The sequence below is a fragment of the Quercus robur genome, chromosome 12 (genome assembly GCF_932294415.1).
Source record: "Quercus robur chromosome 12, dhQueRobu3.1, whole genome shotgun sequence".
Taxonomy (NCBI): Eukaryota; Viridiplantae; Streptophyta; class Magnoliopsida; order Fagales; family Fagaceae; genus Quercus; species Quercus robur.
In genome coordinates, this window is record NC_065545.1 from 13,342,099 (window position 1) to 13,484,988 (window position 142,890).

The 142,890-nt window shown below is 36.1% G+C and overlaps 7 protein-coding genes across 10 annotated transcripts; 4 read left to right on the plus strand and 3 right to left on the minus strand.

Annotated features, from left to right (window-relative positions):
- Nucleotides 1–8,756: 8,756 nt before the first annotated feature.
- On the minus strand, nt 8,757–13,408 carry LOC126709328 (translocase of chloroplast 159, chloroplastic). Its single transcript, XM_050409530.1, has one exon. It carries the CDS (start codon nt 13,130–13,132, stop codon nt 8,963–8,965), a length of 4,170 nt encoding a protein of 1,389 aa, XP_050265487.1. The 5' UTR covers nt 13,133–13,408; the 3' UTR covers nt 8,757–8,962.
- Nucleotides 13,409–32,888: 19,480 nt separating this feature from the next.
- On the plus strand, nt 32,889–47,630 carry LOC126710130 (uncharacterized). The gene is made up of 27 exons (XM_050410509.1): nt 32,889–33,186; nt 33,423–33,642; nt 33,780–33,913; nt 35,225–35,341; nt 35,471–35,617; nt 35,832–36,508; nt 36,861–36,982; nt 37,085–37,176; nt 37,387–37,612; nt 38,848–38,914; nt 40,062–40,210; nt 40,318–40,391; nt 40,471–40,644; nt 40,763–40,834; nt 42,274–42,375; nt 42,459–42,548; nt 43,124–43,199; nt 43,302–43,398; nt 43,522–43,591; nt 43,711–43,890; nt 44,017–44,139; nt 44,253–44,336; nt 44,498–44,682; nt 44,774–44,912; nt 45,023–45,082; nt 45,974–46,078; nt 47,096–47,630. The coding sequence occupies exons 1-27, from the start codon at nt 33,106–33,108 to the stop codon at nt 47,207–47,209; spliced, it is 3,777 nt and encodes a 1,258-aa protein (XP_050266466.1). The 5' UTR covers nt 32,889–33,105; the 3' UTR covers nt 47,210–47,630.
- A 17,482-nt stretch (nt 47,631–65,112) lies between these two features.
- On the plus strand, nt 65,113–68,912 carry LOC126708647 (thiamine pyrophosphokinase 1). Of its 3 annotated transcripts, XM_050408486.1 has the most exons (7): nt 65,113–65,130; nt 65,543–65,747; nt 65,844–65,940; nt 67,289–67,361; nt 67,634–67,735; nt 68,000–68,246; nt 68,501–68,912. In XM_050408486.1, exons 2-7 carry the CDS (start codon nt 65,612–65,614, stop codon nt 68,611–68,613), a joined length of 768 nt encoding a protein of 255 aa, XP_050264443.1. In that variant the 5' UTR covers nt 65,113–65,130; nt 65,543–65,611; the 3' UTR covers nt 68,614–68,912. The 3 variants fall into 3 exon arrangements, with proteins under 3 accessions (XP_050264443.1, XP_050264442.1, XP_050264444.1); XM_050408485.1 differs by lacking the exon at nt 65,113–65,130 and having other exon boundaries at nt 65,490–65,747; XM_050408487.1 differs by lacking the exon at nt 65,113–65,130 and having other exon boundaries at nt 65,605–65,747; nt 65,839–65,940.
- A 2,789-nt stretch (nt 68,913–71,701) lies between these two features.
- Nucleotides 71,702–82,288, plus strand: LOC126708644 (DNA mismatch repair protein PMS1). The gene is made up of 11 exons (XM_050408482.1): nt 71,702–72,126; nt 73,009–73,332; nt 73,563–74,750; nt 75,729–76,000; nt 76,089–76,215; nt 77,310–77,378; nt 77,551–77,624; nt 78,930–78,995; nt 81,126–81,229; nt 81,422–81,603; nt 81,888–82,288. The coding sequence occupies exons 1-11, from the start codon at nt 71,893–71,895 to the stop codon at nt 82,011–82,013; spliced, it is 2,766 nt and encodes a 921-aa protein (XP_050264439.1). The 5' UTR covers nt 71,702–71,892; the 3' UTR covers nt 82,014–82,288.
- A 1,848-nt stretch (nt 82,289–84,136) lies between these two features.
- LOC126708649 (probable U6 snRNA-associated Sm-like protein LSm4) lies at nt 84,137–87,124 on the plus strand. Its single transcript, XM_050408489.1, has 8 exons — nt 84,137–84,308; nt 84,568–84,607; nt 84,903–84,944; nt 85,075–85,173; nt 85,299–85,376; nt 85,959–85,998; nt 86,238–86,405; nt 86,836–87,124. The coding sequence occupies exons 2-8, from the start codon at nt 84,605–84,607 to the stop codon at nt 86,856–86,858; spliced, it is 453 nt and encodes a 150-aa protein (XP_050264446.1). The 5' UTR covers nt 84,137–84,308; nt 84,568–84,604; the 3' UTR covers nt 86,859–87,124.
- A 756-nt stretch (nt 87,125–87,880) lies between these two features.
- Nucleotides 87,881–92,300, minus strand: LOC126708646 (WD repeat-containing protein GTS1). Of its 2 annotated transcripts, none has more exons than XM_050408483.1 (8): nt 92,032–92,298; nt 91,562–91,769; nt 91,300–91,395; nt 90,938–91,012; nt 90,355–90,465; nt 89,886–89,977; nt 89,523–89,607; nt 87,881–88,391 (listed from the first exon to the last, which is right to left on the minus strand). In XM_050408483.1, exons 1-8 carry the CDS (start codon nt 92,199–92,201, stop codon nt 88,023–88,025), a joined length of 1,206 nt encoding a protein of 401 aa, XP_050264440.1. In that variant the 5' UTR covers nt 92,202–92,298; the 3' UTR covers nt 87,881–88,022. The 2 variants fall into 2 exon arrangements, with proteins under 2 accessions (XP_050264440.1, XP_050264441.1); XM_050408484.1 differs by having other exon boundaries at nt 88,189–88,387; nt 92,032–92,300.
- A 2,590-nt stretch (nt 92,301–94,890) lies between these two features.
- Nucleotides 94,891–97,850, minus strand: LOC126708648 (uncharacterized protein OsI_027940). Its single transcript, XM_050408488.1, has 6 exons — nt 97,681–97,850; nt 96,499–96,685; nt 95,970–96,123; nt 95,799–95,839; nt 95,566–95,716; nt 94,891–95,188 (listed from the first exon to the last, which is right to left on the minus strand). Exons 1-6 carry the CDS (start codon nt 97,683–97,685, stop codon nt 95,067–95,069), a joined length of 660 nt encoding a protein of 219 aa, XP_050264445.1. The 5' UTR covers nt 97,686–97,850; the 3' UTR covers nt 94,891–95,066.
- Between the last annotated feature and the right edge of the window lie 45,040 nt (nt 97,851–142,890).

Genomic DNA, 142,890 nt, shown 5'->3' on the forward strand with positions numbered 1-142,890 from the left:
AAAGCCCAACTTCAAAAAGCTGAACCAAACTCACCCATTATCTCCATAGCTAAAACGCCCACAATACGCTACTCGCTTCACTTAAACACCAACATCGACCAAGAGGGTGTAATCTAATGAAAATGTTATTAAGGTGGGGAATGAAATGGTTGGTTGTATTAATAAGTTTTAAAAGAAGCACTTAGAGAATCTAAAGGATGTAGATTACCAACTAAAAAGACAATGGTGGAATGGGGAGGTTTCTTGGCTGTTTTTTTTTTACCCTCCAATGGATAAATATGGTTTTTTTTCTTTTTTCTGGATCAGGATAAGTATGGTTTTTTACCACCAAAATAAAGCAAAAGAGATTGGCTATCGTCATAGTGCCATACCTATCTCTTTCTTCAACTACTGAAACAAATTCAAGAATGATGAAGAGGCGGCATGCCAGTTGAAATACAATAAAAGCCCATTGAATAAAGTTGTGGGCCATTATCTAGGAAAAAGAGAAACATAACACCATGTACTATTGCTTAGAGCATCCACAATAGTGATGCTAAAAAGCTATTTTTAGCACCACTAAATGCCAAAAAAAAAAAAAAAAAAAGTGTTGCAATAGTGGTGGTATAGGTAAATTTTTTACCTACGTTGCTGTGCATTGTAATTGAAAGCCTAAAAAAATTTATTATTTTTATTCTCTCTCCCTCCCTTTAAATTATTATTTGTTTGTTCCTTTTTTTTTTTTTCTATTTCTTTTTATCAGTCACCTCTCTCTCTCAACCCTCTCTCAATTGTCACCGGCCCATCCTCTGCCCCACGCTGCAGACCCATCTCGCCCATGCCGCCAACCCATCTCGCCCAGTCCTCCATCTCACCGCTCACCCAATGCCGACAAGCCTAGTCCTCCATCTCACTGCTAATCTAAGCTTCTTTGCATCTTCAACATGAAATCCATCACTTTGAATTTGTTTAAACACCCATATAAACTTAAAAGAGAGAGCAAGAACCAAATGGATTTTTTGTCTTGCAACAGTGAAAGCTGAGGAAAAAAAGGATTTTTAATGGAAAAAACTATGATCTGAGGGTGAAATATTGGATACCCAAATCAAGAAACATTGAGATTCGAATAGAATAAGGATTAGAATATAAGGCACATCATGTTGGCTCCTCTCAAATAAATTGTCCAAATAATGAAACAGAGAATGCTTCACAGAGAGAGAGAGAGATGAAAGCTGAAGAGATATTTGTTGGCTAATTTGGATTTTTGGCAGTGGTTGTAGGTGGTTGTTCTTAGTTGGCAGTGGTTGTGGTTTGTGCCATTAATAAGCCCAAAATATATTCCATAGACTGCACTAGAGCTAATGGTCCACTACATTCTTCAAAGGCCTAAGCATGGCACCTCCATCAAGTGTAACACTACAAGCCCTCCTCAACACCACACGAGGCTACAAACAAAGCATTTTCCAAAAAGGGTTTCCAACTTCCCATTATCCTTTTCCTTAACCCACCCACAATTTTAAGGGTTCGTTTGGTTTAAAAAATAGAAAAGTGAGAAAATAGAAAATATTTTATTTTCTATCATCTATATTTGGTTAGGGAAGTAGAAAAGTAGAAATATGAAAAATATGGTTTCTAAACTTACTCTTATACTAGTTATAGGATCATACGTTGCATGGTTTTATTATAAACTTATAAAATATATATTTTATGTGGAAAACAATAACCAAATAAAAAATTATTATAATAACAAAATAAATAAATTGTATTGGTATAACAACCATCAAATATAAAATGATAACATCTCAATAGAAAATTATTACCTTTTAACATACCAATTGTGCTCTAATGAGACTGGTAGTTACATGTATCGAATTTTTTTCATCAAAATTTTGTATTTACGATAATATTAAAGAGAAAAAAAAAGGTTAGAAGTTGTTTTTTACCTTTAGAAGATTGTTAAATACTTCTTTGTACACTATATTTTTAGTGTATCCTTATTCTTGTTTATCATTGTTCTTTATTAAAATATTTAGTTCTTCGGGGCTTGTTACTTGAGATAAAGTAACATACAATTAGCTGTGGCGGAATACTAGACTTAGCAAGTAGAGGCCAACATTGTTTAGAGTTTGTCCTTGACTTTTGTTGATTGTTAGCATAATAGATCTTTAAAGGAAATTGTCTTCCTTTTAGGATGAATAGCCACTTTGATTTTGTAGGAGATAGAACTATTCGAGTAATAAGAACCCTTGTTCCGATTTTTGAACCTATCTAAATAACTCTTGATTTCATCAAGATTAGTGATTTGTTTCAATTTGAATATTTCATTTCTTGTTACATTTTCTTGCACCAACATTATAGCCCTATTAGGGCCTTTGTTTATATACTTGAAGATATACTAATTGATGTAATAGGTCATTTTAAAGAAGAAAAGGAGTTTTTAATGTAAAAACCTATAGCGGCAGTTTTAAAACCATCGTAATAGGTCTTCAATATGAGCAAACCTATAGTGGCAGTTCTAAAATTGCCATAATAGATTATTTAAAATAAAAATATTAATTTCAAACCTATAGCTACAGTTTTAAATCTGTCGTAATAGGTCCTCAACATGAGCCAAACCTATTGTAGGGGTATTGGGCCTAGGAGCTCATTACCTATGTATATATTGGACCTGAAGGCCCAAGTCGAGGATAAGGGGTCATTCGAGGAAGGGTAAATATTATCAAGAAAGCCCATGGTAGTAAATGAAGAAGTTAGTTTTGATCATAATAACCCTGGAGGTTAGGCCGAGGATGAATGCCTCCTCAGCTAACCCAAGCCGAGGTCCGTAAAGGTGGTCTGCCGTCTGGGGGAATGTTTCAGGAATTTATGTTGGCACGGATAAGCATTGCAAAAATAAAGGACACAGGGGAGTCCTAAAATATCTAAGGAGAAAGCTACTACCACCGCATTAAATGTTTTGCAACTAACTCCCTAGCCGCATTAACATGGAGGTAATACCTACACAGTAACTTTCAGCCTTACAACTACTACCTAAAGGCATTAGGAAGGAGCTGATGGGACAAGGATGAAGACCAACTATCTGGCCTACACGTGGAGGGTAGAGATGAAAAGGGAAAAGAGTATAAAAAAAGAAAGGAGTAATGAGAGAAGGGGATCGAGAAATCTAGAGAGAAATACTGTAGCAATTAGAAAACAAACTTATAATCAAATTTAAGAGAAATATACAAGAGTTGGTCTCCTCGGACAGTGCCGAGGACGATTTTCTTTAGTTGAAATCAATCTATCTTCTTGTTCTTGTCATTTTGAGCCCATTTTATCTATTGTCCAACTCATTTTAACCCAGTTTTCCAACCCACTCTCTACAAATTCATTGTTTTGGGCTTGCTAGACCCGAGTCCATCCACCCTTTGGGCTAGAGATTCAAATTACGTCCTTACACCTATAGCAACGGTTCTAAAACCACCGTAATAGGTCATTTAAAATGCAAAAAATAAAATATAAAAATTTTTAATTTCAAACCTATTGTGGCAGTTGGAAATTGTTGTAAGAGCTCTATATATCTATTATGGCAATTGGAAACTGTCATGATAGGTCAACCTATTGTGGCAATTTCTAAAAGCGCTATATTAAGTCTCCTATAGTGATGATTTTTAAAACCGCTGAAAAACTGGGCTGTAGAACTAGGTTTTTGTAGTGTTGATCTATTTTTACAACTATATGGCTAGCTGTATTAGTCCTCTCTGTTGGCATCATGGTCAACAAAGTTGTACTAAGTTCTAACTAAAACCTTTTCTGCTTTCTCATTGTGCAGCGAATGTAGCAGAATGAACAAATAGATGCACAGCCAACCAAGAGTGGAAGAAAACAATTAATTTGTTTGCTACTAGACATATAGGTTTTGGACAATTTTTAAGTTGATATCATAGATGATTTGCAAAATATACTATCCTGAAAATTTATTAAAGGGTGGAATGCCCAATGATGGGAGACCATCCTCTTCCATATATTTCCAATCCTTTAAAATATTAAGGTCTTGCTATACTCTCTAGTTCTTCAAACTTGCTTTTAGCCTTTTCCTCCAGAATCCACAAACACAAATGGTGACTACGATATATAACACCAGTAAATCTACTCTTTAGTTTTATGACAAGGACCTATATGATGCGTAACATACATTAGCTTGTCTTAACATCTCTGAAATGTGATACATAATGTTTAATTGGAATAATGAGACTGAAATTACATAAAAATTGCCTGTTTAGTTAAATCATCTTTTAAAAACAAAAAATTAAACCCTCTGTAAATGCAGGTTGATATTAAACATTTCAGAAAGCCCACAATGTTACTAGAATGGATGGGGATGAACGCTCTCATTGTATATGCTTTGGCTGCTTGTGATCTCTTTCTAGCAGCTGTGAAAGGTTTCTATTGGCATTCACCTGAAAATAACTTGGTAATTCTCTTTCTTTTGTACTAGGGTATTACCTGTGAGTCATTATGCTTCTCCTTTGCAATAAGCATGTGTCCATGCAACTTAGTTTTGACTAGGCTAGAATGTATTGATGTTATTTTGTACTATTTTTTAATAGATTTATGGAACTGTTGAACACAATTGATGTATTGGTTGACTTGGCACGTTATTTGATAGACAATTTTGAGCCAAATCTGGCGCGTAGGTTGGTGGCACGGAATCCTTAGTGCAGGCCATGATTCACTCAAAAAAGTGGGGTACCTGATGTTTGTAATGCTTGAAATTCTGTTTTGGAGTCTCGTTGCTGGCTTCCTCCACATGAAAGGCATATATTTAAAACTATATAAAATATAAAGACATGTAAATGTTCTATGCTGTATGTCCCCTGTGAATAACAAAAATTTTCCGTTTGTGTATATGATTAGCCATCTCTGTGTGTAAAAATTGCTAGCCTAATCGAACCAAACGACTTCTACTTTTAGCTGGTTAAATGACTAGTAGCGTACTTCTAAACTAACTGTAGCATTAAACAATTATTTGAAGCACAGCTGTACAAAGATAAAGTGAACAAATTGAGACTGTTCTTGGAGCTAGAGGATGATGTTGCGGCTGAGAAGTGAAGCTTTGCCCTTATTAAAGCATAAAGTGGGAAATGAGCGGACGTTTCTTTTTGCAGCATGATGATTGGCACCCAGATTTCCAAAAATATGGGGCTATAGAGTAGCACATGATACTGCAACTGTTACTTCAGCAAAGTTGTCGAGTGCAATTTTAAATGGCCAATAAAATTGGCGACCTGCTAGGTTAGATGACCTCTAGTTATGATTTAAGGAAAGCCGGCTGATGTTCTCGCTGTCATTAGTGGTGAAGATCGTGTGGAATGGGGGCTGCTAGTAAAGCAGTTTAATTGTGAGGACTTGGAGGATGATGAGGGATATCAGGAGTTAATTGGTGTGTAAAGCTTGTTTGGTTTCCTAAAGTAGTGCCCAAAAATGCTTTTGCGAGCTGGTTGGTAGTGAAGAAAAACAAGCTTACTACCAAAGATTGGCAAATTGAGGGTATACAGGGACATGTTTTGTACCTTCTGCGGGAATTGAATTTAGACTCCGGATCATATAACAGGATCTACAATCTACATAGTGATCCTCAGGAATGTTTGATCAATTGGTAAGTAGGAGATTGACATGAAAAGTTTGAATGACGAGTCAAAAAGGTAAAGGGGAAAGGATTTAGCATGTCATGACTTATGACTCGTGTGAGGTAGCATTGCAAGAGTAGATTCTCACATTTGGATTGATTCAAATGCTAGAATTTATGATGGAAAGATTTGAACTGAAGCTGAAGCTGAAGCTAAAATTATTCAAGTTATCCTGCAGATATAAACTGTGTGTAAAAACATAAGAAAATTTATTCAAAATAGCAATTTATGTAGCTTTGGTAAGACTCATACTGTTTTTGATTGTTGATAAAGTGAGCTATTGTTTGCTGTTAGTTGCAATTTTGTTGCTTGTTTGTGTTGCAACTTTAGTTATTTTGTCGTATGCAGTTGTACTTTTGGTTTAGTGAATAAAGTTGCTAATTCCTAAATCAGGGAGGGGAAAAAAAGAAACAGAATAATTAAATAGGAACCAGCTTCATTCCTGCAAACTACACCCAACATGTATCTATGTCCCTTCACAATTGCATCAAAGTTCATTCTTGACCATTGTTGGGGAAGTGACGACCATCTTTTTTCTGGAGTCAGTTTCAGTTTCAGGTATTTCTCCAGCCATACTGCTTTACTTCCCTTTGCTTGCAATAACTCTATGCTCCATCTTTATCAAAGCATATAGCATCTCCTAGCCACAAGGAAGCCTCTTACACCTATTATGTGTAAATTTTGTTAGGCTGCCCTTGTGATGTCGTAATTCATTAGGTGTTCAGCTGTTGTTTTGCTTATCTTCTTGGTGAATGAAAGAAACTTTATCTTCTTTTGCTTTCGGGGAAATGAAATTCAGGGAAAGTGAGAATACATGGGGCAAGATTTTGAAGCAATATCATGGAGGATTACATTATTACAGTGGCATGATCTTGGCGAAATCACTATGGAGATTATATACACATCTTATTTCTCAAAAAATGGCACTCAAAGTCTCAGACAAGAGAAAAAGGAAGAAGGGGGCAATTGTTAATTTTATATCTTTCATACAAACACAAGTAGAGCCAATTTGAATAGACAGAAACACAGACACTCTTGCTATTAGCCACGACAGAGTTCATGTAACAAGTACCGTGTGATGCATCCAAATACTTAGACGAATTTCTTAGGAAGCATTTTCATGTACTGAATGCCTTCTAGGGTGGTTGGTAATCCAGAATAGGTTGTCTACTAAAGAATGTTGTTGGGGGGTTTTCTGGTGATGCACACCATGTAATACGCAGAACTCAACTAGAAAACACCTTTTCTTCCTATGTCCCTTCTCAAGAAGGATCTGGAAAAGTGTTATGAATTGGGAGGATTCAATGGGATGAGATCATGGCTTGGGAGGGAATGAGTTAAAATGCATAAGTTTAAGATCAGTAATCTTCAGATTGGATCCTTGGTCTGTTATTTCCATGATTGGCAACAGAGGAATGGACAATTCATCAAGGCAAAGTTTGTTTTGAGTATGTAGGGGTGGCAAAATTGGACACAACCCGCGAATCCGACACAACACGACACGAAATTAGTAGGTCATGAATTGAGATTTAATGGGTTCGTATCATATTCAGGTTAACACAACTGACTTATTTAATAAACGGGTTGGGTTAGTGTGCATCACATGGAACCCGCTCGACCTGTCTGACCCGTTTAATTAAATGACATTTTACCAATATGTCCTTCAAACCCTAGGTATATAAAATTATTAGTTGTTGTGGTTTATTTTCTTTGACATATTATGATTGATTATTTGTGATATTGAGATATACTTTAATTTTGAATGATTATTAATTTGTGATGCAGTTACTCGTTAGTTCTAAATATATTAAAAATATTTATTTGTTTGGTTTTTCATAATTCATATCAATTTGGTTAATACTAAAATTAGTTTTTTTTTTTTTTTTTGGATAAAATCTAATAAACAAGTCGATACGACTGACCTGTTTAATAAATAAATTGTGTTAGGGTTGAGAAATCCTAACTCATTTAATAAACATGTTGGGTTAGGGTTGAGTCAGTTGACCCATATAGTCAAATTCTCATAAGTCGACACGACACGAACCCGACACGCAAATACGAATTACTATCCCTATGAGTCTGGTATTATGAAGGAGATTAGATGGCAGATCAAGAAAAGGCAGGAGTGCAAAGGAAGATTCTGTAATTCTTTATTGTTAGACCTATTTGCTGTCTGTTAGTATTTCTTCTTCTGTTCTAATTAGCATTCACTAGTCCTATCTTTTGTAGCTTAGGAAGTTGACTCCCAGATATTTAGTTGGGAATGAGTTTTTGAGCTGGCTTGGTTGAAGCTCAGTGTATTTGGATTATTTGAACCTTTTGCATTTCAAAATTTTCTGTCTGTGATAATAAATTTGTTCATTAATCTAAAAATAGATTCATATACTGAATACTTCCAGTTGGACGATACCACAAACAAGAACAGGTTATCAAAAAATAAGGTGATGATTTATTTAATTTAATCTTAATGGGGGAAACAATGAAAGTGTAAGTGATATATTGTGCTCTTCAATTGGTGTTTGCAATCTCAAGAAAAAGAAGAAAGCTAAAGGACAAATGATATAACAAATTGATGAAATACTCTAGTTGTATGGTGTATATGTGTGAGCCTGCACACACAAGTGTCTTGTGCATGTGGGTTGGAGAGAGAGAGAGAGAGAGAGAGAGAGAGCAACTTGAGGAATTCCCCTAGGGCAGGATAGGCAGCTGTAGCGACCATCGGTCTTCCAAAAACAAATTATTAGTCCGTGGATCCAGGTCTGTTCAAAGTTGTGTTTCAAAGTCCACAAAAAGAAAAACCCATGAAGATTTTATTTTTTATTTTTAAAGAAAAAATAAAAAAAGGAAAAAGAAGAGTTACTTTAATGGGTTGATTCACAGAAAATATCAAAATGAATAAACAAGAGTACAAGTCATGAATATTCAGATATGTTGTTTCAACAAGCTACACCCCATTGCAGCTTTATCAAGGGGGACGGAATGTGACAAAGAACCTTTGGTCTACTTATTCTCTACCTAGCTATAAAGGATTTCAATGCTAGCCAGTAGGTAACTTTTACATATAAGCAAACAGAGAACATGGTATCAACATCATACATAGTAACTTAATAAAGCTAATAAACAATGATATATTAGATTCCCTCTTGGTTCCATCTCATATTCGATACAATCAATTATGCAAAGAAAAATGTATCTGATAAAAAGTAGAGGTTCTGGAGCGAATAAAATAAGCATTATTCAGGAAAGTGATAAAGACAATAAGCAGATTATGCTAAATCTAGACCAACTTCGGGGTGACAAAAAAGTGCAAATAACTAGTAGATGGAGTAATTCTCACTTGCCCCAGGCCAGATGGTCTTATAGATAGACCTGACGATAGGAAGAATAGCCACCAGTGCAAGCTGAAGTTGCTCTGAGCTGCTTGTTCTAACAGATATCTGTCCACTGAGCTTGTTGTTCAGTCCTGCACGAACGCCTACCTTGTAACTCCTTCCAATTGAAATCTGGGACTGAAAATTGGCCCCTAGTGCCAGGTCACCCCTCCACTTTACAAGAGATAGACCCAATGAAGATTGATCCTGGCCAATTGGAAAATCTGCTTCCCTGAGACGCACTTCCAAATTTGCTCCATATGCTGAATCACCCTGAGATCGAACAGTTCCAGTGCTGCCTACCAATACCAGGCGCTTTCCAAGTGCAATCTGATCCTCAACTTTAATTCCAGTGGAAACATTTTCACCTAAAAATGTCACAGATACCCCAGCAGTTGTCCTGTTCTTTTTGAAATTTTTGAATTTTGTCTCCCCTCTAACAATGTATGCAAGTTGCTTTCCAATATTTTGGATATCAAAGCCTGCCATGCTTGATCCATTCTCCCCATGCTTAGCAGAAATTGCAGAATCCAAATGGACATTGAACTCCTTCTTATCCTTTGTTATTTGGACAGCAACAGCACCTGGAAACCGACTAGCAATGGCTAGACTGTGTTCAAGATTGACACCATCATATCCATAATCATGGTCCCAACCATGGGTGTCTAAAACAGGTCTGGTCACAAATTGAGAAGTTGGCTCCAAGAACCGGTATCTATAAGCAGGATTATCACCATCAAAGGTGGGTGGCAAAACCATATCAGGTAATGCAACTGGAACAGCAGCAGGGCTTCCATTTTCTGGGTCATCTTCCCCTATGTAACCATAATCTTCTGCATTAACTTTACCTTTCTTCTTGATCTCTCTCATCCTTTTCAACTCCTCTCTCCACTGCTTCTTCTGGAGGAGCTTCACCCGATACTCATACTCCTCAAAATATGCCTTTTTCTGCTCTTTGCTGAGCTTAGCAATTTGAGATTTCCTGAGAGGCTTGAAGGGTGGTAATTGGTCATACTCATCCTCCTCTTCCTCTTGATCAGAATCGGATAAGTCATCCACATCAATATCAGAATCACCATTGTCACCACCATTATCAGCAGGCAGCTTTGGGTGTGTACGAGACTGTAACAACCATGACAAAAGGTATGGAAGTGGGGGCGAACGGGTACGTAAACCAAAGAGCCTTCGGTGGTCAAACAAATCTTGAGGTTTTGACAGATTACTCACTTCAGAAAGGATCCTCATGGAGTAGCATAGGAGCAACAACTGGGGTCTCCAAGTTAAACCATTAGGGAGTACCTTTTGACCTTCTCTATTCTTTCGACAGGAGGGATGGTTCTCAACAAGAGAGACAGGAGTCATCATTAAACTGGGATTCATTAGACGCAGATCACCAACAGCTTGTCCAATGGTTTGCTGAACAACATGAGATCTTTGGGCAACAAATGCATCATAACGCAGAGGGGAACCTGATGGTCCATCTGGAGGAGCAGAGGCAGCATGAGTTAGAGTGATTATGGCACTTCTCCAGATTGAAGAGCCAAGAGAACTACTGATTGACCTTAATAACGGCAGATCATTAAGATCCCGAGTTTGAGCATCCAACCGATCAACATAGAGGACAATATCTGGAGGGCAGTTTTTTGTTAACTTCTTCACTGAAGATAAGATTCTGCGGTTGATACCTTGTTCCAATGCAGAAGACTTCAGACCAGGGGTATCAAAAACCCTTATCTTAACTCCATCCACCATCCCAACAATTTCTTTCACAGTAGTCGTGGCAGGTCCAAATGCATCAATCAGGGTCTTCTCTTCACCAAAAATAGAATTTATGGTAGCACTCTTGCCCACACCAGATTTCCCAAGAACCAGTATGTTCAAGGAAAAGTCCAAATCATCTTTCCCCTCAGCTTCAAGCCGGAGTGCTGTCCTTTTTGCCGTTTCAAGGCTAAAAAGTTGACCAGTTTGCCTCCCTGCAAGAAGTGCCATCCTGTACAGAACCTGTGCTGCTACTGACTCTTCTGGAGAAACACCTAGTCTCTGAACAAGCCTTAAGAATTTTACCCTTATCTGCTGTATCTTCTCCAGCTTCTTTTTCTCCTCATCACTCAAGTTGTTCTCAGAGTCTGCCCCCGTTGTGAGATCAGAAGGAGTAAAAAGGTTAGGACGGTTTTGTCGAGGAGTAGGTTTCACAGACCTAATAGAGGATCCCAAACCAGCAGGACGCTCAACTGAAAAAAGCCTGGATCCATCTTGAGAAGTTATCGTGATACTACCACCATCTGAGTCACCACCAGCTGCAGCTTTCAATAGAGCAGCTAATGCAGCAGAATCAAATAACTCCTTCCCATCCCCCTCCTCATCGGTGTCCACCTCTTCATCAGAGTCTGTGACAATCTGACCATCAATTCTCTGAGATTGATCGTGAGAACTCTCTGCACCAAAGTGAGAAAGAGCACCTGAACCTCGTTCCAACTCCTCCAAGAACTGTTTGGCAGCTTCAGAACTTCCAAAGATCATACCATCAGTCTCCCCATCGGTAACTTCACCTTCAATCTGGTCTTCCACATCTGAATGCTGCATTTCCTCATCTTCAGCTTCTAGCTTTATTTCTCGGGTCAAAATGGAACTTGATTCCATAGATTGAGGTGCTTCATTAACACCATTATCCAATGGCTTTGCCACATCATCTGATTCATTTTGAGCTAACGCAGGGTTATAGTACACTTCCTGAGTTTCAACTCCTTCCCCTCCATCTAGTTTGTCACTGACCACATTTTCACCTTTCTGTTCCGCTTCAGAATTATCTTCCGGCTCATTTTCTGGTGATGACTGCTTCCCATTATAAACAAGAGCCACACTTTGTCCCTCATCATCCTGCTTATTCTTTGCTGCCGTGTCAATATTAAATGGTTGGGTGTCTGAGCTTTCATCTTTCCTCACTTCTGCAGTTTCACCACTATTCTTTTTTAAGGGCTCAACAATTTGATCAGACTCAGCATCCATAACCACAGACTTCGAATCAACTAGTTCTTCTGCATCATCTCTAATTTGATTAAAACCATTATTCAAGCTCACACCTCCATCAACGGGGACCCCCATCCCTTCAAATTCAGTCAATTTAATTTCTTCCACATCCCCAGCAACATCTGCTCCTGACTCCAACAAATTGACATTCACAGCATCCACAACTAAATCTCCTCCACCGGTAAACTTCACACTATCTACTTCTACCAACTTCTCATCCACCGGTTCTACAACTCCACCCTCCAGAATTTTACTATCTTCAACTGCCACAGCAGCCTCCTCTGTATCTGTTACAACCACAGATTCCTTTTCATCAAAACCCTCACTTTTCAGCTTTTCCACAGCCTCCTGTCCCTTCAATTCACTCCCTTCCACCTCCTCATCCGTTTTCAAGCCCCCTTCAACCACATAGCTCAAACCCTCATCCAATTTCTTATTCTCAAACACCTTATCCTCTCCACCGCCCACAAAAACCTCAACACTGCCCTTATGAGCATTACCAACACCACTTCCAATTTCCAATTCATCCGAATTCCCATTCTCACTCCAACCCTTTTGCACCAAAACCTCCTTCTCCTCGAAAACCCCACCCCCAACTCCCAAATTCTCAACATAACCCTCAACCCCACCAACCTCCAAACCCTTATCACCAACTCCCTCACCCCCCAAGACCCCAACTTTTTCACTTCCTACAACACCATTTTCATCATCATCCTCAGCCGATGCCTTTGCAACCGGCGTTACACCAACCTTATCAAACATCGAAAATTCCGAATAATCAAAAAAATGGACATCATTATCACCTCTTCCAATGGCTTTCTCTACGGTTCCTCCATCTGGGTCCCCAGAAGCTGATTCAAACCCATCTTCAACACTCCCAAACCCCTCATGTTCAGACCCAGCATTACTACCATGAACCCCACCAACACTACTATTCTTATCACTCTCAGCCTCTAAACCATAGTTATTCATTGAATTATCAAAACCAGAACCATGAGAATAAGAAGTAGGAGAAGAGAAATAAGAACCTGATGTTGAGTTGGAGAGAGGTGATGTGGTTTCTGGGGCAGAGGCCTTGGAGTCCATGGAACTGGAATGTGCTTCTCAACTTCAATAAACAAAACAAAACAAAACCCAAAAAGAGAGATTAGGAGAAGCAAAAGGGTATCAAAGGAGTGAGCTTTAGAAGGCTTTGTTTTGTGTTTTGGGCTAAAGGGTGTGTTTTTTGGATTGGATTTTCTTCAGAGAACGAGGTTGTGAGGAGGTACACAGAGAAAAAAAAAGAGTGAGAGATAAGGTTTAAGCAGGACTCTTCTATCTCTCTGTCTCTCTCTCTCTCTCTCTCGCGGTGCCGCACGGGTTGGTGTATGTGTGAATTTTGTCGATGTTTTTCATGGGATGGAGGAAATGACAATGTGGCCCTTGGGCCTTTCTGTGTTTAGATTTTAGATTTTATCTTTTCTGGCACTGAATCTGTAGCAGATTTTTTAGGAAATGTCTTTTTATTTTTGAGTTAAGAATGCTACTTTTTTTTTTCTTTCTTTTTATGAATAAGAATACTATTTCAAGAAAAGAGACTCATGAAATAATAATACTTTGTTGTATATTTGAGAAAACAAAAATAATAAGTTTACTAAAAGTATACTCAATTATTATTAAGAGTTGGTGGCTCAATTAACTAAAATAATAATACTTGTAAAAGAGGAGTTCATTTAAAAAAAAAAAAAAAAAAAAAAAGAGGTGTTCATTTAAATTAGAAAGCAACATAGGTCTTAGAGCATCACACGTGTAAGAACAAACCACAATAATCAGAATCAAAAATATCTCTTATGTCTACAGGCAGACGGTTAAATAAAACAAAATCCAAATTCTAGTGGGAGCACATTCTTTTTAGAGCATTTACATACCTATTAACTTCACGATAATGATGGTTAATCCAAATTTGAGAAATCTGAAAAACCAACTGCCTGTTGATTCGAGTTTGTCAGAATATCGACAAGAACTTTATTATCAATATTTGCTTCAACGGTACAAACATTTAGAATTCAAATTATCCGACTTCCAATTATCAATGTATCCACATAACAAAAAAAAAAAAAAAAAAAAAAAAAAAAAAAAAAAAAAAAAAAAAAAAAAGAGGTACACTCAATTAATGATGCACATGGCAACAGAGCAAAAATCCAACCTTAATAAAATACTTCTTATTTTTCATACATATTTGCAAGTTAAATCCTATATTTCCACCTTCATGGTTAGGTTATAAAATCACTAGTCAATTTGTACACAATTTTCTAATCAAAAAAATAAAATAAAATAAAAATTGTAAACAATTTCTCTAATGTCAACTGGATATACTTTTAACGTTTTTTATGTCCTATTGGGAAGCAATTGTAGATTACTAGTGAGATTATCTAATCAACTTCACAACTCATTAGTATCACAAGTCACAATTTGAATATATGAATTATCCCTTATTTAATGAGGGAAGAAAAAAAAAATTGACAATTAAGGCAAGTGGTCGATGATGGAATCTTTATTTAGAGAATACTATGACACATCAATTTTATAAGTTTTTATCCATGAGTTCACTTTTGCCAAATTATTTTATACATCAATTGTGTTGGTTTACAAAATATGAAGTGAGAATTTATATTGAGTTTTAGTTAGCTTATAATAATAATTATTAAAGTCTTTTGTTTTGATTGAGTATCGAATTTTTTGTATCTCATCATTTTTTTTCAATCTCATATTGAGCATCGAATTGAGCTTACATAAAAAATAAGAAATTCATCAGTCTCTACGTTCAATAAAATAATAATCATTAACTCACAAATCCTGTAAAAAACTTATTAAACCTCAAAGTTCTACCTTGTAAAGATTTAAAAAATTGAAAGTAGTATTGAAGTTGAAAAACATTGGTAACTTAAGCAATTGCCTAAGGCTTCTGTATTCTAATAATTATCAACATATAGAAGTACTAATTAAGCCCCAAATAATTACCAATAGATAAAAATATCACTCTTTCTCTCTCTCTTTCTCCCACAACAGAAACTAAAAAAATCACTCATTCTCTGTCTCTCCCTCTCCTCACAACAAAGAAAAACTAAAATCATAAGAACATTAAAAAAAAAAAAAAAAATCCAATCTCAAACCTCTTTTTGTTTGTTTTATCCTTCGTGTTAATTGACTTTATTCATTGCCTTCTTGTTTTACAAGATTCACCCTATTCTGTCAAGCACATGTCGATAGATACACTAAAGACAAGAGTCACAAGATTACAAGAATTTTAATAAGTTGGTTTTGTGGCTTTACACGGTCCACGACCATTGTCCTTGTACTTTTTTTAATATTTAAAAAAATAAAAAAAACCTATGTAATTTCTTGGTTGTTACAATACATATATATATATATATATAATATAATCTAATATAGCTTTTAAGGATAAATTATTATTTACACCGGAAGGGCCACTGATGTGGTCCTCCCTAACCAATGAGATGATGTTATCTATGCAAATATATATGTGAGTTCCCTAATCAACACAAAAAATAAAAAATAAAAATTATCAAATGATGTTACATTTTAATAAATAACAACATTTTATTGGTTGGGAGGTTAGGGAGAACCATGTCAGCAGTCCTCCTAGTGAACCTAATAATTTCTCGCTTTTAAGTTATATGAAAAAAAAAAGCATCAAATAAATATGTAATTAATGATTAGAAAATAATTTTATAACCAAAATTTATTTAGAAATGTCAAAATATAAATTATTATAATCTTTTAATAATTGGTTGCTTAACCTGATAGATAGTGTTTATTTTACTTGTATTGTGTCGTTTTATTGATTTGTTGAGTAATGTAAGGAATACGTGTTTATTACTTTATTTATGAAAGTTGAGGCTATAAGATATTTTTTGAGAAATGTTACGTTCACAACATTTTCAACAACAAACCATAGGTAGTTAGTTGTTATTGGTTCTAATTTAAACCTACCACTGAAATTACTTTTCTATCCTACCAATAACAACTTATCACATAGAATTTATTGTAAAAATGTTATGAACATAGCATTTTTCATATTTTTATGGTTAAATGAAATTGCAATAGTGCATTAAATAAATCAGGTTCTATCGCTCAACCGTTTTTTTTTATCCTAGTTATTATAATTTAATAATATATATATATATTTTTTTTTTGTTGTAACTAAGTTTACATCTAAAAAAGTGAGAATAATATATTTTTAAGTAAACATAATTACGTAAGTAACTTTTTTTTGGAAAAAAAAATAAGAAATTACTTAAATAACTTAAATATATAAAAAGTCTCATTTTAACTATCGGCTTAAGCGCATAAAGTCACTATCCAAGTTTATAAATTTTATTTTGAAACTTTCCATCTTCCTATCAAAGTGGGTTAACTAACACAACCCCCACAATTTGTTTTTTAAAGACAAATTTTACTCCAAAATCCAAGGACTGAAAGTTTCTGATAATCAATACTAGCTAGGGTTTTCTTCGATCAGTTTTGTCCCATTATATGAAATTAGTTCTTTGTTTGATTTTACTTTCAAAGATAACGTATGGGATTGAATTCTTATAAGTTTTTGTATGTTTCTGGGTGTTTTGTTTATCTATTTTGTCAGCACGTGTATCCATCTACTCCCTCTTATTCCTCATCTCAAATGCATGGCCACTATTTGTTGCTCTTCTTCTGAACCCAACATTTGAATTATCTTCTATATCCAAAATTCCACACTGCTTTTTTTGCAAGGCACACTAAAATTATCATATACTTTTGTAATCATGTGGTAATTGATTGGTAATCATAGTGTTTGCCATATTTGACTAGTATGTGAAACTTGATAAAACCTCCTTCCCCTGCTACATGAATCATGCTACTTTTGAAAGAAAATAAAATTAAAAACAAAGACAAAACAAATATACACAATTGCCTATACAGTTAGAGACTAAGTGTATGTTTGGATTGCGTCTAAGTCTGCATTTGTGCGTTTTGCTGAAAAAATGTGGATCTCACGGCACTATTTACGAATTCACAAAAGTCATCCAAATACAAATTTCAATATAAATTTGGGTCTCACAGCACTATTCATACATTTAAAAATTATTTTGCTATAGTGTTTTTAATTTTCCGCAAATAAACAGTATCCAAACACACCCTAAAGATAAAACAATTAAAAACAACTTCATGGATTAAAATTAATGTTGTGTTTGGTTAATTAAAATCCAAATATCTTGTTTTGACTTTTGACAGTTTATAAAGTGTCAAGAATTTGGATTTGACAAATCCATCAAGGATTTTAAACTTTAAAATTTTTAAATTTGAAATAACTTTTTAACCTATAGAATTTTAGAAATTCATATGATGTACACTTAAATATTTATGGATCTCGAATTAAGGCATCTCAAATCCATCAAATTCAAATTCAAATTTATATTGAAAAAATTTGGATCTCACGGCACTATTTACGAACTCACAAAAGTCATCCAAACACAAATTTCAATATAAATTTGGGTCCCACAACACTATTCATACATTTAAAAATTATTTTGCTATAGTGTTTTTAATTTTTCGCAAATAAACGGTATCCAAACACACCCTAAAGATAAAACAATTAAAAACAACTTCATGGATTAAAATTAATGTTGTGTTTGGTTAATTAAAATCCAAATATCTTGTTTTGACTTTTGACAGTTTATAAAGTGTCAAGAATTTGGATTTGACAAATCCATCAAGGATTTTAAACTTTAAAATTTTTAAATTTGAAATAACTTTTTAACCTATAGAATTTTAGAAATTCATATGATGTACACTTAAATATTTATGGATCTCGAATTAAGGCATCTCAAATCCATCAAATTCAAATTCAAATATTCTAACGCAAACTAAGAGTTTTAATAAAAGGTCACTGTACCCATTTGTAAAATGCTATGATTGTACAAGATTTACAGACTGTACAGCAAAAAACAAGAGGAAACTATCTCTTCTTCTTCTTCTTCTTTTTCTTTTTTTTTTTTTGGTCAAAGTCCTTCCTAACACCAAAAAAAAAAAAAATTACAAATTTTATCACAATCGGTAACATGGTAAATTGTAATTTGAGCAATGTCAATTTTACATAAATTCATTACTAATATCACTTTTATTAATACCACATTATATCATCTCAATAATTGCTAACATTTTATGTCAACCAGTTTTATTTGCACCAATCCATTTGTTAATTAGGATTTTAAAGAAGTAAAGTAGGCCATTAGGTTGGGCTGCACATTCCTAGCCCACTAGGTTTCCTATTAAAAAAAAAAAACCCAATCACTTTTGTGAAGGAAAGGCCCAGATACTGTCCACTCTAAGTAGCCCACCAGGCCCGGTGACATACCACTCTGATCGTAGGCCTATCATAATTAATAGAGTTGGGTGTATTGATGACTAATGATTTTAGCCTCGTTTTAGAAGAGGATAATATCTATTTTGTTAAAAACTGAAAAAAAAAAAAAAAAAAAAAAAAAAAAAAAAAAAAAAAAAAAAATCACATAAAAAATACTGTTTATTTGCCTATTTGCACTGTTCATATCCCATGAACAGTGCAATGGGTGCTGGTAAAAAAAACAAAAACATAAATGTGAAACGTTCCAAATACTGAATCCAAACACCTTCTTAATCAATCTCATCAAATGATTCAAATCACCCTCTCACCTCATATCATTGTTTTGAGTTATGAGTTAGGACGGATTTAGGTACATATTTTTTTCTAGTGAATTGACAGATTCAATATTTCAATTGTAAAATTTTATTTCCTCAGTAAAATAACTCGAACTAGTTCCACACATGTGACATATCATTTCAAATTATCTTACTTTTTGTAAATCTTTTTGCTCCAAAAGTTTCTTGGAGGTAGACAGAACCCTTCTTCTTATTATTATATTGTTGGTAGGTGCACATAGTTCTTACTTTAAGTCGCTCTTACATGTCTTATAGCATTACTCTTGTGCCTCTGGAAACCTCTTCATTGTTCTGTCATTTTATTCATTTCATTTTCCATTCTACTTTCATCTTTTGTCGTTCTTGTTCTTTTCTTTTTTTATTGTTGCCCTGTTCGACATGAAAGGCCCCCTTTTTTTTATTAATCATGACTAAACATGAAATGCCCTAATGATTAATAGTTCAAATGGGAAATATAAAGACTATGTTGGCAAGAGATAATAAATAAAATAAAATAAAAATCAGATACATTCAATAAAGTTGTTTGGGCGTAAAGATTCACAACCGGATTATGTTTTCTTGTGCTGCTAATTTCAAACACTTTGTGTTTACTGTTTCTTCTTTCTTGTTTCTTTTCTTTCCATATTGAACTACGAGGTCCATGAAAATAGTTATATCGATCGATGGTGGCTAGTAATTAAACTTTCGTATTTGTGTTGCTCAATGTTGGAGCATAATACCTACGAACTCAATGTATTTTCTTTTGGTAGAAAAGAAACGTAAAAAATAAAAAGAGAAGCGTCTCCCACAACATTGTGTGGGCGTCTCCACACATGAGTTAGATTCAAGAATGTTTTAAACATCGGACTTAGGTTTATCTCACTCCACCTGTTGGTGAGACTAAAACTCAAATGCTTATGTAAACGTTGTAACAATCATATCAAATTGGATGATTAATCATGCACTTTTAAAATTTTGAGGGTAACGTAAATCAAGTGAAAAATTAAGGTAAAAAAGTATAATTTATCTAGAGGATTATCGAGAAATAGAGAGAACAACAAAAATTATATGATTTGAATTTAATTCAAGCATAACTTTACAACATACTGATTGACACCTATTAATTGAATTAATTTAAAGATCATTTATTTATTTATAAATATAGTTGGATTGAGTTTGAATTGAATATTCAAGCATCCATTCAAGGAGCATGCTACAGCAATCATTGACTCACTGACAGGGTTAACATACATGGCGCCGTTTGGTCAAAACTTCAAACTTCTTTGATCATCAATTTATTACTATTGTTTAGCCAACTCAATTCTCATATCCACGTAAACATGCCAATGATTAAACCTAATCAAAACCTATTCATAAAAATATTAAAAAAAAAAAAAAAAAAACACCTAATCAAAACCCATGCATAATTAAATCTGTGTGATTCCTTCGCCACTTTCTAAGGTGCATGTGATGTGATTACTATTTTGAAAAGACTTTGAAAAAAAGTATATACAAAACAAAAGTAAACTATTTATGAATTCCCTAATCCTCAATGTTTTTTGCTTGGTGGGTAAAGCTAATGGAACTGTTTAGAAAATCTGATTTAGGAAACTATGATATCACTTTGTGTGGCTTTGAAGTTTCTCCGAAACCAAAGCTCATAAATATACATATAGTTTAGTACTACTTCGTAAACACTGAGGAGGACCTAATCCGAATATCAATACATATAGCTAAGCTTTTTGCGGCTCTGAGCTTTAAAGGACGAGTCTGCTACATCTTTTCACACACAGAAACATTCATAATAGTAAAAGAAAAGGTGGGTCATCATTAACTCAGAACTCTCACACCATAGCAGTTAGCATTTATAATCTTTATTTTACCGACATGAAAAAACTTGATGATACTTTCTGAGTAGTTGCACAAGATTTGGGGCATAATATTGTGTATATTCTTTGAACCCCCAACAAGTTGGACTGAACACTAACGAATATAAAACCCAGTGTCCTTTCTTTCATTTTTTTTGGTCGAGAGAGATAAGTGTCTTTTTCATTGTCCACTAAGCAGAGTTTGAATATTGAATTGCATGCAGACCACTAGATTGACCAGGTTAGGAAAAAATTGATGTTTTCAATAAAACTATTTTCCTTATGATGTTTCTTACTTCCTTTCAAAGTTCGATAATAACTAATAAGTCCCATCCGAGACTGCAAGTTGGACTACTTGTTTTCATTTGCATTTATAAAGGGAGTTAATTTGTTCAAGTTTGATGGCTAATTGCCATGGAAATGGAATTGTCCAAGTAGGAATTGCTATATGAGAATGGGCTTTTATTCTCTCATCTCACCTTTTTCTTTTTGTCTTTTTTTTACATTAATTGGTTATTTCACCATTTATGCGTTAAAATGTAGATATTCCCGCATTAATTGTGTATGTGAACTAGTATGAAATGATATTTTCCTCTATGAAAATATTCATATCTAAAGCATTTGTATTAGCTCATATAAAAATTTATGCATATTTTAGCATAGAAATCTAATTTTCCTATTTTACATGATCACTTCTATTGTATTGTATTATCTATTCTATTGTATATTTTATTAAAATATCATTTTTAAATTGTTTCTATTTATTCACACATCACAATCACCTTCCACTTTCTTCTATTTAAAGTTGATCAGCCAAAATTTTGCATTTATATCATTTAGCATGAACTGATGCAAGTGCTACGATGAAAATGCTATAAAAGTGAAATTGTAGCTAGTGCAGGCAAGTGTGGCAACATAAGGTCATTTAGCATGGACTAATGCAAGTGCTACAAAATTTGAAATTGTAGCTAATGCAGCCAAGTGTGGCAACAAAAACGGTTGTTATCCCCTATTTTAAGGGATAAAATTTATGAGAATTCTAGACTAATAAACAACCTAATAGAAAAAAGTCACTAAAAATAATTTTTTTATTAATAACAACTTACTATGACAACTTATTTAGGTATAAGAAAAGGACTAGTTTTTTTTGTTTTTTTGAACAAGTTAGAAATACTACTAAACAAATATCTCACCTCTTTTCCAGGAATTTGAACCGAGGCCCTCTATTCCCTTATGCACTTAGTGTATGGAAAAATACCATCCAGCCAAACTCGCCTTGGAACTACATTGGCAGTTGGCTCCTTGCATAAGGGGGAATGCACCGATGGACAAACATTGCAAAATAAATTCCAACAGCATATAGTACCAATATTAGTCAAGGTCGGCTATCTTGCCTAAGGTTGGAGTTGAAGAAATAATACTTTGATGGTTTGGATTCTTGTATTTCACGATGTCTAGGCACCGATTGCGATGTTGAACCATGCCTATACAATGCACAGCCGCTTCTGGCTTAAAAGCAACTTGTTTTTTTTTTCTTTTTTTTTCTTTTTTTTTTTGGATAGGAAGGCTTTAAAGCAACTTAATTCACATTGACGTACTTTGGCTGTTTATATACTATATTTATGCCTTAACAAACAGTAGGTAGATTTGCCTAGCAAAATTTCCAATGAAACATCATTAAGTGCATTCTCCTGAATACCAAAGTACTCTAATTTAAAGCTATACACAACTGAATACCCGACAATTTTGCTTTTTCTAAGATCCTAACCCAACAGAAAAGTTTTGAACATCATAAATTACTAAATTATTAAGCCAACCTTATGAAAGTTAGATATACAACATGTTCAATCTAAATTCAGAATACAACAACAACCTTCCTTCATCAATTACTAAATTATACTTATGAGCTACTTTTCCACGCTTTGTAGAAATATAAACAAAATACAAATTCTTGGATAAGTGAGTGCCTTGTTTTTTCTTAAATAAAAATGAAGACTTAGAGGAGAGAATGAATCTCATTAAACATAATTTAAAGTCCAACCTCGAAATAAACTGCTTCAAAATAAATGAGTTTGATACATGGTTAGTCATTTAAAAAAAGTGGGTGTGACAAAATTCATTGGAAAAAAAGAAAAGAAAGAATAGAGGTGAGATGTTACTATGTTAGAACTTAGAACTAAAGTGATTTTATTTATTTTTAGCTCAAGTTAGATCAAACGTGACTTGAAGGCACTACAAAGAGGACAAGGCGTGCCTCGTAAAAGGAGGGAGAGAGAGAAGACCCTTTTTTTTTCATAGACCTCTATCATTGTTTTCTAGTTTCATCTATAGGCTATAAGCATCAAATAATATAAGACATGAATCATACTCCAATATAGGTATCGTTCCATCTTCTTTTGGGCCAAAATTTAAGGTTTATGTACAATATTTGATTATTGTTATACAAATTTGGTGGTGGGCCTTAAAGGAAAAAGCAAACTTAAGTATAGTACTTTAAAAGCAATATATTAGGTTTTTCAATTTATTTAAAAATATGATTGTATTATATTGAAGGATCATGTTAACAGGTGTTCTTAGAGCAATTGTTAATAAACCATATTATAAAAGTTTTAAAATCACTTTCATGAGAAATATAAACAGTTGACAGAAAAATAAATTACTTTATCATTTTTTCATAAAAATATTTCTAAAAATAGTTCATAAACCAATGCTCTTAGAACATTCGTTAACTAGGGGTATGCATGGGTCGGGTTGAGGGCAAGGTTTTCAGACCCGGACCGTTCATTGAACCGTAAAAGGGAGAGATTCAAGGTTTTTGAGGTCGAACCGAGGTTGAACTGGGGTCGAACTGTGATGATGTCATAATTAATTTAATAATTAATTAAAGTCTAAATATAGATATTAAATTTATAAAACTAGCAAAATTGACAATATATCTATATATGTGAGGGAAATTTAATGATTTTCAATCATATATTTAATAATTAAATAAGAAAGTTAATAAAATAAAATAAAATAATAACCATGAAAACATTAAAATCTATGATTAATTTTTGAAGTAAATTTGAATATCTTTGAAGGATTTTAATTATAATTTTTTTTATTCCTTGTAAGAGATGGATAATTTAATTAAGTAGAATAAAATTGTAAAAAAAAAAAAAAAAAAATTGCTAAGGGGTTGGACTGCACGGTTCTCACCGGTTCGTGCGGTCCAACCCCGGTTTTAGCGGTTCACGGAATTAACAAAAAGTCCAGTTCTTTAGGCTTACAAAAACCGATTTTCATCCCGGTTCCCGGTTTTCACAGTCCGACCTCCCGGTCCAGTCTGGTTCTGAAAACTATGGTTGAGGGGATTTTTTGACCCAACCCACAATGATGGGTCAAAAAAAATTCAACCAAACTCAGCCCATCATATAAGTCAAACCCAACCCACATGGATTTGGTTGAACCCATGGGTTGAACAAATTTTTTTAATTATTATTATTAAATTGAGTAGAAAAAAATATAAATATGAATATATTAAAAAAACTCAAAGATTAGTATCAATGTAACTCCTTAAAGGCAAACAACATTAATGACTAAACAACAATAGTAATTTACTAGGGTTTATATAAACTAATTGGCTTTTATATAGGATAGGAAGAATTAGTTATTTTAAAAAATTTATTAATTATATAATATATATTAAATATATGGGTGGGTCAGGTTGGGTTTGGCGGGTTTGAAATTTTATGATCCAAACCCAACCCGATCCACTATCAAAAAAAAATTTGTAACCCAACCCAACCCAACCCACCAAGGCCTAAAAACCGACCCAACCCGACGGGTTAGATTAGGTCAAGTCGGTTTTGGCAGGTTGGCGGGTTGGTTGCACACCCCTATCGTTAACATTTCCCTACATTTAATTGTCTTTGTAAATGATAGCATTGTGTTTCATTGGTCAATACAATTAGGTATTTGAATTAATAAAATAACTTAATGTATTCCACCTAAGTTTTGATTTTAAGAATTAAAAATCTTGTAACTCAATTGTTTTGGTGTTGCTATTAAAGTCATCCAATAATAAAATCCCCACACCCACTGTAGTGTAGCTATCAAATTATAGAACCAACAAAAAAAAAAAAAGTTTTATCTTTTAAGGAATTTAAACAATTGATATTTGATGGTGATTCAACCACTAGCTCGGTGTGTGTCAAAACTGCACCTTACTCCTACAAAATATCTTAACAACTCCCAAGGCCTAAGGCTAACTTTGATTTCATATTTAAAAAAAAAAAAAAAAAAAAGGAATTACAAAATAAAAGGAAGAAGGTATCTTTGCAAAGTAAATTTTAAGAAAACCAAAAACAAAAGTATACTGTTGAAACCCTTTTTCTTAGTTTTTGTTTGGCTCAGATGACATTTTCACTTTCTATAAGTATTGGGCAAATATATCCCACAGGATGCATACATATTTTTTACCTAAAATAAACAAGGATTTCAATTCTCCAACCCCCCCCACCCCCCAAAAAAAACCCCAACAAAATAATAGGGTTCAACTTTAATGGATTAACAGAAATAAAAAAAATCAAACTACAGATTTCAACTTATTAATCAATCCAACTCAAAATGTATGATAGAGACTTCAATTTAATATTTTTATTATAATAATAAAAATATTTTCTTAACTTTAATGGATTATATAAAAATAATAATAATAAATTGAAAAAGTAGTGTTATATATCTACCCCACCCCGATATCATCTAATAATTTAATAGATTATAATAAATACATGTTTTTTTTTAATATAAAAAAAAAATTACATGTCGTTTAGTGGTGAACTTTAAAAACAGTTTTGGTGACTTTAAAAAAAAAATGGTGGATCTACTCTAAACACAAGGTGGGTTCAAAACTCTATTCATATGAATCGAGCAAATCAAAGGCTAGTCCAATTAGGAAAATACATGAATAAATATGGAGCAGGTAGTCAACTCGACTATTCATGTACCCAACCAATGCCAAGTGCCAACGTTGGAAGCAAATAAATTAATAATTGTACTCTTATGATTCTCACCTACATTCCCCAAATTTATCAAACACAATACGGGAGGCAAAATGTATTTTCCAAAACATCACAAGTCACAACACAACACCACCCCTTTGTGAAGCAAACAAATCCTTAATATCTTATTATATATGGGCCATGGCCTTAGCAATATCACATCCTAATTTCAATCCTAAAACGTTCAACCTTTGTCTGTATATGTTTTTACTTTCCCACTTACCTCCCCCGCTGTTTAATTATAGGCATTGGTACTTTAGCTGGTTTTGAAACTATTACTTGTCCTAAATGTAAACAAATATGGAATTAAAATTTTGAATAAGAAGAGAAAATATTATATGGAGAAAATGGCAGAAATAATTTTTTTTTTTTTTATAAAGAACATGACATAATAAGAGAGTTTGTGTTTTATTGTCTCTATTATTTGTGGATTATGCTAATTAGTATTCTTAGGGTATTGGTTAACAATCTAGTTAAAGAAAGTTGTTATGTGGGAAAAAAAAAACAATTAATATTTTAACAGTTTTTTTTTTTTTTCATTTTTTATAAAAGTAATGTTAAAACTTTCCTAAAATGGATTGTTAACCAATGCCCTAAAGATACTCGTTAGCATTTTTCATTATTTATTTATTAAGAGTTTTTCACAAACCTATGATAATGCTAAATTTAATAGATAATTGATTCCACTTTAAAATACATACATGTGTGTGTATATAAATATGCCAACACATATGTTGGTTTAGTGAGCATTTGCAGCAGTGGAGCTAAAAAGCTATAATGCTATTTTAGCTCCACCAATATAGCAAAATAAGCCCACAGCAGTGGAGCTAAAGCTATAAAATTTGGCTGATTTGCTACAGTGCACATCTAAAGATAGATGTGCACTGTAGCACTCATCTAAAAAAAAATAATAATTTTTTTAATCATCAGCCGATTAAAATAATCACTCCCACTCACTTTTTTTCATTCTTTTATTTTATATCTCACCGTCTCCTTCTCCTTCACTCTCAACTCCTTCTCACTCTCAACTCCTTCTCTCTCACTCTCAACTCCCAGATCACTCATCACCGTCGCCGCCACAGACCACCCAGCCCACGCCGTCCCTCGCCGTCCCAGCCCAGCCCAGCCACGCCGTCCCAGCCCAGCCCAGCCACGCCGTCCCAGCCGCATCTCCCTCACTCATCACCGTCGCCGCCACAGACCAGCCCAGCCCACGCCGTCCCTCGCCGTCCCAGCCCAACCCAGCCCACGCCGTCGCCGCATCTCCCTCACTCATCTCCCTCGCTCAGCGCACTCCAGCTCATCTCCCTCACTCATCACCGTCGCCGTCCGTCGCCGTCGCAAGCTCTCATCTCACTCATCAAGCTCTCCACGCGGTCGCCGTCCCAGCCGATCCACTTCAGGTCAGTGCTCTCTCTTTTCTTTTGTAGTGAATTTTTTCTGTTATTTGGTCTCTGTGCACATGAATTTTTTCTGTTTTTTCTGTTCTGGGTTTAGTGTGATTTTGTGGTTGGAAATTTTGTGTGGATTATGTGTGGATTATGCAGGAATTGGTTGTGTGGATTATGTGTCTCTATATTGGAAATTTTGTGTTTGGAAATTTTGTGTTATTTTGTTGAGTGGATTTTGTGCACTCTGTATTGAGAATTTTCTGTTTGCAGGAATTGGTTGTGTGGATTATGTGGTCTCTTAGTGTGAATTTGTGGTCTTTGTGCCCTTGGAATTGGTTGTGTGAATTTGTGCGGGAAAGCTATGTTTTGTTGTTAGTGTAAATTGTGTGCACAAAACCACGTTCCTGTGTTGCATAAAACCAAAATTGACTCATGGCTCATATAAATGTCTCTGTAATATAACCTATCAAAAAAAAAAAATGTCTCTGTAATATAAATGTAAGTTTATTGTGTAATTTATCTATGTAATTTGTTGTGTCGATATAAATGTTAGTTTGGAAATTTTCTGTGTGCAGGGAAGTTTATATATATATTTTCTAATTTTATGAAGTCACGTAGGGACACAGAGTATAATTTGGGGTTAAAAAAAAATATAACACTAGACGATTATTTGCTATCACGCGGCGGCGGCGGAAAAAGAGTCGTCGGTGGCGGTGGCGGCGGCGGCGGCGACGACGGCGGTGGAAAAAAAGTCGTCGGCGATGGCGGCGGTGGCGGCAGCGATGGTGGTGGCAGCGGTGGCGGTGGCGGTTGAAGGTGGTTGTGGTTGTTATTTATTGTATAAGATATATTATTTTATTGTAGTGGATATATTATTTTATTGTAATGGATATATTATTTTATTGTGATGTTTATATTATTTTATTGTGTTAAAAGCTAAAATAGATCCACTGCTGCAGCATGTATGTAGGTAAAATAGATAAAGTAACTTTTGGTGGAGCTAAAAAGCTAAATTTTTAGCTCCACTGCTGTAGATGCTCTAAGAACATTTGCAAAAGTGGAGGTATAAAGCTATAATGCTAAATTTTAGCTCCACAAACATTAAAATGATGTTCCAGCAGTGGAGCTAAGTCTTTTTTTTTTAAGCTCCATTGGTACAGTGCATATCTATAGATAAATGTGCACTATTCATGAGAGCTAAAAAAAAATTTATTTTATTTTGCTGGTGGATTAAAATATTAACCATGCCTCTCCCTCTCTCTCTCTCTCTCTCAGGCCGTGCCTCTCCCTCTCTCTCATTCACTCTCATCTCATCTCTCTCAGACCGTGCCTCTCCCGATTGATTAAAATATTGCCGGTTTCGTGGGTTTCATCGTTTACCGCTGCCAGCCCGACCATCGTCAACGTTGCCGTTGCCTTTCTCGTCGTGGGTTTCATCGTTTACTGCCGCCGGCCCGACCATTGTCAACGTCGCCGTTGCCTTTCTCGGCGTGGGTTTCATCGTCGATCCAAGCTTTGGGATTTTTTTTCCCTGCTGTGGACTGGTGGTGGTGGTTGTGGTTGTGGCTGTGGCTGATGGTAGAGGTGGTTGTGGTTGTGGTTGGTGCTGTGGGTTTTTTTGGGTATTGGGATATATTATTTTATTGTAGTGGTTATAATATTTTATTGTGATGTTTATATTATTTTATTGCGTTGAAAGCTAAAATAAATTCACTGCTGCTGCAGTATGTGTGTAAGTAAAATAGATAAAGTAACTTTTATTGGTGTTAAATAGCTAAAATTATAGATCCACTGCTATGGATGCTCTAAGGAGTTTCTGGCTCAACTTTTCAGGATTGGGTTCGAATCACCTCCATAGCCGATTGTTGGTGGGCATCCACACCTATGCGCCTTGCCTTGGGGACTTGCGTATCCTAGCTACCCCTTTTTTTGTTTACCAAAAAAAAAAAAAAGTGAATATATAAATATATATTACAATGCATTCATACAATATCAAAACAAAAATACTTGGGAATGTAACCATGCCCATATTTAGTTTGATAAGAGGTTTAATAATTATCAAGAATGTGAGATGTCCTCATGTTTGGTTTGTTCCTAGGAATCCCAAATAATTTGTTATTATTTTCATAATATCCTTGGAATTATAAATGAAATCTTAAACATGCTACCCATCAATTTTATGAGGCTTCTTTAAATAAAAAAATAATGTGTATATATATATATATATGAACAATGAATCAAGTCAAGTTTCCTAACATAGCGGTATACCAATTTCGAATAACACATGCAAAACCATAGTAGTTATTTGACTTATTTCATTTTTTAAACATCATGTATTGTCATTTAAAATTATTTTTTTTATTTTTTTGTGTATCTTTGGATGATTTTTTTTTCATTAGCTCATTTTGTGTATTGTGATAGTTTTTAGACCCCTTAAAACAAATGAATTAACCCTAGATAATTAGCCAAGTTGTTACTTAGTCAAATTAACAAGTATAGGTTAACACAAATATATCATATCATGCATAGCAGCGGAAAATAAATAAGACAATGATATGATCACCCAGGAAACCAAACCGGTAAAAACCTGGGGAGGATTTGACCTAGCTATCCTCAATGTAAACTTGAATCCACTATCAGAAAGAATTGAAGTTCATACAAAAGGACTTACAAGCACCCCCGCTCGACTTCCTAATGCTACCAACCAGTAGAACTTACTGACACGACCACGTGCAAGCTCCGAATCCACGGACTCCTTCTTTCTTTGGATTCCCACCAGCTACAAGCACCCCCGCTTGTGTATTCTTTAAGCTTTAGTGGTAACAACTGTTTTGATCATCAAGGTTTAGAGAATGTCTCTTCCTTAAAACCCTAAGTTTGTGTAAAGGAAAGCTCATCTATATCTCACAAGAGATTTACACAAACCGCAATATGAGCAACACTAAAACGTGGCTAGGGTTTGCCTTTTATACTTAGGACAAATAAGAAACCCTAAAAACATTTTAAACACATAGGGCTGAGTTGGACGAATCTGCAGAAAAGCAATATGCCCAACGTTCGATCGATCAAGCCAGGCCGAAAGCCACACTGCTTTTTGCTTTACACTCGATTCCAACTTTACATTGACATACAACTTTGAGCTAGTTTTAAACACTTCTAAACACATTGTTTTGATCATGGTTTGCCAACATTACACATTAGAGTTCTAAAATACATAAAGTCCTAAACTTTAGAACCTAACATATTGTGTAAAAGTATGATCAATGGAGAAGGTCATCATCATTTATTTATAAAATAATTTGAACAATTCTTTTATTTTTATTTCTTTCTTCACTTTTTTTGTAGATGCAAAACAAAATTATATAATTGTGTGTATAAATATTTATATTCTCAAATCACGTGTTATGTGCTAAACGATTTGTAAGCCATTTGAATATTATACCAAACAATTATTTTACAAATTTATTGAGAGTATATTTGAATAAAAGTTGTGATTATATCATTATAAATCCTAGACACATTATCGAAATAAAATTTTTAAATTGCATTACAAAAAAAGAAAAGGTTTGCAAAACCACGTACTAAACCATTTAAGACAAAGATTTTGAAAAAAAATCAAAGTTTACAATGATAATTAAAGACAGGTATAAAGAAGATATATTGAAATAAAAGAAGAATGTTTTATACATAGAATAAGCATTTGATTATAAAATTTTATAGGAAAAATCTCTAGACACTTAAAGTTTCATTGATTTTTTCACATCATCCATGTGTTTTTGTGTTATGGTGGGCTCAATTGGATTGCAAATGCTATGTGAGTGACTTTGTAGCAGGTTTGAAATTAATTTATGTTTTTAGTTTGGCATGGTATTAAGCTGGTGGTATAAAAATAATAATCACTTTTTTTTTTGCTGAATAAAAATAATAATCACTTATAAGAAAATATAAATTTCCCAAACATTGGAATTTGGACACACCTTTTTATACATAAATGTACATTCGTTATATAGCGAGGTTCAAGTGTGAATTCATCTACTTGAAAGCAAAATACTTAGAATTTGGATTCTACATAAGATCAATGAGAGGATTTCATAGATCAGATCGAGAATTGTAATATTCTACTTTTTGTTGAAAAAAAGCTCAATGAAAAATTAACAATAGCAAATAATACATGTTAAAGAAACATAAGAAATAAGCTAATGTGACACAAATTACTCATAAAATGTAACAATTACTTAGTACTAAATTACCAATACATGAATAAAGATGACCTTCAAAATTTAAACTTACATGTTTCGAGTTCCAACACTAATAATATACATAAAGTTCCAAAGTTCCAGAGATTTTGCAAAATTTTCAATTATTTTAAGATAACGAAAAATGTCAAGCCCTTCAAAACCCAATACACATTAATCGATAGGGTTGGATAATCCTAATCTCACCATAGATATACATAATTACAATTAATTATAATAAGAATGAATGTCAATTTTGTTACTTGTATGCTATATGAATGATCCTACACTGATCCAAATTGATTCACAGGGTAGGATTGTAAGGATTCTATAGCATAAGGTCGTAAGATCTTACATTTTATCATCCATTATCGTGATCCCATGTAGATCCTACTCCATGAAAGATTCTACACCAATTTGAATCATTTTTACGGGGAAGAATCATTGGATCTTAGGGTTTTCAAATCCAAGATAGAGATTTTGACAACCCATGCTTATAGGTACATAGATTCCATGGGCTACTTGCAACACAAAATATAAAAACTTGAAAACTCAAAAATCATAAGAGGACTCTTGGGAATCCTAAAAATTACCTTGAACTAAACGACCAATATATATTAAATTTATGCACATGACTATATCCAATACGAACAATATTATCTTTTTCACTAACAAATAAATCTAACCATGTCATTTACTTACGAATGCAACCACAGAGTTAATTTTTATTGGGAAAATCTAAATACAACATCTAAAGACTTACGCCTAAAATTTTTCCCTTCAAATTACAACACTACTATAATTGTTTTGAAATTTTTACTAATAAGTTTCTTTGTTATGAAACTTTTCAACGTAGAGGAATAACACACAAAATAAGACAACAAAGTGTGAATTTTTAGCAATATATATATTTTTTTCGTTTTATTTAGGTATAAGAATAGGAAAATTCATGAATGTTAATTTTAGTGTTTCACAATACGTTTGACTCTTTTTTTTTTAGCAGTACTTTTGACTCTTATTATGATTTTTTTTATTTTTGAGAGAGGTTAAACTTATGGCATCTATTTTTGATGATAACTTTTTATCATTAGATCAAGATACTAATCGGTTTTTAATGTAGGCGGATATTAAATCCTAAATCTCTAATTCAATCATCAAAGACTTTACCAGTTAAGTTAACTGAAACCCACCTCTCATTATGATATTTGAATGCATAAATTTTTCCAAATAAAATCACCATCAGATTTATCACATAACCAAATCTATTGTAAAAAGCTTGCCATGTGACATATTCCCATTGGTCCCAAATTTTATAGGTTACTATAAATTGAAATCTGTGACCACCACACTCACCATAAAAGGCAAAAAAAAACCTCTAATAATAATCACATACATACACACACAACAGTCTCCGTTTCTCTTATTTGCTTTTCTCTCACAGCCCCACATATATTTTAAAAAAATCCTCAATTTTTTTTAATTTAAATTATTTTTTTTCACTCCAAACCAAACCATCCTTTTCCTACTTCCCACCGTTCACAACCTCCTCCTTTCTCTTCTCATCAATAGTAGAAACTAGAAAAAAAAAAAGAAAAAAAAAAGAAAAAAAAGAGAGAAAAATTTATAAAAACCAAACAAACTTTTACAGAAACACCTCTCTCTCTCTCTCTCTCTCTCTTTAACTGATCTTCCGCAATCATTTACACCTTCTCTCTTTCTCTCTCCCTCTCTCTCTGTGATTCTCTCCGGCTTAAGACCCTGTTTGGATCAGAGACCAAGAACGCCAACTACAAACCAACAAACACCATGGTTGAAACAAGGCGTAGCTCCTCTGCTTCCAAACGTGGCCTCTCATCTCCTCCTCCACCTAACCCAAAACGATCCAAGGTACAATCTTTTTTTATTTTTATTTTTTTGGGTAATTTTTTTTTTGATTTTGTACATGTGGGTCTGATGAAAGATTTCTAATCTGGGTTTTGTGCAAGTTTGGATTTTGTTACGTGCATGCGTTTTTTGGTCAAGATTTGCATCTGGGTTTGGGATTTTTAAGGTTTTTATTTTTGTTTTTATTTTTGAATTTAATTTTTGGTGGGGAAATAATTTTTTCTTTTGAAAATTTTTAGGCTTCTGAGGCGTCTTCTTCGACCAACGATGGTCGGAGCTCTCCACCGGTTGAGAACTCGGGTCCGGGTAAGGAATCCGGGTCTGGACCTCAAGACTTGGAGCTGCAATCCCCTGATCCGTTGAGCACTGGTTCTCCTAAGCCCGTCGACGCATGCGATTCAGATAAATGTGTGGATTTCGGCGGAGATGGCGAGGTCTTGGTGTCTCCTCTGTCGCTAGGTGAATAAATTTTCAAGCTTTTGGCTTTTGCATGTGGTTTTGGAATCTGGGTTTTTGTTGAATTTGGAATTTTGAATTTTTTTTTTTGTTTTGTTTTTGGGGTTTCGGGTTTGATTGTGCCTTTTTTCTAATTTCAGGTGGAGCTGCTGTGGATGCAGAGAAATCTAAAGCGGCCGGGGTGGAGGCTCTTCGGGCAAAGAAGCGCCTTACCAAGCTGACAAAATCCAGCCAGAAAGTTGCTTGGGGAAAGCTTCTTTCCCAGTGTTCTCAGGTGGGTTTTATGTTTAATTCGGTTCTGAAATCTTGGTGTTGTGATTAGATTGTTGCTATGTTTAGTTGTTTGGAAGAGAAAAAGAGTTGCCTTTTTATGTTTTTGTGCTTGTTTGTCACTTAAGCATTGCTAATTATGATAAACAATTTGGTTTGTTTGTATTGTCATTCGTTTTCTATGCAGTTGTGCAAAGAGTTGTGGTTTGGTTGAATTGTTTATCTGTGTCTTGCTAATTCTTTTATTGGGAGCTTCGTGAGCATTGACTCCCTTATTGGGCTTGCATGTGTTAAATCGGTTAGGTCTGCTTACTATCCATGAGTAGCTTTTTGGGTACTTAAGGTTGATTTGTCAGTGCAAGTTTATTGGATTGATGGAGGGAAAAGAGGGCATTGATCAAGTACCTCCATTTGGAATTTGATATATTTATGTTCCTTATCAGGGGAGTGTATTTTGGGGCTTGTAAGTATTAGATGAACAGAAGATTAGAATTCTGTGAAAGTGTGTTTGTTCTTATTTGATGTTAGATCTAAGTCATTTTTTTTTCTTTTGGCATTTAATAGTTTATTACTACATCTTGTTTTTTTGATAGATTTATATACTACTAGTTATTAGATTTTGATGGATGGAAGAGATAGGGGGGAAGGGGTGGGTTGGCTTGGTATATTCTCGAAGGTGGAGTGGATGCAATGTCGCTAGCTTAAAAGAGTGAGTAATGGAAAGTGTCTTGGAAAAACAACTTCCTTTACATGAGTTTGGACCTACTCTTTTCTCATAATTAGAGTGTTTGGCTGATGCAGGTTGAGGATTCCTGTGTTTGCTTGAGACTTGATTTTGAGTCATGTTTCAGCCTGAAGAATTTATGGGAAAATTGCTTGAAGCTTGTCATAAGAGGCTTTAGGTGTTTTGTAGTGAGACCTTAACATGCCAATAAAAAAAGAAACTTGTCTCCGCACCTGTGGTTGTTTGTTTTTAAATCAATTATTATTATCAATTGTGATTCCTTACTATTGGTTTTTTGTTTTATACATTTTTCTAAGAAGGTTTGTGATAAGTTTCTTTTTAATATTTCCATCTTGAATCACTTCTTATCTTTTGTTGATTTCCTCCCTTACATCTACTAAAATTTGTATATTTTTTACTAACCCTTCCCCTCTCCTCTCCCCCAATCCAAACGTAGGACTAGGGTCTTGGCTGACTATATTAGGGATTGTTGATGAAACATGGATTCTGTTCACCTGTCTCTTCTAGGAACAGAGTTAGAGTCCTTACCTTGGTCTGCTAATCTGTTGTTTGTTCCTTATGTTTTTCCAGAATCCTCACCTGTCAATGTATGGTACTACTTTCTCTGTTGGTCAAGGCCGTCAATGCAATTTATGGCTTAAAGATCCATCCATTAGCAATACATTGTGTAAATTGAGGCACATAGAGGTATAGCTCTCTACAGTATCCTTTTGCAACTAAATAACATGGTGCAATGACATTGCTTATTATTCATTCTCAGGTGGCTTGTGATTGTACTGACATTTTTCTTTTGGTGTTTATTTTAATTCTGGATAGCGTGAAGGTTCATCTGTTACATTACTGGAAATCACAGGGGGTAAAGGTGCTGTCCAAGTGAACGGGAAGTACTATAGAAAAAATTCTAGTGTAATTCTAAGCGGAGGCGATGAGGTGGTCTTCACTTCTAATGGAAAGCATGCTTATGTATCCTTTTTTCCTCTTTATTTCTTCAGTATAGCCAATTCAGTATTTTGAAGGGTGGCCGGTGGCCTTTTATTTTTAAATACCTCATCATTCAAAAGGAAAACAAATCCTCATGTCTTTTTGTTGCAGCTGTTTTATAGTTTTTACTGTGATTGTAATATTTTTACTTCCCCTTATGGATTTTCTATAAATATATTCCTTGACATGAAATCAGATCTTTCAGCAACTCACCAATGATAATTTAACTGCTCCTGGCATACCTTCTGTGAGCATATTAGAAGCTCAGAGTGCTCCAATAAAGGGGATACATATTGAGGCAAGATCTGGGGACCCTTCAGCTGTTGCTGGAGCATCAATATTAGCATCTTTGTCTAATATGCCAAAAGACTTGACCATACTTCAGGCACCTGGTAAAACTAGTGAGGATGTGGACCAGAATACTGAAATGTCCATTCTACCTTCTGGCTGTGGAGGGTCAGATGATCATACTCCTGACATTGACATGAAGGATAGTGCTGATAATGATCTTGCTGGTGTTTCTTCAAGAGAGAAAACCGTTGTTCCTTCTCCTGATGCTGCCAATGACCACCCCAATCTTGGTAGCCTTGGATTGGATCCTTGTATGGATGCAGACATTGGAAAGGTCCCTGCGTCAAATTATGAATTAAGGCCACTCTTGCGAATGCTTGCTGGTTCATCTTCAGACTTTGACTTAAGTGGCAGTATCACTAAAATGCTTGATGGGCACAGGGAAATTAGAGAACTCAAGGATTTTGATCCTCCAATTTCAGTATCAACTAGAAGGCAAGCATATAAGGATAATTTACAACAAGGAATTCTCAATCCTGACAACATTGAAGTCTCTTTTGAAAGTTTCCCATATTACTTAAGGTACAAAAATTTGACTGCATATGCTTTCTTTATACCATGTGTTGCATGTGTACGAAATACACAGGAAAAAAGGGTCTTTTTTTTTTTTTTCTGTATTTGTTTGTTGGATCTAGGCATATACTGTCTGTATGGCTGTACTTGTTACATATTCTGTTGCAAATGAATTCTTTTGACCATGTGTTGGCTTTCCATATATAAGGAACTACTCAAAAATACCTTTTATTTATTTTTATAACTCTTTCCCCTTTATTTCCTTGTTGTATCTAGATATATTGTCTTTATGGCTGTACTTGTTACATATTCTGCTGGCTACTGGAAATTTATGCTATTTGTACATTGTGCATTGTTGCAGTGATACAACAAAGGATGTTTTGATTGCTTCAACATATGTTCATTTGAAGTGTTACAAATTCACAAAGTATGCCTTGGACCTACCTACTGTGTCCCCGCGTATATTATTATCTGGTCCTGCAGGTGGTTCTGCTTTTCTATGTTGACGAGCTATGTATATTTGTGTGTTTTTCATTTTCCCCTTAATCCCTAATGAGACATCATATTCCAATTGATTTTTTTTAGGTTCGGAGATATATCAGGAAACTTTGGCAAAGGCACTTGCCAAACACTTTGGTGCTAGACTGCTAATTGTTGATTCTCTTTTGTTGCCTGGTGTAAGCTTCTTTGATGTCTGTATCATTTACACTTTCAAAGTAAAAAAATTTATCTACATTGTTTTCTAGGAATTATATTACTGTCCTTTTACAAACTTCTTCGAATAACAGCTGCTTCCTTATTTTATCAACACAAGCTCTAAGTAACTTCAGAGCCTGCAATTTAGCTGGCATCTTACATTTGTCTTGTGCGCTTGAAAATAATTTTAGGGACCAACACCCAAAGATTCTGATTCTGTGAAAGAAGCTTCAGCTTCAAGGCCAGAACGAGCATCGGCTTTTGTTAAACGAGCTGCACAGGCTGCTGGCTTACAGCATAAGAAACCGGCTTCTAGTGTTGAGGCTGATATTACAGGTGGATCCGCATTAAGCTCTCAGGCTATGCCAAAGCAGGAGGCATCAACTGCATCATCAAAAAGTGCTACACTCAAAGCAGGTATGCTATTGCTTCCCTAGTTTCTGTAATTATTACATGGATGGTTGATTATCAGTCTTGGTAAAAGTGCGGGGTGCACTTAAGCGCCAAGTCCTCCTGAAGACTTGGTGCAAAGCACAAGTGGTGCATGCTTGATTGAAATGAAGCACACATTTGATTTGTTTTTTTAAAGAAAACAATGTAATCAATTTGAAAATAACTATTAATGGACAAAGATATAATTATTAAGTGATAACTAGAATGTCAAGTAATGATTTCTATGCCTATCAAAAGCAATGCAACAATCTTAAAGTATATAATCATCATCCTCATTAAGTATAGGATCATCATCATTGTCATCACAAGATCTGTAACCCTTATCATCTTCCTCATCTACTTCATTAAAATTAGTAGTCTCTCCCTCATGAGGGGTATGTTGAATTGGAATTTGAGCCTGTTGCCCTCCCTAATGACCTCATTTTTTATCTCATGTTGAATCTTTCTTCTTCAACACCTTTAACCTTGGAAACATTAACCTATGTCAAATAATCATCATTTTACACAAGATCATCTTTAGCACATTCATCGAGTTCTATTATTTTGCTCTACAACACATTGCTATCATTGATTTCTTTGGGTAGTGTATCCGTGGTGTACTCTCCAGGGGTGGGTCCAAAGGGCCTTGCCTTGATGAGGTTTCTGGTCATTAAAAGAAAAAGGATGAACTACATCACCTACAAAAGGGTATGTTTGTCTTGGCCCAGTATCCTTTTGGCGAGGAGTGTCTTATGGGGTATGGTACCAAATGGAGTTTTACATATCCTCAAATTTGTAAAGGGGTGGAGGGTGGGCTTAGGTATATATATCATACCATAAACTAGACTTTTGTGTAACAAATTAATGATGTATATCAACAACATTAAGATTTGACTGCTATATTTCACATTGAGTTTGCCAAGGCCCTTGTAGTTCAATCGGCACCTCCTGGTTTCCAATGGAGACATCTAGGGTTTATTTCACATTTGTGTTTTTATTTTTATTTTTATAATTTAAAAATAAAAAGGTTCTTAATGCATACTTTTGCAACTGCTCCGTGCTTTAGAATCAAAAAGTGCCGAGCTTTGTGCATAAGTGTGCTTTTACCAGCAATGTTGATTATCCAAGTGCTTGATTAGTATGTTTATGCATGATTTACTCATCATTTATTTATTCACAATGTTCATAAGCTCAAGCTGCAATATGAAAAAAATTTACAGGTGATAGAGTAAAATTTGTGGCTACTGTACCTTCTGGAGTGGCACCACTACAAAGTTGTCCTCTAAGGTATTGTTTTACTGTGCCATTATAATAAGATTGCATGCTTAAATTTACTGTTGCTGAATTTATCACGGTATTAGAGTAGGTGGTCTCTAGTTCGAAACCTATCTCTACTATCTTCCATTTTTTTTAAAAGATTAAAAGTCCCCTGTTTGGGCGTCACTAATTAAGAGGGAGTTGAGCCCACCTGAGGGGTAGTGCTAGAATAATGGTTAAATGATTAAATTCACAATTTTTTAAACTAAATCATCTGAGGAATTTCCAACACAACCCTAGATAGCTCTAATAACCAACTTGTACAGATTGGTTGGGTTGGGTCGTTGAGTTGGAGCCATTTTATTAGGCCTAATTAAAAAAATGGGCTTTAATGAAGTTATTTAAATTCATTATTAAAAATGGGCTTTAATGAAGTTACTCAATTAGGCTTAATATTCCAACTTTGTTAAAACTATCAAAATACTAAAATAAATAAAACTAACAAATTTAAAATAAATATATTTTGTAAACTATTATTAGCGTGGGTTGGTTTATTTTGTTGAAAATTTAGCCAACCAAAGTTGAGAGCCTAAGCTGTAAACCCAGACAGGTTTGATCCCCTAACTGTTGCATCTGAGTTGCAATTACCTGATGTGCAATCTTAAGGGGGGTACCCACATCCTGAGTTTGCTCTGGCCACCATGATTCCAAAGGGCATGTGTTGTGGGCAGGTCTCGGTTATCAAAAAAAGAAGAAGAAGAAGAAGAAAATTTAGCCAATCAACCCAACCCAAGCTTTTAAAAAAATATACAAGCCCATTTTGAGGCATTGGGTTGGGTCACGTGGTGGGTTGAATGCACACCCTTGGCCTTTACTGACAGCTTATCCTTTTGGGGCAATAAGTTTATTATCACCTGCTATCAAGTATATCTAATTGGAATTAATCCATTGAATGGATGCCATTTATTTGCATGTAAGTATTGACGTAGGAAATTGAGGTTGTGCTTTGTGTCTATAATCATATGCTTTTGAAAGGATTTTGTTGGATGGATGCTGTGCTGGAGTGTGCCCTTTGCTCAATTATCTTTTAGAATTTCTTTACAAAAAAGAAGAAAAAGAAAGAGAGTATCTTTTAGAATTGTCAAAATTTATTTTCTTCCTTTTTCATGTTGAGCAGGGGACCAACAACTGGTTGTCGAGGTAGAGTTCTCCTTGCTTTTGAAGAAAATGGTAATTCAAAAATTGGGGTTAGATTTGATAAATCAATTCCAGATGGCAACAATCTTGGTGGCCTTTGTGAAGATGATCATGGTTTCTTTTGTTCTGGTGATTCCTTTGATGCAATTGTCCTCACCTCCTTTAATTTATATACCGGATTTTCTTTTGTTGTGCTTCTATCATCTTGTTTTACTCATTGATGCTTTACTCTGCAGCCAATAATTTACACCGCTTAGATAGTTTTGGTGGTGATGATATAGAGAAGCTTGCTATTAATGAGCTCTTTGAGGTACTTGACAGTCTTTACTGCTCCAAGAAATTGTTGCTGTTGTCTGGGAACCAATATTGAAAGTGTGTCATTTTTGTAGGTTGCATCAAAAGAAAGTAAAAGCAGTCCATTAATATTGTTTGTGAAAGACATAGAAAAGGCTATGGCGGGTAGCTCAGAATCATATACGGTCTTAAAGGGTAAGCTTGAAAATTTGCCGGAGAACGTTGTTATAATTGGTTCCCATACCCAGATGGACAATCGTAAGGAGAAGGTAAGTAGTTATTTATTTTTTTCTGTTAGCTTGTTTGAAATTTTATGGTACCAATTTAATCATCTATGTTCTGTATGTTGCTTAGTTAATTTTTGTGTTGGAATTTTTGTGTTTCCAGTCTCATCCTGGTGGTCTTTTATTTACGAAGTTTGGAAGCAACCAGACAGCGTTACTTGATCTTGCCTTTCCGGTATGCTAACCTATGCCCTTATTTCCCCTCCTGTCCCCTAAACCAATACACACAAACACGCTTTTGAAGTAATTGTTTGGGTGTATACGTTGTTGTCTTTTGCTAATGACTTTAATGTTTCTAACTTCTCATATCTAGAAGATATATTTTAAGTCAAAGTCCTTGTTGTTTGTTGTTTTATCATTTTCATTTATTTGCAATGCATTTGTATATTTCTAATTCTTATATTGTTGTAAATTGTTTTCATGTATTATGCAATACCTAGCATTTCTTATCCTAGTTTTTGCACTTTGTTGTACTACATTGATTAATATTTCAATCATACGATTTAGAATGAGAAGTTCTGTTAAGATGTAAAAATGCTTTTCAGATAAATGGTTCATATAACCTTAAAAAGAAGTGAGTCAAGGTTTCTGAACAATTGGCTCCATGAAATTTGTTTAAGTAGAGTATTTCCTCCTCCTGAAAGTAAGAAATAAAAGGTACACCTTCCCTGCTTGTGTTGTTAAGTTGGTAATGCATGGGCATTTGTAGACCATGACTATTCAGGACCTTGAATCTTGGCAAGGTTCTCTTCATCATCTTTAAGTTGAATCATTCAGCTGCATTTTGGGGTTTCTCGGCGGTAGTCAAAGTTCATCTTTTAAAGCTAGCATGATTGCTCTGGAATTTAAAATCCCTCCCAGCCTAAATTCATTTATACCACTTCACCCCTCTTCTTTAGTCGCCCCCGCCATCACCCCTCTTCTTAAGCCACCCTCACGAATCTACCTCCTGTGCCAATGCTTCCTGTGGCCAATGTAGTGGTGCCTACTCCCACACTTGTTTCTGGAGTTTTTCTCTTGCTAAATGCTAAATTGTTTTTTTTTTTTTTGGGTTTTCTAGGCATCGTGATGTGGTATTTGTGTAGATCTAGTTTGATCAAGGCTTGTAGATATATATAATTTTGGATGGTAGCTCTAGTTGAAAATGTAAACTAACCTATCTACCCCAACAGCCAACATAATCACTCTGCCATTATTTCTATTGGTTCGGCTCGGGGTCCCCTCCCTTGTGTGAGAAAACCGATAGCTAGGATTTGGTGCAAAATTTCTCCGGCCACCAAGTCACCAACCTGTAGCTGGTTACTAGTCTATGGGATGGTAACCTTGTTTTTGTGTTTATTATTTGCTATTTTGATAATAAAGTTCTATTTGTGATATGTTTGATGCATAATCTCTCTCTCTCTCTCTCTCTCATGTGCGCATGCGCACACACATGCAAACAGTGATAGCTGCCCACTCATACATAGACATGCATATATTTGTGAAACTTACATGTTAGTGGGAATCTGGAGCTATCATTACTCTGATTCTTCAATTGCAGTTGTTTAAGCATTGTCGTTGGTGGTTTCTCTTCCCTGTAAGATCAAAATAATGTGACTATTGCTTCATGTTCAGGATAACTTTGGTAGACTGCATGATAGGAGTAAAGAAATCCCAAAAGCAATGAAGCAACTTTCTCGGCTTTTCCCAAACAAAGTGACAATACAGCTGCCTCAGGTATTGCACCCGCAATTCATTTATAGTGCAATATTAATGCTGTTTTTGTCTGAGTCATCTAATATTTGTATTGTTCCTGATAGGATGAAGCTGTACTTTCGGACTGGAAGCAGCAGTTGGAACGTGATATTGAAACTTTGAAAGCTCAATCAAATATTGTCAGCATTCGCTCAGTGAGTATCACCTGATTGTGTTGTTTGGCTATCTTCTGTTCTATTTCTGTGTTCCAAGTGCTTGTAGCATTCTACCTAGAAAGAATTTAGTTATTGTTGTTATGGTGAGTTCTGCCAGGCCTGGGTAGAATTGTGGACATTATTGCAGTTGTAGTACATAAGCTACATATATATTCATCCCATAATTTGGTTTAAGTGGGAATTAGATATCCGTTTATGAATAATATCTTAGGTTGAATAGTATGACGAGCTCTCTCTCTCTCTCTCTCTCTCTCTCTCTCTCTCTCTCACACACACACACACACACACACACACAAGCACCAATTCAATATGGGCAAGCCCCTGGTGGTCAGATGTACCTTCTTACTTACATAGTCTCCTGTTAAACCATAGACTATTGCCTCATCAGCATTGAAAATCCTCAGTGCAGGATTCTTAATTTTTTATAAATATTTCAATCAGATTGTTATATTATATACACACACACACTAGTTTTTATGTGGATTTATAGATGATATTTTTCTCATTGACGTGGTGCTATTCTGGGATATTTACAAAATATCTTATGGTTTCAGGTTCTGAACAGAATTGGCTTGGATTGTCCCGACCTTGAAACTCTGTGTGTTAAAGATCAAGCCCTTACTACTGAAAGTATGCCTTGTGAACTTGGATTACTCCTGGATTTTTATGCAGTGACCTTTTCTGTAATATTAATTGGTGCCATCATCTTTCCTTTAATTGTTATTATGAAAGGTGTGGAGAAAATGGTAGGATGGGCTCTAAGTTACCAGTTTATGAATCACTCTGAAGTATCAGTCAAAGATGCTAAACTTGTGATCTCTGCTGAAAGGTATAGCCTTAATTCTTTACAATTACTGTTATCATTGTTTTAACAATTTATAAAAAATTATATAGAAATGGTTCACCTCTCTGTGTCCTCTGTTGATGTCATTCATGATGGTTTATATTGCAGCATTATGTACGGTCTGAACATTCTGCAGAGCATTCAAAATGAAAACAAGAGCTTGAAGAAATCACTGAAGGTAAAGTTTACATCTTCCTCTTGGGTACTGTCAAAGGTTCATGGTTCCCTCCTTTGGGAATGAATCTACAGTTTTGATTTTTTGAAATTTATATTCAGTTCAAGTTCAAATGTTTCCAGGATGTGGTCACTGAGAATGAATTTGAGAAGAAACTTCTTGCTGATGTCATTCCACCGACCGATATTGGGGTTTCTTTTGATGATATTGGGGCATTAGAAAATGTAAAGGATACCTTGAAGGAATTGGTGATGCTTCCACTTCAGAGGCCTGACCTGTTTTGTAAAGGACAGCTGACTAAGGTGGTTTGCTTTACCTTTTGGATCTCTTCCAAAGTCTGTGTTAGATCTTTTCTATTTTGGTGGAGACCATTTTCATTTGGTTTATATCTTGTGTATACCATCTAAATATTGCTACTTATTTGACAGCCTTGCAAGGGTATATTGCTCTTTGGACCTCCTGGTACTGGGAAAACAATGCTTGCAAAGGCAGTTGCAACTGAGGCCGGTGCAAACTTTATCAATATATCAATGTCAAGCATTACTTCAAAGGTATGCACAAGTCACAAATATCAGCTCTGTCTCCTTTTCATCTTTCTTTTCAATTTTAATGACTTTTTCAGCTTTCTTTTAAATTTTAATGGCGTTCTCTCTATTGCTTGCAGTGGTTTGGTGAAGGGGAAAAGTATGTCAAAGCAGTTTTCTCACTAGCTAGTAAAATAGCTCCTAGTGTTGTTTTTGTTGATGAGGTTTGTTTAAGGCATTTACAATTATGTTAATTAATTTTATTACATTTTTTGTTGTGTTTCTGCCTTTAACTAAACCCCCATAGTTTTATCTGCATAAACCTCTTGGGACTGCTTCTCTCTCTCTCTTGTAGAATAATTTTTTTCACAAATTATTTTTGCAGGTTGATAGCATGTTAGGAAGACGTGAAAACCCTGGAGAGCATGAGGCTATGCGTAAAATGAAGAATGAGTTTATGGTAAATTGGGATGGTCTGCGTACAAAGGATAAGGAGCGTGTACTGGTACTTGCTGCTACTAATAGGCCTTTTGACCTTGATGAGGCTGTTATTAGGAGGCTTCCCCGGAGGTAAACATATTCTGCCTGTCATCACTTGGTTCCCATCCTTTTCCAGTTAAAGCAAGTATCATTGACTACTACATACAATCATTTTGTGCAGATTGATGGTCAATTTGCCAGATGCCCCAAACAGAGAAAAAATTCTAAGAGTTATATTAGCCAAAGAAGAGCTGGCATCTGATATTGAATTGGAAGCAATTGCAAATATGACTGATGGCTACTCTGGGAGTGACCTAAAGGTTGATATATATATATATACACATAGTTTATTTGTTATTTGCTTTTCTGCCTGCTACAGAATTGAACTTTTTCCCATTCTGGGTTCCTCTGATTACATTCTTGGTTGCAGAATCTGTGTGTGACTGCGGCTCACTGTCCCATTAGGGAAATTTTGGAGAAGGAAAAGAAGGTTAGATACTTTTAGTACCAGCATTTGTTATTTTATTTTGATGGTTACCTTTCTGTTTTTGTGTGTTCTTAAAGTATATGAACCCTCCATTATCTTTAATGAGTGCATAATAAACTCAAGTTGACATACCAAAGTATTCTGGTGATTGGCCAATTTTGATTTTTCTGTCTGAAACTACTGTAAATTTATTCTGAGCTTAGCCTAGCTCTTAAATAGGATCTGCTTCTCTCCTTAGCCTATTTGTGGGTTAAGAAGACCAGATTCCTGTGCTTCCCTGTGGAGTGGGCAACTGGATACCAAAGTTGTGAAATTTTATTTCATTTTGGCCAGATCAACCACAACTTCAATGAGTCAATCAAATGGTACACCCCCCCATCCCCATGTTCTGTCTTGTTTTAAATCTCAGCCATTTTGGTCCTGGTTGATCAAATGGCATAGGACCAGATCCTTGCTTGTACGATTTGTACTGCAGGTAGTGAAATTGCATTATGCACTATTCTCAGTTCTATTTTTTTTTTTTTTTTTTTTTTTTTTTTTAAGATCCTTTTTCTTTCTAGGCTTATAAGTCGTGATTTCTAAGTATTGCAAATATTGTGGCTGATATAATGGTCTTATTGCATCTAAGCGCAATTCGTTATGTCCTCGTATTTTGTTTGTCCTGTTCTCATAGAGTTCATTTAGCAAATGCACCTTAATTCTCCTAATCACTAGGCATCTTCACCACTCACCTCTTTAGACCTCTATGGTAGCTAGTTAGACTTCATAGAGGTTCTATTTTTGGTTGAGAAGAATTGTTTAATCTTTCACTGTTAGGTGTTTTGTTGATTTTCATTTTTGTATACTTTTTTGGAGGGTATGCTTCTATTCATTATTCTGTTGTATATATTCCAGGAGAAGAATGTGGCGTTGGCTGAGAATAGGCCTTTACCTGCATTGTATAGCAGTGCTGACGTTCGTCCTCTAAAGTTGGAGGATTTCAAATATGCACATGAGCAGGTATGGTGATGGATACTTTCTATATTTTGAATCAGTAACTTTCAGTATTTCATTTCGACTCCTTGAGAATATTAGTGAAGTGGTAAGAAATATCAGGTTATTGTTTTATCTTTAAATAAATTTTCTGACTAGAAAAGTACACTGGAAAAAGTATCCTGTTGGCAGCTGTGCCAATGTTTGTGTTGGAGTGGTTTGGCATGGTTGGGCTGTTGTCAATGAAAAGAAATTGAAGTACTTACAAAATTTTAAAAGCAAGGTGGAGTTTTGATCCAAGATAATATGAATACATAATTTCTCTTTTTAAAAAGTATATTGAATTTTCAAGCAGAATAACAATTAACAAGTCGAAAAGAAAAATTAAAAATAAAAATTGCCAAGCTAGGTAATCATGACTTTTTATAAACTTGTTATCAATATGTATATGTATTTGATTTGTTTCTTTGGGTGTCCATTAAGGATTTTTCCTTTCAAAATTTTCTCTTACTTTTTTTTGGGGTAAGGTTTTATATCAAAGTTGGTCTTTTAGTATGGCTAAAAACATGTACTTAATACAATGTGTTATGGTATAACTGGGGTAGAACCACCTTTATTGTTGGGAAGTGCCCCAAAAAATGTTTATATTCAAGGACAGTCTTTGGCCAAGTATATATGTGATGCATTCTATGGCTTTATCTATTTTTTGTGGCCCCCCTAAATCCTATGTAGTCTTATCCCTAACTTGGTGTCCCAATGCTAAAATCCTGGCTGGATAGAACTGTTTTATTTCATCAAAGCTGTAAGAGAGTTTAGCTTCAGAAAGCTGATGTGGGGATCTGAGGTAAACTTGAATAAATAGGAGTGAATTAATAGGGATGTGGTCTTTTATTTTAATGGGGCTCAAGTTGCATGTATTGTTTACTGATGTAGGCATAATAGTTCCCCCCCACCTTCTATTGGTGTCATCTTTTCTATGATAATTGTCCATACTTATGGGGCTAGAAGACATCTACTTCATTGATACTATTCATTTCAATGCAGGTGTGTGCTAGTGTGTCATCAGAGTCTACAAATATGAACGAACTCCTCCAGTGGAATGACCTATATGGAGAAGGTGGATCAAGGAAGAAGAATTCTCTAAGCTACTTCATGTAGAGGAGGTATCTTTGTGTATAGCATTTCTTTAGATTATTCTTTGTCACCTTAAATAGTGGCAAGATTAGGGACTGGTATGGAAATTCCATTGCAGGTCCTTCCCCCCCATTGTATTATATATAGGTTTTTTTTTATCTCTTTTTTTTTAATTTTTTTTTTCAACTTCAATTTTCTGTTTCAATCTTTTTTACCTTTTTTGTTAGGAATGTTACTTTCAAAGCAGTAAAATTAACTGTAGCATCTTTTTGGTTACTTCAGGCCTTCCAGCCTGTACATGCTTAATTAATAAGCAATTTTTTTCCCCTAAATCTTATTTTTACCAGCAGTCAATTTATTCTCTGAAACAAATTGTAAGTGTAGCGGAATAAATTGCAGGAAAAGTGTATATTGATCATGATTCATGTCAATGATCTTTTGTTCAGTCTCTCATCTCTCTCTCTCTCTCTCTCTCAGCTGCACTTTTTTTTTTCTCATGCAATCATAGGAAGACAATTGTGTTATAGACTAGTTCAATATTAATCTCTTTTTCTTGAAAGAAAAAAAAATGTGACATTTATATTATTTGTAATTTTGATTAATTAGCATAAGAGGATGACATTAGTCCTAACTTAGGTATAGGTCTTTGGATGATGATTTTTAAGTGCTACTGCTAGTTATTCTGGAATCAAAGGAATTGAATGATCTTGGGTTGGCATTCCATCTCCATGAGATATATCCTCCATTTTGGGGTATAATGTTTGAGGTGTAGGCTTGTGAAGTTCTCATATGCTTTTCTTTTTTCAAAAATTTATCTTCTGTAAAATGTTTGATTTTATACTTTGGTGTAACTTTGTTTAAAGTTATGTCACTCAATATTTTTTAATTAGATATGAATTTTGACAATTCCACTGTTAAATTAGATTATTTCTGTATATTTTTTATACTTGCAAAATTTTAAAATGATCAAAGATTAATAGTTATGTCATTAATTAATTGTTTAAATTTAAGTTTGTGTAATTCAAAATAATGCATAAAAGATGAGTTTATGGATCGATTGGTAAATAACATTTAATTGATATGAAAATTGGCATAAATGTTAAGAACATATCGAACATGAAATTCAATTGTGAGATTTTCAAAATATGAATTCTATAACAAGTAATGGGGTGGTATAATATTATTTAAAGTAACTTTAACCCAACTTTAAGGTATACATGACTTGAGTTCAAGTTATATAAGGTATGACTTTAAGTAATGGTACCTAATAACTTGAGTTCAAGTTATATAAGGTATGACTTTAAGTAATGGTACCTAATAACTTTCTATTATATGAATGTTTTCTATGTTCACAACATGCATATTAAATTTTGTATCAATTAGGTGATGTTCATTATTAGATCAATAAACTCATCTTCTATTTATAGTTTAAAAATATTGAAGTTTGAAACTTAAACATTTAATAGATGACATGATAATTAATTTTTGATGATCTTAAAATTTGACATGTATGCTAAGAACGTAGAAAACATCTAATCTCATCAAATGGTGAATCTAATGGGTTTTTTTTAAAAAAAAAATATTAATCCGTAAAAAAAATTATTTAGTGGAGTAATATTAGTTTTTATTTATTTATTATAAATGGTGTAATGTTAGTTAAAGTTACCATTGGTTTAACCTGAACCAAACTTCTCTCCCTCTCTCTATAAATATATATATATATATATATATATTAATTTTTGATTATCTTAAAATTTGACATGTATGTTAAGAACGTAGAAAACATGTAATCTTATCAAATGGTAAATCTAATAGTGGGTTTTTTTCAAAATATTAATCCATAAAAAAAAAAATTATTTAGTGGAGTGATATTAGTTTTTATTTATTTATTATAAGTGGTGTAATATTAGTTAAAGTAACCATGGGTGAAACCTGGACCAAACTTCTCTCTCTCTATATATATATATATATATAAGCGTAATTTTAGCAATTTTATATTGCTTAATAATTTTTTTTATTGAATTAATATTTTGAAATCTTTCCTTTCAATTGCATGTTCGTAATATGTATGTCAAATTTCATACAAATCAGATGTTATTTACTATCAGTACATAAACTTATTTTTAAGACATTTTTTTGAGAAACTTATACATAATTTTAAAATACAAAATTTGAAATTTAAACACTTTATTAATGAGATTAGATTATTATTGATATGAGATCATCTTGAAATTTAACAAGCATGAAATGTAAGAAGAAAATGTAACTTAACGATGGATTTGCTAGATTTTGGGTTAAAAAAAAAAAAAAAAAAATTTGAGTAGTGTAACATTGCTTGGTGACATAACATAGTTTAAAGTTACAACTTGGCCTATTTTGATTTGAGGTTTGTGTGAAGTCATGGCCTGCAAGTTGATTCAATCATGTGGCAAAGCTGACGATGGAGGGAAACATTTATGAAATTGACCAAAAATGTGGCTCACATTTGTTGTTGGTTGGAACTTGGAAGCAAGCGAATCTCTCATTATATCTCACGGTGTTCTCCACCTAATTGACACCTAATACATGTAAGGGTTATAATTGATAAAATCTATCTCGAGTATTATACTGTGAAGGTGAAGCAAGTTCATCACATTATTCAACCTAACATGTGAAACTTTGGTTCCATTGTATATGTCCATCTTTATACCTCAAAGATTCAATCCCAATCAAATAGTTTAGTCATGCATAAATCTGTTTTGTAATGTGGCCAATTCCTTCGGAAGATCATCTGGTTTCTACATATTTTCAGTAGCTTATTTGCATGATATTTATAAAATAAAATAGTTTTTGATAACTTTTATGTTAAATGAGTGACCAAAAAAAAAAACTAGTTTATTTAAAAAAAAAAAACCAAGAATTAAAAAAAATTGCTACAAAATGCAAAAAGCTTTTAGCAAATAATCAATTGCCAAACATAAAGAATCAAGGTACATGTGCTTATTGGATTGGAAAATAAAGAACACAGGTTATGTTCCTCGTATGTTTTTCTGAACATTAGAAAAAGTTACGAAGTTCTTTTATTATGACAGAACAATGATGCTTGATTTTGGAATTAAGTATAAAATTTATACCTAAAAGTCCTAAACCGAATATTTTCTGTGCAGTACCTTCTTGTCTTTTTTCTTTATTGGTTAAGTAATGAGTAATGTTTTTCTCTTAATTTGTCAGCATATTTATTAAAAAGGAAATGAATTTCTCATCGTAAATAACTTTCGGTTCTTGAAAATGATTGTGGTGGGCTTTCCTAGATTGTGGGCGGGGCTGCCTCTTGCCACACTACGGCCCAAAGGTTCTGGGTAGGAGAGTCAGGACCGGTCCAATTACAACTCATCTCAGACCGGCTTATGTGCAAACTAAAGCCTCTTTGTTGAAACTTTGGTCATATGCCCATGACAGATGAGATTGTTATACAAGAGTTATGGTAGACAAATACAATATGACAACAATAAAAGAAATATACTTGTTGTTAGACAGAATAAGTAAATGATTCTCAATTAAAATAAAGAAAGAGAACGGCACAACACCAAGAAATACATTACAAGTGAAATGGCAAAGGCAAAAGAGAAATAATACTAGTACTTAATCAATAAAAGCAAGGAAGGAATGGCTAGTATGCCGTGCTCAGTTGCATTATGGGACTATGTCCAAGGAGGGAACCACTCCCTCAATGTGAATAACTTTTCAGGAAGATCCTGCTGTAGAAATTAACCACTTTGAGAGAACGAGCCTAAATAGCTTATGCCCAAAAATCCTTAATCCTTAACAGAGAGTAGGCTTTTAGAGGGAGAGAAAGGGTTAGCCTATTGGTGCATGCCTGCCATTTTATTCTCTCTCTGTTTTTTCTTCCCAACTTCCTTTTTTTTTTCTTTTTTTTTTTCCCACTCTTTTCTTTCTAACTCTTACTCGTGTGTTATAGTGGTGATTGTTGTTGTTGTTGTGAATCTCTTGTTATGATTGTTGCTGTGTTGATGATCCCACTGTGCACGGCGGAGGCTCCTTATATACTGCTTATCGTGACTAGTTTTTATCATTTTACCCTTTAACCACTTTTTTCTAGGTATGGATGTCCTTCCAGATCACCCATTGGTTTGCCAGCTGCCCAGCCACCACCACTTACCTGTGCTAGCTGTGCTACTCTCTATTACCAGACAAAGAAAACTATTTTGTTTGCTTGTTCACCGTGGCATTCCTATCCGCAACAGTGTAGGTATTCTCTTTTACTATCCCACATAGTATGCATCTAATGGTTCCAACTCATCCTTCCTTATTTTGGGTGGTATGTCATCCCAGCAGGACATCTCCCTAAAAGAGTTTGAGCGAGAACCCCAGAATAGGCTCCCCCTTTCTCCCCACCGTTAGACCATACCCTTACTTACCTTTGATCCATGACCCACCACTCCTGTATTGGCTGGGTATAGGTTGGTAGTACTTGGGCCCTACGCGTACTCCACTTCTGTGTATGTCCAAAGCTTGTCTACTGCTTATGCGTTTGCCATGGTCTGAAGGCTCATCTGTGCATTCTGCCACTCATCCTTGACCTTTTGTAGCGTGAACTGTTTTCTGATCTTCTATTCTTTATGGCTTGCTTCTTTCAAGGGCTGTGCCTTGCTTGATTGTGGGCTTTTCTCTCTTTAGCCCACTCTTTGCTTCTTCCGTAAACTTGCTACCATTCCTGCTATGCTACTTTGTTATTCCTGCTATGGTGTTATTTGACTCGTGCTTGCTGGGCCTCTTTTAGGCTGATTACAGTGACCCAACATTGTCATTGGTTCTGCATTCATGCAACTAGGGTTTCCTTGACCCATTCCATTACTTACGGGCTTCCTTGGCCCATTCTTCCTCCTTGGGCATCCTCGGCCCACTTTCTTTCCTTGGGCATCCTTGGCCCATTCTGACTCTGCATTCACATGGGCTTTTGCTAACTCTTTTGGGTTTTCCTGGCCCAATTACCATATCCTTTGGGGTTCATGGGCTTTCCATTAGCCTCTTACTCACTTACTTCATCACTTTGGGCCTTGCTCGACCCATTTTTGCATTCATACTGCCCATGGGTTTACTACTTCTTTCTTTGGGCTCCTTTAGGCCCGCTTACTTCCTTCGACGCCCATTTATCATTTTATGGGCCTTTGATCCATCATTCCTGCCATTCGGGCTTAATGGTTTTTCTCTCAATTCACTAACTCTTTTTTGCCCATATTGTTGGGCTTCTTCTTGCTATTGGGCTCTTCCAAAATGAGCATCAACAATGATAAGCATGTGTTGTACAAAAGGACTAAAATGACAATATTGTTGAAGTTAACGGACTAAAATGACAAAATTTAAATTTAGTGAACTAAAATGACAATTCACCGAACTTATTGAGTATAAATTGTATTTATGCCCAATCTATATTATACTGCAAGATCTTATGGTTACTTTTATAAAGTTTCACTTGTGTAATGTGGTTTAATGACCTGGATGTGATATGGACACGATATATAATGAGGTGATACTTACGTATTCCATTCAGTACACTGAGAATGAAAGCTTTAATCCCATTTGTATAGCATTTGGCATATTGGTGAGAACTGCAAGTTTAAATTCAAGAAAAACTAGTTGAGCTTGGCACAATATAGGTTATGTATCATAGGCTCAATGGTTATCCTTCAAATGCATATTTTTAACCTTAATCCATTTAAGAGAGCACTTGCAGCTTCCTTAATCCTTATCATTTAGAACTCTCACATTACCTTTTTGTGGGTAAAAAGATATTATGATTACATTCAGATTGGTTTATCATTGCAAAATACTCCGCTTGTCCTTTTTATTATAAATAAAAAGGTAATTTTTAACCAAAATTGAGTTTATTTAATGGGTTCATTCAGAATTCAAAGAGTATGATACTTGTGGGGGGCCTTTTTGTGCTATTGTGCTGGGCTAAGGCCTGTTCTGCTGTGGGTTGGAGAGTTGGGCCTGGCCCACTATTCTAGCAGGACCTTGCTAAAGGGCTAGTCTTTGCACAAACCCAGCATCCAAAAGCAAAGACAACAACCTTTAACAAATGCGTGTATATTAATTCACAAATGTTAGCTCGTGTTTATAGATTCAAGAGCAAATATCTTGTGGTAGGAAGATAAGTTACATCGGGAAAAATTAATCAGGGGCATAATTAACATAACCAGTATAGCAAAACACTAAAATGATGCAACAGGATGTGAAAATAATATAGTAGAATGTAAGAATGACACAACAGAATATAAAATGATAAGTCTTTTTGTAAGAAATGAACCAAAGAGAACCCGAACCCCAACTTGGACAATCTTACAATAGGCTAAGCCATCAAATTTGTGCATTTTGGGGAATGGGCATAGATGGCTACTTGTTGCTGCTTTGTGATTTCAAAGAGTGGATTTGCTGTAAGAGGGATGGACAAGGTAGCCTATTGATGCATGCCTTTATGCTGTGTCTATTCTCTTTTCTTTTTACTTCGCTCTTTTTCTCTTTTCTCTATTATTTATCTTTCAGTTCTCTCCATTTTCTTGTCTTAGTCGCTATCCTCCTTCCATTTATGGCTACTGTTTCTATTTATATTGGGCTAATCCTATAAGATTTCTCTCTTTTACCCCTATGGCTCACCAACCATTTTTGTATATTGTGAACACCTCTTCAAAGCAGCCCATTATCCTATTGGTTGTTCGGCCGCCACTACATCTGGGCATGTTGAGTACATTCTCTTTCTTCCATTGCCCATTCCATGATAGGTCCCAATTTGTTTGGTCCTGCCATGAGCCTTTTCCCCTTGCTTGAACTGATAAGGCTTTGGGTCTCTCTCTCTCCACTCACCTCTCTGACATGCATTAAGTGTTCCCACCTGTTTATCACCCATTTTGAGTAAAGATGCCATCCCAACAAAGTATCTACCAAAAGAAGTCCTGGTAACCGGAAATAAGTCATTTTTCCCCCTTCCACCAAACCACACTCTTTGTAAATCCCTTGATCATGGGCCCACCTCCCTTGCATTAGTTGGGTATAGGTAGGTGGTGCTCTGGCCATAGCGTGGTTGTTCTACTACTCTCTATTTTTGTTTTCTTTCTTTTCTATGCTGTTTCTACCGTTGCTGTTCAACTTCGTCTTGTTCTGTTCCTGCATCCTTTCTGCCCGTGCTTATCCTTTTATAGAGGATGGCAAAGGCTTGTTGGGTTTGTCCCACTTTTACCTCTTCTTGGGCCTGTAGGCCTTCCTGTTGTTATTTCTTGCCAGGTTGGCCCGTTGGGCCTTATGTCTTTCTTTATTTTATTTTAGGCTTTTATGGTCATTTGTTTCTGCCATTACTTACTAATCTTTTTTTTTTTTTTTTTTTTTTATCTCTCTTTGTTGATTACTAGGCTTTTCTGCTGTTAGGCCCTTTTTATAAAAAAAATTGGGTATAAACAATACTTATATAAATTTTTTTTATTATTGTTAATTGATTTTACTTATAATTACTTAATTAAGAGAAAACTTTTGGATTGTGAATGCTCTCTCTAGGAGGAAGAGCAATGAGAATGAATTGAATGATGAATCCTACGTCACTAAGGTTGTAGGATGAAAGATGGTTTATAAACATCTAAGATACTATTCTCAAAAAATAATAATAAGATACTCCATCATATAACATAAGTTTAAAGGGTCATTTTATGATGATTTTTGGGAGTTCATTAATAAAGCCCAACCTTCCCCTTCAGAAACTGGCCGACAACTGAAGATTAAACTCATTAAATTTAATACATTATTGTGAATCAAGAGACAGATAATTTGACTTCTTTTTTTTTTTTTTTTTGAGAAACAATTTGACTTCTATAAAAGTACAACAATAATCAATATATATTTCTTCTATGGCCAAGTCATGATTGGATGCTACTACTTATTTTACATTATGTCAGTTTGTGATTACTTTTGTCTTACAAATACTCATTTATCTCATGACCATCACATGCGCAATTGTACATTGGTTCACATAGACTTATACGTCTTTTTTTTCTTCTTCTTCTTTTTTTTTTTCTTTTTTTTTTCTTTTAATTTATTTTATGAAATAATGGATTGTGGATCGTAGTCATCCATAATATTTATTTAGTTTATTTGGTAGGTAAACTAATATAAATATTTTTTTTTCCAAAAACATCTTGATTTTGTTTATAATTATATTCCCAAATATTCAAAATCAGAACTTACCCACACAGCTACCCAAATTATTGATGATTGAACCATTATGGGTCCCATTTAAGATGCACTCATGCATTAAATTCACAAACTAATCATTTTTATTTTTTATAAAAAAACCAAAACAACAAAAGTTTGTTTGACTGTTTGAGGAGAATTCATAAACTAATCCTGTTGATAGACAGTGGCAAACCCAATCACTTTGGCTAATGATGATTGGCTCCCTAATTTGTTGAATCTCTCACACATTATGCCATTATTTATCTCAGACTCTCAGTCTGATAACATTAACATAAACTATTCGGACATTTGTTCTATCAAAATCCAATCAATAATAATGTAATACATTGAATAATAATAATGTATATATCTTAATTATAAAATCCAACGAGGTGAGCTTTTTTTTTTTTAATTACTCTTGTACTCTTCTTAAAACGTTAAAAACAAGTGATTGACTTGATTCAAATTTAAAGTACAAGATTCTAATTTGTTTTTCTTGTGCTACTAACAAATTTAAAGTATAAGATTAATAGTGGTAGAACCGTATTGTTTTAATGCATAACTTGTTCGCATTGTATTACAAAGTCCATGTACTATTTTCATGTTCACTATTGTAACAATTATAATTTTCTATAAAAATTAAAATAAACTTTGCTTACAAAATTAAAGCATACAAGTTTGTGCAAATAAGAGCATTCTCATCAGCTCTTCTATAAAAAATGTCATTTTGACACACCAAAAGTCTACTTTATTATTTTACCACATCATTTTACAATATTTTATTTATTAGATGTTTTATTCTTCCCTTCTATACATTAAAATAATATTTACACCACATTAAAATAATATATATAACTCCTCCAACGACAACAACTCCTCCACCATTGCCGCAACAACATTGACAGCCACCACCGGCACAAACCCACATCCACCAATGGCACCTTAAAAAAAATAAATAAATAACCACAATAACCCAAAAAATAACCACCACAACTACCCAATAATCACCACTACAACCACCAAATTGCCGCCAAAACCACAATACCATTGCCACAACTAACCCACAACCCACCACATTCACAAACCTCAAAACCCATCCCAAATCAAACAAACCCATAGCTTAGGCGGTGAGGTCAGCTTCAGGCAGCTTCAGGTGAGATTGGTTTCAACGGCTTGAGGTGGCTTTAGGTGAGATCGGCTTCATGCGGCTTGAGGATGAGAGAGGAAGAGAATGAGAGTGAAGAGGGAGCTGTGGAGGACGACTATGGCTCCGGCAAGATTGGTAGCTTCGGCGAGATCGGCAAGAGAGAACTTAGATGTAGAGAGAAAAGAACGAAGATGAGAGAGAGAGAGAGAGAGTCGGAGTGAATATATGAGAGAGAAAACCCGATGAATAAACAAATAATAAAAATTTTTGGCATTGATGTCCGTACCGTCTCATATTTGAGACAATACTGTAGCATGTACAAAATTTTAACGCATTTGAAACACCTTATAAGGCTTGAATAGTAGTGTTTGGTGTGTCAAATGCCAAATATTTGGCATTTGACACACCTGATGAGAATGCTCTAACAACATTCTTATGTATTTAGCAAAAAACAAAAATCTTAAGTATGTAGTAGGGGGAGGGGCTTCATAGCTACTTTCATAATATTTTCAACTTTCAAGGCATTAATAAAATTAATGTTTGAAATAGCATAAATTATGAAACTCAGTGGTGAAAAATGTTTTGTAACTGTTGTAGGGGCCTTTTTGCATTGTTGGACCTCAACCTTTTCTGCTGCACTCTGGCATGTTAGTCTAGGGTATGAAAGTTGAGATTGGCCTTACTAGGACTATGCTTCAGGCCAGCTTGTGTACAAGTTAGGCTGCCCTAATGTAGACACGTCTTGGCATGAATGCTGTGGGCTGAACGTGTGGTGTGGTCACAACAGGAATAACTGTTACATGTGTTACGACAGAAATACAATATAGCAAGATAACTACGATAATAAGGGTCTGTTTGGATACTGCTTATTGTTGAAAATTGAAAACACTATAGCAAAATAATTTTTAAATGTGTGAATAGTGCTAAAGGACCCAGTTTTAAAGTTGATTTTGCTAGATTACGTACTTGTGGGTCCAATGAACAGTGCACGAGACCTAGGGAAAAAAATGTAGATGCGCAAAACGTGACCATCTGCTGCTATCCAAACTCACACTAAACGTAATAAATAAAACTAACACTGAGAAGATAGTTAACAGAGTTACAACAGAATAATACAGCAAGTGGAAATAACACTACAACAAAAAAGAGTAAATAACTTAGTGATTTCGAACCAATTATTGGGTAAATCACCCAATAAACATGACTAATGAAATAATTTGTTTGCTAGGTGATAGGCTGAACTTTTCAGTAGAAGAGAAATCAAGAAGGGAACCAATCTCCAACGCGGGTAACCTCAAGAGAAGGTTCCTGCCATAGAAGTTACACGTTCTGGAGAAAGGGCCTAAATGATTTGAGCTTCGATTCTCAATCTTCAAAGAGTGGGTCTGTCAAAAGGGAGAGAAAATGTGATCTATGCATGCCTCTATTTCTACTGTTTACTTTCTCTCTTGTTTTCTCTCTCTCTCTCTCTCTCTCTCTCTCTCTTTCTTTTCCTGTGTATTCCTTTGTTTTCTATTCTTTCTTTTCTACCTCTTGCGTTCCTCCCCCTTTACTATTTATAGCTATCCCTTTTTATACCATCTGCCATTGTGGGATTTACCCCTTTTGTCCCTTAACCGTTTTTGGCTCCTTATGGGCAACCCTCCAGGACTACCCACTAGCCTACCAGCTGTCCAGCCATTACCTCTAACCAGAGTGTGCTAGTTGCACCACTCTCCATTTTCAGACAAAATTACTTGTCTTGTTTCTTATCTCTCTCTGTTTTTGTTTTACCCATATGGATAAGGATTAAGCTACCTCATCCCCTACCTCTATGGCATGCATCAAGTGGCCTAGCCCACACTTATCTCTTTTGGGTGAAATGCCATCCTAGTAGGACATTTCCCCAAATAAACTTGAGCGGGAACTCCAAAATAGACCCCACTTCCTCCCTATTGCCAAACCATACCATCTGAATACCTTGACCCATGGCCCACCTCCTATGTATTGGCTGGGTACAAGTAGGTGGTGCCATGGCCCTTTATGCATGCTCCACTCTGTCTGAATTTGTTTCTTTCTGGCCTTTACACCATTTTCGCTACCCGTGCGTTGTCTGGTTCTACTGTATGTACTAGTTGGTGTTTATCCTTTGTGGTGTGAAGGATGAGTGGGCTTTTGGGCTCATTTTTTCTCCATTTCATTCCTTCCTGGGCTGGGTATTGCTCAGGTGAGAGCCTTCATTTTCATAGCTTGCCGAGCCCATGTTTTCTTCTTTATGGTCGTGGGCCTTTTGGCTATTAATCTTGTCGTACTGCTTCATTGTGTCTGCTACAGTTTTGTCTTTCCTTTTACTTCTTATTACCCTGTGGGCTTGCGGGCTAATGTTTCTGCCGTATCAGCCCATTGCTTCATTAATCACTGGCTTAGGGCTTCTTTGGCCCACTTACCACATATTTACCTCTTATGGGCTTATTGGCCATCATTCTTGCCATGTCAACCCGTTTTACCACTTTATCCCTTGGGCTTCCTCAGCCCATTTACTTCTTATTTATCTCTTTTTACTTCCATGGGTTTGTTATTAAATTCCTTGGGCCTCCCCGGCCCTTTTTACTCCATCTTTACCTCTTATTACTCTTATGGGATTATTGGCCATTATTCCTATCATGTCATCCCATTGAGTTTACTAATTTATTCCTAGGCTTCCCCGGCCCATTTACTTCTTCTTTACCTCTTATTATTCCCATGAGTTTACTACTTCATTCCTTGGGCATCCTCGGCTAGTTTATTTCTTCTTTACCTCTTGTTATTTTCATGGGTCTACTGGCATTCAATCCCGCCACTCCAGCCCACTGGGCTTGTTTCCTTATTTCTTTACTGTTTTTCCCCTAATTTTCTTCTCATCTTCTTTATTGTTGGGCTTCTTTTGCTCTTGGGCCCTTTGTCAAAAATGGACATCAACAATTGTTTTATATAATTGCATTAGGACTTAATAGATCTTCCTGTTTACCACGAAATGAGGGTTTAAAGAAAAGGTTAGGTAATATTGTAATAAGACTACTTTGTAGTACTCTAAACAATATTAAAAGTTAGCAAGACCATTAATTTAATTATATTTCGAATAAGAGTTGAGCCCAAGCTTATCAACAAAGTAAATTACATGTTCTTCTAAAAAAGAGAGTAAATTACATGTTTTAGCTTGGCTCATTTATATTTAAACAAGTAGGAGTTTGTTTGCAAGCTACTTGATTAACTTATTATTTTCCCATATATGATAAACACAACACAACGGCTACATTTTTTTATCCCTTCACAAAACTATGCTAATAATTAACAAATAAATGATATTGAAAAAAATTATTTGAGTTACTTAGTATTTTAGAAACCTTGTATTGTTTAAAAATTGTACTTTTCACTACCAAGTTGACTATTTATATCATCAATACATTGCAAGTACTCACTTGATATTTTAAAAACTTATTTACAATCTTACATGATCCAGTATTGAGTTTGTATAAGTATATTTCTATATGCGTATAGGGCTAAAATTATCCATATGTATTAAATTACCCAACTCATTAAAATTATTTAAATACATTATATGACTCATTAAATAGGTAATATGGGTAAAAGTACATGTGAATGGTCATTTGAACTGCCATGTGGTGGGTGTTGATGCCCATTTTTGGCAAAAGGACCTAATGGCAGAAAAAACCCAACAATATGAAAAATTGGAGAAAGAAAACAGCAAAAGTAAAGACCATTGGGCTAGAATGGCAGGAGTAATGGTCCACAAGCCTACAAAATAATAAAGTGGCCCCAAAGATAGCAAACAAGCCCAAGAAAGCCCTAAAGGATGAAGTAGCAAGCCCAAGGGAATCGTAAGAAATAGAAAGAAAGCAAAAATGGGCTGAAGGAGCCCAAAGAAAGGAATTAGTAAATGAGATTGGTTCGAAGGCCAATAAACCCAAAGATAAAGGATGTGGTAATTGGGCCAGGGAAGCCCAAAAGATTTAGCAAAAGCCTATGAGGATGTAAGAAGTAGGAAAGAATGAAATAGGCCAAGAATGCCCAAAGAATGAAACGGGCCGAGGGATGCCAAAGGAATAAAATGGGTTGGGGATGCCCGAGATGTTGTATGAATTGGCCTAACAAAAATGCTGGATAGTAGAAACTAAATGAAGGAATAATATATGAAACTAGCATGATAGGCACTTCAGCCTACAAGCCTAGAAGTAATAAGGTAAACAAGGGTAAGTGGTATCATAGTAGGAATAATGCAGTGGCGTGGCAGGATCATCAGCCAGCCTATGGACAAGGAATGAAAGGAGACATGGGCCGAATTAAAAAAAAAAAAAAAAAAATAGAAAGCCCACACCCAAGCAATGTCCAGCCTGAAAAAGGAATAAGATGCAAAGAATGAGGACTCAAGAACTCATCCACGCCATAAGAGTTAAACAAGCACCAGAGCGTGAAGCAGAGTCAGACAAGCCTGTAGGCAATGGCAAACACATGAACGTCAGAAAATCAATAGCATGGTTTTAAAAACCGAACCGGTCAAAGAACCGTTTTTTTTTTAATTTCCAGTTCAACCCCGGTTTTTGACCGGTTTTGGCCGGTTTTCCAGTTATTGACCGGTTTTTGACTGTTATTGACCTTTTAACCGGACCGGATTGGCCTCCGGTTCCCGGTTGAACCGGCCGGTCCGGTCCGGTTTTTAAAACAGTGATCAATAGACTCATATGGAAGTGGAGCACGCACACAAGGCTCAGGTACCACCTACCTGTACCCAGCCAATACAAGGGAGGTGGGCCACGGGTCAGAGGTAAGAGGGGGTGTGGTCTGGCGGTGGGGAGAAAGGGGAGCCTATTTTGGGGTTCCTGCTCAAGCTTTTTTAGGTGAAATGTCTTGTTGGGATGACATCCCACCTAAAAGAGGCAATTATGAGCTGGAATCACAAGGTGCATGTTATAGAGGTTGGTAAGAGAGAAGCCCAGCCATTATCCGAATGAGAGTGTCAAGGGAAGTAAAAAACAAAACAAAATCACTTTTGGCTGGGAATGAGGCATGTCACGGCCAACATAGTGTAGTGGTGGTGGCTGGGCAGCCAGCAGACCATTGGGCAGTCTTGGAAGGACACCCACAACAGGCCAAAAGTAGTTAAGGAGTAAAAATGATAAATCCTGTCATGGCTGACAGTACAAAAGGCCATAGTTGTGTATGGTAAAAGAAAAAAGGAAAACGGAGAGGGAAAGGGAACAACAACGTAAAAGAAAGAAAACAAGGAAAACAAGTAAGAAAACAAGGAAATCGAGAGTGAGGGAGAAAAATATGAGTGATAGGAGTAGAAGCATGCATCAATAGGCTACCCATTTCTCTCCCTCTCAATAGCCCACTTTCTAGCAAGTCAAGAATCAGAGATCAAGCCACTTAGTTCCATTTTCCAAAGTGAGTAACTTCTACCGCAAGATTACCCTCTGAGGTTACCCACATTGGTGATTAGTTCCCTTCTTGGACTTGAATTTGCCAAAAAGTCAAGTCCATTCCTTTAGTAGACCAATCTCCTTTTCTTTTGCCACGGTTGATCAAGGATTAACATAACTTTTTTGTTATTAATCTATTCCTACTATAATCACGTTATCATACTTCTCCTTTATGGAATTATTTAAGTATTACCATTGTCAGTAGAAAATATTTTAGTTAAAGCATTTTAGTCATCTTGCTGTATTATGTTTTTCCTGCTATAACATTTTGTAACAATATTTCCTGTCGTGGGCACGTGATACGCTAGGGCTCTAACTTGCACACAAGCTAGCCTAAGGTGTGTTTCAATTAGGCCAGTCCTGACTCTCCTACCCCAGAATCATAGGGCCGTAGTACGGCATGAGCAATCCAACCCAAGACGCAAAAAAGGCCCACCACAGTGGGCAGGAGGAATTTTCCTCCAAAACAATTTAAAGGTAAACTATGCCAAATTATTTACATTTAAATCAAGCCTCATATTGACGTACTTGTTCACGAGCAACATGCATAACTCATTTAAAAGTCGAGCCTAAACTTGGGCTTCTCCTCAAAATTCAAGGGAAATAACACTTCATCCCTTGAGGTTTGGAGGAAATCAACACATTGATCTATCCATTGAATCCAGTAACATAATTGACCAAGTCCTAACTATGGTTTTTTTTTTTTTTTGGGAAACCCATACCATGGTTGATGAAAGCTTTTTAGGTTAAATTTACCATTCTTTGTCACCAAACTTCCAAAACAACACTTCCAACAACAACTCCAAGTAGGTCTGCAGATCTAATTATCTCTAGTAATTCTCTCTTTTCTTCTACAATTCTTACAATACTACACATACACTTCGCCAACTTTTAAAATTTTGGAAAATTATGTAACTGTTATTAATGGTTTGACTAATGTGTTGATTTTCTTCAAACCTCAAGAGAGGGGAGCGTTACTCTCTTTAAGTTTTGGGGTATTGTATCATTTCCTCATACTTCAAGAAATGTTTGGTGCGCATGACAAACTTGTAGACTATTTAGTATTGTATCCGGAGGTTATTTGCTTGTAAATATAATCTTGTAAAGTTTAAGATTATATTTGCACGTATAAAGGACAGTAAATTACGTGTCAAAGCAAATCTATCAACAATGTTTTTGATATCACGGATCAGCACTGGCAATGATGTACAACAGCTGCATACGGATGCATATGCATAATTGAGTTTTTGTGCATCGTTGGATCTATTCTCGATGTCCAGGAATGGAACTTTTGTGGGCCCTCACCATTTTTAATATTTAATTCTCTTTGTCGTTTTTTTTTTTTTTTTTTTTTTTTTTTGTAATTGGCAAATTACATGGGCCAAGTTCTAGAGAGGGTATTTATGTTTCCGTTGCTCTCCCTCACGTGAGGGTGGACCCTATGAGAGTAGATTTTTTCTAAGTTTTGGCATTTTTTAATTGCCACTCACGGTTTAAAAGGCTTTAGGTTTACTGTTTTGTTTTATTTTGTTTTTCATAGGATCTTATTTGATATTGACATATTGTATATTTTAGGTAATTTATTTGTATAATATTTATTAAAAGATACAAATTTTAGTAATTCTTATGTTAAATGTGTTAAAAAAGAGAGGCAAGAAACAAAAATTAAAACATTTTTTTAACAATTATCAAATGCACAATTAGATGTGCTTACATTGTATTGGATTCAGTGTCCTGAAGCATTTGACTCAAACCGTATCTCTAATTAAATTCATTGGTGAATGTTGCTTACACAAGTTCTTCTGTTCACACACCCATGACTTTATTTATTTATATATATATATATATATATAATTCTTTTATTTGAGAATTGAGAGAGAGGAGATTTGAAACGTAGATATTTTAATTGAAAATGCTAGAAAGTATCAATTGAATTAGAAGACCTTTGGCCTCTGATGGGCTGTTATGATCAGACAAAGTTAGCTTCACCTAAATTTGTTTATTACAATTATGTTGGGATTTTTAAAATATGGTGTTTGCTCAATAATTATTATTCTTACCATTTGATTAAGACATCAATTGATTTGTGATGTAGGTGAGAATCAAATCCAAATGCCTTATTTGATGACAAAAATTGTTGTTCTTTTTCTTTAGATAGGTAGATGATAGGAGAAGGAGAAGTGAGGTTCAAACCACAAATATGTGACAACACAAAAAATGCCATTAGACCCATTACCACTAGGCTATCACTTTGAATCTCGAGACTTTACTAGTTGAGCTACCTAAAATCTACACTACTTTTATTATACAAAAATCACAACCACCCTATATATCAAATCAATAATTGTGAAAAATATTATGTCCCAAAAATTATTAAATTAATTTTATTTTATAGTTATATAATCTTTTTTGGATAAGTATACACTAGACCGTACATAATACTAATAGCATTTTTTTTTTTTTTTTTGGTTAAATACTAATAGCATTCTTTAAGCTATCTCGGACTATTCTAATCAAACAATAACTTTGACAATTCAAAAAAGGAAACAAAAAAATTGACCATTCAAACTTTTACCATAAAAACTAAAAACTTAAGGTTGCGTTAGAATTGCATTTATTCTTCCTGTGTCGGCATTTTTTTTTTTTTTTACCAGCCCCTTTTTTGCACTATTCATGAAACATGAACAGTATTTGGAGAGTGAATAGTAATAAAAATTTATTTATTTTATTATTTTCAGTAATAAATTTTTAGTTTTCAGAAAAATAAGTAGTATTCAAACATATTTTTAGAAAAAAAAAGTTTATAGGTTAAAAAAAATTGACCACTTTTGACTCAAGTTTTCTCTATTGCCTTCTCTTTCGTAACCAGTTTAACAAATTGTGGAAAAAATTATAACAAATAATGAGACAAAAGTGGTGAAAAATGGCAACATAAAAATAAATAAATAAATAAATACTCATTTGGGTTGAAAATTAATAAAATAGGTAAATTTTGACCAATGTATCATCACACGTCATCATCTTCCCGATGATAATTTTAATCCCCAAACGGACCCATAATAGTATTTTGCTCCAAAAGTCTCTACAACTAAACAAAAAGAACTGAAAACAGAGGCTTCCTCTCTCTCTCTCTCTCTCTCTCTCTTTTAGTTTTCAGAAAAATAAGTAGTATTCAAACATATTTTTAGAAAAAAAAAGTTTATAGGTTAAAAAAAATTGACCACTTTTGACTCAAGTTTTCTCTATTGCCTTCTCTTTCGTAACCAGTTTAACAAATTGTGGAAAAAATTATAACAAATAATGAGACAAAAGTGGTGAAAAATGGCAACATAAAAATAAATAAATAAATAAATACTCATTTGGGTTGAAAATTAATAAAATAGGTAAATTTTGACCAATGTATCATCACACGTCATCATCTTCCCGATGATAATTTTAATCCCCAAACGGACCCATAATAGTATTTTGTTCCAAAAGTCTCTACAACTAAACAAAAAGAACTGAAAACAGAGGCTTCCTCTTTCTCTCTCTCTCTCTCTCTCTCGTCTCTTATTCTGTGTGTGTGTGTGTGGAACTGGTTTTGTGTACCGCACGTTAGCGATGGAGGTTATGTCCCATTCTTCGGCTTTCCTTCTACCGACAATCCCGGCCGACCACCGACCTCCTCAAACGTACTACGCACTCGTCGTGCTCAACCAAAAACTCCCCAGATTCACTCCTCTGCTTTGGAACCACGGTACTTATCCTGCACCCTCTCTCTCTCTCTGTGTTCTTTTTTTTTTAAATTTTCTGAGAAATGATCCGGTGCGTGCGTACTTGCAATTTAGAGCAGCTCAACTTCATCTCTGTGCTGATGGAGGCGCCAACCGTGTGTATGATGAAATGCCTCTGCTCTTTCCACATGAAGACCCCTCCCATGTTCGAACCAGGTCCTTTTCTTCTTTGATATATATATATATATATATATTTTTTTTTTTCCATTGTTTTAATTTCTGGGTTTTAATTTAGTGCTATGTGCTTGTTCAATTTTTTTATATTGAGCTTTTAAAAAAAAAAAAAAATTTAATGGGTTCTTGTAATTTGTGACCCTAGAATTTATACTGTTGTAGAACAAAAGCTAGAGTACCAGTTCATAAAAAAAGTTGTCGGAAAAGGTTGTTCTTATTTATCCCAAATAATAATAAATAAATAAATAAGGTTTGTTATTTAAGATTTAATTTCCTGGTTAAAATGTATTTGTTAAAAAAGTTAGTTAGTTTGCGTGTCTTTTGAGACATGTGGAGCTCATGGGGGGAAGGTAGAAAGTGGAAACGCAAAGTGCATCAGAAAACTTTTATTTTTTGGATTTCTTGTCTTTGTTTTTAACATTGAAAGATATTTGTTGTTGTATATGTGTGGGGACATATAGTTTTTAGTATGGAAATTATGTGTTTGTAAGACCCTTTAAACTTTAGAAATAGTTAAAGTTGATCTTAGTCCACATAAGTTAAAAAGTTTTTGGTGGCTATTGTTATAAAATTTTAGCCTATATAAATGGATCAAAATTGAGAAGAAAGGCTGAGAGCCACATGTTCTGTGGAAACAAAATAAATAAAATGGCTTCATATTAAGCATTAGGAATTACTATGAATTTGAATTCATTGGAAACTGCTGAAATGTGTGCAAGGATAGGATACATCCTACAATTACTACCTTGATGAAAGATCTACACTTGAATGTGTTGAAGGATTTGTGACTTCCTTTGCTTCATCAGATGCTCTTAGTATAATTTTGCCAATCATTTGGGATAGAGTGATATGAAACTCAAGAAAGCTTCGTATTTTAGTTTCAGATCAAAGCATAATGAAGCCTCCTATCTATAATAACTGAATTTGCTGCATATAAGCTTGAATAGTCTCGTGGGGTATTCCCTGTTTCAGTAAATATGTTTCTCAATCATTTGGAATATTCTTATGTGGTGTTACTTGTTTTAGTACATATATTTCATGCCGGGAATGAGATCTATTTTAAGCGTTTCCCCAATGCTCTTGATGATGGTATGGTCAAATTCTGTTCTTTAGTGTTGTGTGCTGTTTTGGATGAGCTATATCAATTTTGCTCCTCAAGCCTCAAATCTGCCCAGTGGCACTCAAGGAACCAGATTAGACTGCACAATACGGAATTTTGAGTATTTTGTTATTTTGGGGTTTATTATCTTGTTTTGAAAGTTATAGAGATGTTTGTGTGTCTACATAATGCTGGTTTGTCAAACAACACTGACTTCCGGATTTGAGCCAGGTACAAGCCTGATGTTATTAAAGGTGACATGGATTCAATCCGAACAGAAGTACTGGCCTTTTATGCAAACCTGGTGACTATCTTTCTTTCCTTGTGCACAAACCCTTCAATTGATCCTGTCGTTCCTGCATGATTTTGAAACTTGTGACCTTGGTTAAACCTTTACAAATATGTTGTCATTCCTGGAATTGGCATCTAAAGATCCATGATATGTGTATCCTATCTGACAAGTCTTTTTGTGCATTTTATGTTATTATGGTGTTACTGCTCTCTGGTTTCTGCATAATGCATATGCAGTGTTCTGGAGCCATTCTTAGGATGTCTATGTTTGTTTATTGTATTCAGGGAACCAAGATACTGGATGAATCTCAAGATCAGGACACCACTGATCTACATAAATGTGTAGCATATATTCGTGACTTTACACCAAACCTTGATAAGCCAAATGTAAGTTAAATACAGTCATCATAGAAGCTCTTTTTTATAAAATCTGCTCTGCTTGTGTGAGCTTGAATCTGTCTGGTTGCTTATATTAAAATTGCAATTTTAAAATTCTTTTATGGAACCATTTGCCTTAGTTCTTGCACATTGTGATTAGGGACTCGTTAGTACTAATTTATTGTGCCAGATGCATTGCAAATCTGCTGAATTATTACTGGCATGCATGCTTTGTTTGGCCTGTAATTCTTGTTATTCTTGATTTGATGCCAGCTATGCATTCTTGTTGCTGGAGCACTTGGTGGGCGGTTTGATCACACGTTAGGAAACCTCAATGTTCTGCTTGTCTTTTCAAGCTTGAGAATAATTCTTATAACTGACGAATCACTCGTTCGCCTTCTTCCAAGAACTCATCGTCATGAGATCCATATTCAATCCTCTGTTGAGGGTCCGCATTGTGGACTCATTCCTTTTCCATTATCCAAAAGCACTACAACGACTGGACTTCAATGGGATCTCAGTGAGTGTATCACAATCACATAATAATTATTTGAGTTATCGCTTTTAGTTACCAAGCTTTAGTGGGAAGAACTCCTTTCTTGGCTTTGATGTTCTTGTCGCACTCCACATCCTATCATGTACAAAAAATTATTCTTTTTTCTCAATAAAATATTATTTATATTGTTAAAAAATGTGTGTTCATTTTTATATATTATTGGCTATGCAATTTGCTATTGTCTAATGTCCTGTAAATCTGTGTTCTGTCTATTCCAGCAAATACAGAGATGAGGTTTGGTGGTTTAATAAGCACATCAAATGTTGTAGAAGGAGAAAAAATAACAGTGGAATCTGATGCAGATCTTATTTGGACAATCTCTGTGAAATAGTTGCTTTTGAGAGGCGTACAAGCAGAAGTTTTCACAAGTTCTTTTAACCTACAAAAATTGCGAAAGATCATCTTCAATTATTGTAGTCAAGGTGAATTTCTGTAGGTAGAATGCAAAGCTTAAAGAAATGGAATAAATTGTGTATTCATATTGACTTTTTATGTTTATAATTAATTAGGTAAATATTGTAGCATCTCTACTTTTTCTTCTTTATTATTATTAACTCTAGGGATGACTTATCCTTTATTCAGTTGTCTTGAGAAAAGTTCTTATCTAGTGTTTCTGAGCTTCTTGGAATCCTTGTCAACAGCACTTTCATATTCTCTAACTTTTGACATCCCAGGTTTGCTGCGGTAATCAACCCTGCATTGTATTTTTCTTTGCTAATGCATGTACAAGTGATAACAATATCAGATAGATTCATAGAAGAAACTAAAGGGCATGATCAAAATTGAGATTCAACTTCCATTGACTGTATTGCTCATATTGCATATTGGTGCTAAGTATATTCAGTTGAAATGCTACTGGCTTTGCCTTGTGTCTTCTCAATCTTGATTTAGAAATGAAAAGCTGGGATGCCAATTTCCAATATATCGAATTTCTAATGGTGCGTAACATTGACTTACCATTGCTAAGTAAAATGTTGGCTGATTTAGTAAGGTCAGGGATCACTCAGGGTTCTCAACTCCAGACAGTTGATTATGGGATTTTACCTGAGCAGAAATCATCTCTCTTGCTTTACCGTGTTGCAGCGCAATGCCTGTGACGTGTTTCTTAGTAGCAGATGATTTCAACAAATTATTTCTAAATTCAAAAGATTTCGAACAATTGGAATTGGCTCTTAGAGCAAATTATTTGTTGATGACAACATCATCCAGTCTTTTGAACACTAAAATTACGATAACATTGGAAAGTAAAATGTTTTATTTATTATAAGCGAATTCTTTGTCCAAGCTCCGAAGTACAAGTCTCTTAAACTGATATATACTATAGAGCTTGCGTTGTTAGTTGTTACCTAGCTAAGAAAACCGTTTTACATGTTTCTTGTGTTACATGATGCAACAAAACAGTTCTGACTTCGTATGAGTTGTTGATTAAGACTTGTATTAAATCAGGAGAAAGAAATTATCTACCTGATGAATAATACTTAGTCTATAAAGAAAAGAGTCATTTATTTGAAGATGAAATCACATACCAACACAATCATCAACCTGAACAATTCAAGAATCATTACCATTAATCATGGGTATCAAATTGTTGGGTCTCTTTTTTTTTTTTTTTTTTTTTGTCATCATTAAACTCAACGTTCTCTAGGACCAAACCACCAGGTTGGATCCCCTTCGCTCTATTCTTGAATCTTTTTTGGGGTCCCCTATATTATGGCATATTCCCTGACTAATTCAGCAACGAACCTTTTCTTGTATTTTTCTTTGGTTCATCGTCGGAGGATAATCATGCAGTCAACACCAACAACCTCACCCCATAAAATAATGTCCGTTATTCAACGGTTTCAACACCTAAATCTTAAACTATTATAAAGAAAAATCAGGTTTTAGTTTTTCAAACCATCATATTAATGTAAATTCAGTTTTATTTCATTCTAAAAAAAAAATTGCAGTTTTAAATGTTGAAAATTGGTTAAAATACTTCAAGAGATGAAATTTTAAAAAGTTATACATAACCAAAATTTAAAGATCTTAAAAAAAAAACAAAAAAAGAGAAAGAAAGAAAACTGTTCCACAAGCTCGCAAAATGGTTTTGAGACAAATATATAAGTAAGTAAGCTATGCATTCTTATTTTGGTTCAATTTGGCCCACTTTGGTCAGTTGAGTCCATGTTGATCTACTTCAGTCTATTTAGTCTATTTCGGTCCACTTCCAAAATTTTGGTGGACTCTTGATAACATTACATTTTTTTTTTCTCTAATATAAGTTATAGATTTACTTATATATGCTTCACCTTTAGGCTAGATGTATAAATGATGTATAGTTTATAAGGAGTACTATAAACAAATTTCAACCAACTACATTATTTTGTAAAATATCTCACCTTATAATGTAAAATGCATTATGTTCCTTAAAAAAATTACAAAATTTAAAACACTTTCAAATAACAAATGTAGATAGCTTAATTTAAAAAACTAATATATTGTTTTAACTATACTTTGTTAGAAAATAATCCATCACTTTAAAAATGGTTTAAGACTAACACTTATAAGTTTCAGTTACAATTTTCATTTTTTCACTTAACAAAAGAAAGCAAATCATCGAAATTTTCCGCACGTTGCATGTGTCTACAATTAGTAATGTCCAAAAGTTGAAGCATAGCATTTATTTTCGTTATGCTCCTATTAAGCCACATAAATGTATCATTTAGTTCGATTAATTTTCGATCTAATTTGGTTCATTTTAGTGCACTTATTTAAAAATAAGGAAAACAATTTTGAGTTGAAAATACCTATTTTAAATCCAAAGTTATTGAAAAATTAGCTAATAAGAGGGTGTTTGGTTTGAGAAAATAAGTAGGTGTTTTCTATATTAATTATCAGTCTTTTGTAAGACTTACAACAAAAAAAACTGGTTTGGTTTGAAAATCTATATTCAGTTTTCATTTTTAATATCCTAAAATTTGAATTTGAATAAAAAAATAAATATGCATTTCTAATGAAAAAGAGTAGAATGACATTTTTGTTAATTTTTTTAAAAACTATTGGGACCCACCAACTATTAAGTCCCCCTCAACTCAGACTTAAGTAATTGAAGTGACCTATGTAAGTGAAAAAAAAAGTGTTTTTTTTTTCTTCCTATGATAAAGAACATTAGTCAAACCGGAGAAGTAAGCAATTTATAGTTAAATTATGTATTTAAAATAAGTTCCCATACTGTTTCAAAAAAAAAAAAAAAGAAAAGAAAAGTTCCCATACAATTCAAATCTGAAAATAAGTTATTTTTTCTACATTCAAAATTAAAAAAAAAAAATACAAAAAAGTGAAAATGAAGAGTAACCAAACATTAATTAAGCCTTCATAAATTTTAAGCCAACGGAGTTCTATATAACCGGTTCATTTCAACATACCCTTTATATACCGACTCACTTTCCCTTCAGTTTTGGCGGCAAAATTCGTACATTACAATACCTGCTAGGGTTTCTCTCTCCCTCTCTCTCTCACTCTCTGTGTGACAAAAGTACATATTGAGACCTAGGGTTTTGCTGCCTAGTAACTTTGAATTCACAGTCCTCAATCCAATGTGAAAGTTGGTCCGAAACAAGGGGCTTTAATGGAAGCAGCTGATTCTCCATCTCCAATTGCTATCAAACCCATAAACAAAGGTGTGGTTCACAGAATCTGCGCAGGTCAAGTGATCATTGACCTCTCGTCGGCCGTGAAGGAACTCGTCGAGAACAGCCTCGACGCCGGCGCCACCAGCATCGAGATCTCTCTCAAAGACTACGGCCAGGACTACTTCCAGGTCATCGACAATGGCTGCGGCATTTCCCCCAGTAACTTCAAGGTAACGTAACCCTAATTTTCTTCGCTAATAAATGCATGATTTCTCATTATATATGTGAATTGAAATACTGACTGATGCGATTGTGGCTCTGTTGTGTCGTTTTGGATTAGGGTTATGTTCACGCTTGCGTTTTCTGATTTACAGTTCGCGAATTCAGAGTGTTTGGGAGGGAGTTTAGGAGACTACTACGCTATATTAGTGGAAACTATTTTCACTTGATGGAAATGAATATATCTTAACTTTAAGAGATTTTGTTTGCAATTTCAAGTGCTAATGAGCTTTACCTAAAATGACATTTCCTTTTTTTGTAAGAGTAAGATTGAGGGTGAGGCTGTGTTTTGAAAACCCGATTTCAACGAATAAAATCGAGTTTTAAAAACCAAATTTCAACGTGCTTTGAAAACACAATTTAGAAAGGGAAAAAATGCTAGATTCCCAAATAGTTTTAAGACAGTATCAATTTAAATAGTTATTAGTAAAATATTAATATTTTGCAAATTTTACCTTGTAATTGGCTGACAGTTCAGGGTGGTGTTTTGTAACTTACCCTTTATATTCAATGTAGCTTGCTTTAGTTCAAAATAGCTTACTTTACTTGAGTTTGATATGTACATACTGTGAAGTATAGAGTGTTGGAGTTGGATGTAATTATAGATTTTCCGACTTCAATTGTTACTGGGTTCGTTATGTCCTTTATAAAATTGTGTAGTATTAGTTGTTGAACTTTGTGCTTGACTGCTTGTTCTCATTAAATCAATTTGAAGGAAAAGTATTCATTATGTCCTTTTTTAATTTTGATACTGCTTATTGTATCTGTCATTAGTTTATTGCATGAGGTAGCATATAATTATTGGTTTATTATATAAAAAAAAATTGTTGCAGGTTCTTGCACTTAAGCATCATACGTCGAAATTATTGGATTTTCCTGATCTCCAGTCACTGACCACGTTTGGCTTCAGAGGGGAGGCATTGAGTTCACTTTGTGCTTTGGGGAATCTGACTGTTGAGACTAGGACAAAGAATGAGTCAGTTGCTACACATTTAACTTATGACCATTCAGGTTTACTGGTAGCTGAAAAGAAAACAGCACGCCAAATTGGTACCACGGTCACTGTTAAGAAGTTGTTCTCCAATTTACCTGTGAGAAGCAAAGAATTTAGTCGCAACATTCGCAAGGAATATGGAAAGCTTATTTCGTTATTGAATGTGAGCTTCTCTTTTCTGTGTCATAACTTCAATTATTTGGGTGTTGTATAATCCTTTGAGTGCAATCTTAATGTTAACCTGCCAGTGAACTAATTAGTTATTTGAATTTGGCTAAAAGATCTATATGCTATATGTGTGTGTGTGTGTGTGTATGGAAAGCCGAAAAACTCAGATTTTCTTCAGTTTTTATTTTCATTATCATCATCATTTTTTCTTCTTTAAATTTTCAGGCCTATGCCTTAATTGCAAAAGGAGTTCGGTTAGTCTGCACCAACACAACTGGGAAAAATGCGAAGTCTGTGGTACTTAAAACACAAGGAACTGGTTCTCTTAAAGATAACATCATTACAGTGTTTGGCATGAACATCTTCAACTGCTTAGAGCCTATGAATATATTTATATCAGACAGTTGCAAAGTTGATGGCTTCCTTTCCAGGTTTGGACATGGTAGTGGACGCAACTTGGGAGACAGACAATTCTTTTTTGTTAATGGTCGACCAGTGGATATGCCTAAAGTCGGTAAGCTGGTGAATGAATTATATAAAGGTGCAAACTCCCGGCAGTATCCAATTGCAATCATGAACTTCACTATTCCAACAAGAGAATGCGATGTTAATGTAACTCCTGATAAAAGAAAAATATTTTTTTCTGATGAAAGCTCCATATTGTCTGCCCTAAGGGAGGGTTTACAGAAGATATATTCCCCAAGTTATGCTTTTTATCCTGTTAATAAAGTTGAGGAGTGCACTAAGGAAGCAGATTCCTCTGAATTGTGCTCTCCACATGAGAAATCTCATATGTTGAAACAATTATCTCCAGATGGCAGTGATCTAGAAGTTATTGAGGAGCATGTTAAAGAGGATGGAATTCCTCTCAAAACAGTTGAAAATGCTCAGCAGCTAGTGCATGATCAAGAAGGATCAATCCACACCAATAATGGCAAATTCATGGAGAAAGATTTCACTCTTAGAGTACATGGCACTAAAAAGGCCGATAGCAGTAGGAAATTGACTGGTCACCTCAACAGTGTTACAACTGATCAAATTGCTTCGTCCCCTTCACGAGGGGATGAGAATGGAATTGCTGCTAATACAGATTCATGTGGTCGTTCAAGCTATGTCCAATCATCACTTAAAAAATTTGTAACTGTCAATAAAAGAAAGCATGAAAGCATTAGTACAACATTATCTGAACTGCCTATCCTTAGAAATGAAACCCTTTCTTGTCATTTGAAGAATGATGATTCTGAAAGGCATGCTGCTGTTTCAAGATCCCCAGCGAGTCATGACCTGGTTGATAATTCTGCTGTGGTGAACAAGAATGAGCCTTCCAAGTATCTTAGAGCAGATACGATTTTAAATAAATTTAGAATTCCACTTTCTTCTGGAGGCAATCGTAAAGATGGAGAACCTGGAAAGGTGTGTATGTCTATGCTCTATACATGCTCTTATATTTTTTATTTCAATCTTGCCAATGAGATCTAGCTCAAATGGTAGTTCCTTCCCTTGTAAGAGCAAGATAGAGGATGAAGTTGTGAGTTCAAGACCCACTAGGTGCGCTTGTAATTTACCGATTTATATATATATATATATGTGTGTATATATATCAATATTGTATCCTTTCAGCAGCCAGTATGAGGATAGAAATATTCTTTATTTCAAAATTAAAAATCTACAGTAATGTAAGTGTACAATTTTTTTGCTATAACTTGTGACATAATGGGCTTTATTTATAATATGTTGAGAACTTTTGAGTGATTTTACAACTGTGTATGAGGTATTTGAAAACATTATCCATAAGTTTGAGAAGCTTGTCTGTAGAAATGATGAACAAAGATGTTAAAGAACAGAAAGAAGGAATATAAAAAAAAGAAGTTGAAATGTCTTTAAAGGCTAAAGTTGCTCTCACCATTGAAAACCTTGAATGGTGAAACTCAGTCAGTTTTTTAATAAGCTTGGCTTGTAATGTTTTTGATAGATAGATAATCAGCATAAGACATTTGATCATAACCTCTTGACCAAGAATCTTGAAATTTTGTTGGGTATTCTTTTGTCAAACAATTAAATGTAACAGAATTGAAGAGGTTATATATTAGCATTAATTGTAACCACTAAAACATGGATGTCATGATAACTGTTTACACTTTGCTACCAATGCATGTTAAACGTTTCCCCCAAAATTAAGCTAAGCCCACAGCTTTCATTTTCTCTCTCACTGCTCAATGAATAAGAATGCATGCTGTTTTTAAAACATTCTTCCTAAGAGCTTGATTATTTACTTCTCAGCTTTTATATAGATCCATTTTACAAATTTAAAGTTGGCAGTATTGTAAGCATCAGATGACCTGACCAACCATTGACAAGATTTTCTGCTTCTGAGTAACTAGTTCATTTCAGGAACCAGAGGGTCAAGAGAAAACAGTGCCTTCTTCTACCATGGCACCAATTGCGTCATCTAGCAAGGATCTCGAAAATAAATTACAAGATCCTTCTGTTGCGTCTCCGTCACGTTCTTCTATATCCATATTAGATGCTCCAAAGTCACCTGCTGATCTAGAGTTGTGTTCCACCTTGCAATTTAGTTTTCAAGAGTTGAAGACAAAGCGGCAGCAGAGGCTGTCTATTTTACAATCTAGTGGTCATAAAGATGGAAGAGCAAAGATGAAAAGGTTTATATCACAGTAAATTCCATTTGAAGAAGGAAAAGATATGACTGTGCTATGTTTTAACTGGATTATTTTGTTATGATCACTATAGGTGCTATGACGCTGCAACTCTAGAGCTTGCTCAACCTGATAATGAGGAACGAAAGGCAAAGGCTTTAGCTGCAGCTACTACAGAGTTGGAAAAACTATTCAGAAAGGAGGACTTTGGTAGAATGAAGGTTGCCATATTCGTTATTCATTGTGTTAGACCGTGAGCTGTGCCATTCTACCTCAAAACCAATTGGTGATGAGGAAGACACACTCAAATCTTTTATGGGCTTCGACATCACACTACGTAGGCCTGTTGCGGGCTTGTTTTTAGAGTGGTTGTAGGGAGTCAAATTGTGGTCCTCCCAATAATCCCTCCCTCACAATGATACTTCCGTGACTCGAACCTATGACCTTGACTCTGATAGCATTTGTCAAACTGTAAGCTGTGTCATTCCATCTCAAAACCAATTGATGATGAGGAAGACACACTCAAATCTTTTATGGGTTTTGACATCACACTACGCGAGCTTGTTTTTAGAGTGATTGTAAGGAGTCACATTGTGGTCCCCCAACACATTGTTTATAATTAGAATAAAATGCAAAACTGACCCTTTAAGTTTCTTCAAATTTCATTTTAGTTCTCTAACTTTGTTTTTGTTTATTTTAGTCCTCTAACTTTCAAGTTTATTCAATTAAGGATTTTCCATCAACTTTTGTTATATGTTGTGGTTAATTTTTCAATTTTATAAATTTTTCTTCAAATTTTTAAAATTAAAAAAAATTCAATTAATGATTGAAAAATATTTCCCAGATTTTTTTTTTTTCAAAAAATTTTAATAAAAGTTAGTGAAAAAACCTTAATTGAATAAATCTGAAACTTAGAGGACTAAAATGAATGAAAGTAAAGTTAGAGGACTGAAATGAAATCTAAAGAAAGTTAGATGGTCAATTTTGCATTTTAGCCTTATAATTATTTACACATTTATAAATTATATTAATTTTACTAATACAAGTGGACCAAAAAAACAAAAACAAAAAATCACCTGAATAGATACATGTTCTGATTCACCTGATATAGACACATTAGGTTTGGTTTTGGTTTCTTTGCTTATCCAACCTAGTATCAGTGATGAATTATTTTAAGTTTTTCAAAAATCAATTTTTGTCCCTTATTAGTGGATCCATATCAGGCTGGGCTGTTTTTAACCCATCCCTACCCAACCTTATGTACATTCTGACTATGATTAATTAGTACTGACCAACCTTTGCTTCTATTTTATAGGTGATTGGGCAATTCAACCTTGGTTTTATAATTGGGAAGTTGGATCAAGATTTATTTATCGTGGATCAGGTAATATTATATATTCTTGTGAATCTTTTTCCCTTAATATCTAAAAGGTTTTTTTTCCCTTTTTTATTGAACAATAAATTCTTCTAAATGATTCTTTACTTCAATTTCTGTGTTCCAGTTGCAGACATTTTCAATTGATTTTTTTTTTTAATAAAATTTTCTGAATTTTCAGCATGCTGCTGATGAGAAATACAATTTTGAGCGTCTTTCTCAATCAACCATTTTTAACCAACAGCCTTTGCTCCGGTGAGAAGTTGGATTTCATTATTTTGTTCTTATTTGATTTGCTTCTACTCAGAATGTATAATGATTGATGTAAACAGTGATAACAAATAGAGGATAAGCAATCTGTACATGTTTGCTAAAAGCGTGTTGAGAACTTCTCTTCTAAGATACAGTATTTTTTGTGACATTTGGAGTGCTTTATCTGATTCAATAGATGGGTCTTTTTCTTTAGAGGTTGCTTTTCTATTATTTTTCTTTTCTTATCTATCTGAGTTTAGAATTTTTTAGTGCACGTCTACTTTTATTGTGCTACATGCATGAATTCAATATTAATTATAGTACCTAGTTTTTAGTTTCAAGTTAAATTTTCATTGTTTGATGCTAAAGCAGAAGTTATGTTTGTATTACAAATTGATTTTTGAAGACAATTATCTTAGCCTTCTATGCATGCTTGTGCACACCTGCACACAAAAGATTTTTTTAATTTTTATGACATGGAACCTCACCAAGGTAGGGCCCTTTGGACCCACCCCTAGGGAGTAAACCACGGATATATGACCCCATCTACCAAAATTGTGTATTAGGTAATCCAAGATATCTAGGTCTACAGCTCCTCCCAAGCCTCCAACTACTAGCATACACCCTAATGGGTATGCACACACACTAGCACTTATGCTTTTATGTGTCTAGATTGCTGGGTTTGTCATAAGTAATCAACATAGGGTATGAACATGGTGTGCAAGATTAGGATCATCTATAGGAAAAATTTACCAATTAAATCAGATGTATTGCTAACTAGAGGATTGGATGTTCAGGGTCAAAGTTATCACAATATGGTAATGCCAACCACCTTGTACTCTTTTCCTCTGGGTGTAGCTTCTCCAGATAGCTGAGCTGTACTTTGACGTGTATGTCAAACCCTTTTATGGAATGCCATTGTCTGAACTGTACTTCGACAAATATGTCAGCTACTGGAGACTTTTCCATCCATTCTCTGAAGTTGTTGGCATAGGATAAGAATCTCTTCTGCTTCAGTAGTTGCGGAATTTAGATATGAATAGATTTTATACATTTGGGAGCTATGACATTCAAATATATCTGCCACTCAGCTCTGCATTTAGCTTCTCTGTCATGGGGGCTGGGTTGGGTTATGGTCATTTTAGTATTCTCCAAGTGAGGTTTGAACTTTTGAGTAAGCTTTTTAATTTAAATAGGTTGTGTTTAGTGGTTGTCTAGTCATTTTGTTATTATTGATATGCTTACACTATTTCTGCATCTGCTAGAGATTGAATTATAAACCTTTGCTTCCAAATATTATATGGACAGGCCATTGAGGTTGGAGTTATCTACTGAAGAAGAGGTGGTTGCTTCAATGCACATTGACGTAATTAGGTACTACCTCATCTGCTTCTGTTTTGTTTGTTATATTTGTCTATTCATTATTTATATTTTGGTCATTTCTGAAGTTGTTAATTTACAGGTGAATTACCAAAAGTAAATAACTTTGTTTGACTTCGTTTGAACCTCTGGGCATCACACCACATAACAATTATGTTTACCAAACATGCTATGAGTGCATGTTAGAATTAGAACAAACTTAGCTGTTGGAGTGCGATTGAATTGCTGAGGAAGAATGGTTGCTCATGGGGAAGTGACCATCACAAATAGGGTTAAATGGGAGGTCGATGTTGTTGACTTTGCAGGACCTTGGGTTCAGTCAAATTCAAGCTCTAAATAAATTTTGGGGTAAAATATCATTTTCGTCCCTAAACTTTCACAAAAGTTTGTTTTTTGTCCCGAAATTTTCAAATTTTCATATTTCTTCCTTAAAACTTTACAAAATGTTCTACTTTACATCCTTCCGTCTATGTCCATTAGTTTATATCCTCAGTGGCCTAACGGAATGTTGACATGACATTTGACTTAGACCAAACCATTTTGTTTGAAAAAATTATGGACACATGGCATGCATTTATTGGCACACATGGAAAACAATAATACCCACTCATCTCACTTTTAGTTCTTCGTTGCTAAATATCACCATTGCTCACTTTCTCTTTTTACCCATTAGCTGTTCTATGATGCTTACTCTCTCTCTCTCTCTCTTTGTAAAGACTAAAGTCTGTTCACTAACCCCAGAAATCCCTTTTATAGAAATCGAAGAAAGAGTCAAAAATAAGGAAAAAAAAAATCAAAACAAGTGAATGGGTAGAGAGAGAGTGAGAGAGAGAGAGAGTAGGGGTTGGGTTGGTGATGGAGTTTTGTTTGTGTTGTGAGTGAATAAATTCCTCAACCAAATCACACATGACATTTTAAATTACATTGTTTACTTTGAAGATTTTCATTATTAAACTTCAGAATTGAAAGTCCCCAATCCGAACCTGACTCTCTCTCCTCTCAGTTGGTTATTTTGTTGAAATCTAGCAAATCTGAAAGATTTCCGGCATAAAAATTGTTGAAATATGGCCAGATTCTCCACCTTCACTGTTATTCAGATTTTAAGTTTTTGTGAACTTGAAAATTCTTAACATTCTGTTTGGTTGCCTAGAAAAGTTAAAGGAAAATGAAAGGAAATAAAGTAAACTCATGAAACTTAAACGTTTCACAGCAAAGTGCTTTGGATTTCGAACTGTGGAAGAACTCAACTGAACCTGAAATAAGCTATACATTATTTTCTTTCATTTTCTCATCTGCCAAACGAGAACTAAAAAACACTCATCTTCCTGGCAAACCCAGTTGGCATCAATACGTAGCTGTTTTTCACACGTGCCAATAAATGCATGCCACCTGTCCATAATTTTTATAACAAAATGGTTTGATCTAAGTCAAATACCGCATTAGCATTCCATTAGGCAACACATAAATGTAAAGTAGAACGATTTGCAAAGTTTGGGGACGAAAAAAGAACTCTTGAAAGTTTAGGGACGAAAAACAAACTTTTGTGAAAGTTTAGGGACGAAAATGATATTTTACCCTACTTTAGACGCATTAGTTTTTTAATTTGTAAGCCTTTTTTCATTTGTTTGCTGTTGTGTGTGTGTGTGTGTGTGTGTGTTTTTTTTTTTTTTTTTTTAATGTTGATCTCAACCTCTTTGCATTCTCACATTTACTTTCTTTTAGAAAAATATCCTTCTTTAAACATACCTCATACACACACACGCACACACGTAGTCATACCCAAATTTAGATGTTCCCAGATGAGCAAAGCCTACATAAGCACACATGCTGAACACTTTCACCCTATTCATTGTAACAAAAAAAAGTTATGACCCTAAATTATTGCATGATATTATAATTGTTAATGAATCACAAATCAGTGTTCAAGTTTACAATGATGATACATAGAGATTCTGCTGGTGGAATCACTAGAATTTGTTCATTTTTAATCTTTTTTCCTGGAGTCTTGCATTGTCCTCATCCATTTACATATTTGGGTGTTTGTGTGTATATATATATATATATATATATAAAATTTCTTAATACTCTTTTATTTTCTGATGGTAATATGAGTTCCAATTTCAGGAAAAATGGCTTCACTCTGGAAGAGGATCCCCATGCTCCACCAGGGCAGCATTTTAAATTGAAAGCTGTCCCATTCAGTAAAAACATTACTTTTGGAGTCGAAGGTAGTTGTTGCTTTCAGATTTTTTCCCCCTGATATTCTACTGTATAGACTGTATTTTGAATGTAATGACCATATAGGAATATGTTGCTATGCCTTGTGCAACACTATCACAAATATGTCTTTGTTAAAAGTTCTTGCATATTGATGAAACGGAGTGCAAAAGACATTTACCATTTACAGTTTCTTTGAGCAGATGTCAAGGACCTGATTTCTACTCTAGCTGATAGTGAAGGGGAATGCTCAATGATTGGGAGTTACAAAATGGATACTTTTGACTCTGTTTGCCCAAGCAGAGTTCGTGCAATGCTGGCATCACGTGCATGCAGATCATCTATTATGATTGGAGATGCGCTTGACAGAAATGAGATGCAGAAGGTAATAACCCAAGATTACTTTGAATTGCCCTTGACCCTTTCCATGTCCATGCGTGAAGCATGACCCTTTTACTGCTGAATTTCTTACACAACGAGAATCTATGCATTTCGTTGCTTTCAAACTTCATAATTTCCTGAGCTTATGAGTCCTATTTTGCAGTTAGTTTTTGTAATTTTTCTGACATCATTCTCTGCACTTTCAATTATATTGGGTAAAGAATATATCATTATACATATTAGAGAGAAGCATAAGTGTTACATTACTGATTTACTTGATGGCTTCAGATACTCAAGCATTTGGCAGACCTGAAATCTCCTTGGAATTGCCCGCATGGTAGGCCAACCATGCGTCATTTGACTGACCTGACATCCATTCACAAAAGATCAGAAGGAAAAAATGTGGACTGTTAACAGATCTTTCCATGACTATAAACGGGCCTGTGGTTTATCTAACTTATTTTGTATGACCTTAAAAATCCATGTAAAAAGTCCCCATTCAACTATGTGGCTATGTACAGGTACTTAATGTGTGTGTGTGTGTGTGTGTGGTGTGTGGTGTGTGGTGTGTGTGTGTGTATATATATATATATTGGTGTAGGCTTCTGGTTCTGGGTCTTCTCTCTGTCTCTCAAACTACATGGACTTTTGGCCCTTGATTTTGGCATTTGATTTTATGCTATGTATAAGGGATAGTTCCTTCCATCATCGAAATGGTGCAGCAGTTACTCGGACAGCTTAATAGCTGTAAAACTTGATAAAAACTTTCTAGTGGGTTTAAGGGCTTGTATATGTACTGATTTTTTTTTTTTTGAGAATCATGTACTGATTTAATTTTAATGGATGGAATAGAAAGAGAACTGCAAATGGTAGAGTAGGTTCGGACAGGCTCGGTTTCTGCATGAGGGTTTACATTCTTGAACTCGTGTGTAAGAATTTATTAAGAATATATTGCTCCAGCTTAAATTTTAACCATTTCAAACTGAGTAAGTTAAATGCTTATCCTCTTAATGGTTTCAATTCTTACTAAATAAATTTGTTCTTTTGTTGTATAGAGGATGTAAGAATATGATGCTTTTAAATTCCTATGGTTACATTACTGCCGAGAGCTTTGCAGGCTGTAGTTCAATTAGCACCTTTTGGTGTTTCTTTCTTCCTCCTCTACTGTAATTATTGAATAATGATAATAATAATAATAATAATAATAATAATAATAATAAGGGTTTTACTAACATATACCTTTAGAGCATACATTAGTAAAACTATTTTAGAAAATTTTTTATGAAAAAATTATTGAATTTTTTGATAGCTTTTTTCGATTTTTCATAAAAAAAAAAATTAAAAAAAAAAAGTTTCTTAAAATTGGTAATTTATGTGTACCTTAACAGCATACATTAACCGAACCTTAATAATAAAAAAAAAAAAAAAGTACTATGTAAGTCTTATTTACAATTTTTTCAGTAAAAACAATTATCAAGTTTTACACAGTCAAGCACATCATGCTGTTTCTAGTAAAATCAATACCATAATGGATCATGCCAAAAGTCTTGTGGTTTAATAGTGTTGTTCAGTTCTTGTCATGGGGAAAAAAAAAAAAAAAAAAAAAGGTAATAAATAAATAAATAAATTCACATCACGACACTAAAAGGAAACGAGACCATTGGACGTCTACTGGTTACCAATTTCTATATCCATTAGCTACTTAAATAATTTTCATATCAATTACCCAATTAGTGTTAGTTATTACATAAGCCATTATTTTCACTAGTCTAAGACTTTATTAAAGACGTCTTTACATTTTTTTAAAAAAAAAAAAGTATTTATTGTGATACATGATGTAGATTTATTAACTATGTATCATTAAAAAAAAGTTATGTCCAAAACTAAAACGAAAATAAATTTATGATCAAGAAACCTAATTTTCTTTGCCCAATACACTAATTACTCTTCTGTACGAGTAATGTTACAGTTATAAACTATTTTACAACATTTTTACAAATTATTGATGTGACAAATTCTTATTAGTTTTAATATGGATCAACCACTAACATTATATTTATGTTTATTAATGATTATTTGAAAATTATTAAAATCACATCAGCAGTTTGTAAAAATATTATAAAATAATTTGTGTTTATAACATTACTCATTCTGTAACTCGACTGCAATAATGTGGTTCTTTAAAAAAAAAAAAATGACCTCGATTTTCAGGTTATTTATTTTTCTTTATTAAAAAAAATGTATAAACACGCCATAAATAAAATTTAAAAAAAAAAAAAAAAAACAGTGAGAGAGAACTTATAAAGATTGATATTTTTTCATTAAAAAAAAAAAAAAAAGATTGATATTTAATTTTAAATGACTTCACAGTATTAAATAAAAATTAAGGAAAACGATTTATAGTTCAATTTAATCGGGCAACCTAAAAAAACAGGGTACCACGTCAGTATTTAAAAACAACCTCGCAATTACTTATCAAAAAAAAAAAAAAAAACTCCTAGTCCTAGTAGTCCTAGTCGTAGTTTTGTTTTACAGTTAGATACAGAGAGAGAGAGAGAGAGAGAGAGGTAGCAAAACAAAAACCCGGTGGATCACTATATATATATTATTATTATCATTCACATTCGCAATCAAAATTCATTGATATACGATTTTGTTGTTTCAAGTCGAAATCGAAGCCTCTTCTTAATCTTAATTCTTAAACAACAGGTAATCTCCGTTTCGCTTAGCTTATAGCCTGAATTCAAACCTATATTATTGTTTTATTTACGATTTCCTTCTTCTCTACCAACTCTCTCTCTCTCTCTCTCTGCACGTTAAAGATTTTATTATTTTTAATTTAAATCCTATTTCTTTAGCATAGCTTGCTCGATCTAATAAAAATTCTTAAATTTGTTCAGTTACTTTTGGTGTTTTTTTCCCCCCCTTGGAGGGTTTTCCTTAGATTTTGACTAAGACTTTGTTGCAGGTTCTTTGTGTTGTCTTGAGTTTCTGTGCCCCAAAATATGGTACGTTACTTTCTGAACCTCAAAAATTTTACTTCCTGTTTGGTTGCCGAGAAAACGAACGAAAACCCCAAATACTAGAAAAGATTTGATTTTTTTTTTTTTTTTTTTTAGCTTAACCAAAAAAAAAAAAAACAATATTTGAAAATTCTGAACTGAAATTAGCTAAATACTTGTACTGATTTCGACTAAGTAATGCAACATATTAGAATTAATGCTCCTAGTTGTATTTTTCCTCTATTTTTTTAATTTTAATTTTTGCTAATCACTTTTTTTTTTTTTCTTTTTTGGGTTACAGCTTCCGCTTTCTCTACTTAAGAGTGCCCAAGGGCACCCAATGGTAAGAGTTTCATCTCTATTTTGAAAATATTATTCGTTGTGAATGGACATGGATTTATACTTTATAATGCTTTTAGATATTGTGTTATGGTAAGTGATTCGTAACTTGAAGTTATTGTGCGTTGTAACAGTTGGTTGAACTGAAAAATGGTGAGACCTACAACGGCCATTTGGTCAATTGTGATACTTGGATGAACATTCATCTCCGGGAAGTCATCTGCACCTCTAAAGTAATAAATTTTTCCTTTCTTTTGACCCTTTTTTTTGTTTAATTCACTTCACTTTTGTTCTTTGAAGTGTGTTTTTTCTTACTTATTAATATTTTGATTGAATGTGACTGGGAATTGTGATGTAGGATGGAGATAGGTTTTGGCGAATGCCTGAATGCTACATCCGTGGGAATACAATCAAGTATCTTAGAGTTCCTGATGAGGTATGGTTAGAAGTGTTCTTAATAATCTGCTCATATTAAAGTGATGTACTCATCTATGTATTTTTTGTGTCATGCTCTTTTCATATATTCATGCATCTCTAGTCCATCAAGAGACTTAATTTGATCTGTTGTCTATGATATTTGTATTGTTAGTTAGTCATGTTGTCTGGTAGCATTAATTAAGGAATAGAGTTTTGCATTATGCTTTTTGGAAGGTGCTATCATTGCTTTGTAGTGTTCTAAAGCCCCCCCTCCCCCCATATTTTTCTTTAAAGCTAATTGCATTTGATAAGTTCTTCTACTTACTGAAAATAAGGATGCATGCCTTTCTAATTTGGCTTCATAGTCACTTTTATTGATGCATTGGTACTTTTGTCTTTAAAAAATCTTTTCTGATTAGATCAAGATCTGCATGTAACACATTGTTCTGAAATTGAACTGATGTAACAGTCAGTTGGATGACATTTTTTAAAATCTGAATGCGATAGTTTCTATCATCATATGCCTTTGTTCTTTTTTTATTTACTTTCATTGTTTTAGTGGCATATTTCATTAATCTATATTGGTTCCTTTGTATTCCAGGTGATCGATAAGGTTCAGGAAGAAACTAAGAGCCGTTCAGGTATTCTTAACTCTTTCATCAAAGAAGACTAGGTTATTTATTTTGAAACTCGCTTCTAAGAATGAGGAGATTAGTTTTAGGTCAATATTTTTTTTTTCCAAAGAATTCAGCAAAAAAAAATATGTTTTGAAAGAAGCACCTGAATTTCTAAAAACGTGGGTAAAATAAAGCTTTGTTAATTCAGAAAAGTGAAAATTGCTTTTAATATAGGTTCTTATTTGGTCAATTGCGTTTTGCAGATAGGAAGCCACCTGGTGTTGGTCGTGGACGAGGACGAGGTAGGGAGGATGGTCCTGGTGGACGCCAACCGAAAGGAATTGGGCGTGGCTTGGATGATGGAGGTGCTAAGGGTATGGGTGGAGGCCGAGGTAGAGGTGGATCTGGAGGAAAGGCTGGCGGAAGCAGAGGTAAACTTTTCTAAGAAAAATATATATATATTGCTTGGTGATTTCTATACCTGTTACATGGAAAGAAAATTTGCATATGATGGATTCTATCCTATTAAGTATGGCCAGAAGAATGGTAGATTACAAGTGTTTGTTGTCACCTAGTAAAAGAACTTAGATATTGATTGCACTTGCCCTTTCTGTAGCATTGCAATCTCTGGTTAGAACTATCAAAGTAAAAGAACTTAGATATTAAATGTACGTGCTCTTTCTGAAGCATTTCCATCCCTGGTTAGAACTTTCAATACTATTAAATAAAAATTGCTATGTATTGTTGGAATCAGCATGTGCTATCATTTTTTTTTGGGTTTGTTCATGGCATATGTTCAACTTAATGCTGGTGAATTTATACACCATAAGAAGTCATTAATGTTTTTCCTTTTGGTGACAGGTGCAGGGCGCGGTCGTGGCTGATTCATTTTATGGTGTGAAACATTCATCTAATGGCGGCTTTGCTACTTTTAAAGGCATTGGTGTCCAAACTTTATATTTGCGTTGTTTGAGTGGTTAGCCACTGTTTCCCTGTTAGGTTTATTCAGTTGGAATAGTAAATGTTGAGTAGCTATTGCATAGTGTCGCAAAACATAATGAGAAGCTTGTACTGTATGTTTTTTCTTTTTCTTTTATTGAAAATCTCAATGATTCAAGTTATAATATTAAATACAGGTGAGATTGTTATATTCCCTTGGACCTATCTTGGTGGTTGTAATTCATGTGTTTTCCTTGTTGTTAGGGTTGAATTCAATCAGAGCAGGATTGATTTTGATTACCTAATGAAGGCAGGGATATGGAAATTGATGATGTTGGTTTGCAGGTTCCGTAATCTGGATATTATATATGTATTCTGTCTTCTCTATTTGTCTCAGAGACAACGGATTTATCCTGCGTGATGTGATTGGAGAATGAAAGTTTACTTTTGCCTGCTAAATAAGAGGGGATTAATTTCGGTTTTTACCGAGAGAAATATATTGTAAAAACTAAATCAACAACGTTTAGGATTGACCCTAAGCTTATGCTTCATTCTCCAGTCAAAACAACAACGTATTCTCTTCTTTTTTTTAAGCTGATTTTTCTGTTTATAAATGAGCTAAAGATTAAATTTTTATTGACCTGTATTGTTAAATATGATATGGTGTATATCAAATGGCCCAACTATAAAGATTACAAGCTTATTTAGCTTTTACCATTCGTATAAATAATTAACGAGCATAGACAGAAGAACAAGATTACAAATGTTTTTAACTTCAAGTACCAAAACGAAAATGGAATCGGACTTAGAAGGTGTGATTTGTATGTCTTAGAAATTATGTTCGTTAACAGGATTTATATAAACATGGCCGATTAATAGTTTAATACAAAGTTACAAACTCCATATGTTTCCCAATGCTCTGTACACCCACATACTGAAAACCCAAAAAAACGAAAAAAAAAAAAAGAAAAAGAAAAAAGAGAGAGATTATATTAATGGTACAGTAAGTTCACAGCAAGCAGTACTGAAAACCCAAAATAAAAAAATAAAAAATAAAAAATAAAATGATGAAGAAAAAGATACAAAAGGCCAATAAAAAAAATGGCTTGCTAGTAGGGATTATGCCTATTTTTCTTGCGAGTACTGGGTGACTTCATTATCAATGCGGTTGAAATCCATGATCTATTTATCTGAGGAGATTCATCAGACAACCAGCAGCATAAGCGGCCATCTTCAGCACCTGTCCATCCAAAAATGCCTTGGTTTTGGGCTAGCCCACCCTGCTGCATACTTGCCATAGGCAACACACTCCTCACAATACCTGTATGCCCACCTGCAAGAACTGCTTCTGGAGATCCTATGACTCCCACTCCGTTATAATTTACTGGAAAGTAGCCTATAGTGCCAGAGTTACTGCCGCCAATCACCCATAGTCGTTCATCTTCTTTTGAGTAGTGACAATCGACAAAATAATCTACCTGCCAAAAGAGAAGGGTTACTAATTATGTGGCTCAATGCCAGCACAATTTGGAAGGGAATTGGTTTGCATTCTTTAAACTTTAGTGCAGTACATTAGGTTCTCCAATTAAATTCAAAACACCTGGTTACATTCAATTGTCCTTAGAAATGATAACAATATTTGTACTTTATTGGCGTCAATGCAACCAGATGTTTGAATTTAATTGGAGAACCTAATGTACTACACCTAAAGTGCCCAGAACTATAAATTCCCATTAAAAAATGTTAAAAATTCATAGCTTTCTGCCTAAATGGATATCATGTCATTCTCAAATGTTCAGGGTGACAAAATTGTTGCATAGTTGTATCTAAATAGAGTCCTATGGCAATAATTCCTGCCAATTAGGAAAAATGACCCCTGGTGATTGGCCAAAAAAAAAGCACTTAAATAAGTTTCCAATTGACTTAAAGTTAAGCACCACATTTTCAGTGATCATGCTGTCTAATGAACCATTAGCTTGGCTACAAGAAAAGGCGTGGTTGATATACAAAAGTTGTGAGTTGGTTAGTAATGCTGCAAAACCATGGTTTATTACATATTTGACAACTCATCAGAGTGGTGTTGCTGGTCATCTTACTTGTATCTTTATTTATTACAAGGAACATAGCTAAATCGGGCATTGCTTATGCTTCCCAAGGTAAAGTTGTTGCTACAACTCAACTATGCTTGTACAGATACTTGATTTGGCCTATTTTTATTTTCTTTTTTATTCTTTTTCTTTTTTTAATAAATGTTAAAGTAACACATGCACCCAGTGATTTGAACCCACAACATCATTCTCCACCCATTATTGTGGGAGATGAAAGTGCAATCTAAGTTAGAGCCTATTGGCAAGAAGTTCTACAATATTCCGGCCTGCCTCAAGGAGTTCTTGACGACCATGGGATAAACTCCAGGCTTAATCTTAAGAGGGTTTTTTAGCTATTATATTATCTGCCTATGGTGGGGATGCATCTCATTTATTTATTTATAATAATAATAAAATTATAATAAGCAATCAAAAAATTCAACCATGTATGTAAACATAAAACATAGGGCTTCTACTAATTGACAAAAATGAGTAGATTCTATATAAAAATGAAAAACTTACATGATCTAATGTCCAACTATCAGAAGCTAATGAACGGGCATCTTGGAAGCTTGCTTCACTTTTTGCATCTCTCCAGTCCCAAACACTGAAAGAAATCCAAATAAGCTATCAGCATTTAACATATATTGTGGCAGCCAATCGGAGTAAAAAATATGAGTGTTAAGTAGAAATCTAAATATCTAACACGGGACATATTAGAAAGGTGGAACAAGAAATCTGGTTTATAGCATAGATTGTAATTTCAGGTACAACAAATATTAAAACTACATTTTAGTCTCATGATTCCCACAGGAAGATGGAGTAAAGATTAAGAATATTTTAACAATAATGTCCTTAACAGCAGTTCATGGGAAAAGACAATACCTTAAGGTCTCAATATGGGTCAAACACCAGAGCTTTTGATACCTCTCTCCAAGAAACCCCACTTTACCAATTGAAGTTCCCACATTAATTACCTACATAATTGTAACCATAAACCTGATCATATTTATAAAGGATCATCTATCCAATACCTCCAAGAAAATAGAAACCTGTAACAAACCATTCATTTGTCAAGCTAAAGCTCAAGCGCTTGAGGTCACATTATGACACTAAGTGCATCGATACTAGGTTTTCATGAGACACCTTGCAGTTGACAAGAATTATCCTTTTTATTTGTTGTTTCACGCGCGCCGGGGGGGGGGGGGGGGGGGGGAATTATACACACACACACACCTTAGATACTGAAAAGCAATTATTTTGACACAAGTTTCTCTGATCAACCCTACTTTCCATAATATACGTAACTGGCCATTTCATCTGTAAAACAATACTGATACAGGTATGCACTTACTGATTCAAGATTATCGTCATCATTTATATCTCCATCAGTATCAAATATACATATCAACCCATCTACAGATGCAGAAAGAAGTTTGCTTTGATGGCCAGGGACAAAGTGAACCTATCAAAAATCACAAAGTTATCAAAAACTCAGAAAATACACAAGTTCCAAAAGCTAGCTAAAATCAAGTAACAATATCCCATCACCACCCTATTATATCAACAGATCACATAAACAAACCAGATGCACTAGTGTTGATGAATCTTTACAAGTAAGTCTGTGGAAAAAACTAGTACTACTACAGCTCAGCTAAGAAGTATCAAAATATAATTATAATGCAAGCTTGACTGACATAGAGTAACATAGCCTTCCATATAAATGCATGACAAAAGCATTTAGGATTTCAATATGTGACCCCACCCCAGTCAACTGATAACCCCGACCATATGTAAAGTTTTTGCATTCTAACCACATTTCAAGTACTTGATAAGGACAACTTAAAAACTAAGTTGTGTCACTATTTTCCTAAATTAGTGAACATGATTCGACCTAAAAGTATTGACATTTTACAGGCATAGGCATCAGAACAAACCTGCGTAACATCTTCCACATGAGCATCCTCCAAACAAGCAACTTGCTTCTTGTTCCTCCAATCCCAGAAGAGTATCTGAGTAAATTGATTATCACACAAGAAAAGATAATCATAAGTGCATGAACTGGCAAATAGTTATCCTACTTATTTGACTGTCTAATACAGGAACAAAAAAGAAATATTGAACACATTTTATTCTTGAAACACCACCGAACATATACAACCTATATATGTGAACGTGCAGAAATAAATCACCCTTCAAATACTATAATGAACACCAAAACTAGCAAATAACAATTTAAACCGAAAACTAACATTTCACAACACTCGATATGATTTATTTCCTAACATAGACATTGAACCTGAGATTTACATCCTGCAGCAAGAAGATTATCAGTTGATCCTCCAAATGAGAAGCTGAAGACCTCTTGTGAATCGCCAGCACTTATACACAAAACCTACAGTGTTAATAATCAAATAAAATAAACAAAAATCAGAAACCAACATACTTTAAAGAATTAAACAAGAGAACCACTAAAAATATTTTACACCACAACATGATGTAAAAAAAAAAAAAAAAACTTATAAATGTGTATGCAAACAGATAAAGACTAAAGGAGCTACCTGTTGGAATGTCCTGGTATCCCAAGCTCTAATGGTTCCATCAGAAGAGCAAGAGTGCAACACATGTGGAGTTGATGCACCCGGGAAAGAGATATGATTTATGGTATCAGAGTGACCCCTACACTCTCCATAGTACTGACCAGTCACTGGTGAGTAAAGCTTCACTGCATTTGTTGATAATGACACTGCCATTGCCGTCCAATCCTCCCTGCCATCCAAAACCCACATTACAAATTAACCCCTCAAAATAAAATTTTAAAAAAACAAATACACAAAACCCATTTAACAACTACTTGTTTGATTCCCAAACTAATAAGCATAGCAAAAACCCACTAACCAAGTTAAAAACTTTGACAAAATATCTCACATATTGACATGTTGTATAAGACCCAGAATCAAATTTTGCTCCTTTTTCCTAAATTTGATCAGAAAACAAAGAAAAATTAGGTTCAAGAGGAAAAGTAGCGTACCTGGGGACAATTTGGAAAACGTAGTCATCGCCGAAGTTGGTTTGGATTGAGTTTTTAAGACCGAACCGCTTGTAAGAATTTGGGTTGGAACTGGAACTGGAACTGGAATTGGGATTGGGATTGGGATTGTTTTGAGGTTGTTCTTCAACATCCATGTCCGTAGCCTCCATCTCTATCGTTGTTGCTGTAGACGATTCAGGAAAGACAACCTTGTTATCAGGGTTTTAGGGTTCTGATCCTCTCAGGTGAAGATCACTGTAGTGACTTTTGTCAACAAATCAGCTCTTGCCATGTCATATGCTGTCTCTAAGCGACACCCATTTATGGACCACAACATGATATCTACAGTATTAAAATTGTTCAAACAGAATCATCAATTTCAATATAATTTTTCTTCTAAACAAAAATTCACTTAAATTTTTCCATACCTTATTATTATTATTATTATTATATTTTTTTGAAATTATATTTTACCATCTTATACCATATCTTATTTTATACTTTACATCATAAACTTTTCAAATGCACCCTTGTTATACTTTGCACTCCAATATTAAGTTTGCTATTTACTTTTTTTCTTTTTTTCTTTTTTCTTTTTTGAGAATGAAGTTTACTGTTGACTTAGATGGAAAAATATGACAAGTGAAAAGACCTGATTGACCCTCTTCTCAATGCTTTAAAACCAAAAGATAAATTACACTTTACCTATACTCCTTTTCAAATGCACCCTTGTTATACTTTGCACTCCAATAATAAATTTGCTGTTAACCTTTTTTTTTTTTTTTTTTTTTTTTTTTGAGAATGAAGTTTGCTGTTGACTTAGATGGAAAAATATGACAACACGTAAAAAGACCTAATTGGCCATCTTCTCAATACTTTAAAAATAAAAGATAAATTACACTTTACCATTTTAACCTATACTCCTTATTACATTTTGCATCTTAAATTTTGAATTTTCATTCAAGTTAACAACAAACTTAACAACATGATGCAAAATGTAATATGAGTCATAGTTTAGGGTGCAAAACGTGCATTCAAAAAATTTAGAGAGTAAAGTGTAAAATGAGGTATAGTTTAGAATGATAAAATGTAATTTTCCTTATCATCATACATTCGAGAATTATTGATATAATAATACATTTATGTTTGGAAGGAGAAATTAATATTTGCATTAAAATCTAAAATGATGGGATGGCTGTTATTTAGAATCTTGTCAAATTAATTTTACTAGTTGGATATTATTTAAATTGACAAGGAACCCTCTTAAGGACCTAAGGTACAAAAATTCTAACAACATTATTTAAAATATATAGGTGAATACCAATCTTTATGACGTGATCATCTACCATCAAACCCTATTTTGACATATTAACACAATCATACATTCAATACCTCACATTGTGAAATTAAATATAAATAAATAAATAAATACATAGAATTATACAAATAAAATTGATGACATTAAAATGATCAAAAAAATTAGTAATCATGAATATATTTACTCAATTTGTTTACAAAGAATTTCTACTCAATTTATATTTCACTGTTTTTTTTTTTTTAATAATTAGTTTTGAATTTTAACAAAAACACGTATTGGGTTTAGTGTCCTATGCACTAGACTCAATACGATACAACCATACATTCTATACTTACCATATGTCTGCACTATATCAAGTTTAATGTATGGAATACACAGGACCCAAGTATTACCTAACAATTAATTGGGTGACCATTGCTTCTTAGCCTGCTTGTCTTTACACTTTCGACCTTACCATTGCCTTTGATTCATTAGATTGATCAATACTCACCTTGGTATTGATATTTTAACACTGGTAGAGTAGTTGACCATGCTAATCCAAGTTCATCTGAGTTCACTTAAAAATGTGAAAACCTACCTCTCGGTTGCTTTGCTTTTTCTAGTTTCATCTTTCATGGTTACACAGAGTGACACCATAAAACACCGATTCCAAGTTGAGTATCCTATGATGATTGCTCATCTTCACTGAAGATCAATGTAATCAACGAAGAGTGAGTTGAGTAATTTAACACAAATGAGGACTTTATTTGAACCCCTTGCTGTGTTGAAGTTTGCTTGAGTTCAATCAGAAGATTGATGCCAATGACTTGTAGGCCGATTGACACTACCCCTTGTACCAGAGTTTTATCCCCAATAATTACCAAAAATATTTAAGATGACTGATATGCCATAAAAGTTCTTGAGATTTGGTCGGTTGAGCACATAGAGGGGTGAGGGGAACAAAAATATGTATTTGACAAAAAATTGTATGTTATGGTGACCTAAACTCAACCTGTAAATTCCATATCCAAGCACACTTTTATTGCACACTCACATGACCACTTACTAATCTCATGGGACATGGTACAATCACAGCTGGAACAATCATATTCATATTTTGGGTGTAAAACTTTTGAGTCTCACGGCAAAAGAACATCCCATTTAAAATGATTCATGCTAGAAATTTGGTCATTGCATGGATTGGTTATTACATAGAAATAAGTCTTTAAAATGATTGTAATAATTATTCCTTTATGCATATAATAAATTTTAAAATTAGTAAATTTTCAAAAATATAAATTTTCCTCGGATATCTTTTACAAACTTTCCATTAAGTAACAATCAAATTTATGGATTGTAATACTTATTCCATTACAACATATTATATTCCTAATAATAATGATTATTATTCCTAATGAATATCCATTCATTGTACCAATCGTAAACTTAATTAAAGAACTCCAATGTTAGGCCTGCGCTGTCTAACCATTAAGTCCACCATGAATTTAGCCATGATGCCACTAAGGATTATCATTTGTGAAACATAGTAGTAAACATCCTAGTTCACGTAAAAATATAGTATTTTGCCCGTCTATAAGATAGAAATCAAATTCGAACATCACCACCATCAACTCTGTTAGAATAAATGACACGCATTGATACAGTCATAAAGACCGAAAATTTCACCCCACGAATTTAAATCAAAGCCATAGTTAAGAATTTTTAAACCATCATAAGACTATGTGCTTGGAGCAGCTTCTTTTTTCTCTTCTGGAGCATCACCCTCGCTCTTAGCAGCATCATGTCCTGCTTTTGCCCCTTCTTCTAATTTGTCAAAGTCTGGCTTGGAAACTTCTTGGTCTAACATAACAGAAAAGCATATTTCGTTGTTAATAAACAGGAGACAAAATACAACTACATCATAGAGTAAGAGCTTGAAAAACTCAATTTTTTCTTGAACACAAACAAGGCAATGCCTTTTGAAACAACTAGAAATCTTCAAACAAATAGATTTCTTTCCTTCTTCCTACATTAATTATTTTCTGCACTCTCTCTCTCTTTCTAAGTGATCTAAGCATACAACAGCAAAATTAACAATATTTACCAATTTCAAAATCTTTAAGACAAAAGTGATCCCTCATATTTTATAGCATAACAAGTACAAATGTACAATCCATATACAATTTTTTGCACTACACCATGTATAAACTAGAAGCACTTCTGGCTTAGTTTGTTACCTTCATCATCACTGTCAGCAAAGTCATCACCCATAGCATCATCACCCATGCCCATGCCTCCCATGCCCATACCTCCCATGTCCATGCCTCCCATGCCACCCATGCCTCCCATGCCTCCCATGCCACCCATGCCTCCCATGTCACCAAATTTCTGCAAAATACAGCAATGATTTAGTCAACAAGCCCATAACCAAAACTTAAGGTTCAAATCTCATAAGCTAATATTCCCCTACCGAGAAGTCCATTCCTCCCAAATCCAAGTCAGCACCAGGACCTAATCAAAATGAAAAGTAAATTAATTCCCAACTAAGAGCATATCAGCATTTGTCAATTTAAACAAAATCAATTTAAATAAACAAAACAAAATTACACACACAAAAAAATAAAAATTTAAAAAACAGTACCGGTCTCTTCATCTTCATCCACCCATTTGTCCCAATCTACTTTGATATTATGTGGGGCCTTGCCATCTCCACGCAATAGTTTTTTCCACCATCCATTCTCTGCCTTCTCCAAGATGCAGAATATGGTCCTTACTCCTATGTTTATTTTGCTTTCCTAAATCAAGGAGGAAACAGATAACAACAAGTCAAAACAAAATTTAATTAAAAGAAAAGTGATAAAATATGACTTTCCTAACCAACTAGTATATTAAAAATGCATACTTTAGCACCAATAGGTCTAACAAAGTGCAAATTGACCCTAGTAAGTGTCCTACAGAACATTAGCATAACACTCTTAACTTTTCTACATGGAAATGTTGTTAAATGACCATAAACATAATGGAACTCATATTCAATTGCTGATTTGGACAACTAAGGAAACAAGAAACTTATCATAATTCCCGGCCAAAATGGTAGCATAGGCTACACAGATGTTAATTCCTGGTGAAAAAATAAAAGCTACGAATAATTTGGAAGACTAGCTTCTTACCTCTACATTAACCTTATCAAAAAGATCCAACTTCAGCTCATAAAGGTGGTCTTCCGCTCCCGCACTGGCAGAGAAGGTAAAAACACCTTCTGGCTCTAGATTAACCTTAGCATTTTTGGCATCTGGCAATTGCACTGTAATAAAAACCTTGTCTGCCCTCTGGGCCCACTTCACCTCAGGATGACGACTACAACAGGAAATGCATTCGTTTATAAACAGGACATAACAATAACAAATGTAGAAACATGGAAATCTCATTCACCAATGTACATAGCAAATGTCATTTACAAGCATTCAAAGTATTACACTAGTTATAATGAAAACACCAGCTTTGCCCGTCCTCGGCTAACTAATAGAAAGACTAGTATGATTTTAGCAATGCAAAAATCAATTATAGTCATAACAGACCCAGCACACAACCTAAAACAGTGTTAGTTCCACCACGTAATTTAACAGTTTACAGTAACAAGTATCACAGGCCAACATCTATATCATGAAACCATTACTTCCTACGGTTCCGTGTCTATGAGGTACCAGCCTAACCATTGGTTTGTAATCCCATGTCCAACACACATACAGACAGACTAAAACAACAACTAAGCCTTAGTCCCAAAACCTTTGGATCGGCTATGGATCCTCAACAGACCAATCAGGGTCCGTTGGTTGCACGCTCTTAACCCTTAACACGCTTAGCCACTCATCCTAAACCCTTTGTCTTAATTTTGTTTTATAGCATACAATCACTAGTTACATCAACTTCTCAGCAAAAAAATATTTCTTCAACAAATTATTTACTAATTCCCAGATAACAAATACAAATATAAATACCATTCCAATCAACCACATTTCACACAAAGATGCCATTTTTCCTCTACAAATTAGTTAAAAATGAACAAAAAAAATTAAAACCCAAAAAAAGAAAACAATCGAAAACACCACATCGTTACAGAAAAACGGAAAAAGATTCCAACTTTACTCCCCCCAAAAAGACATATTATCAAAACAGAAACAAATAACATTCAAAACCCTATTTTTTTTTCCTCAGAAACCAAACAAAGTCTAAGAAACGAACACTACAAATAACAGATCAAAGAACAGGTAAAGTAAATGAAAGCGGCAATAGCATAAAATAAGCAAATCAACGTGTGAAAAAACAAAGAAAACAGAGCAGAGCGGTCTTACCTCATGTTTGTTAAGGAAGAGGAGATGAGAGAGAGAGAGAGATAGTATAAAACCCTAGAATTGAAGCAAAACCAAAGTGTGTGACTTTGTTATATTCTTTCTTTCTAGGACTTTCTCTTTTCTTTTATAGGGAGAAGATATTTCAAGTGATAGAGAGAGAAAAAGCCTCGTCATTTCTAGCACTTTCTTTTTAAAAGAAAAAGATTTGTATTCTTACCGTTTGATTGCTCGGGCCCTTAAGCCACAAGCTTTGCCATTGGGTAATCACTTTATCAAATATTAGTGTGATTAGATCTGACGGTTTTACATCAAAAAAAAGAAAGATCTAACGGTTTTTTATTTGTGATGAGATGAGAATCATTGGCTCTTGTGTGCGAGAAGTGAGACTCAATAGGAATGATAATCTTCCTTCACAAAAAAAAAAAAAATAAATAAAAATAAAATAAAAAAGAATGATAATCTTCTTTTCCCTTTTCTTTTTTCTTTTTAATTCAATAATTGGGAAGGATAATTTTCAATCCTATATGTCTTTATTTGAAATACTAGAAAGTATCATCCCTTTCTAGAAGAAATTAAGTGTCAATTGGGTTACACATCTCTTGGTATAAGTATTTTTCTCTCATATGAAAGTATTTTATATATATTAAATAAAATATATACATTTTCTCTATCACACACATGTGAATTTCACGTATATATAATTATGAAGTCTACATTCTTTTAAAATAATGATGTATTCATCGCATCATTTCCATTTCCATTTCCATGTGAAATAGGTCAATTCATCTTTTCATCTAAAAAAAAAAAAACTCCCTTACCACATTATGTCTTATTTAATGGTGTAGTGGGCCTGTTGTGGTTAAAGTGGGCTGGGTTGCCTCCTGCAGTATTAGGTCCAAGTATTTTGAGTAAGGGAGTTGAGACTAGTCCAACTGCAACTCAATTTGGTCCGGTTTGTGTGCAAACTATACCTCGTCTGCCAGGAGCACGCTTATGACGGACAGAACAGTTTTAGATGGATTGCGGCAGGCAGATATGATAACAACGAGATAAAATGAAGTACTTCGACATTTTTATTAAGGTAAATAAATAATCCCTACTTAAGAAAAGATAATCACAGTTTAACAACAATTATTTTATAAGAAAAGTAAGGGAAACAAGGGGGTGGTATATGAGTTGATTGAGAGAGGAAATAAATCAGATCAAGTCTGATCTGCAGGACCAAAACCAAAGAGGGAAGAATGCCTTTTCTCAAAGTGAATAATCTCTTAAGGAGATCCTACTGTGAAAATTAATCACTTTGAGAGAAGCGGACCTGAATGGTTGGTATACAAGAACACTCTTTGTTTCCGGCAAAGAGCAAGATTTTGAGAGGGAAAGAGGGAATCAACTTATTGGTGCATGCCTGCCGTTCTAACTCTTTATCTTTTTCTTTCATTCTTTTCTAATATTCCCTTTTCTTATCTTTTTTCATTCTACTTCTTTTTCTTAATCCTTGTTTTCTATTTCTTGGTTTTTAAATTTCTAATACCGTGGTGCCTGTTGTCCCTCTCTTCCTGTATACGGCAATGGTCTCTTTATAGTGCCTGCCGTGACCGAATTTTACTATTTTAGCCCTTAACCACTTTTCTCTGGTCTGAGTGTATTTACTGACCGCCATTTGGTCTGTCTGTGTGTCACTCCCCATCGCTAGACAAAAGAAAACTATTTTGTTTGTTGTCTGCCGTGGCACCATTTCCTGCTATGGTGTGGGTGCATTTTCTCTCCCTATCCTTCATGGCATGCACCTAGTGGTTCCAGCTCAGCTTTACTCCTTTAAGTGGTATGTTATTCTAGCAGGACACTTTCCCCAAAAGAGCCCTAGCAAGAACCTCAAAATAGGTTTTCCCCTTTCCCCACTGCCAAACCATGCCCTCTTACTTCTGACCCATGACCTCACCATGTCTTGTATTGGCTGGGTACAGGCTGGTGAAGTCTAGGCCTTGCACGTGCCTCTCTTCCATATATGTCCAAAATCTGTCTGCTGTTCATGCGTTTGTTGTGGTTGGCCTGCATAGTTTGCCGTCCGTTTTTGACTACTTTCTGGTTTTCCCTTTCCTTTATGGCTTCCCCTATTCAAGGGCTGGGCCTTGCTTGGCGGTGGGCTTTACTGTTCTTCAGCCCACCCTTTTTCTTGCTACCCTCTCTTGCCATACCACTCTATCATTCCTGCTGCGAAATTATTTTGCCTCAATCTGGCTGGGCCTCTTTGGGCCTGCAGTTTATCCTTTTCCCAATGGCCCAGTATGACCATTGGTTCTTATATTATATTACTGGTGGGCTCCTGTGTCCCATTTATTTTCCCTTGGGTGTCCTAGGCCCATTGCTTCCCTCGGGCTTCCTCGGCCATTTTCTTAACTTTGCATTATCATGGGTTTTTACTGAAATTTTTTGGGCTTCCTCGACCTAATTATATTATTCCTCATCTTTGGGGTTCATGGGCTTGCCATCAACCCTTTACTTTCTTTGCTTTCATTACTTTGGGCCTACCGTGGCCCATTATCACTTTTCCACATCATATACTGCCCATGGTTTGCTTTTTCTCTTTTTCTGGGCTCTTTTAAGCCCATTTACCTCCTCAAGGCCCATTTGTTCATCTCATGGGCCTGTGATCTGTTATTTCTGTTGCTTGGGCTTAATGGGTTTTTTATTCGTTTGCCAACTCTTTTCTGTCCGTGTTGCTGGGCCTCTCCCTTCCACTTGGGCTTCCAAAATGGCCATCAACAAATGGAATGAAGTTTTAAATAGCATAAAGTATCTTTTTTTTAGGAACTAAATAGAATAAAGTATCTAATGCAACAAATATGCACTATTTCCATTTATACTCGATTAAGCATGTGTCTGAGTTGGTTCGTTCATTTTGGGGTATATTTCAACTCAACTTAATATACTTGTACTTTATAATACAAGTTTAAATTATAAAGTACCAAATTAAATCCATGTAGGATCCACCATGAGCCTAAATTATATAAATCCTGTAGTTCAATAATTCACTAAAATTGTGCACTCATATATTATAAGGATCAAGTTGGGACCATTTTGTTAGGACTAAATAACATAATTAGACCTTAGAATGAGATAAGGGAAAGAAAAAAAATGAATGGTTATATTGTAGGGTGTGGTATATGAGATACAATAAAAATAAATAAACAAATATATATGTATAACTATTAATAACCTGGATTCCTGGGTTACCTACATGTTAAGTCATAGGTTCTACATTTTAAGTCATAGGTTGAAATTCTAACTTATCTAAATCTAAAAAAAGAATATTGTTAAATCATATGATTCATACTAGTGTAGAAAGAGAAACTAAACATAAACGTGTTGCATAAGATTTTAACTCTTTAAAAATTTGGGATAGCTCAATCTATTGTACATAAGTAGGCTAGGCCTTAAGAAAGCCCACCCTCCTGCTGCTGATGACTACTTGGGCTTTAAGCCCATCTCAGCCTCACTCAAGGACAATTATCTCTTCCGTTATATTTTTTTTAAGGACTTTTCAGCCAAAAAAGGAAGCTAAAATCAAACCCAACTGAGCTAATTTTTCAGAAAAAAAGCCCACTGGGTTAGATTTACTATTAGGCTGTGATGGTTTTTATACTGGTTTTCAGGCCTGCAAGTTCGAAAACCCAAGCCCACACTAAGAAAACGCTTGGACGCACACTCAAATGTTAATGCAAGAGCTTTCAAGTAAACCAATATTCTAAACTTGGGTTTCTCAACCCAAAAAAAAAAAAATTCTAAACTTGGGTTTGGGCCTAATATGGCCATTACAATGGCCTATGCTTTTTTTCAGCATGATAATATAACTACAACTATAACAATGTCCTTGCTACCTGTGCTAGTTTTTGTGAGTACACAAGCCATGAAAATATTCTGAGACTCAAAGATGATAGAGTAATCATTCACCCAGGTCCATGCCATGCTGTCCCGCTTACACGTCACATGGAAGATCAGGATTTACAGGTTCAATTCAATCAATAGTATGCTTGGCAATGTTTCATATCTGTGCTTCAAACTCTGAATACCTAAAACAAAGCCTCTATTATTTGATGAAAATGGATCATTCATTCATTTGCGTTGGACCTACAAATGACTTCCTTGTCTCTAATAATAGAGTGCAATGATCAAACAAAAAAACAAATAATGTGGTTGATGAGGCAAAAATTGCTGAATAGACTATTTCCAGCAAAATATTAGGCGCATGAAATGCGTTCAAACTTATTTAGTTAGTTAGACTCTTTTTGAAAGTCGAGTTTGGCAAACTTGACTTTGGGCTGAAAAGCAAACACTATAGTGGCGTTTTTTTTAGTGGCGTTTGTCAAAAACGCTAGCTAAATAAATTTGAATACATTCCATGTGCCTAATATTTTGTTGGAAATAGTCTATTCAGCAATTTTTTCCTGGTTGATGATATTGGCTGAAGTATTTGCAAGAATTTTTATTTTTTATTTATTTTTTAATGTACTTTCTCTAAGAGACAATGGAAGAATTTTCAACTCTGAAATGTGGCTGTAATATAATGAAAGGCAAATGTTCACGTGGAATACTTTTCTTGTGGTATGTTTGGTTGGTGGAAAAGTGAGAAGAATAAAAATGGAGAAAAGAAAATGAGAGTTTTCAACTTATTTGGTTTGGTGGGAACGAGGAAGGATGGAAAAAGGACCGAGTGAAGTTTCCACTTGAATCACCAAAAGCCATCCTCCCAAATTGGAAGGAAAAGTATGTGAGAAAATGTTTATTACAGGAAATTTACTATTTTGTCCATTTTGGCTACAACATTTCCTCTTCTCAAAAAAAAAAAAAAAAAAAGTTACAACATTTCTGTTGTCATTAATTTTTGTAATAAGAATATACCACATTTTTTGGAAGGAAGATTTTCACTGGACATTGAAACTTTCTCTCATAACCATATTGACACCACTATCAATAAAAATAAGGATAACGAATGGATGTTTATCGGCTTCTATGGTGAATCCGATACATAGATACTGCATGAAGCTTGGGCTAAACTTAAAACTTTGAAGAATCAGAGTGTTTCTCCTTGGTTATGCGTGGGGGACTACAATGAAATAACGTGACGATTTGTGAGAGACCGCGCCCTCAGCCCGTTTTCATTTGAAATGTTGGGCCAAACCCACGTGAATGGGTGGAGTCGTGTTATTACCTCTCAAAATGGAGGTTCGACTAGTTATATTTCCCCCTTTAGATTAAGGGTTTTACAATGGAGTCGCAACTTATTTAATTATTGAAAAAATAAGAAAACCATGAATGAAAAATTCTTCATTTTATTAATTTGAAATTGAATTTACATTGATCATAGGAAAATTATATGGGTTTGGTCCTAAATACAATCTAAGATAAAGTACATGGTTTTATTTCCTAATTACAATCTAAAAATAAAAAATTACATGGATAAGCATTTGATCTACTAATCCTTGATTTAAGCTCGGAAGCTATGTTACAAGGTGGGAAGGTGTTAGGCACTCACCTTGCCCGGTGAAACCGGTCTTCTAGACTATGGTGGCTAACATTCATATCACATCATCCAATATGTCAATCAATTTGTATGTTGAATTTAATGTGTGTGCATGTGATAAACCCTAATTCAATTTATTAAGCATGGCATTTGGATTGAAAAATAAACTCTAGTGAATGTGTGTGAATAGTGATAACCTAGAGTCAAGGATTTGAAAGAATTACCAAACAAACATATTTTTCATATTTTTGATGTGGATTTAAGATTAAATCTAGTGATATGCATGAACATGTGATAAACAATTAAGAACATGTGAAGAACACATAAGAATAATTAAGAACATTCAAACATATTTAAGGGAATTATCATACTTTAATCTTAAATTCTCATCATGGCAATATAAACAAATAGTTAGGGAAGGGGATTATACCTTCATGCAAGATCCATATAATGGAGGAGGGGATTCTTGATGGAGGTCCTAAGGGTGGAGGAAAAGAAGAGCTAAGAGAGGGAGAGTGAGTCTCACTCAATACCTTGAGTCTTAGGAAGACCAAAATATGACAAGACTACTAAACTTCATTAAAACTCAAGAGAAGAGAAAAGAGTGAGATTTTGTGTGTGTTTTGGAATGAAGGAGAGGGGGGGTTTATATAAAAGTGGTGGAGGAAATATGAATAGAAGGCCATTTAATGAGGGTTGACAAAAAATCATGAACCTAAACCTCATTTTAGCCTTTGAGGAAATTTGGTGCATTAAATGTGGAGATTGATGAGAGTGAAGAGCAAGCAAAGTTCGGTTTTCCGGTAGTTGCTGTAACAGCTTGTAGAGCCAACTTTGAAAAATCATATCTGTCTCAATTCTGATCGGAATTGTCTCATTATTGTACTCAAATTGAAGCCCTGGATGTATAGTTTCTGGGAAAATTAACCTCATTCACAGATTCAAAATATTTTGAGAGATATCGATGAAATGGTAAGCAGAGGTCATTTGTTAAAAAATGGTTTCAGCACAATTAACATTAATAGGTCCCAAATTAGCTCCCAATTAACATTAAATGACTCCAATCACTCCCATTTCAGACTTAATTGGTTCCAAATTTACTCTAATTAAAATATAATTGCACAAAATACTCATTGAATAATTAATGTTTAACTATCTAGTTAATTAGGTGTGTGCAACCCTACCATAAAATGTAATCACCAATCAAATTATGACACATCATTGATCTCAAACTGATTATACTTATAATCAATTGAAATCAATTGTTCATAATCACATATAGTTGAACTCAATTTGTGATAGTGCATCTCAGCCATTAAAACTTGATTTGATGATAACTTTCAATCTAATGGTCCGATTAGGGCTCATGACTAGTCGATTTGATCGTTACAACATCAAGATTATTTTGGTGAAATGAGATTAAGGATCTAATGACCAGAATCAAGATGCATATTTTCAATGTGAAATTACCCTTTTACCCTCCAAGTGAGGTTAAATACGGGTTGCAAAATAGGGTGCCAACACGATCAGAAAAAGAAGGATGCAGAGATAGGCCACACACTCAAATGCAATCCTTTAGAGATGTGTTGGATGAGTGTGGCTTCATGGACTTGAGTTTTGTGGGCTTCCCTTTCACTTGGCACAAGTACTAAACAGGATACACAGTGTGGGAGAGGTTGGATAGGGCCGTGGCGACCAATGAATCGTTTTCTATGTTCCCTAGCACTCAAATTCACCATTTGGATGTCACAAATTTTGATCACAAAGCACTCTGGATTACACCTGAAGGTAGGGGTGTCCACGGGTTGGGCCAGGTCGAGTTTGTGCCCGACCCGGACTCCACCCGAAACTTTTGGGTGGGTGAAAAAGGAACCCGAAACTGACCCGGAATGCTAGTCGGATCGAGCGGTTTGGGTCTCGTCGGGTTTCGGGTTGTATCGCTGGTGTTGCTATTTTGGCCAAATTCGTCAAGATTTGGCCAAATCACGACGAGATCTTGCCAGATCTCATCAGATCTGGACTAGATCTCGACGAGATCTCGCCGGATCTCGTTCGATCTGATGGGATTTCAAATAATCTTCGCTGTAGAACTCCAAATACTGCCGGTTTTTGTAAGTTTTCGTCGAAATCCTTTGAATATCACTAGAGGTTTTTGGTTTTATGATCGGGTCGGGTGGCTCGGGTTTTGGGGGAGGAAACCCGCCAACCGACCCGAAGAGTGTCGGGTTTTGTGGGCAGCGACCCGCAACCGACGTCAGAGTGATCGGTTCAGGCGGTTTTCGGTTTGGGTGCGGGCGGGTTGCTTGGGTTGGTCGGTTCCCTGGGTTGGCTAGACAGTCCTACCTGAAGGTATGGATTCTAGTTTTCAAAAACCGTTTCGCTTTGAACGTATGTGGTTGACTGATAAAGGTTGTAGTGATACGGTGGAGGCAGTTTGGAATGAACCTATAACAGACCCGTGGGAGACAAGGGTGCTGACAAAGATTGACAAGTGTGGACAAGAACTAGCTCGGTGGAGTAGAAAGAGCTTTGGTAATGTGAAACATGAATTAGAGAAAAAAAAAAAAAAAGCAATTGCAGCAAGCCGAGAGAGGCGAAAATCTATTGCTAGAATCTATTGCTAGAAATTCCAACCACATGAGAATCCTAGAATCTGAAGTCAATCTATTGCTAGATAAAGAGGCGAAAATGTGGGCATAGAGATCACAGATTATGTGGCTTAAGGATGGTGACCGTAATACATGGTTTTTTCACAGCAAAGCCTCTCAACAACGTCGCCGAAATTACATTAGAAGTCTGTATGACCACATGGGCAGATGGTGCACTCGGCCAACATAGATTACAACCACAATCCTTAAATTCTATACAAACTTCTTTACCTCAGCAAACCTGGACAGCTTTGAAGAAGTGGTAGAGGTTATTCCTCGGGTAGTATTAGATGAGATGAATGACAAACTTATCAGGGACTTTACAATGGAAGAAGTTGAGACTACTCTCAAGCGAATGGTGCCCATGAAAGCGCTTGGCCCCGACTGTATGCCACCCCTTTTCTATAAAACTTATTGGTCTCTTGGTTTGGATGTATCACATTCAATTTTACATTACCTTAATACCGGGGTGTTACCTCCATCACTTGGACATTCATTTATCACCCTAATTCCTAAGGTAAAAATCCAAAGTATGTGCACCAATTTAGACCTATCAGTTTAAGTAATGTTTTGTATAGAATCTTCTCTAAGGTACTAGCAAATAGATTGCAAGATATTATGCCACTACTTATCTCTGAGCACAAAAGTGCATTTATGTCAAATCGCCTAATTTCTGATATTATTCTAGTAGCCTTTGAAACATTACACTATATGAGAAATCACACCAAAGGGAAGACATGGTTTATGGCTTTGAAACTTGATATGAGTAAAGTATATGATAGGGTTGAATAGGCTTATATGGAAAAAGTGTTGGAAAAAATGGGTTTTCATGAGAGGTGGGTGAAGCTTATGATGGTATGTATTACAATGGCATCCTACTCCGTTTTGATAAATGGAGAACCTCATAGGGAGATCACCCCCACATGAGGACTTCGCCAAGGTGACCTTCTCTCCCTCTACCTTTTTCTCATGTGCACCGAGGGGTTGCATGGCTTGATAAGTGAAGCAGCCACTGATGGAGATATTAAGGGGGTTTCCATTTGTTGTAATGGGCCTAAACTAACCCACCTTCTTTTGGTAGATGATAGTCTCATTTTTTGTAGATCTAGTGAAAGTGAATGCCAAAACTTGCTTAATATCTTTGCACAATATAAGAGAGCCTCCGGTCAACAAATCAATAGAATAAAGACCACTTTGTTTTTCAGCAAGTCAACAAATGATATGAGGCAAACAATGATCAAGGATTAGCTTGGAGTTCCAATCATCCACCACTATGAGAAATACCTTGGCCTACCATCACTTGTGGGTCGAAAAAAGAGGGAGAGCTTCACCTATATTAAACAACAGATTTGAAGGAAGTTGCAAGGATGGGAGGGAAAGCTTCTATCACAAGCGGGGAGAGAGATTTTGATTAAAGTAGTGGCTCAAGCTCTCCCCACATATACTATGACATGTTTCAAATTGCCGGTCACCTTATGCCATGAAATTGAGTCGTTGATTTGTCGATTTTTTTGGGGCCAAAGAGGAGATAGTAGGAAGATACATTGGGTGAAGTGGCAAGATTTACATAGACCAAAGTCACAAGGTGGTATGGGCTTTAAAGATCTTTTATTGTTCAATGATGCTTTTTTAGCAAAACAAACTTGGCAACTCCTTCATGATTCTCAATCCTTGTTCTACCGAGTTTTCAAAGCGAAATTCTTCCCAAACTCTACAATTATGGAAGCCAAGAATCTGGGCAATGCATCATATGCTTGGAAGAGCATCCTCAAAGGTAGTGAAGTAATTAAAAAGAGGGTGACATGGAGAATTGGGAGGGGAGATTCGGTCCATGTTTGGGGTGATAATTGGCTCCCTATTAAAAGCTATCCAAAGGTTATTTCACCAAGGCCTGATGGTGGAGAAATTGTCATGGTAAGGGACTTGATAGACCCGGTCTAAAGAAAATGGAGGGAGGACGTCATTGATGGGATGTTTTATGAGTTTGAAGCCTCCATCATAAAAAATATCCCTTTATGCCGATCCATTCAGGATGATGTATTGATCTGACTCTTTAACCCAGACGGAGAATACTCGGTAAAGTTCGAATACAAGCTCTTATAGGATGCGCAATTGATGCAACAACAAGGCTCATCCAACTTTGAACCCATGAAACTGTTATGGAGAAAAATCTGGTACCTGGGAGTGCCAAACAAAGTAAAACATTTAGTATGGTGGGCTTGCAAGGATTCCATTCCTACTGAAGCAAACTTAGTCAGGTGCAAAACACTATATGATGACTTATGTGAAGCCTGTAAATAGCACAAAGAGGATACAGTGCATGCATTATACGGTTGCCCACTACTTGAAACTCTTTGGCGTTGCACACCCATGTGGAACCACGATGCTCTCAAGAGGAGCATCTCTTTCACTGACATTATTGAGTTTGTTTTTACAAGTGATAAAGATTCGGAGCTCCTTATCTTAGTGATATGGAACCTATGGAACCGTCGAAACAATCTTCGACCAGGCAAACCAGCTCTACCCTTGGACAAAATTCTAGATGTAGCTTGTGAAAAATGGCTCAAGACCCTCCCAGCCGAAGCACCAATGTTACCTTAAGGACACCAACAACCAGCCACCTGGCTCCCCCTGGAGAAAACAGCTACAAAATTAATTTTGATGGCGCTACCTTCGCTGATATTGGTACAGCGGGAATGGGAATCATTATCTGAAACAATGAAGGCCTTCCTATGGCTTCTTTATCACAAAAAATACCACTCCCAACCACGGTGATTGAAGTCGAGATTCTTGCAGCACGACGAGCACTTGATTTTACCTTGGAATTGGGCTTTGATAATGTGGTACTTGAAGAAGATTCTGAGACCCTGATGAAAGATCTAAAACTGGGCAGCAGCAGTTTGGCACACTATAGGCACCTTCTACATGACATTTTATTTCTTAGCGAGGAAAGCAAATTCTCTCACACATATGATGGCCTGGATGGAAGATGTACCACCAAACCTCCTTATTGTACTACCAAACCTCCTTATTGTACTATTGGTTGATTCAAATGGCCCCCCTTAATAAAGTAATATGATGTCTTCTTTCTCCAAAAAAGAAAAAAAAGAATATACCACTAAATTTATTCAAATCACCTTTTCTATTTTTCCAACTTTCCATCCTATCTACCAAATACACTCGAGGGATAACTAAAACATTTTCTATCATTCTACTTTTTTATGCTTCATACATTATCTATTATATGATATCTCACTTTGCCATCCTTGATCAGTGTCAATTGTCCTTCTCAACATGCTTGGTGTGATCAAGTTCTCGAAATAGTCTACAATGAGTACTAACAAGGGCGGAACTAGAAATTAATGTGTGGGGGGCCAAAATGCTAAGTCTTTTTTCTTTTTCTTTTTCAAATATTGTTATATGATACTTTTGCAAACATGTAACTTTTGTGTGCGTGTGCATGTATGCGTATATATATAAATGAAAAATTGAAAGAATTTTGTACCTATCAAGATTTTAAAGTCATTTTCACTTAAATTTTTTTTTTTTTTTTTTTTTTTGAGAATACTAAGTAATATATATATATATATATACATATGTTAAGGAAGATAGACACTATACATATGGTCCATTAATTATATAGAGTCTTCATACTACTAAACAAAGATAATGTGAGAGCACTTACTAAACAAAGATAATGTGAGAGCACTTACCAAACAAAGATAATGTGAAAGCACTTACTAAACAAAGCCAATTATGGATTTCCATCATTAGAGGGTATTTTAAACCAAAGATAGATCTAATTGAAGGGAGTTAAACTTAAAAGTAAGCATGAGAACACCAGTTCTAATAAGAGACTTGAGTGGCTAGCTAGAAAGGAAGTAAACAGTGTAAAACATTTTGGGAAAAATGTGAATGATACTTTTAAAGAAAATTGAGCTAAAATTAAATGCCAATAGAACTTTGGGCTAATGTGTTGGGACTTGGAAGGGGGCAAAAGTTAAAAAGAATAGGTGTTTTGGTCCTTTTGGGAGAGGGAAAGAAGGGGGGGGGGGGGCTAATATTTTGCTTGGATGGGCTAGCTCTTGGAATATCGAATTGATATCTAATTTTTTTACCTATAATGAAAAAAAAAAAAAACAAAAAAAAAATTGGGGGGGGGGGTGTTTAGGAGGGGTGCATGACCCCTTTTTTTTTTGCTAACCGGGTGCATGGCCCCCTTAGTCACACATAATTCTGCCCTTGAGCGTTGGCAACGGTGCTATGCTAAGTGCATTCGATGAGCGATCAAATAGTTTTGTCATCGAACTTGTGGTTGATGATGGGCTAATATTTTGCTTGGATAGGCTAGCTCTTGGAATATAGAATTGATATCTAATTTTTACCTATAATGAAAAAAAAAAATTTGGGGGGGTATGGGGGGTCTATAGCCCCCTTAGTCACACATAATTCCATCCTTGAGTGCTGGCAACAATGCTATGCTAAGTGCATTCGATGAGCAATCAAATATTTTTGTCATCAGACTTGTGGTTGATGATCACGCCAATTAACTGAGTAAAGTAGCATTTTGGAGGCGATAATACAGGGCAAAGCCATAACTCTATTATTTGAGGGGTAGACCTCTAAGATCAAAATAAAATTTAAAATATTTACACCTACAACAAAAATGACAGATTACAAGTTTGAGTCTGAGAATTGATTACTTTAGTAAATTAGGGGTAAGATTGCGTTATTAAAATATATATAACAATCACCTACACAAAGAATGACAAATTACAAGTTTGAGTATGAGAATTGACTTCTTTAGTAAATTAGGGGTAAGGTTGAGTTATTAAAATATATACAACAATCACCTATACCAAAAATGACAGATTATAAGTTTAAGCTCGAGAATTGACTTCTTTAATAAATTAGGGGTAAGGTTGCATTATTAATATATATTTAACAATTACCTACACCGAAAACGATTAGCAAAAAGGAAAAAAAAAAGAATAAAAAAAGGAAGACAGATTACAAGTTTGAACTTGAGAATCATTTAAAGAAGCCAAAAACCTCAAAATGTGACACTATTGGGATGCTATTTTTTTTTTTTTTGGGTCTGACTGACACTCTCTACATTAAAATAGCAAAACTTGGTCCATTGGGATGTTATTTTTCATTTAGGTCCAATTGAGTTTTCTGTCAAGTTAAAGAAGACTATAAGAAACCAGGATCGTTTGGGATCATCAGAATCGTACTATCCTACTGATCCTGAATGATCGCAAAAATCCTTGAAAGATTTGGATTATTTTGGACAGGTGAGATCATAAAATTGTAGGATTCATATTGAAATTTTGACAACCATGGGTTTAAGTAACCTAGGTAAAATTTTGAAATTTGAGGTGTCTCACGGACAAAACCATAATAAAAAAGGAAAAGTTTCTATCCAAACTAATTTGGAGAGAAACCCTTTCAATGCTTCCTATATTTTTTTATTGGATGTAAATTCTAAAAATCTAACCGTTGGATTGCATGTTTTATTATATACTCCATGCTTACTAAACTTCAAGAATATCAAAAATTAATAGTTATTTTATCAATCAAATGTTTAAATTTCAAGTGGTCCTTAATGTTTCAAATGTTTAAATTTCTCTTCAAACTAATTTGGAGAGAAACCTTATTCATAATAAATAAATAATGTGAAACTGCACCATTGGTCCCTAATATTTACCTTGTAAGTGCAATTACTCTTTTAAGTTTCAAGTAAGTATTATTAGTTCACTTAAGTTTCAAAAATGAGCAATGTGGGGGTGAAAGGCCAGGGAGCTCCTATTTATATATATGTTGAGCCAAGGGCCCAATCCAAGGAAGAACCCCTCCTCGGCTAGGTAAGGCCGAGGACAAAGGGAATAGTCTGCCATTAAAAGCGACACTTTGGACCATTCCATGGAAGAGGATAAGTATTAAGAAAGAAAAGGACAAAGGAATACATGGAAATATCTAAGAGAAAGCTGCTATTGTCGCATTAAATGCTTTGCAACTAACTGAACCGTGCTTTTTAGCCTTTACAACCACTTCCAAATACTTTAGGGAGGGGCTGATGGGACAAGTATCGGCACTATTAATCTAAATCTGTACGTGGACGGTAGAAATGAAGAGAAGATAGTATAAAATAGAGGAGAAGGGAAAAAAGGGGAGGGCTTTGGAAGGCCAGACTGGTAATAAAGTCTTAAGAGCAATATTTAAGAATTGACCTCCTTAGATAACATTTGAGGGCATCTTTCCTTAGTAAACTTTTGTTATCTTTCTCTCTTTATCATCAAAACCTATTGGTTGATCATCTAATTCATAAAAGTCCAGGTTCCCAACCCATTCTCTACAAATTTATTGTTTGGAACTTTTTTGGGCTTCAATCCGTATCTTTGTTATGCTAGAAGCCCAAAATTATGACCTTACAATTGGCGCCATTTGTGGGGACCCGGTGTTTTAGCGAGTTTAACGCTCAACATACCAAGGCGATGCAATGAGATGTCGACCATTAGGGGAGGAGACCATTTTGGCCGTGGCTCATGCTACATAGAGGATTACTCCATGCGGAACAATATTGGGGGCTTTTAATATCAAATACATACCTGGTGCCTCCGCCAAGGGCTAGGTTCTTATGAACTTAGTGGCCGAGATCGCTGAACCCTCATCAAATGAAATGACAGAAGTACAGCACATGGATGGAAAATCAGTTGGCACGGTCTTGCTGTGTAGGATCCTTTGTCCATAATGGTACATGTTGATGGCACTACAAATCAAAGATGATCCGAAGTGGGGCTAGCTCTAACATCTCTGTAAAGTGCTTAAACAGAACCGAAGGCATGCCTGGGTCCTCGGACCAGATGTTTAGGGGAAATTAACATTATGACATCTCTGTAAAGTACTTAAACAGAACCTAAGGCATGCCTGGGTCCTCAAATCAGATGCTTAGGGGAAATTAACACTATGACATCTCTGTAAAGTGCTTAAACAGAACTGAAGACATGCCTGGGTCCTCGGACTAGATGCTTAGGGAAAATTAACACTATGACATCTCTGTAAAGTGCTTAAACAGAATCGAAGGCATGCTTGGGTCCTCAGACGAGATGCTTAGGGGAAATTAACACTATGAAATCTCTGTAAAGTGCTTAAACAGAACCGAAGACATGCCTGGGTCCTTGGACCAGATGCTTAAGGGAAATTAACACTATGACATCTCTGTAAAGTGCTTAAACAGAACCTAAGGCATGCCTGGGTCCTTGAACCAGATGCTTAGGGAAAACTAACACTATGACATCTCTGTAAAGTGCTTAAACAGAACCGAAGACATACTTGGGTCCTCAGATCAAATGCTTAGGGTTAATTAACACTATGACATCTCTGGAAAGTGCTTAAACAGAACCGAAGGCATGGTCTTCGAACCAGATGCTTAAACAGAACCGAAGGCATGCCTGGGCACTCGGACCAGATGCTTAGGGGAAATTAACACTATGACATCTCTGTAAAGTGCTTAAACAGAACCGAAGGCATGCTTGGGTCCTTGAACCAGATGCTTAGGAGAAATTAACACTATAACATCTCTGTAAAGTGCTTAAACAGAACCGAAGACATGCCTGGTTCCTTGGACCAGATGTTTAGGGGAAATTAACACTATGACATCTCTGTAAAGTGCTTAAACAGAACCAAAGGCATGCCTGGGTACTCGGACCAGATGCTTAGGGAAAATTAACACTATGACATTTCTGTAAAGTGCTTAAACAGAACCTAAGGCATACCTGGGTCCTCAAACCAGATGCTTAGGGGAAATTAACACTATGACATCTCTATAAAGTGCTTAAATAGAACCGAAGACATGCTTGGGTCCTCAGATCAAATGCTTAGGGTTAATTAACACTATGACATCTCTGTAAAGTGCTTAAACAGAACCGAAGGCATGGTCTTCGGACCAGATGCTTAGGGGAAATTAACACTTTGACATTTTTGTAAAGTGCTTAAACAGAACCTAAGGCATGCCTGGGTCCTCAAACCAGATGCTTAGGGGAAATTAACACTATGATATCTTTGTAAAGTGCTTAAACAGAATCGAAGGCATGCCTGGGTCCTCGGATAGGGGAAATTAACACTATGACATCTCTGTAAAGTGCTTAAACAGAATTGAAGGCATGCCTAGGTCCTCGAACCAGATGCTTAGGGGAAATTAACACTATGACATTTCTATAAAGTGCTTAAACAGAACCGAAGGCATGGTCTTCGGACTAGATGCTTAGGGGAAATTAACACTTTGACATTTTTGTAAAGTGCTTAAACAGAACCTTAGGCATGCCTAGGTCCTCGGACCTGATGCTTAGGGGAAATTAACACTATGACATCTCTGTAAAGTGCTTAAACAGAACCTAAGGCATGCTTGGGTCCTCGGAGCAGATGCTTAAGGGAAATTAACACTATGACATCTCTATAAAGTGATTAAACAGAACCTAAGGCATGCCTGGATCCTCAAACCAGACATTTGGGGGAAATTAACGCTATGACATCATTATAAATGTTGAACAGAACCTTAGTACACGATGGTCCCCTCGAATCACATGCTTTAAATTTAACATTCTTTGATGGTTGCACAGTTCGCAGTATAGAGCACACGGTTATTTTCCTGATTATTTCTACATAGTTAACTTATTTAAAGTTAGCGGTCGGGTGCTACTGTCGGTTTTGATAAAGTTAGGGCGACAACTTTTCGTTATTGTCAACAACATTAATTCTAAGTCCCATTGGAGGGAAAAATAACAACAAACCCATTCATGAAATAATTATTGCGGAGAAAGGAAAGATTCATAAAGAAAAAAGTGCAGCCCTTTTTATTAAATAAAGGAAAGGTACATCATATACAAAGTGGCTTAGGCGGACTTGTTTTAAAACTAACTATAAAAAGAGAAAGCTCATAGGAATGGTAGATTCACAATCTTGTTCTAGCAGCAATTGAGTCAGTATGGATGGTACTAGCGATGAGAAAAACGAAGAGGCTGAAACGCTTGATACACCCCTTTTCTCCTAACTACAAGACGTTCAGCTATCAAGGCTGAGAAACAGGAAACCTGACTATCCTTGTCCTCGTTAATTTACTTGATCAACCTTGGGTCATTTTCACATTTGTGCACACATGATATATGTCACCAGGTGAGGCCCAAAATTTATTGCACCAAAAATTTGATGCGATCTACACTTGTTTTGGGTCTTGGCTGAAAGAGGAGGGTCTTCTTTCTTGCTCAATTGAAAGGTAGGAACACCTTTGGCCTCTACTTCCTTTGTCTTAATTGCGTCACCCTAGATTTTGGCAGTATCCTTGGTTTCTGAGGACGGCTTGGTTTCCTTGCCCTTGCCTTTATCCTGGGCCACCTCATTCCCTAGGCTTTGATTACCATCTTGGCAGGGTCCTTAGGAATGCCTGAAGGGTTGAGAACTTGAGATTCCTGCAGAACTGAAGGATCTATAAATGAGGAAGAACGATTCCCCCAGGATGTCTTATATAAAAGGCGAAATCTAGTGGAAATTAATTCGCTCGAAATTCAAAGAAAGAGTTACCGGCGACATAAATCCCACCCAATTTCCAAAGAAATACTCAACCATTGGATCTGCATCACTTCGTAAAGATATTAATGAAGGCACGCCTCGTGTACCGAAACATCAAGAATGCGACTTGAATAGTTAAAAGACACCTTGTGATCAGAAGTGGTGTAAAATGGGCGCAAAGGGGCTACTATCACATCGAGATCCTTCTTTCCTCCCAAGGAGTAGGAAAGAAGAATCTCAAGGGGCTATTATGGGGGTGAAAGGCCAGGGAGCCCCTATCTATGTATATATTGGGTCAAGGGCTCAATTCGAGGAAAAACCTTCCTCGGCTAGGCAAGGCTGAGGACAAAGGGAATGGCCTGCCATTAAGAGCGACACTTCGGACCATTCCATGAAAGATGATAAGCATTAAGAAAAAAATGACAAAGTAAGGCATGGAAATATTTAAGAGAAAGCTGCTACTGTCGCATTAAATGCTTTGCAACTAACTGAACCATACTTTTCAGCCTTTACAACCACTTCCAAAGACTTTAGGGAGGGGCTGATAGGACAAGTATCAGTACTATTAATCTAAATCTACACGTGGACAGTGGAAATGAAGTGAAGAGAGTATAAAATAGAGGAGAATGGAAAAAAGGGGAAGGCCTCGGGAGGCCAGACTTGTAAAAAAGTCTTAAGAGTAATGTTTAAGAATCGACCTCCTCGGATAACATCCGAGGACGTCTTTCCCTAGTAAACTTTTGTTATCTTTCTCTCTTTATCATCAAAACCTATTGGTCGATCATCTAATTCGCAAAAGTCTAGGTTCCCAACCCATTCTCTACAAATTTATTGTTTGGAACTTTTTTGGGCTACAGTCTGTATCTTTGTTATGCTAAAAGCCCAAAATTATGACCTTACAAGCAAGATTAGTAATTTTGTTAACGTTTGTTAGTGTTATTGCATATGTGATTAATAGAAAAGTGAAGTGACATTTTTTAATTGATGTGACATTTTTTATATTAAAATATTACAAAATTAATACTCTCTTTCTGCCTATTCTTTCTCATTGATTTGCAACCATAGAGATTCAATATTTTCACATTTTTATCCCACTTATTTGACAAGATGATCTCGCTGAATAGAAGCTCTTTTTTGGTAATCTATATATATATATATATATATAAAATCGAAACTTTTAAAGCTTCCACAATTTTCCACGTCACCACATCATTATTATTTTTTTAAAATAAAATTATTTAACATTTATTTATCCCATATGTTGCCTAAAGAGAGTTGGAAACCAAAAATTATTCCCATACGTTGTCTAATAATAGTTGGAAACCAATACGTTAACCAAAGTAGAGTTGAAAACCGATTACAACTCAACAAATTATCCACCGTCCTACAACTATAAATAAATAAATATATATATATATATATATATATGTAGGGGCAGTTTTTGGGGCCCAAGCCCAGCAAGTAAGTGGTTCTGGCCCAAAAGTCCCCAGACAATGAATTTGTAGAGAGCGGGTTACAGAACTAGGGCTAGACGAAGTGAATGTCAATTAGATGTATGCCATGCAACATATTGAACGTGAGAATATTCTATTTACGTTCAATATGATAACGGTCCGAGGAGACGTATAAATGCACCTCTTGCTCTGTTTACAGACTACAGAATTCTTTCACCTCTCTCTCTCTCCCTCTCCCTTTTTTCTCCACTCTCCGATCCCCTCTTCATGGGGATTTCCTTCTCTTATATAACACCCTTAAATTGATAAGGGCCTTACACTTGTTAACCATCTGGACTTTCACTTGAGTGCCTGTCCCATCGGACATCCACCTTATCTTTCTGTGAGTTGCACTGGCCAAGATAACACTATTCACCTGTCTTCTCCACATTAATGCAGCTGGAAAAGTAGCTTCCTTGCATTTAATGCGGCAACTGTGGTTGCCTCCTGGACGTCTAACATTTTCCTCTTGCTTGGGATGGTTCCTCACAGTGTGCAGGGTGTACGTTGGACTCCCATTTGGTGTGTCCGAGGAGGCACTCCTCCTCGGACGCCCCTTAAATAAGTCCGGCCCAACAGGATTGGGCTGAAAATCTTCTGGCCCCGTTTTCCCTTCTTGTCATGGCTAGACTCTGCGCGGGGCCCAAAGCCCACTGTTGACTTTGTAAGTTTTACCCCTACAATAGCCCCTTAAAATTCTGGCTCCTTCTTTCTTGTCCGAGGAGGAAAGGCGGGATTTTGACATTCATAGGACTATTTACTGTGGATTCCTGCTTCACCCGTACGACGGTATGCTTCTCACGTGACTCATTAATGACAGAGGTGTTTAATGACCCATGAGGCGCTAATTATTGCTTTTAGCGGTTTTATATATCTTTTTAATCCGACGGCTGGACGTTAGATCAATGGTTGGGACCATTTCCGTTTCCCTAGGCGGGAGTATGTCTGTCCAGCTTCTCCCGGATACATAAGATTTTTCAAAGGCGTTTCCTTCTCATTTTTGGACAAGCATCCAGGCACTTAGAGCACTCCTGCACTTTCCCTTTCAAAGCGTTCGAGCCTTCGCAGTCGTCCCCTTGAAGATTTCCTGCAAGTTCCTCACCCGTAAGTGCACATTCCTTTTCCATTGCCTTTTTCCGGCGTTATTCCTTAAGTGAATCGTCTTCGCGTCACCTAGGATTAGGGGGATGGGTAAGCTTGACAAATTGGTAGATTCCCTAGCCGGTATGGAAGGCTTCAGGGCCAAATACCGTATTCCGCCGGAGGTAGGTCTAGAGTATTGTTCTCTGGAGTAGGTCTTAATCAAGAGAAGAACGGGGCAGGTTGCCATTCCAGTGATAGCCTTTGTGGAAGGAGGAATGACCATTCCTATGGGGAGGATAACTAGGGATTATTTGCGTGGTCATAGGTTGGCCCCTCACCAATGCGTCGTGAATATGTTCCGGATCCTGGGGTGCGTAGAGGTCCTGAACAATCAGATGAACCTCGGCCTTACATGGCATGACGTGGTTCATCTATATGAACTGCACAGCCTCGACGATTCATATTACTTGAAGTCCAGGTCCGATGGGGTGAGGTTGATATCCTGCCTTCCCAAGTCCAACAAAGGCTTGAAGGACGACCTTTTGATCGTCTCCGGACAGTGGCACGACGGTATTCACTGCCTAGTCAAGGTAGAAAAACCAGGTGGGGCACCATAGAGTTAGATCCCTTGGAAAGGATCTTAGTTTTGATCTTTCCCCCCTTTTTTTTTGTTTGTTTTGATTCTGACTTTGCTTGTTTGCCTCCTCGGATTAACATAACCCTCTCTTCGGACTTTGGAGACAAGGCGCATATGACTCCTCGGCTAAGTTTGGTCAACGTCCAGGCACTCAATTTCCTTCTAAGGTCTGAGATTTACGTGAGTGCAGACGGGTAATTGCGGGCCGCACCTCTAATTTTGGACTACGTGCCCCTTACTCGTGCTCTAGTGGAGCCAGGCCATGCAATCAGGGCTGGTAGTCCGCGATTGGCACGGATCGACGTCTCCGTACCAGGTTTTCTTGCTTCGAGAGATTTACCTCCTGTCTAGCTGCCTGCTCAGCGTGCCTTTCCCGCTGTAGTTGCCCCAGCGAAAGAAGCCGGCTCCTCGCACTCGTCTTTGGAAGAGCAGATAGACCAATTCCATTTCGCCGAGGAGGAAGAGGTGTTAGCCAGGCCAGTAGAGCTCTCGGACTCTGACTCAGATTTAGACCGCGCCTCGGCAGCTCCTGATCTTGGTGTAGTAATCGCGCAAATTGATACCAGTCAAGAGCTTGAAGAAGAAGGAATGGACCTGAAACAAAGGTCTGGTCTCAGGAGCCTCCTTTCCAATAGGAACAAAGGGCAGTCCTCCAAGGATGTCCTGAAGGAGCAGCGGACCACCTCACCCTCCTCCAACTCCTTGTAGGGGTAAAACTTACAAAGTCAACAATGGGCTTTGGGCCCCGCGCGGAGTCTAGCCATGACAAGAAGGGAAAACGGGGCCAGAAGATTTCTAGACAATCCTGTTGGGCCGGACTTATTTAAGGGGCGTCCGAGGAGGAGTGCCTCCTCGGACACACCAAATGGGAGTCCAACGTACACCCTGCACACAGTGAGGAACCATCCCAAGCAAGAGGAAAATGTTAGACGTCCAGGAGGCAACCACAGCTGCCGCATTAAATGTAAGGAAGCTACTTTTCCAGCCGCATTAATGTGGAGAAGACAGGTGAATAGTGTTATCTTGGCCAGTGCAACTCACAGAAAGATAAGGTGGATGTCCGATGGGATAGGCACTCAAGTGAAAGTCCAGATGGTTAACAAGTGTAAGGCCCTTATCAATTTAAGGGTGCTATATAAGAGAAGGAAATCCCCATGAAGAGGGGATCGGAGAGTGGAGAAAAAAGGGAGAGGGAGAGAAAGAGGTGAAAGAATTCTGTAGTTTGTAAACAGAGCAAAAGGTGCATTTATACGTCTCCTCGGACCGTTATCATATTGAACGTAAATGGAATATTCTCACGTTCAATATGTTGCATGGCATACATCTAATTGACATTCACTTTGTCTAACCCTAGTTCTGTAACCCGCTCTCTACAAATTCATTGTCTGGGGACTTTTGGGCCAGAACCACTTACTTGCTAGGCCTGGGCCCCAAAAACCGCCCCTAAAATATATAAATATATATATATATATATATATATAATATACAATAACAACAATGTACAAGCTGAAAAAGAATGAAGAGCCATGATAATTGAAAGAGCTATATTTAGGATTTTTATTTTTGGCTTTTGCTTTTGCCACTACTAATAGAATAAGACATACAATGAAGTTGGTGTGGCTGGCTGTTGCTAACATGCTCAAAGCTCAAGCATGGCTCCATGCAACCATATAATACCTATGGTATTCTTTTTTTCATGGTTTAATTTTGCTATGGTATTGAATTACTGCTTTGCCTCAAGTCTCGCGTCTTAAGCTTGGTACCCTTTTTTTTTTCATCTACATTATATATATTTTTTCTAATCTAAGTTCTTTTAATTCTTCTGTTACTCCATTTGGTTCTGGTGAACATGTCGGATATTTGAAATAGGTAAGTTTGATTTTGCGCCTGTGATTGTTTTTAATCTTTTATGTCGAATTTTTTATTTGCTTTCATATGTGCTTGAGATTTTTTTCTCTATCTTATTCTTTTGTTATGTTTAGGATTGATTTTCTTTTGAGTATTTGGGTTAATCTCCATATTTATATTGACATTGTTTTCATGGGTTAAAATTTCTACTTTTTTATTTTTTTATATTTATTGTACATGGTAGATAAAACATCTCTATTTTTTTGGAGAAAAATCAAAGCTATAACCTATGTCTTCCAACCTAGGGAACGATAAATTTTTATTTGGTATGTTATATATAAATTTGTTGAATTTGGTTTGGTTTTGAAATAGTATTTGGGGATTTTATAAATTTTGAAATTTTAAGTTTTGGAGTTTTTGGTATTTGTGTCTCAGTAGATTGATCTTAATTCTTGACCTTAAATGCTTTTTATTTAGGTTCATGTGATTTTTTGTTTTCTTATTTAAAGCTATGATTTTTGGTTGATTAATTATTTGTTTGGATTAATTTCAATTAATTATTTATTTGGATTCAACATAAAAGATAATGGAATTAGGTATTATAATTTTGATATTGTTTCATGTTTTGAATTGTCTATATTGTTATAACTAAGAGAAAGTCATATTGTTACTCAAATTTGAAACTTGGTGTGTCTTCCTATTAAGGTCTTTGTTTATATATTTACAGTTTATATTAGTTTTGAGTGTGTGTGTATGTGTGTATAACTATTGAGAGTTTTGCTTTATTAATTTAAGAATTGTAAATTACTTTGTAGGTTTCGGTAACTATGCACTTGCAACTCAATAACGTTCAATGTTAGACAACACTTCTAAACTATGGAAAAGTAAAGAAGTTAAATATTTCTTCATTTAAAAAAAAAATTACTAACTAGCAAAATGTCTATTTACTCATTGTTGGATTTTTTTTTAGAGTCAATAATTTTTCAGTGCATCGCACGGGTTAACTATTAGTAATAATAATAATATAAACCAAATTGATTTCACGGTCACACATTTATATTCGCACACCCATTTCACCAAAACAGTATTATATTATTATTATTGATGATGCCGGAAATATGCCCACCAGTGAGTCACACGTTCCTCGTACGATCGCGAATGGCACCTGCACAACGAAAAGGAATAACCTAGCGGGGGGTACCGGTGTGGTACCGGCCAAACACCTTCCGAAGGTCAAGTTAGACTTATTCTCACTGCTCTAGAGTGTTAGAGAGGGTAAATTATGCGTACCTTGGTTTGTGAGGGTGCTTGGGTTTTTATAGTAGAGAGGGCTGACCCTCTTTTCCTTGGAGTAGAAGTCTTTTCCTTATCGGAGTCTTCTTGGGCGTATTTTACGGGATTCTTTCCATATAGGAGTCCTTAGGTTTCATGAAACGTGGGGAGCAAGTTAATTGTACACGTAAACGTGCAGAATAGACATTCCATAGACTGACGCCGTCAGTTTATGTTATCCCGTCAGTATACGCTCATCCCGTCAACTTCAGGATGTTCGGCCCTATGTGGAGTTCTTTTACCTTAGGTCACCGTCAGCCTCGAAGGAATGCTGACGGCAAAACCATCTCGTCGCCCTTGTTAAGCCTGCATCTTCATCCTTGTCAGATCTGCGCCGTCGCCCTTGTCAGGTATGTATCGTCGCCCTTGTCGGGTCTGTACCGTCACCCTTGCCATCATAATTTTATCCTCATCATTTGCCCCCTACTCCATACCTCCGTCAGCCTCTGTACTGACGGGTTATGGAGTTTGTTTTCAAAAGAGGCAGAAATATCGTTTGCGTGGATCTGAGCATTTAATGCCTTGGACAGGTGGCTCGTTCCTATTGGCTTCACTTCTGACGAGACGTCGCTTCGTCTTCCGCGCCACTTTTTCCATATATAATCAGCGTTTTTCAGTCATTTTTTACTATTTCAATACTGCTGATCTTGCGGAGAGAAAGAGCGTTGCCCACCTTTCGTCAGCTTCACTTCCGTCGACTTATCTGTTGCTGTCTCTAGAATCATTCAGAAGGTCTCCATACCGGTAAGTTTTCATCTTCTCTCCCTTTCCTTCTTTTTCTTTTTTTATTTTTGCCTCATTAGTGAGGCCGTCAGCCTAGGTACTTAGTTTGAACCGTCACTTGTAGGTAGTCAGATGTCGAGTGACGCGTCTTGGGACGAGTCGTCAGTCCGCGAAGGAGCGGGCTACGATGAGACCTTTGGTTCTGGAAATGAGTCAGAGTTCTCCCTCCCGTCAGAGAGAGAGTCGTCAGCCCAATCTCCTGACGGTGATGAGAGTTTTGCTGAGGGAGATGGGGATGAGGGAAGAGGGGATGAAAACGACGGGGATGGAATGGATGTTGACGGGGATGGAATAGATGTTGACAGGGAGGATAATGACGGGGATGAGAGATCCAGTGAAGGAACCTCGGAGGGTTCCGGAGATAACCGTCCCTTCATTCTTCCTGAGGATTGGGCCGTCAACAAATTCTTGCCTGGGATGAGTGGTAAGGTCTTTAGGGAGTTACGGGTTCGCTATCAAATCCCAGACCACATCCCCATCCGTCTCCCTAGAGAGGGTGAGAGGTGTTACTCCGGGCGGACAGCTGACGTCGGCATGTATGACGCCATGTTTGCTGCGGGCCTGAGGTTACCATTGACGGCTCTGCACCGTCAACTAGCTGATTTCCTTGGAATATCCGTCACCCAGGTTGCCCCAAACGCCTGGAGGACCTTTATAGGAGCTGAAATCCTATGGGGCAGTCTTAGCGGAGGACACCGTCAGTTTACAATAGGAGAGTTCTTTTACTATTACAGGCCTCACCACATTGCCTCGTCCAAGGGGACATATCACTTTAATGCCCGAGAGAAAGGGCTACGGTTAGTGTCAGATATGCCTGACTCAAATAGGAACTGGAAGAGTAGGTATTTTTTTGTTGAAGGGACGGACTGGGTATGCCGTCAGGAGGAGTGGGCGACGATGCCCAGTGGTTACTTTGACAATACCTGGGCCTTTGTCAACGATTCAGGTTAATCCCGTCACCTATGAGGCTCGTGCGTTTTTTGAAGTGACGGTACTAACACTTGTTATTTTTTCTTTTTCAGCTTATACCCGTCCGCATATAACTGACGAGCAGGAGGAGTTCATCCAACGGATTCTAGAAATCCCTTTGGAAGACCGCAAGTGTAGGAACTTGATCACCCTTGACACCCTCCATTTATACTGTGGGGGCCCAGATCCGTCAGCGGAAGCTCGTAGGTTGGAAGAGTTTGCGCGCCGACGTGAGTAGAGTTAGTTCCCGTCAGTTTAATTCTTTCCGTCACTTTTCCTAATCAGTATTTGTTTGTGTTGTAGAGATGGAATCCGCGAAGCAAAGGATACGGGCCGCCGCAGCTCGTCAGAAGGAAGAGAAGAAGGCCAAGGAAGCAGGGGGGGAAGCCTCGTCAACCCCCACGGCCGTCGCCAAAGTGGCGAAGAGGAAACCTGATGGGAGTGACGGTCGTCCAGCAAAAAAGACTGCCGTCACTCCGTCAGACGAACCATTGAAGGAGAAGTCCCCTCCGACGTCTGGCCATGGCGCGGGAAAGGGGGTGATGACTTCCACTGGTCCCGTCAACGAGGGTCCGTGCCGTCTCCTAACCCACAAGGAATATGCCGTCGGGGAGGTTGAATCTCTGATAAAACCGACGGACATGGAGCCCTGTGATCAAGTAGGGACGGAGGATTTAGGGGCGTCGGCCCTCTTTGATCTCTCCAGGGTAGGTTTCTCACGTTTTTGGGTTGAACATGCCGTATCTTGTTTTGATGTACTTTTTATCTGACGGATACGCTCTTTTAGGCCTTGGTTCGTGTCAAAGGCCTTGGTTCGTGTCAAAGGCCTTGGTTCGTGTCAAAGCCCTTCGTGACCATTGCGTGGCGAAGGAGGGGGTCGTCAGTCGAGTTCGCAGCCACAACAAGAACCTGTTGAATCAGCAGGCTCAGTACAAGTAAGCCGTCCGTATCCTTAACCAGGAGCTGCAGGAGGTTAAGGATAAACTGACGGCGGTCAGTGGCGAGAACGTCAAGCTCCAAGGAGAGGTGACGGCTCTGGAGGAGAAGTTACAGACGGCGGGGGCCGACGCGATTAAGGACTTCAAAACGTCGCAGTCTTTTATCGACTCTTGTGGTCAGTATTACGGCACTGGGTTCGATGATTGCCTTCGACAGGTCGCGTCGGCCTTCTCGGATCTGGACTTGTCTGGGATTACAATGGATGATGGAGACGACGTCTCTCTTCAGCCTGAACCTACTCCGGAGCATGACGGCAGTGTAGTCCTGGCTCAGCCTGCTGCTAATTCTACAGCTCCTGATTCTCCAACCGTTATCGTGGATGTCGAAGACCATCATGCTGACGGCAACCCTGCTGACGTTCCTGCTGCTTAATTATAGCTATGTATTAGACAGTTTGTTTTCTTTTTTCAAATTTTTGGAGAATAGTTGTAATTTTTAAACAGTTGTAATTTTAAACAGTTGTAGTTTTAAACAGTTGTAATGTTTAAGTGCCCTCGTCGTTTATGTACGTATTTCATTTCCGTCGCTTTTATCTCTTTATTTTATACGAAATTGTTGGAAATTCCCGTCTGCTTGGAATACGTCAGCTCTTTAAACTGTTGAAAACCCCGTCGGTTTTATGACCGTCGGTTTACAGCTTTTGATTGGTCGCGCCTTTCTTAAGGCCGTCAACCTCTTCTGACCGTTAGCCTTTTTTGACCGTCGGTTTACAAGTGTTGTCTTTTGACTTCTTTGTTGGTCCGTCAGTTTTGAGGATCTTGTCCCTATGATGGTTATTCCATCTTGTTGCATCGTTAGCCCTTTAGCTTTTGGCCTTTTCGGGCCGTCAGCCTTTTGGCCTTGGCCTTGGATGTTTTTTGACATCGTTTTAGCCCGTCAGTTTTTTCGGCGTTGATGTCTTTTGACATCTTTGTCGATCCGTCGGCTTTGGCCTTGGATGTTTTTTTTGACATCGTTTTAGCCCGTCAGTTTTTTATGCGTTGATGTCTTTTGACATCTTTGTCGATCCGTCGGCTTTTTAGCTTAGCCTTTTCGGACCGTTGTTTTCTTGGCTTTTTTAGCCTTGATTTTTTTTTTTTTTTTTTTTTTTTTTGACATCTTCATTGGTCCGTCAGGTTTTTCTTTAGTCCGTGTGTTATGGACTTTGTCGTTTTTGGGCCGCAAACTTAGCGGACCGTCGGAAGAAAAATACACTTCAGCAATTTCTGAATAAAACTCCTCTTATTGCCATGCATTTAAATAAAAGTAATTAAAACCAAATCCTGCCCCTTGGGCTAAAAAAGTATTGTTGCGAAAAAACTAAAGTAAACGATAAATCTGAGGAGTTAAACTATAATTTGCTGAAAAATAAAAAAGAAGTTGGTCTTCATGCTGCTGCTCCTATTGGTAGTACTTCCGTAGGTGCTCGGTGTTCCATGGATGTGGTAGTTTCTGTCCCTTCAATGTTTCAAGGTGGTAAGTACCTTTTCTCTGCCACGACGAAACTCGGTAAGGACCTTCCCAGTTGGGGCCGAGTTTCCCTTGGGTAGGGTCCCTAGCGGCGCCCATGACCTTTCTAAGAACAAGGTCTCCGACTTGGAAGTCTCTGTGTCGGACCCGAGAGTTGTAGTATTTGGCCATGCGATCCTGGTACCTAGCGAGCCTGTGTTCTGCTGCTGCCCTGATCTCGTCCACTAGGTCAAGCTGTAGTCGCATAGCCTCATTGTTTCTGCTTTCATCGTGGTTGTGTACCCTGTAACTTGCGAGTCCAACTTCGGCCGGGATGACTGCTTCGATTCCGTACGTTAGGCGGAACGGTGTCTCTCCTATGGGTGTTCTTGCCGTCGTCCTGTACGCCCATAGTATACTTGGCAATTCTTCGGGCCATATACCCTTTGCCCCCTCGAGCCGAGTCTTGATGATCTTGAGCAAGGATCGGTTTGTGACTTCGACCTGTCCATTAGCTTGAGGGTGGGCGGGGGAGGAGTAGTGGTTCTTTATTCCCAACTGTGAGCAAAAATCCCGGAAATGGTCGTTGTCGAACTGTCTCCCGTTGTCCGAGACAAAGACTCTAGGAATGCCAAACCTGCATACGATGCATCTCCAGGCGAAGCTCCGAACATTCTTCTCTGTAATCGTGGCTAAAGCTTCAGCTTCCACCCATTTCATGAAATAGTCGATGCCTACTACCAGGAATTTCAACTGCCGCATAGCTGTAGGGAACAGTCCCATAATATCTAATCCCCATTGTGCGAACGGCCACGGGGCCGTCATCGGGGTCAGCTCTTCGGTTGGTTGTCTAATGATGTTGCTGAACCTTTGGCACTTGTCACAGGCCCGGACGTAGGCTTCGGCGTCCTTCTGCATGGTGGGCCAATAGTAACCCGCTCGCATAAGCTTGTGTACCAGCGATCTGGACCCTGAGTGGTTTCCGCAGATTCCTTCATGTACTTCTCTCATGACGTAGTCTGCCTCTTCCGTACCCAAGCATCTCAGATACGGTCGGGAGAAACCTCTCTTATACAGGACGTCTTTTATCAGGACGAACCTCGCCGCCCGGACTTTAAGTTTCCTAGCGGCTTCCTTTTCGTCTGGTAAGACCCCATTTTTCAAGTACGAAACTAAGGGCGCTATCCAGCTGCCGTCGGAGCATACTTCCTGCATGTTGCTGAGAGTTATTAGCGGGGAAAGCTGTACGAAAGAGAGTACATTACTAGGGATGACCATTTGTTCAGCTGAAGCGGCCTTCGCGAGACGGTCGACTCTCTCGTTCTCTTCTCGGGGAATCTGGATGACTTTGGCTTCTAGGTCTCCCACCCTTGTCCTTACTTCGTCAAGGTATCTTTTCATCTTTTCGCCCTTGCAATCGTAGTCTCCGTTTATTTGGTTAGTGATGACCTGTGAATCGCAGTAGATGACTACCTTCGCGGCTCCTGCTGCTTTGGCAAGGTCAAGCCCTGCTATCAGAGCCTCATACTCCGATTCATTGTTGGTGGCAGGGAAGTCGAGACGGACCATACATTCGATGGTGTCTCCTTCGGGCGATAGTAGCACGATGCCAGCCCCTGCGGCTTGCCAGTTGGACGATCCGTCCGTATATATGCTCCATTGAGGGGACTCTGCTGCCCCCTTGTCTTCCCCATGAGTGAACTCAGCTATAAAGTCGGCGACGATCTGTCCCTTGATGGCGGTTCGCGGGCGGTACTGAATGTCAAATTCGCTAAGCTCTATGGCCCATAGCGCCAATCGTCTTGCGGCCTCAGGGCTGCTCATTGCCCGTCGTAAGGGCTTGTCAGTCAGGACGTTTATAGTATGAGCTTGGAAGTATGGCTTGAGCTTACGGGCTGCCGTAACTAATGCGAAGGCAAGTTTCTCCATGGGCGGGTATCTTTCTTCGGCACCGTGAAGCGCTCGGCTTGCGTAGTATACGGGTTTTTGCACCTTCTCTTCTTCTCTGACCAATGCCGCGCTAACAGCTGCGGGGGAGACGGCTAGATAGAGAAAAAGTTCTTCTCCTGGCTGCGATGGGCTTAGCAATGGCGGGGAGGAGAGGTAAGCCTTCAATCCTTCGAAGGCTTGTTGGCATTCGTCAGTCCACTCGAAGGATTTCTTCAATGTTCGGAAGAAGGGCAAGCACTTGTCCGTCGCCCTTGACACGAACCTATTCAATGCCGCTATCTTTCCATTGAGGCTTTGCACCTCCTTCACACTTCTCGGTGGTGCCATATCCATAATGGCCCGGATCTTGTCCGGGTTTGCCTCGATTCCCCTTTGAGACACCATGAATCCCAAGAATTTTCCTGCCATTACTCCAAAAGCGCATTTCCCCGGATTGAGCTTCATTTTGTAGGAGCGAAGTGTGTCGAATGTTTCTTTGAGATCTTCTAGATGATCTTCCTCCCTTCGGCTTTTGACTAGCATGTCGTCCACATAGACCTGGACATTCCTCCCGATCTGTTGCGCGAACATTTTGTTCATGAGCCTCTAGTACGTTGCGCCCGCGTTCTTCAGGCCGAAGGGCATGACCTTGTAACAGAATAGGCCTTGGCTGGTCACGAATGATGTTTTTTCTTGGTCGGCTTCGTGCATTTGGATTTGGTTGTATCCCGAGAAAGCGTCCATGAAGCTCAGCAACTGGTGTCGGGCCGTAGAGTCTACTAGGACATCAACCCTTGGAAGGGGGTAACTATCCTTGGGGCAGGCTTTGTTAAGGTCGGTGAAGTCCACACACATCCGCCATTTCCCGCTCGCTTTCTTCACCATTACTACATTTGCTAACCAGTCGGGATAGTACACTTCCCTGATGAAGCTTGCTTCCCGTAGCTTTCTGACTTCCTCTGCTATGGCTCGGTCTCGCTCGGGGGCAAACACCCTTTTCTTTTGTCTGACGGGTGAAAAGGCGGGCGACACATTCAACTTGTGCACCATGATTGAAGGATCTATTCCTGGCATATCTTCATGACCCCATGCAAATACGTCTCGATTGCGTCTAAGGAAAGTTATGAGCTCCTGACGGACTGTGGGGTTAGCGAGCGTTCCAATTTTGGTCGTTCGGCCAGGATCGGAACTGTCAAGGGGTATTTCTTCTAACTTCTCAACCGGCTCCGTTACCGTCCGGTGCTCTTCTACACTTAAAGTCTGAACCTGATCCTCCATTTCCATCATGGCTATGTAACATTCGCGCGCGGCCATCTGACTTCCGCGCAGCTCCCCTACTCCGTAGTCAGTTGGGAACTTAATCATCAGGTGGTAGGTGGAGGTTACTGCCTTCCATGAGTTGAGTGTGGGTCTCCCGAGGATAGCGTTGTAGGCCGATGAGCAATCAACAACCAAGAATGTCATGTCCCTGGCTATCTGTTGGGGGTAATCACCTACAATTACGGATAAGGTGACCGCGCCCAGTGGGAATACTCGGCTCCCGCCGAAACCGACAAGCGGGGCATTTGTTGGGATCAGTCACCCCCTGTCGATCCTCATCTGCTGGAACGCGGTGTAGTATAAGATATCTGCTGAACTGCCATTGTCGACGAGCACCCGGTGCATATTGTAATCCCCTACACGCAAGCTGACGACGAGTGCGTCGTCATGTGGATGGTGAAGGTGTCGTGCGTCTTCTTCCGAGAATCCGATTACGGGACCTTCTCTTCTTGTTATCTTCGGCACGGCTCCCGTCATTTGAACATTTTGTATCATCCGAAGATAGGTCTTACGGGCCTTCTTGGATGACCCGGCGGCGGTCATTCCTCCTACGATCATCCTTATATCCCCAATCGGGGGCCTCGGTCGCTCATTATCCCATCGGGGGTGTTGGTCTTGCGTGGGGGGATCCGCTCTCTCCTTGCTAACGAACCTCTGCAGCTTTCTTTGTCTGATAAGGGCTTCAATCTGCTGCTTGAGGTCATAGCAATCAGCTGTGTCGTGGCCGTGGTCACGGTGGAACCGGCAGTATTTATCTCGGGAGCGTTTGTTGGGGTCACTCTTCAGCTTTCCTGGGAATGTCAGCGACTCCTCGTCCTTGATCTGCATAAGGACTTGATCTATCGGGGCTGTTAGCGGGGTGAAGCTCGTGAACCTTCCTCCCAGGGGCTTAGGGCGTCTTTCGTCTCTTCGGTCTGCGGTTCTTGCCTTCTTTCGGCTTTGGTCCTGCCGATTATCTTCCTGCCGTTCTCTTTTCCTAGGCCTCTCTTCCCGAGCTAACAGTGCATCTTCAGCGTTCATATACTTTGTGGCGCGATAAAGTACTTCTGACATGGTTTTTGGGTCGTTTTTGTATAGGGAAAACAAAAACTTGCCCTTCTTCAAGCCATTTGTAAATGCCGCGACAAGTATCTTGTCGTCAGCTTCGTCGATCGAGAGTGCCTCTTTGTTGAAGCGGGAGATGTAGGCTCTTAGAGTTTCGTCTTCTCGCTGCTTCATACTCATCAAGCAAGCCGTAGACTTCTTGTACCGATGGCCTCCAATAAAGTGTGCGGTAAACTGAGCGCTGAGTTCTTTGAAGGTGCTGATGGAGTTTGGGGCCAGTCGACTGAACCAAATTCTTGCTGCGCCCTTCAGCGTTGTAGGGAAGGCCCTACACATGATGGCGTCCGCTACTCCTTGAAGGTGCATTAGGGTTTTGAAGGTCTCCAGGTGGTCCAGTGGGTCCTTGACCCCGTCATAACTGTCTATCTGCGGCATGCGGAACTTACTTGGTAAGGGGTAGGAGTTGACGGCAGCGGTGAACGGTGAGTCCGTTCGGTTGACAAGGTCGTCAAGGTCGCTTGATACTCGTCCCTTGAGAGCATTCATCATAACCTCCATTTGTTCCTTCATGGCTTGCATCTCCGCGAGAACGAGTGGCGGAGTGGTTTCCGCGAGGGAGGGGATGCTCGTGTTTTGTCGTTCAGGTTTGCTCGGGGCGTTGCTGGCCTGGGGTCCTTCCTGGTTTCTCCTGCCAGCGCTGGTTCCTTCTTGCTCTGCTCCTTGGTTGTTAGGAGCTGCACTCTTCTGTCTCAGTTGCTCTTCTAGGTCGTGGTTTTGTTTTGTGAGGCGCTCCACGGCGGCGGCGAGCGTTCTCACCTGTCTTTCAAGCGCAGTTGTAGGAGTTTCTTCTTCTTGAATGTCGTTGGTGGTCGCCATTGAGCGAGTGAGTACCATGTAACTCTTTTGTCTTGGAAGCGAGAACGTGTTAAAACGATTCCCACAGACGGCGCCAACTGATGATGCCGGAAATATGCCCACCAGTGAGTCACACGTTCCTCGTACGATCGCGAATGGCACCTGCACAACGAAAAGGAATAACCTAGCGGGGGGTACCGGTGTGGTACCGGCCAAACACCCTCCGAAGGTCAAGTTAGACTTATTCTCACTGCTCTAGAGTGCTAGAGAGGGTAAATTATGCGTACCTTGGTTTGTGAGGGTGCTTGGGTTTTTATAGTAGAGAGGGCTGACCCTCTTTTCCTTGGAGTAGAAGTATTTTCCTTATCGGAGTCTTCTTGGGCGTATTTTACGGGATTCTTTCCATATAGGAGTCCTTAGGTTTCATGAAACGTGGGGAGCAAGTTAATTGTACACGTAAACGTGCAGAATAGACATTCCATAGACTGACGCCGTCAGTTTATGTTATCCCGTCAGTATACGCTCATCCCGTCAACTTCAGGATGTTCGGCCCTATGTGGAGTTCTTTTACCTTAGGTCACCGTCAGCCTCGAAGGAATGCTGACGGCAAAACCATCTCGTCACCCTTGTTAAGCCTGCATCTTCATCCTTGTCAGATCTGCGCCGTCGCCCTTGTCAGGTATGTATCGTTGCCCTTGTCGGGTTTATACCGTCACCCTTGCCATCATAATTTTATCCTCATCAATTATTATTATTATTGTTTTCCTTATGAATTCTCCATGTTATGCTCTTTCACATTGAAACTAATGAAATTCTCTAACTTTCCCCAGCATTCGAATTGTCAATCATTTTGTATAATACAATTCAATTCCAAAAAAATAAATTTCCTCATCTGAGTCATCTCTATTTAACTCATTCACGTTGAAAAGTTTATCAAATCTTCTTCATTATTTTTAAGAGGGTCAAATTTTTTAATTTATTATTATATGTAGTTTGGTGGCACAGGACAAGACCAGGGTATCAAGGTCTTGTAGCTTTTCTATCTCTCAGGTTTAGAGGAAAAGTTCAGTTTCAGTGAGTGGTAGCTTTGAGCTTAAAAGGTCGGACGAGATACGCTGCCGTTGTGGTAGAGAAGAATAAGTTGAAGGAAATGAGAGGCGGGTAAGAGAGTACGGGGTAGGGATTTCTTTTCAATTTTGTAATACTTTAATAAAAAGAAATGTAAAAAAAAAAAAAAAAATGCTACATCATTATTTCATTAGTCAAAAAAAATTACGTCGGCTGCAGGTAACAAAAAAAAAAGCTAATTATACTTATTTTTGAATTATGAAAACCTCTTTCCACTGCAATCATCCGAACTCAGTCAATCAAATTATAGTGTCTTACATGGCCTCAATTTTCTAAGTTGTGGCACTACTTTCTATCATTCAATGCCATGACTTTTCCTGCAGACAGACTTTACTGTTTCGACTTTCGAGTAGAAAGAACATGATAGTATATACTCACTTTAAAGAAAATTCGATTGGTGCAATGAACGTACCGTATAGGACAATTGGATATATATAGTTTCGATGGCTCAGTGTGTGATGTAACAAATTAACAAAAGAATCGCGTTCATGTCTGGTTTCTGTACTCTGTAGTTTGTTTGACTGGTTGTTGTTGACTGGTTGTTGTTGAAGATGAGCATGAGTGGACTCCACGCTTCCAAGCAAGACAACAAAACTTGTTTGATACTGTGTCTTCTTCTGCTTCTTTCATGTGATTGATGCCAAAAATCAATATTAAATCTTGAATTTGTTTCCTTTCGGGACCACGTGTTTCCTATCATATGATGTCAGGTATGACGAAATTAAATGATAAGACAATACGAATTAAATAAATAATTATTATTGTTAATTGATATTATAATGATGTTTGATATTAGCTTATAAACTTAGTTTTTAGTTTTTTTTAGTAGAGTTTTTTAAAATCTCACATTTTTAAAGTACAAATATATTTTAATATATTTTCAGCAAAAAAGACTAGATAAATTGTTCTCAAGTAGATACAAGCCTCTATGATTTGTAGCAGGGGTTGTAAGTAAAATTGTGAGAAGGATAATGGGCTAGCTAAAGAAATGAAATTGATATATTTTGTCATATTCTTTTTGTTGAGAAGAATGTGTTATCATCATAATAATATATCAAAATAAAAATGGTGTTATTCAAATAGAAATCATTACTCTCAAATAAAATGTTGCAATAAATAATTATGTAATGTGAACAATTTCATTATTATATTGTTGTTTTTGTTTTTATTCTTCTCTTTTTAATGATGATTCCACTTGTATGGATGAAAGACCCAAATAAGGATATTGGGTCATGGGCCGCACTCGAGGATGTCAAAGACCTCGAGGATAGATAAGTACTAGCGAAGGCAGGTAGATTATTAGGTCGAGGAAGAGGTCTGATCATAATGAACAGGTGACGTTGTTCGAGGAGCTACCCTTCCTCGGCCAACAGAGTGAAAGCCTAAAGTCTGACCACCCATCAAGTATTGAGTAGTCGGCAACCATGCTTGGAATGATAAGCTTCAGAGAGGGTTGAGTCAATAAAGAATTGAGAAATATCTAAGAAGAAAACTGCTACTACCTCATTAAATACTTTGCACCAAACCAACTGACCGCATTAATGCGGAGGTGATACCTGAACATTGATTCTAGCCTTATAGCTGCCCCTAAAGACTTCAAGAAGGTGCTGATGGGACAAGTATTAAGGAAATTAGTAATCTGATCTACACATGGATGGCTAAGATGAAAGAATGAAAGAGAGTATAAAAGGAGGATGATTTCATTACAGAGAGTAGGGCTGTCCATGGGTCGGTCCGGGTCGGGTTTGTGCCCAACCCGCAACCGACCTGATCTAAATGGGTGGAGAAGTTCCAGACCCACCGCCGACTGCCAAAAGCCACCGGTCGAGTCGGATCGAGCTCGGGTGGGCGGCGGTCGGCTTTGATTTCAATCGAAATACAGAGATCAAACACTGAACTTCGATTCTTGAAGAACAAAATCAACAGATCTACAAACCCAAAGAGAAGATCTACAAACCCAAAGAATAGATCCACAAATCCAAAGAACAAAAACAACAATAGACAGCAATTTCATAGATAACTGAACCTAAGAGATGAAAATTTCAAAGAGGCGAAGACGAATTTGAGAGATGGAGGCGAAGGTGAGCTAGGGACATTAAGGATGAAGAGCGAACGTCAACGACGAAGAGCACAGATTAACGACAAAGAGGCAGAGATCAACGATGGAGAGGCCGAGATCGACGACGAGCAGCATCGGCGGAGGGTAGACATCGGCAAAAAGCAGATCGTGAGACTGAGACTTGGTCATGTTTCGGTTCGGTCAGGTTTCTTCGGGTTTTGGGGAGAAAACTCGCCAATTGACCCGCCGTTTTCGGGTTCTGCAGGCGGAGACCCGCCGCCGACCGTCACTGGCGTCGGGTCAGCCGGTTCTCGGGCCGGATTAGACGGATTGGGCGGGTGGGTCGGGTCTCGGTTTCTGTTGGACACCCCTAACAGAGAGGTTCATCAAAAAACCAGAAAAGAAATCACTATGTAACCAAGAACTTAAATATTTGTATAAGTCTAAAAGAAATATATAAGAACAAACCATTCTCGGACCTGACTGAGGAGTATTTTTCTTTTCAAACTATTTGTTTTACTCATTCTAACACCAACTAGCCTATTATGATTTACATTCTAACTCATTAAACGTTCAGTAATAGGCCCTCTCTAACAAATTTATTGTTTTGGGCTCATTGGGCTATTGTCCTAAGCTCTTGGGCTATGAATCAAAACGTGTCCTTACACCACCACTGAGATGTGTTGATTCATGATTTTCATGGTGAGATTGGTCAGTGTTTTCGTTTTCTTTTTAGTTTATTGGTCCAGCCAGTGGTAGAGCCAGAAATTTTGAGTTGAAGGAATCGAACTATTGTGTCAAGATAAACTTAAATCACAAGTAGACACTACCCTAAAAAAATCCACATAATATATGTGTGTGTGTGTGAAAAAATAAATTTTAATTTTCTTATTCTAAAGTAAGTTATATATATATATATACACAAAATTATCAACTTTAATATGTATATATACACACTTAGACACAAGATCTTCTTTATAAGAAAAACTTATAATCTTTTTAAACTATGATAAGTATACAAACATGGTATAATTGGGTATACAACATACAAATATACAGAACCAAAAAAAAAAAATATATATATATATATATATATTGTATCTTCCATCAAAGTCATGCTCAACAATAATATTTCACGTAATAAACTTCATCAATTATTATTTTTATAGCAAAATTATTCATAATTTCCTTTTTAATGTATAATTTTTTTTTGCAAAACTTCATCCATGTCTAACAAATCAAAACCATAATGTTATAATTGAAGTCTTATATGAGCCTTTTTTTTTTCTTGATAAAATCTTGAGTATAGAAAATTTTAACCAAATTGTATATATTATCACTGTTGAATGATTTGAATGCATTAATAGGATTTGAAATTGGGCTAGAAATTAGAGGTTCCGCACTATTTACTTACAAAACTTACTACCTAATTATTTCAATCTATTACAATTGTATATCAACATTAAACTCTCATTTTTCTTGGAAATGATTACTAGATTACTTGATCAATGCTTTCTTTTGAGGGGGGCTAACTCTTTTTTTTTTTTTTTTTCATATAACCTTTAAATATTTATAAAATCTACCTATATTGTAAAAAAAAAAAAAAAAAAAAAAAATTGGAGGGGCTACAAGCATGCATGTGGCATCATATGCACTTTGGAGTCTCTGCAAGTAATGACAAATCCTAAGACTCCGAGGGAATTAAAATTCCAAAGGTTATATATAAAATCTTTGCGGTTAATCACATCAGTCTTCTGGTCTTTCCTATCTACATATATATATATATATATATATATATACACACACACACACACCTTAATCAACAAGTTCTGTCTTTTTCACCATGACTTGTGTTTTATTTTATTTTAATTTGATTGAGACTTCTCTAATGTCTGATGCATATGTTTAAATTTTCTGTACAACCAAATGTTATTCTTTGAATAAAAGTAAAAGGTTTTGTTTGTATTAGTCTAATTTTTAGTTTATTTAATTTATCAAGTTAAATATCTATTATAAAATTTTCTTTAATAAATTAATAAAATTAATTTATCCAAAAGACTTTTAGCGAGATAAGATAAGGTGGAGTTTTTCTTAGCCAATTGAGAATGACTTTATGTAATAGCAAGCCAATAATATTTCCACATGACGGCCTAACCAGCTTGAGATGTTCCTTTTTTTTTTTTTTGTGGGTATTCTTTAGTTTTTAGTCACTTATTTGTATAGTCTTTATCATAAGATATAATTTTTGACAATTTTTATATATGCTAATTGTGTGATAAAAATGCTAATTGTGTTATAAAATATTGAAAGCTAGCACTTTTTATATATATAAAATTAAAGAAAGAAATAAAAATAGTTTTGCTTTTGTTTTTTTAGTTAGCTGCCAAACAGATCGATTTAACTTAAGCTGACAAAATTTTTAGTGAAGATATTAGTATTATTTAGAAAGGCTATAATATAAATTTTATTATAAACATTTATAAATTGATATAACAATAAATGTGATTAATAAATCTTAACAACATAATGAATAAATGTTTGACTAAAATTTTCGTGATTCTTATTTTTTAGAGTAAACACTAAATATAAGACTGAACAAATAAAAATGATAGTGTTTTTTGTATTGAAGGTCAATGCATTAGTATGCAAATAAAGAGTAGGAAAACCTATGATACTTTAGAGTTAATCGAAAATAAGCATTTTTTTTTAATGCTAGGGGTTGTTCCTACGAACACAACATAATTCACAGAAATATACATCAAATAGGAATGTTTTGCAAGAATACAATTTCACCTCAAAATATAAAAAAAATTGGGTCATATTATCTCATTGTGTTTCAAAATATGACATTAAAACCTTACTTTTTGTTTATCATTATTCCATATGATTGAGAGTGACTAAATTGAGATATAAATTATGTTGCACTCTTGAGATTATACAAGACATCTATGAGAGATTTTCTCAACCGATGCAAAAAATATATAAATTTTATATATATATATATATATATATGTATATATATTTATATTTATATATTTGCCATGCCATTCTTAAGAGAGGACATGGATGCCCCACATTTATTAGATATTTAAGTGGCATAATGATATGGACTTTATAAACAAGCACAAGAAATCTTAATTGTGACTAAATAGTCATTTCAGGTACAACACATATATGATTGTCCTTTTTGATGAATTTTTATAGATGGTATATTTGCCATGCCATCCTAAGAGAGGACATGGATGCTCAACATTTATTGGATATTTATGTGAGTGTGTGCGAGTGCCCTATTGACATGGATTTTATAAATAAGTATAAAAAGTCTTGATTGTGAATAAACTAGTCATTTTGTGTTTAGTGTATATATGATTGTCCTTTTTCATGGATGGTTCTAAATGGTATCAATCTATCAGAGCTAGTCTAATAACCCTATTTAAGTGGGAGAGGATGTATAATCTCAATTTTGACTAAACTAGTCATTTTGAGTATAACACAAATGTGATTACAGGATACAAGCTAACCACCATTGCCATCAAAGCACTAGTTTGTTCCGTCAAGTAATAAACTAACAACGAAAGGCACTCCAAAATATACTAAATAGTAACACCCTCCTTCAACAAGAAACAAGCATAAAGACAATACTAGTTTTGAAAGCAATTGGCCGACCATGGCCCTCGTAACTTTTTGAATTGGTCACTTATATAGTTATCTTAACACTAATTACTAAATTATAAAATATATGTATATATATACACTATTATTCATTTAAAAGGTGTATATATATACACACTATTATTCATTTAAAACCCTTCGTTTCACTTTCATATATAATTTTTTTTGGTACGAATTTGGATTCACTCGGACACAATTTTGGCTCCTCCTGTACACCTTTTTCATGTCTGTTTCATATTCACGAAGGACCCATCAGCTGCTGGATGGGCCAAAATAATGAATGTACAACCTGAGTCCAGAATAAAGAAGAACTCTTTAAATCATTATCTCTTAAATCCTACGCGCCTAGGGTGTCGTGTCCTATATGGTTAGGGTTACGTGGGACTGTGATTTAGCTTCCCTCGAATATTTTTTAATTAGAATATTTTTTATTTTAATAAAAAACTATCATATCACTAATCAATTAAATAAAATGTGGAGGTTAAAATTTACAACAACTTGCTAATGTATATTTAAAACAATAAAAAATGTATAATTAAAAAGTACTGGAGGTAAACCAAACTCGTACATCAAAATCACAAAAAGAGACTTTTGCAATGAATACTAAGGCCAAAATGGCCAAATACCACTCTTTTTGAAAATATTTTACAATTTGCCACTATTTCTGAAATATGTAGGAATCTATTATTAACTAGAAACTCGAGTTTGGGGAACTCAAGTTTTCCAAAAATTTTGAAGTTTTTTTATATGACTCGAGTTTCAAGAACTTGAGTTCCATAAAAAATAGCACGACAAATTTAAAGACTATTTTTTCAAAGAACTCAAGCTTCTAGAACTCGAGTTACACAATAAATTCGAGTTTAAAGAAATGTAATAAATGGCTAAATATTTCACAAATAATAATATATTCATACGTATTTTTCCAATGGTACATGACCATTTGGGCCGAATACTGATTCATTTCTGTGAGCTTATCTTGGATTCCGAGCTTAAGGTTCAAGCTCCACGACCTTTCACTTTTAAATCAATAAGTTCTCATTGGTCTTTTGGCTGTCACTCGAAAATGTTGGAATTGTTGCTCATCTTTCATTATGAATCATGATACGTCCTTATAATACCACGTGCTGATAGAACCGAAAGTTTATTGAGTGTTCTAGAACACGATAGAACAGTAGTCCCTACACACATGAAGAGTCAATCAAAGTGGTAGGAGCGATTCATGATGAATGACCTGCAAACACAGCATGGCCTTACCATCCACATTATTTTTGTTCCTAAATTCATCTTATGTAATGTGTTAGATTTAGAGGGTGGTAGTGTATTTTGAACAATAGTTTTTAATGTTTAATCAACATTATATGTATTTTTATATAGTTTTTCACCCATAGGTATTTTCAAAAAATACAAACAACGTTACGAGAACAACATTATCAAATGGACCCTTACTTCTTTAGCTACTAAAGCTCCAATGGGCAGGTTCAGTGGTTATGTAATTTCTTCTCCCCTTGTTTTAATGACATGTTAATCTTTGGTATTAAAAAAAGAAAAAGAAAAAAGAAGTATAATTAAGCTCTTAAAAAATATGTATATAATTATATAAACCATCGAAAGGTTTGAAAGCATATCCAAACATAATTTAAAAACAATTATAGATAACAATGAAATGCATTGATACTCATAGAATGGTGTTTACAGTAAAAATTAACCTTTTTTTTTGGATGAGGAAATTGATACTTACTTAAAAATTTTCAATAAACAATTTAATTTATTGTACAACCAGCTCTGGTAGGGTTTGAATGTCGAGCAGTAAACCTTTGCTTTCTCGGCTTGAAGATTATTATCACTAAGGTTCTACATTGATGATGTTCTACGAGTTTGTTTCATCCCCGTCAATGTTGGGCATGGATCATCGATCTGGTGAGGCGTTTTACTAGTACGTAGACATTTCATTGGAAGAAATTTGAAAATAATGCCTCACTGTGTGAATTTTGTCTAACAATATTTAAAACTCTATTATGTGATCAAAACCTACCTAAACATTCTTTATACAAACAAACGATAATAATGTAAATAACCTAGATGAGATCAATATTAAAACTAAGAACAAATAAACATCTTTTTGTTAAGTTTTTCTTGATAATAATTTTATAGAAAAAACGGAATCTAAGGCCATAATAACATAACAAAGAATAAAACACCATTTAAATAGTAAGGAATATTTTAGTGTTAAAAAAAATCTCTATATATATAAACTATATATCATTCCATCGTATTGTGTTTATTTCTTCTAAGTCATATCACAATTTCTCATAATCAAAATTTCACTTATAATACTATCATAAAATGATCTTGGTAACTAGATCACATGACCGTATTGTTAAACCCACATAAAATAATCAAATTATAACAAGCTTAAAACCAAATTGTAAAAATCTATTTAAATAAAATTATAGAGTTTAACTTAAAAACAATATCAAATTTTGGAGTTTATTATATAATTATTTTTCTCTTTTTCCTTATACAATACTTTTTTAATGAAGAATAATAGAATATTTTATTAAAAAAAAAATTTAGATCTCCTATCATCATGTTTTTATCACTTGTAAAGAGAATGTTTCTAAAAATATACATATATATATATATATAATATGAAAGAAATATATCAATAAAAAATAGATAAAGAAAGTAAGAAATATATAAAATAAAAAAAGGAAACTTAAAAAGGCAAAGATAAATGAATTTTTTTTTTTTTTTGGTGTGAAGTTGAATTCTATTTGATTTGGTGCTAAACCCAACACTGCAATCATTCACCCTCACATGCTTGTTCTAGTCTTCAAGGCTCGTAAAAGTGCAAAGTAATCATGATTTAAAAAATGCGAAACATGCCGGTATAGTTGTATTTCACTCTTTCTTACCAAAAGTTTCTAATTTATATACTATTTGGTAAAGCTAGGTGTCTAAAAGATTCTAATATACACTCTTTAATATATATATTGTGGGGCCCAATAATTTGTGGCCTTGGCCCACTTTTACATTGAGACCTAAGGCTCGAGCCGAGGAGGGATATAGCTGAGAACATATAATAAAAGTCCAAGTAACCTTGAGACATAACCGAGGACGACTCTGTCCTCGGCATCCCCGAGGCTCTCCTGAAAAAAAGGGCAAGAACGGTATAGGAACAGTTTTGGGAAAAACCTAAAATATCTGCGTTGATAGAAAAAGGACCCTTGGATAGTATGGCGACAAAGGACAAAGGGAAAGCTGCCATTACTGCCATTGAATACTCTGCACCTGACAGAACCATGATCTTCAGCTTTTACAACCACCCCCAACCACTTTGGGTATGGGCTGATGGGACAAGTATTAGTCCTGGAAAGTCGAACCTACACGTGGACATAGGATGAGGGGAATAGACTAATATAAAAGGAGAAGCAAGCAGTCCGGAAAGAGGAGCTGGGAAAAAAGGCCAAGAACCAGAGCCTCTTAGACCGTCTCGAGGAGAAAGACTCCTCGAGCGAACATGGTTTAATTCTGTATGAACACCACGACTAACCACCGTTCGGTGACCAAGGTCTAACCTTTCAAACCCACGCTCTACAAATTATATTGTTTGGGCCCTCAACATGCGAACCCAATACTATTTTGGGGCCGTCACGAATTGAGTCCTTATAATTGACGCCGTCTGTGGGGAGGCTTGTGTGTTGGCACAGGCGGTGGGTCGAGAAAGTCCCCCCGTCACTTCCAGTAGCCCGTTGTAGTGCTCTAACACAAAGTTCCATTAGGGGCTACGCTTTGAAGCGTCAGTAGCGTGGTTGGTTCTAGGGGCTTGGCCGAGGGGATAATCCCCCCAAACCAATGTCCCACGGCTTGGCCGAGGGGCTAATCCCCCCCACCTAAAAACTAAGTTTTGGACAGAACCAAGGTATTGCATGGTCCTCGGACTCAAACCTATGGGGAAACCAACTACTTAAAAACTAAGTTTTGGACAGAACCAAGGTATTGCATGGTCCTCGGACTCAAACCTATGGGGAAACCAACTACTTAAAAACTAAGTTTTGGACAGAATCAATGTATTGCATAGTCCTCGGACTCAAACTTATGGGGAAACCAACTACTTAAAGAGAAATCTAAGTTTTGGAAAGAATTAAGGTATTGCATGGTCCTCGGACTCAAACCTATAGGGAAACCAACTACTTAAAAACTAAGTTTTGGACAGAACCAAGGTATTGCATGGTCCTCAAACTCAAACATATGGAGAAACCATCCACTTAATGAGAATTCTAGATTGCTCAGACCTACGGGATGATTATATACTAAAAGTCGGATTAAGTCCTAGACGGAATGAAGATCCCGGCCTGTCCTCGGATCCTCAAGTTCTAAAGGAACTGATGCAAATGAACGTTTAAGTTCGGTACGATCGTACCTTAATCCTCGGACCAGATGCCAAAAATGGATAAGGCTATGAAGGATATTAAGAAGGTGGCAAAGCATCCTAGTACTTGGCGACCCGCATTGGTAGCTCATTTTGGGTTACCCCTCCTTGGATGATTACCTCCTACATAGTACCGAGCATTCAGCTGTCATCTTGGTTATTCTGGGGTATGTAACCTTTCTCAGGTCGGCATTATTGTGCCGAGTAGTTTCAATAAGCTTGGAATAATACCTTTTTCTTAACAAGGGCCTCGGCCCTAAGTATCGTTTTTTCAAGTCGGCATTATTGTGTTGAGTAGTTTTAATAAGCTCGGAATAATATCTTTTTCTTAACAAGGGCCTCGGCCCTAAGTATCGTTTTTTCAGGTCGGCATTATTGTACCGAATAGTTTCAATAAGCTCATAAAGATATCCTTTTCTTAACAGGGATTTCGGCCCTAAGTATCGTTCAGAATAAAAAAGAG

What these genes read in the sequence shown, in the direction of transcription:
- LOC126709328 (XM_050409530.1), bottom strand. Translation starts at nt 13,132, where the DNA reads ATGGACTCCAAGGCCTCTGCCCCAGAAACCACATCACCTCTCTCCAAC.
- LOC126710130 (XM_050410509.1), top strand. Translation starts at nt 33,106, where the DNA reads ATGGTTGAAACAAGGCGTAGCTCCTCTGCTTCCAAACGTGGCCTCTCA. An exon ending in TGGACAATCGTAAGGAGAAG is followed by an intron (nt 40,645 to 40,762) that starts GTAAGTAGTTAT and finishes TTGTGTTTCCAG; the next exon opens with TCTCATCCTGGTGGTCTTTT. An exon ending in TCAAGCCCTTACTACTGAAA is followed by an intron (nt 43,200 to 43,301) that starts GTATGCCTTGTG and finishes TTATTATGAAAG; the next exon opens with GTGTGGAGAAAATGGTAGGA.
- LOC126708647 (XM_050408486.1), top strand. Translation starts at nt 65,612, where the DNA reads ATGGAGGTTATGTCCCATTCTTCGGCTTTCCTTCTACCGACAATCCCG. An exon ending in TCCTCTGCTTTGGAACCACG is followed by an intron (nt 65,748 to 65,843) that starts GTACTTATCCTG and finishes AATTTAGAGCAG; the next exon opens with CTCAACTTCATCTCTGTGCT. An exon ending in CAAACCTTGATAAGCCAAAT is followed by an intron (nt 67,736 to 67,999) that starts GTAAGTTAAATA and finishes ATTTGATGCCAG; the next exon opens with CTATGCATTCTTGTTGCTGG.
- LOC126708644 (XM_050408482.1), top strand. Translation starts at nt 71,893, where the DNA reads ATGGAAGCAGCTGATTCTCCATCTCCAATTGCTATCAAACCCATAAAC. An exon ending in GGAAGAGCAAAGATGAAAAG is followed by an intron (nt 76,001 to 76,088) that starts GTTTATATCACA and finishes TGATCACTATAG; the next exon opens with GTGCTATGACGCTGCAACTC. An exon ending in AGGACTTTGGTAGAATGAAG is followed by an intron (nt 76,216 to 77,309) that starts GTTGCCATATTC and finishes TCTATTTTATAG; the next exon opens with GTGATTGGGCAATTCAACCT.
- LOC126708649 (XM_050408489.1), top strand. An exon ending in ATCTTAGAGTTCCTGATGAG is followed by an intron (nt 85,377 to 85,958) that starts GTATGGTTAGAA and finishes TTTGTATTCCAG; the next exon opens with GTGATCGATAAGGTTCAGGA. An exon ending in AAAGGCTGGCGGAAGCAGAG is followed by an intron (nt 86,406 to 86,835) that starts GTAAACTTTTCT and finishes TTTTGGTGACAG; the next exon opens with GTGCAGGGCGCGGTCGTGGC.
- LOC126708646 (XM_050408483.1), bottom strand. Translation starts at nt 92,201, where the DNA reads ATGGAGGCTACGGACATGGATGTTGAAGAACAACCTCAAAACAATCCC. An exon ending in ATACCAGGACATTCCAACAG is followed by an intron (nt 91,396 to 91,561) that starts GTAGCTCCTTTA and finishes TTAACACTGTAG; the next exon opens with GTTTTGTGTATAAGTGCTGG. An exon ending in ATGACGATAATCTTGAATCA is followed by an intron (nt 89,978 to 90,354) that starts GTAAGTGCATAC and finishes ACAATTATGTAG; the next exon opens with GTAATTAATGTGGGAACTTC.
- LOC126708648 (XM_050408488.1), bottom strand. An exon ending in TTGATAAGGTTAATGTAGAG is followed by an intron (nt 96,124 to 96,498) that starts GTAAGAAGCTAG and finishes TCCTTGATTTAG; the next exon opens with GAAAGCAAAATAAACATAGG. An exon ending in TGGGAGGAATGGACTTCTCG is followed by an intron (nt 95,717 to 95,798) that starts GTAGGGGAATAT and finishes TGTATTTTGCAG; the next exon opens with AAATTTGGTGACATGGGAGG.